The sequence below is a fragment of the Adiantum capillus-veneris genome, chromosome 4 (genome assembly GCF_014529385.1).
Source record: "Adiantum capillus-veneris isolate H3 chromosome 4, ASM1452938v2, whole genome shotgun sequence".
Taxonomy (NCBI): domain Eukaryota; kingdom Viridiplantae; phylum Streptophyta; class Polypodiopsida; order Polypodiales; family Pteridaceae; genus Adiantum; species Adiantum capillus-veneris.
The window spans coordinates 13,294,643-13,438,821 of record NC_140934.1 but is presented as its reverse complement, the minus strand read 5'-3'; the positions used below and the strand labels follow the sequence as shown (position 1 = coordinate 13,438,821).

At 42.4% G+C, this 144,179-nt stretch overlaps 1 protein-coding gene across 4 annotated transcripts; it reads left to right on the top strand.

Moving 5' to 3' along the window:
- Positions 1 to 37,938: 37,938 nt before the first annotated feature.
- On the top strand, positions 37,939 to 106,105 carry LOC147458731 (Transducin/WD40 repeat-like superfamily protein). Of its 4 annotated transcripts, none has more exons than XM_086510171.1 (22): positions 37,939 to 38,143; positions 38,220 to 38,304; positions 38,397 to 38,429; positions 51,895 to 51,934; positions 52,057 to 52,292; positions 52,915 to 52,991; positions 53,070 to 53,144; positions 69,323 to 69,421; positions 69,552 to 69,668; positions 69,748 to 69,863; positions 70,024 to 70,123; positions 96,716 to 97,074; positions 97,164 to 97,485; positions 97,605 to 97,792; positions 97,981 to 98,199; positions 101,340 to 101,526; positions 103,202 to 103,455; positions 103,707 to 103,799; positions 103,887 to 103,988; positions 104,103 to 104,463; positions 104,701 to 104,838; positions 105,046 to 106,105. In XM_086510171.1, the coding sequence occupies exons 1-22, from the start codon at positions 38,012 to 38,014 to the stop codon at positions 105,892 to 105,894; spliced, it is 4,182 nt and encodes a 1,393-aa protein (XP_086366297.1). In that variant the 5' UTR covers positions 37,939 to 38,011; the 3' UTR covers positions 105,895 to 106,105. The 4 variants fall into 4 exon arrangements, with proteins under 4 accessions (XP_086366297.1, XP_086366295.1, XP_086366298.1 ...); XM_086510169.1 differs by having other exon boundaries at positions 37,940 to 38,143; positions 52,047 to 52,292; positions 52,892 to 52,991; XM_086510172.1 differs by lacking the exon at positions 38,397 to 38,429 and having other exon boundaries at positions 37,940 to 38,143.
- Positions 106,106 to 144,179: the final 38,074 nt, after the last annotated feature.

Genomic DNA, 144,179 nt, shown 5'->3' with positions numbered 1-144,179 from the left:
CCAGTAATTTCTGGAAGGGTCTCTTTGAGAATTTAGGAACAAGGCTAAACTTCTCTTCAGCCTATCATCCACAAACTGATGGCCAAAGTGAAATAGCTAACCTAACCATTCTCGATCTACTAAAAGCCTATGTAACGGAAGTAGATCAAAGATCCCAATGGGAGAAGTACTTACCCTTAGTAGAGTATGCTTACAATAACACTGTACATACTTCCACAGGAAAAGCACCTTTCGAGGTAATTGAGGGAAGATCAAAAAGTCCCTTGCTACTTAAAGTACATGGGAAGATCTTCGCTGCAGATGAGTATAGCCGAGACCTACAAGAATCTTTCCAAAAGATTAAGGATGCTATCTCTATCTCACAGCAAAGGCAAAAGGCTGCTGCTGACAAGCACAGAAAAGCCCAAGCCTTTAAAGAAAACGATTGGGTCTTGTTAAAGTTTCCCAAGGCTCGATTAAGGCACACGACGGGCAAGAATCCTACGGGCCACCAAAAGTACTATGCTAAACTATCAAAAAGGTATTATGGTCCCTTCCAGATTCTTAGGCCAATCAATGAGATGGCCTATCAACTTAAGTTGCCCAATCATTGGCTCATACACAATGCTTTTCATGTGAGCCTCTTAAAGCCTTACAAAGGAGAGCCACCTCAAGAACCAACTATTGAAGACCCACCGGAGATCGAGGACCACGAGGAGGTGCTGCAGCCCGAGTCCATTCTCCGACATGAAGACAAGGTATTAAGAGGCGGTAAGACTATCCGACGATATCTTATTAAGTTTAAAAATTATCCTTTTGAAGATGCTAGATGGATGCAAGGCATACAATTAAAGGATAACCTAAACCTTGTCAATGCTTACAATGCTTCCCAAGAGTAAGCAAATGTACAAAATGTTAAAAATGAACAAATTTTTTTGTCTTATAAGACTCTCTTTTTCTTTATTTGTGCACAAAAATGAAGTAGTATGCATGCTTAGATCAAGTTTGCGGAGACGACGTCTCCCGAACACCAAGTAGAGCTTGTCACTCTACTATGGAAGACTGATAGGACTAATGTGCAGACATGCTTGCGGCAGCCTCAGGCTCTCAAGCACCAAATGGACTAGTCATCCATTATGGAATGATGTCGTAGGGTAACATAGGGATCCTCTACCCGCTAAGAAAAGGACTCATGCATATGCTTTATCTTCTCTACACCATAGTCGAGGACGACTATGATTTCAAGAGAGAGGTAATGTCATAATAATCAATATCTAATTCTCCTAAATGATTTTCTCATATTAAACTGATCATTTAATGTGGGGAAGTGCCAAGGGAGAAAAAGCTAGAATATTAGTTAAGCTAGCAAACCGGCCACAGTAGGGATCCAAAGGAGGGAAAATAGGGATCCAAAGGGGGGGCCATCTGCAAAAGAGCCATGTGAAACAATGGGCCAAAAAGACCCTAAGGTTCAGCCCATTAAGACTTCCAAAATGCTAAGGTTCCAAAATTCAAAGGTTGTGTCCAAAGGTCAACCCTAGGGAAAATTGGATGCTTAGTGTGTGCCCAAAAAGTCTTTCTACATCCCTATATGGGAGGGGGCGAGCCCCAAAGCTAGGGGATGAGAGAGAAAGCCACACACACACACACAGGCTCCCTTTACACAAAGGGAATGAGGGACACATGTTAGCTCCCTAGGCCAGATGCCCACAAGGTGTGCCCAATTCCTATTGGAAGACCCTTGAAGTGGACCAATGAGAATTAAGCTAGAGTAAATCTAGTTTAATTAATTTAAAAACATTTAATAAAAGAAACCAATGAGAATTAAGTCTCCTAGAAGACTATTGGGCAGTCTCCCAAGGGGTCCAATGAGCATTCAGGAGCCCCATGGCTTGCCTGATTCCTATTGGCCAGGAGGCAAAGGGGTCCAATGAGAGTTTAATTTAATTATTTAATTACCTAAAGCTCTCACAAAAGGGGAAAGGGGGACACATGTCTAAAGGCTATCACTTATGCTGCTTAATTTCTATTGGCTTGACCTGGGGAGGTCCAATGAGGCAAAGGCCAGACTTATTTAGCAGCTAGGGCTCGCCCAAGAGAGAGGGGGGGCTGATTTTTGCTTGGCATTGACACTCACACTCTCACACTTGACCATGTGTGAAGGGAAAATACTCTATCTCCTCCCAAGCTTTAATGGAGAGCTCATCACCTACTCCAAGCTTGTGAGATAGAAGCCTACATCAACACTCTCTTGGCATGTGGATGCAAATCCAACCAAGAGCCAAGCTTCAATGCATGCTCATCTTCTCTACCAAGCTAATTACTAAGCTAAGCTATGCTAATATGAGTGATTATGTGAGGAGATGTACTTCTTTCTCGTAAGATACTTCTTTTTCCTCTCAATCTACTCTCATACCCTGCTAGCTCTCACCATCTTCGAAGGTGTGTGAGGTCTTGGGTCTGAGAACGGGGATAATTCAAGTTGTGTTTGATTAAGTGTTTTGCTTGGTGTATGAAGCTTCCATCTTCATTGCACTAGCTAGTCTTGAAGGAACACAAAGAATTGTATTGTACAATGTCTCTCTTGATGGGAGAAACCATAATACAAAGCCTTTTGGAGGGGGGACCGGCTCCATGCAAATCCGGTCCTCAACTGTTGTCAATAGCTTAATTGCTCTCTCTTTTGAAAGTATTGTCGATGCTATCTAACTAGGTGTTATGCTTTTTGTTGCTCTCTCCACCCAAGCACTCTTGTAATTCTCATTAGGAATCTATTCTAATGAAATGCCCACTATATTCATGCTAATTTCCGCTACACATAAGATTTTAAGCCATTAAATGTTACAGTAATAGACTACAAAGCTTTTGTAGGACACCTGTTTAGTACATAAGTGGCACACATGATGGCCTCAAGCCAAAAAGAATGCGGCAAAGCCTGACTTTTGACCATACATCATGCCATTTTCGTAAGTGACCTGTTTTTCCTCTCAGCAACACCATTTTGCTGAGGTGTATAAGGCACTGTACATTGGTGTTTTATCCCACGACTAGCCAGAAATGCATTGAATTCATGAGACATATACTCCCCCCCTCGATCGGAATGGAGGGTGCCCATAAGAGCTTATACAGCCCACAGTACAAAAGCCCAGATGCAACAATTTCATCACCAAAACTGAGATCATGAACTGTACATCTGTCATCCACAAATTTGACTACAAGTCCAAGTCTAGCAAGTGCAGATACAGACAAAAGATTCTTCTTGATCCCAGGTACATAAAGTGCATCAATGAGTGTGAAAGAACTGCCATTTTTAGCAGTAAGCACAATCTTTCCAACTCCTTGAATCGGATAAGAGGCATTGTTGGCACAAGTGACTGAATTCCCATGAGGGACAGACTCGAGAGAGGTGAACAATTCACGATGTGAGGTAATGTGATTTGTAGCACCACTGTCGAAATACCACACATGTGAATCTACAGCAACTGACAAGCATGCATCATGGACAGCTGGACTGTAAGTGCACTCTGCGCTAAAAGCCCATTATGCATCAACATTACCATTATAGTCTCCTTTTACAGAAGACTCAACAATGGCTGCATTTCTAGTGGAACTAGCATTTAAGGTTTTGCCACTTGCACCATAACCATAAGAAGTGGTTGCATTGTTGTTACCACCCTTTCTTTGAGTAGCAATAAAAGCCTGTTCAACTACACTCTGCCTAGTTCTGTTTTTTCTGGAAAGTGATTCTTGCAACAACAATGTGCATAATGCATCAAACTTGACAACTTCTGGATTTCCTTGGGTCATAAGTCTCAAAGTACTATCAAAAATCTGGTAAGAATCTGGTAAGGCATCAAGAACAGTCTGCACAAGGGAACTGTCTGAAATGACTTCACCTGCAGAAATAAGTTGCTCATTGATATCGTTGACACTAGCAAGGAAAGTGTCCATATCATCTTCCTCAAGCATAATCTTCGACTCCAGCTCTTTACGCAGCAAAGCAATTTTTGCCTCATTGCGGCTTGCATAAAGACCTGCATAAAGACCAGCCAAAATATCCCAAGCCTGTTTTGCAGATTTTGCTGAACGGATGTGAGGAACAATGGTGCGCTTCACAGACAACACAATCAATCCATGAGCCAGCGCATCCTTTACCTCCCAATAAGCTTGTTCTGTCGTAGGCAAAACAACTCTAATAGCAACAATCCTTGCAGCAAGACCTGCAACACCCTCAACATCGCCTGCATCCTCAGAACCAGGACGTACATCAATGCCTTGCACAATATTCCAGACGCCCTTCGACACAAGAACATGTTGCATCATGTAAGCCCACATAGGGTAATTGTCCCAATCCAACCTGTCCTCAGCAGCAAACATCTTGAACACATCCTTGTTCTTGTCAGCCATGGTAAATGTTGCACCTCATGTGAAAACTACCCAGAAATAAGAGAAAGGGAGCGGGAACGACACGTGCTATATAGCACAAACCGTAGAAGACTGTAAGCCACCTGTTATACAAAAAACGGCACTGACAGAAATTCTGCACAAAATGACAAAATTGCCTATGGAGATCTGCCTGTAGTGGAAACGGAGACCGAAATGAGCCCGAATAAAAAATCTGAGCAGATCGAGCTCTATGAGATTTCTCGAAATATTTGTCGACCTGCGAACGTTTGCCAAACCAAACCTCACTGTAATCGGAGAAAGTGAGCAGGCGTGTGTTGGAGCACAGCTGGCGACTAAACCTGGGAGGATGTAACCTGCTCTGATACCAGTTGTTGGAATTAGGGTTGCAGAGAAACGCACACAGCTTGGAGAAGACAAAGGAAGCTCAAGGCACACAATAGAGAGTATGTTACTTAGTGTGCTATGGAAAGATAGATAGCCCTAGAGTGATGGGCGTATATACAATGCTCATGGGAAAAAACCTCCTAAAGAGGGAAAAAATGCCCGGTGGTCCTAGTGTGTTCACACACATCACTACCACATGTATATGGTAACAACACAAAAAGAAAGCAACATAAAGAAGAATCAAAACACAAGACACCATATTGGGTACCAACTATCCCCATCAAACAATATGATTTGAGTATTTGCCTTCCACCTCTTTATTCAACTCATGGAGCATGAATTACAATAAGATGAATATATAAAAGATAAGAGAGCATGAGATACGCAATCAAGACATGGTATACCATGATTAAGAGAAAAAAATTATATAAAAGAGGGCAAAAGTGTATCTTCTACAGCTTTGCTCTAATGGAGATATTAATGGCTCTGTTGGCTTTGAAAGGGAGGCAAAAGGATTAAGTCACCTAGTCAGGATGCTCTCATGAAGAGTCAAGAAGCCGTTTCCTACTGAAAAAGGACGGTGCATGTTCTCTCTTCATGCATGCACACAAAAATAGAAGTGGTTTCTTTTTACTTAAATATTGAGAGTAGTAGGTAAAGGCGATTTCTATTTACATTGCTTCTTTTGAATGGTTTTTGAGAATGTCCAAAAGTAATAATAGTGATTAACAGTCCTCCCCGATAGGAAAGCAACTACCCTCAGTTGCAAAAAATAGAAGAAAACTAGGAATTTTAAAAATCTTTGTGAAGACGAGGCAAATATCCACACAATATATGTTGGATCAAGTTAATTACCTAGAGGGAACTTTCCACTGCTCATCATAATATTCTAAAAGAGGAAACCAAAAAGGTAAGTGCAATCCACATATCCAAATACCTTTGAAAAATAAAGAGACCTTTGTTAGCGGGTCCTCTAACAAAGACAAGAAGAGCATGAAAATAGTGAAAAGCAATCACTTTTTACACTATTCAAAGGACAGAACCTAAGTCAAGTATTGCTCTAAATGACTCACTAGATAGTTTTCAAAGGGCAAACCTTAGGTATCAAATACCACAGACTAATAGTAAAAGGGCGAACCTCAGGTATGAAATACCACAGTCATCAGTCAAAGGAAAAACTTCAGATAAAGAATAAAAACGTTTAGCTTGTTTAAGTTTGATATGATTTTAGGATACTAGGATGAGAGCGGAAAAACCTCTCTAGCATACGCTTGGCACTTTCAAGGACATGATTCTTATACTTAAGCAAATAATACAATGTAACATATCATTGTGTGTCAAAGTGTTGATGGATTTAGGTACAAGGATTTTAGAATCTTTAAAAAAAAAAGGGTGGATCATAAATGATAGGAATGGTGGTAGTTAGAGAACCTTTGAAACGACGAAGAAGACTTATGTCAAAGGTATTGTGAATTTTCCAAGAGTCAAAAAGAGCTAATCAAAAGGAATTATCATTAATATGATTAGTGATTTTAAAGGAACCATAATATTGTGGTGCTAACTTGACATCAGAACTAGTCTCTACGCTCTTAAGAAGTCTCTTTTCAATGTGAAACATCACAAAATCTCCCTCTTTGAATTCCATGGGTTGTCTCTTTTTATTTTCTTGTTGATGTATGCATGATGTGCTTTGTGAATTTCTTGTTTTGCTTTCTCCAAGATTTGGGTGTGTTGTCGAGTTATTTCATCATCATTTGGTACTTTAGGAGAAATGCAAGACCAAGGAGTAGGCAATGAGTACCCATATACAATTTGAAATGGTAATTTTCCCATGGATGAATGAGGAGTGTTGTTTTATGCAAATTGAAGCAAGTAAATGTATGTGTCCAAGTTCCTGGCCTCTCATGAATGTATGTTTGTAAAAGATCTAGAATGGTGTTATTGGTTGCTTCAGTTTGTCCATTAAATTTCGGATGAATTACATAAGTGAATTCTATTTGAGTGCCTAAATTTGTGAAAGTGTCACCCAAAAGTCATCGGTAAAAATGTCTATCTCAATCAGCATCATAGATTTAGGCATTCTATGCAAAGCTAAAATATGCTTAAGAAACAATTGAGCCGCTTGCTTAGCTAAGAGGGTCTCCTTACAAGGAAGAAAGTAAGCCTGCTTGCTAAATCTATATATGATTGTCCAAATCATATCGTCTTGTGCATGAGTGAGTGACAATTCAATAATAAAATCCATAGAAATGTGTGGCCAAATAGAGTCGGGAAAAGGTAAAGGTGTCAACAAGCCATATTTCTTACCATGATGACGCTTGATACTTTGACAAACAAAACATTGTGCAACATATGAAACATAATCTTTTTGAAGGGAGGACCAATAAAATTGAGATTCTAGTATGTGAATAGTTGTAGAAATCCCATGGTGGCCTATATAAGGTGGTTCATGGTACTCTTTAAAGACAACTTGACAAAATGCAATGATTATAATCAATTTCTTTTCAAAGAACAGATGCCCATCATGAAAAGAGTATTATACATGAACAAAAGATGTATGGTTATAAAAGTAAGCATAAATGTTAGCAAAGTCAAAGTCATAAGCATAAATATTAATCGTTTTTGAGAAAGTTTCAACAGACACAACAAAATGGTTATTAATTGATGGCATGCAACCTAGTGCATCTACATTCTTATTTCATGTTCTGGTTGATACTAAATGAGTGGATGAAATTGTTGAATGAATGATGCCACTTAATGTGACAATCATAGATAGTTGGTTGTGAAAGCAAATTGAAAATTCTTTTAGATCCCATCAAGTAATGTTTCCACAGTTTCAAAGCATGCATAACAACTAGCAATTCTTTGTCATAAGTGCTATTAGGTCTCTGCAATCTCCAAAAATTAAAAATCCTTTCAAAATGTCTCGAGTGCATAAGTGAAGGGTGAGTTTAGGAAATGAAAGACCATGGAGGTGAAAAGCCAAAAGACCTTTTGTGTGCATATAAATAAAGATGCTCAAAATGCACCTTATACATTTGTGTTTGTCTTCTTGATTTTCTATCCTCTAGCCTTTTCAAGCGATTGGAGCTATTACAAAAGCCTTTTATTTCTTTTGAAGCCATTAGATATTTGTGCTATAATTGAGCTCATTAGATTTAAGCTTTCTACTTTCATATGCAATGGGATGATTATTTTGCATTATTACGCCACCAATACCACCCTCGCCAGCATCAGTCGTAACAAAAAAAAGGGTCTTTTGAAATCAAGAATTTGTAAAATAGGGGAATTGCAAGTGCATATTTGAGTGTCTCAAAAGATTTCTGATGTTTATTCTTCCAAGTGAAAGTTGTGTTCTTTTTCAAAAGCCAAGCATGAAATCTTTTGAATGAATTTTCTATAATAACCACACAAAAAAAATTTGAATTTCATGAATAGTATTAGGTCTAAGCCATTCCTTAATAATACATTGATTCTTCTTAAGATCCACAGGATTTCTTCACCAGACTTTAATATTCAATCTAATCTGAGTTTTGAAGAATAAGCTATTCTCAAGATTCAAATAAAGTTGGTTTTTATTTAACAATCTAAAAACCAAATCCAAATGTGTATAATGGTCATTTTCATCCTTAGTAAAAAACAATATGTCATCAAAGAAAAACACAACATAATCTTGGTGCTTCAAAAAGATGCAATTTACTATGTGTGAAAATGTAGCAGGTACATTTGTTAAACCAAAAGGCATTACAAGGATTCATAATGACTAATTTTTCTTTAAAATGCAGTTTTATGAACATCACTTTCCATGATATGCACTTGATGATATCTAGATTTAAGATCTATCTTACTAAAAATGGATACACCACTCAACTTATCAAGTAAGTCATCAACACAATGATTTTATTAAGTGCTCTATAGTCAATGCACAAATGATAAGTACCATTTTTTTAATTAAAATAAGTGGTGCACCAAGAACTACTTGGCTTAATCAAACCACGATTTAATAAATCTTCAATTTGATGCTGGATTTCTCTTTGTTCAATTTGATTTTGATGATATGGTGCTCGATCAGGTAGCACACTCCCTGAAATCAACACTATTGTGTGGTCTTCCACTCTAGAAGGAGGTAATCTTGAAGCTAAATCTTCAATGAAAATTTCATTTTTTATATATATATATATATATATATATATATATATATATATATATATATATATATATATATATATATATATATATATATATATATATATATATATATATATATATATATATACTTTTTATGAGAAGAAGACAATTGGTCTTTGTGTGTTTCAATTTCATTGATTCGAACCAAAAATTGTTTGTTATCTTTTTGAGCTAACCTTTTAGCCTGAGTGTGACTAAGAAGAGGTTTTAGTCCTAGCTATTGGTTAGCTTGTAATGCCAAAGATTTTTCATTATGTATGACAATGAGTTTATGTTTGTCATAGTTAATCTTTGGATTAAAATGATGTCTCCAAGGCATACCCAAAATTAAATATGTGTTTTGCAATGGTGCTACTAAGACATCTTGTGATTCAATGAAGTCTCCTAATTGGTATTTTAAATCTTTTATTATACACACACAATTTATTTTGGTTCCTAGGAAAAGTGCTTTTACTTTATAATTCATGGGAGTCATATGTAATTTTAACTTTTGTGCAACACGTGTAGAAATGAAATCATGTGTGCTCCCATCATCATGTAATAATTTAAAAGCATTATCACCAATCTTAACTTGGATACATAAAAGACTATGTAGCTAAGAAGTAGAAGTACCTGTGTGATCTTGGTAGTCTGAGTTACTTTGAGGTTCTTAATTGCTATTGCAAGAGTGAATCACACCACCTATAAAGTGCATGCAACACTACCTAGATCAATCGAGGACACAGATGACACGATAGGCACACGGAGGCAATCTCTAAAGCTTGTCAGGCTCAGACCATCCCACACAAAGAATACTTTAGAAGGCTAACTAAACCAAAATCAGGAATCTCACTACTCTCAACTACACCACCCAACCCACATACACACAAACGGAAGGAAACTCACCAAACCATACCAGAATTGTACGAAACTTAAGGAACACCATCCCCTCACCATGATACACCTGTCGTAAAGCCTCTACACTGAAAACCCTCACTCTAGACCCATCTGCAGAAAACACGTACGAAGACAGAGCAAAATTTTGGAAGTGCCCAAAATTGAAATCTATGAGTACCTATGCATAGCTTATGTCTCCACGATTCTAATGACTACTTGCACACAAAAAACAGACATCATTTGATATACTTACGATCACAAATAGCTGGTAGATGCGTTAGCACGTGGGCTTCATCTCGCGTGGAATGCTTGGCGTTGATGCGTAGCTCTCTCCAAGCCTATGGCGATGGTGTAGTCAAATATCCAATGTGATGAGCGAGCGGGGAGTAGCGCCAGGATGAAGCTCACACTCTTTCTATTTCTCTTTCACATACAACCAATGGCAGCTCAAAACTTGATTATGATTTAGCGTTTTTCTTACAAAATGACCTAGGTACCTTATATACTAAGGCTACCATAGGTTAAATCTAAAATAAAGTTCAAAGGGTCAAGTGGCTTTGTATTTACAATCTGGAAGTGCCATTGCACCTTGGCTTTTGCAACTAGACTAACTACTTTTTACAAATGATGTTTTTAACCATAATCCATAGCATTTCATAACTCTTAGAAAATAAGGATTTGTTAAGTTATGTCGTAATGTTGACCCACGGGTCAACATTCCCCCCTCCAAATTCATGTCGTCCCTGACATGACCTGGTTGTCAATGTTGGTGCGGTCTATGTTGTTGTTTTTTTCTTTTTTGCTCCACTGTCTATACTTTTGTCAAACCACAACAAGATTATGATCCATGAAAATCATAATTGATGACGAGCTTTATGTCCTTCAGTGCCAAGCCCCGAGCTGCAACATCTGCTGCTATCATTATAGGGCTATTGCCAAATCTAAATTCAGAAAGAACCCAATCTCATTCAGCTTGACTCTTATCATCATGGATAGATAAAGCTCCATCCATCATTCGCTCCAGTAATTCTGTCAACTTTGAGTATTTCTCATTCTCAGAAACGACTTCTACAATGACAACTTTGTATAGAAATTGTCTATCTAGATCTTCAACTTCTTTAGGCCAAGTTGCACTTCAATACAAAGCCTGTCTGCCAGGCTGAATCTGGGGGATAATTTTTTTGATTTGAGGTTCAACACCCATGTCCAGCATTTGACTTGCCTCATCAAGGACAAGATATGTAACCCTGTGAAGGTTGGTTTGTCTACCATTTGTGTCTGCTCTTCTTCATGGGTGACTCCTTTGTTCCTGCATTAAGGTGACCAAAGTTGCATTTTTCACTGTTAGCTTTTGTGTGATGTGTAAATCATTATATTGCTTCTACTTGATACATGAGTTAATTAAATTTTGACAAACCCCAATTAATTTCCCAAGTTAGTGACTTGCTTCAAAAGGACCTTATCGAGAATCATTCGTGACAGATGACCATCTATGAGCTATTATAGATGATCATCTATGAGGTATCATTGTCCATTCGTCCCCAAAGCTCATATACATGATGTACAGGGTATGTAGGTGGCTATCATCGCTTCAACTTTGAAAAAATAGCATCTTTGGCTAGCTAGGTTTCTTTTTTCTTTTTTCTTTTTTAACCCTTAAGGACCTCTATTCGTAGCCTATTGACAAAGTTTAGCTTGATTTGGACTTGCATTTGACTTTACAAGCTAACTTTTTGGATTTCCTTCTCGAGAACAGCTGCACCTTCAGGCTACCAAACACATGTAGAACCAATGATGATGACCAGAATTTGGCTTGATCCTTGGTTGCTCTTGTTGATATCTATCACGAAAGAAGACTGAATTGTCATTTCTACCTCTTTTTTTCTTGTCAATACGGTTAGTCCCTTTTGTTTGTTAAGCTTCATTAAGTCACATACAAGATACAAGATTAACGATATAAAGATCTACTTGTATACGGCCTTGTAGTCGCATGAAGTGTCTGATAGGAAACTTTACACTTGATGGGTGCTTTTGTTTAGTCACATCACCAAATTTCTTTGTCCTTGTAGTCCATCCCAGAGTTTAATGACCATCCTCAATCATTTTTGGCCTCATGTTGGTGTTAAAGACTGATCAACGTCCTTTTCTTACCTCTGACATTATCCATTGTACGTATGGATTTTGAGGCATACCTCGTGGAATTTTGTCATTTTCCAGTACTCACTTCTCTTTGTACTGCACAGGCATCTATTCAGCATTTTCTTCATCTAGATTATGGATTTTTTCCCTTTTTTTCTCAAGAAAATCTCAAAAAAGAATCAAACAAAACCAAAAAATCAACTCAATAAAAAGCAAGTTCGTTTGAATAGAATTCAAAACACTATGTGCAATGCACACATGTCCCTAGGGGCTAATATATGGCTTTTGTCCCCGTACTCCTCCTGTAGCACAATTATGAGGGCATATACTCTGAATTTTGTCAAAAAAATATCATCACAATCAAATGTAAAACTTCAATACAACTCAGAAAACATTGCCCTGTAGTTTCATAATATTAGGTTCGCATTTAGAATGCCTCCCTCCCCCTATTTGGAGTCCTCCTAGATGATAGGGTATCGCCAATGGTATGTGTTGTGCTTAGGAAATCAAAAAGTGTGCCTATGCAAGCCTTATAATGTAGCCCTATTATGCATACACAGTCAATGCATGGAAAAAACTTATGATGCAAGATGTGGGTATAAGCAATTTTCTTATCGACATTTGTTGGCAAGGCTTCCTATTCTGAATCAATGTGATGGTCTTTGAAGCTCCTGTGTCGTTTGTTGGATTGAAGGTTGTAGAGAGTTTTTGAAGGCTTGATTATCTGTTGATACATTTTAGCCTTGTGGTTGGTTGTCGTATTTGGCATTGTTCCATAGTAGTGGGTTTTGGCTTGAAGTGAGCTCTCTTCTAACTATGTTGTAATCATAGGAGGAGTTGAAAGAATTCAAGCGGCGGTGTAGTGACAATAGTTTTATTGGTTTCCTTTGGGATCCACTTCTTCCTGGTTACTGGCTGTTTCATTGATGCTACTCGTTTGGGAACCATACTTGTCCCTGCTTTGTTTGTGTTTGAAGAGACTTCTTTGGCCGAATCCACCTTGTCTTTGTGTGAGTCGTCAACGATCTTTGCTTCAGCCCTTGTACGCTTGGTTGAGGATGAGATTTAGACTTTGGGAGTTGATACTTTAATCATTTCAAAATCCAAATAAACTCCTGATCTATTTATGCTTCGCTCAACTTCTTTGGAACCCAAATTTGAGTTGCAAAAGCTTCTGACTTTGTGATTTTCTTAGCCGTTCTTGCACCCTTTGATTGTTTTCCATTTGGTGTTGGATCTTGTGATTTTTTATAAGAGATCTTCATCTTCTTGATTCATACAGGTTTTTGACCGAGCTGGCTCTTTGGTATCTAGATTTGTCGAACTTTTTGATTCTCACTTGTTGTTCTTTGCTCTTTGCCTTCCTTGGTTGTTACTGACGCTGCTAGTGACCATGATGACCTGAGTTTCTGGTAGGGGATGTCATAAGAATCATCATTGTCGCTGCTATCCTCAGCAAGGTTGCATTCTAGCACTTTCCTTTTATGGTTTTGCTGGTTATGCAAAGTTACTGTTTGTTTGCTCTTCGATTGCTGTTTTTGGGAGGGCTTTTCTATCCCATTGATTAGCACGTTCTTAGCTCATTGACATGGTTGTGTTCTTTTTGGCTAAGTCTTTTCTTCATGAATAGGAGTCACATATGAGGATGCTTGTTGCAATTGCATTTCTACTGAGGATTTTGGAATCCACTTCTGATGGACTTTATTCTTGTAGCATTGACATTGGTCCGTGGGTCTTTGATCTGGACGATCATAAAACCATGCATTAGTTAAAGTGTTGTTTATGTCACCTGTTGTGTTGTCTGGATTTCTGTTGTCAGCATCTTCTTGAAGCTCCAAGTGTTCTACAAATTCATAGAACTTGTCTTCTTCTTCATTTTCTTTTTCTTGGATCAAACTCGCTACAAAGTAAGGTACGACATCAAAGTCATCTTAATCACAAAACTTTGTTGTTGGACCTTCTTGAATAGCGCACACATCTAGAGTAGCCAAGATGTGTTCCCATTCTAGTGGCTCTTATACTTCTTCAAGAAATAGTTCTAGGATATAATCCTTATCTTTGATCACCCTTACTAAGATACACTCCTCTCATTTCAAGCTTCCACATTGCAAAGCTCCATACATCAACAGTTCTTTATGATTACCCAACCATGCTCCTCTAACTTGGATGGATCCATTTGGATTCCATCTTGAGAGATAATGTGACCTAAATATTGAATCTCTTGCAAGAAAAAATTCACTTTTCTTTCGATTAACATAAAGTTTATTCTCTCTTAAAACTTGAAATATTACCTGGAGGTGTTGCTTGTGTTCCTCCAATGAATTAGAGTAGATGATAATATCATCAAAGAACACTCCAGTGAAGGTTCGATGAGGCCTGAACAGCTTCTCCATCAATCGGTTGAATGTGGCTGGTGCATTAGTCAAGCCAAAAGGCATGACAATGTATTCGTAAAGACCAAATGTAGTACGAAATGCGGTCTTTACAATGTCTTGATCAACTATCCTTATTTGATGATAGCCACTTTTTAGGTCAATCCTACTGAAGTAGGTCGATCCTTGTAGCTTATCAAATAGGTCTTCTACCCGTGGAACGGGAAACCTATTCTTGATAGTGATTCTATTTAGTGCTCTATAGTCGACACACATACGATATGTGCCGTCTTTCTTTTGCACTAATAGCACAGGTGAGCAAAATGGAGATGAGCTAGGCCTAACCATGCCCTTCTCAACTAACTCATGCACTTGCCGCATAATCTCCTCTTGTTGAGCTTGAGAAACTCTATAAGGAGGTTTGTTAGGCGGTGAACTTCCTGGAAGAAGTTCAATTGCATGGTCGTCATTACCTCGTTTAGGAGGTAGCTCACAAGGGATGTCGTCAATAAAGACATCTTGAAACCCCTTGAGAAAATTGGATAACTCTAATTCCTTTTGGTTGCTTTTATTTTCTTTTGCTAAAGCATTAGGTTCATTTTGAGAATCTTTAACAAAAATCATGTACACGGAAATAGAGCTCTTTATTGACTTGTTGAAAGCTGGTGTATGTACAATGGGGATGGTGTTACCCATCTCCTTAGCATCTATATACATGTCCTTTTCCCTGAACTTAAAGGAGATTCTCCTTTCAGGAAATTTAACATGGGCAGCCAGGCGGTCAAACCATGGTGCCCCTAGGATTACATCCTCATGCTTGAGAGGAGAGATAAAGAAGTCCTCTTTGTCCACATAGCCTTGGACATGAAGCCTCAATTTCCCGATTAAGGGAGTGACTGAAGCTTCTTGCCCCTTGAAGGCACTGTCTGCGGGTAGGATATCTCCCATCTCGTAGGATTGTATGCCTAGCTTGGTGGCTAACTCCATAGATATGAAATTGTGAGTAGAACCAGGGTCAAAGAGAATAAAAGCATCATGTTCTCTTACCTTTCCCCAAGCATGGCATAGAGGAGATCCTTTGTGGTGAGTTTGGTGAATCTCCTCCTCTTGGATTTCAACCAAAGAAGCTCTAGGAGGATCTTGGCGGTTGTTCTTTTGGGGACAAGCGCGGTACGCATGCCCTTGTTCGCCGCACTTGAAACACCGGTTATCTTTACGATAACGCTCAAGCTCTTCAGGAGAGAGTTTATTCTTTCCTTTGTAAAGTCCCTTCTCTTTAGCTTTGTTGGAATTGCCCTTAGGAGACTTTTGGACATTGTCCTTCCCCTTAGGCTCATTGGAACCCTTGTTTTCCGGGGGCTTATTATTTCTTTTACCCCCCGTTTGGAAATTGATTCGCGAGGCCACCATAGTATGGTGTATTACCGCCGATATGGTACGTGGCCTTTGGGAGTTGACATACTCCGCCATTTCTTCGGTTAAGCCCGCACAAAATTGTTGCTTTTGCTCTCCAAAATCCAACTTTTTGAAGACAGTGGCCTTGAGTTGTAGGTCCCAAAACTTGTCTACATATTTGTGGATGGATTCATTGGGAGAAAGCTTTAAGCTTCGCCATTCGGTGAGTACTTTGTCTTTGGCATCGGTGGCCAAAAACTGCTTCATAATGGAAGCTCTTAAAGCCTTCCATGTTCGTGGAGCTTCACCGTTGGCTCGTAGGCTAGACCACCATTGTCTGGCGGACTTTTGAAAGTGCATAGCTACATGGCGTAGCTTAGAGGACTCCGTGAAGCCCTCATCTCAAAACGCCGCATCGAATTGCTGGATAAAGGCCAAAACTTTGTCTGTAGCACCGAAGGTGCCATCATAGGTAAGGAAAGAGATGCTCTTCCCTCACTCTTTGAATTTCTTCAGCTTGGACGACCTCTTCCATGCGGCATAGGATTTCCTATGGCCTCTTCTTTTTGATGGTTCAAAAGTTGCACCATCACTTTCTTCAGAAGATGAAGAATTTGAAGAAGGTGGAGAAGAGGGTGACCTCTTTCTCGCCTTTTTCTTGTCTTGATCTTTGTCGTCTTCACCATAACTTTCATAAGAGGAAGAGGATGAAGAAGATGGAGAAGAGGGTGTCCTCTTTCTCGCCTTTTTCTTCTCTTGCTTTTTATCATCCCTCTTTGAATTATGGCGTGGAGAAGAGTATGATGGTCTTCTCCGCTTTGGTGGTGATGGAGAGCGTTTAGCCCGCCGTCTTCGTGGAGCCATCTCCGCCGAGGTGGCGGGAGACTCGCTTCTTTCTCGTTCCTTCGGTGGAGGCTCTTGAGTTCTCCTTTGGGAAGGAGATGCATCATCAAGAAGTAAGTTCTTGAGCCCTTCATATGGATTCTCTTCTTCTTCCCGAATCGGAGAGAGACCTCTTTTGGTAGTCTCACAAGGAGGCTTCCTAGGTATTCTCTCGTCATGGTGATGAACTTGGAGAATCCCGTGAGCACGGAGCTGCCGTTGCACTTCACTTTGGAGAGATGGATTGCCCATGGCTTGTTGAAGCCTAGAAACAAGATAGTTAACAAGCATTGAAGCATCATTAGTAGCTTGCTCATGAGCAAAATCAAAGTTATCAACATTAATTTCACTCTCTTTACTATTGTCAGCCATTCTAACAACTTTTAGGTGTAAACTTTTTAGGTGTACTTTGGCACTTCAAGCCCTAGTTGCTACTCCTCTTTACCCCTTTAGAAAAAGCACTCAAGCTACGGTACCCGCGGCTCGAATACCATTAATTGCAAGGAATAGAAGAGAGGGTCTTTCGACACCAAAACAGCACCGGCTCCTGTCAAGCTTCTAATAGCTCAATAGTGGTTAAGCCGTAGGCAAGCCCCGTAGGACTCCACTATTAAGACCATAGCTCTCGACGGTGATGCCCCGTTAACTGCACAAAGGCAGGCGCACTGCAAGGCTGAAAAATCCCTATTCTACTTACTCACAGGCAATTAATAATACCAACCATTTGTAGCTAGCTTGAGGACCTCCCTTCTTGAGCAAGAAAAGAGAAACCTTGAGCTCTGATACCAATGTAACATTTAATGGCCTAAAATCTTATGTGTAGCAGAAATTAGCATGAATATAGTGGGCATTTCATTAGAATAGATTCCTAATGAGAATTACAAGAGTGCTTGGGTGGAGAGAGCAACAAAAAGCATAACACCTAGTTAGATAGCATCGACAATACTTTCAAAAGAGAGAGCAATTAAGCTATTGACAACAGTTGAGGACCGGATTTGCATGGAGCCGGTCCCCCCTCCAAAAGGCTTTGTATTATGGTTTCTCCCATCAAGAGAGACATTGTACAATACAATTCTTTGTGTTCCTTCAAGACTAGCTAGTGCAATGAAGATGGAAGCTTCATACACCAAGCAAAACACTTAATCAAACACAACTTGAATTATCCCCGTTCTCAGACCCAAGACCTCACGCACCTTCGAAGATGGTGAGAGCTAGAAGGATATGAGAGTAGATTGAGAGGAAAAAGAAGTATCTTACGAGAAAGAAGTACATCTCCTCACATAATCACTCATATTAGCATAGCTTAGCTTAGTAATTAGCTTGGTAGAGAAGATGAGCATGCATTGAAGCTTGGCTCTTGGTTGGATTTGCATCCACATGCCAAGAGAGTGTTGATGTAGGCTTCTATCTCACAAGCTTGGAGTAGGTGATGAGCTCTCCATTAAAGCTTGGGAGGAGATAGAGTATTTTCCCTTCACACATGGTCAAGTGTGAGAGTGTGAGTGTCAATGCCAAGCAAAAATCAGCCCCCCCTCTCTCTTGGGCGAGCCCTAGCTGCTAAATAAGTCTGGCCTTTGCCTCATTGGACCTCCCCAGGTCAAGCCAATAGGAATTAAGCAGCATAAGTGATAGCCTTTAGACATGTGTCCCCCTTTCCCCTTTTGTGAGAGCTTTAGGTAATTAAATAATTAAACTAAACTCTCATTGGACCCCTTTGCCTCCTGGCCAATAGGAATCAGGCAAGCCATGGGGCTCCTGAATGCTCATTGGACCCCTTGGGAGACTGCCCAATAGTCTTCTAGGAGACTTAATTCTCATTGGTTTCTTTTATTAAATGTTTTTAAATTAATTAAACTAGATTTACTCTAGCTTAATTCTCATTGGTCCACTTCAAGGGTCTTCCAATAGGAATTGGGCACACCTTGTGGGCATCTGGCCTAGGGAGCTGACATGTGTCCCTCATTCCCTTTGTGTAAAGGGAGCCTGTGTGTGTGTGTGTGGCTTTCTCTCTCATCCCCTAGCTTTGGGGCTCGCCCCCTCCCATATAGGGATGTAGAAAGACTTTTTGGGCACACACTAAGCATCCAATTTTCCCTAGGGTTGACCTTTGGACACAACCTTTGAATTTTGGAACCTTAGCATTTTGGAAGTCTTAATGGGCTGAACCTTAGGGTCTTTTTGGCCCATTGTTTCACATGGCTCTTTTGCAGATGGCCCCCCCTTTGGATCCCTATTTTCCCTCCTTTGGATCCCTACTGTGGCCGGTCTGCTAGCTTAACCAATATTCTAGCTTTTTCTCCCTTGGCACTTCCCCACATTAAATGATCAGTTTAATATGAGAAAATCATTTAGGAGAATTAGATATTGATTATTATGACAATTACTCCATATGAAGCATGGCATGATAGAAAGCCTTCTATTGAGCACATGCGTGTTTTTGGTTGTTTGGCATATGCTTTGGTGCCACAAGTGCAGCGTAGAAAATTGGATGATAAGGCTGTCAAATGTATTTCTGTTGGTTATAGTGCTGAAAGCAAAGGTTACAGGTTGTATCATCCGCAAACAAAACGTATTTTGGTTTCTCGGGATGTAGTGTTTGTGGAAGATTCTGTTCAGTCCTTGCTGTCATGTACCAGAGACAGTAATGTAAGCTCACAGGACATTTATGACACATTGTTGCCTCTTTTCAGTGGTGGAAATACGAATGTAAGTTCTAATGAGGCAAATGTATAGCCTATGGGGGTTTCTGAAAATGTTATAGATCAGCCTATTACTGATGGAGATGTACATTATGTACTTGATGATGAAAGGGCTGAAAATGAGCAGGCTAGAGGTATGCCAAAATGGCTGGTGCACACTTTGCGTGACAGTAAATTAGATGCACCTTTGTCTAGTCGTACTCATTCAGGCTCTCGCCATGCATCTTATGCATTAGATTGGTATGCTTTGGTTGTGTCTAGCTTACATGATGTTGAGGAGCCTTTGTCTTTTGATGAAGCACAGAAGTCAAAAAATTGGATGGCTGCCATGCAATCAGAATAAGATGCACTTATAGAAAATGAAACATGGACTTTATGTGATTTGCCTCTTGGCAAAAAGGCCATTGGTACGAAGTGGGTTTACAAGTTGAAATGCAAGCCGGATGGTGAGATCGATCGCCATAAGGCTGCACTTGTTGGAAAGGGTTATGCACAGCAAAAGGCATAGATTAGGAAGAGACCTTTTCTCCCACTTGTCGTATGACTACTGTGCATTTTCTATGTGCATTGGCAGCTCATTTTGGTTGGGATGTACATCAATCAGACATTGTTATTGCTGTCTTGAATGGTGACATATTTGAAGAAGTTTATGTAACGCAACCTCGCAGTTTTGTCATAAAAGGACAAGAGGACAAAGTGTGCAGATGTAAGAAGGCTTTGTATGGGTTGAAGAAATCTCCTCGTGCTTGGTATGAGAAAGCTGACACTCATTTGGTCAAACGAGGCTTTTGTAACAGTCCAACAGAAAGCACATTGTATGTAAAGTGTGAGGGTGATGTACTTCTCATTGTGGTTTTTTATGTAGATGATGTTACCATATACATGTGGTAGTGATGTGTGTGAACACATTAGGACCGCCGGGGCATTTTTTCCCTCTTTAGGAGGTTTTTTCCCCGTGCATTGTATATACGCCCATCACTCTAGTGCCGTTTTTTGCATAACAGGTGCCTTATAGTCTTCTACGGTTTGTGCTATTTAGCACATGTTGTTCCCGCTCCGTTTCTCCTATTTTTTGGCCGTTTTCACATCAGGTGCAGCATTTACCATGGCTGACAACAACAACATAGATGTGTTCAAGATGTTTGCTGCTGAGGACAGGTTGGATGGGGACAACTACCCATGTGGGCTTATATGATGCAACATGTTCTTGTGTCAAAAGGCGTCTGGAACATTGTCCAGGGCATTGATGTATGTCCTGGTTCTGAGGATGTAGGCGATGTTGAGGATGTTGCAGGTCTTGTTGCAAGGATTGCTGCTGTTAGAGTTGTTTTGCCTACGGTAGAACAAGCTCGTCGGGATGTAAAGGATGCGCAGGCTCATGCATTGATTGTGTTGTCTGTGAAGCGCACCAATGTCCCTCACATTCGTTCAGTAAAATCTGCAAAACAAGCTTGGGATATTTTGGCTGGCCTTTATGGAAGTCGCAATGAGGCTAAAATTGCTTTGCTGCGTAAAGAGCTAGAGTCGAAGATTATGCATGAGGAAAATGATATGGACAATTTCCTTGCTAGTGTTAAGGATATCAATGAGCAGCTTGTTTTTGCAAGTGAAGTTATTTCAAACAGTTCCCTTGTGCAGACAGTTCTTGATGCCTTACCAGACTCCTACCAGATTTTTGCTAGTACTTGGAGACTGATGACCCAAGGAAACCCTGAAGTTGTCAAGTTTGATGCATCATGCACATTGCTGTTGCAAGAGTCACTTTCTAGAAAAAACAGGACTAGGCAGCGTGCAATTGAAGAGGCTTTTATTGCTTCTCAAAGAAAGGGTGGTAACAGTAATGCAGCCACTTCTTATGGTTCTGTTGCAAGTGGAAAAAATTATGTTCCTAATGCTTTTGCTGGCAACAATTCGTCTGGAAATTCTGGTGATAAGGGTAAAAAGAAGATGCATTGCCATTATTGTAAAGCTAATGATCACTTGATCAAGTTGTGTCCTAAGTTGAAGGCCAAAGAGGCTAAGAAGAAAGAGGGGGGTTCCACTAAAAATGCTGGTTCCACTACAAATGCAGCCATTGTTGAGTCTTTTGTGAAAGGAGACAGTGTTGCTGATGTTGGTGGAGAATGGGCTTTTAGCGCAGATGCACTTACAATCATGCTGTCCATGATGCATGCTTGTCAGTTGTTGCTGCAGATTCACATGTGTGGTATTTCGACAGTGGTGCTACAAAGCACATTACCTCACATCGTGAATTGTTCACCTCTCTTGAGTATGTCCCTCATGAGAATTCAGTCACTTGTGCCAACAATGCCTCTTATCCAATTCAGGGAGTTGGAAAGATTGTGCTTACTACTGCTAATGGCAGTTCTTTCACACTTGTTGATGCACTTTATGTACCTGGGATCAAGAAGAATATCTTGTCTGTATCTGCATTTGCTAGACTTGGACATGTAGTCAAATTTCTTGATGACAGATGTACAGTTCATGATCTCAGTTTTGGTGATGAAATTGTTGCATCTGGCCTTTTGTGCCGTGGGCTGTATAAGCTCACTTTGTATGAAATGTGTGGACAAAATTTTGCAAATGCTGTTGCAGATTCAAGGGCTATTTCAGATGCAAAACTTTGGCATGCACGTTTTGGTCATCTGAATTTTGCCAGTTTGCTGCGTTTGTAGAAACCTGATATGGTTGCTTCTTTGCCGCCTCTTGAAGCACCTGTCAAACATGTTTGTGAAGGTTGTATTTTGGGTAAGATGCAGCGTTCTAAGTTTCCAAAGGATGGTTCAGTTCGGGTCACATGTAGGTTGCAGCTTGTGCATAGTGATGTTTGTGGGCCCATGCAAACTCCAAAGGATGGTTCAGTTTGGGTCACATGTAGGTTGCAGCTTGTGCATAGTGATGTTTGTGGGCCCATGCAAACTCCATTCTTGGGCAATTACCTGTACTTCGTGACTTTCATTGATGATTACTCCAGGCATGCATGGGTATTTCTGCTTAAAGCGAAGTTCGAAGTTTTTATGTGCTGCAAACAATTTCTGGCTATGGCTGAAAATGTCTCGAAATGTACTATGGGCACCCTCCGTTCCGATCGAGGGGGGGAGTATATGTCTCATGAATTCAATGCATTTATGGCTAGTCGTGGGATAAAACACCAATGTACAGTGCCTTATACACCTCAGCAAAATGGTGTTGCTGAGAGGAAAAACATGTCACTTACGGAAATGGCACGATGTATGGTCAAAAGTCAAGCTTTACCGCATTCTTTTTGGCTTGAGGCCATCATGTGTGCCACTTATGTACTTAACAGGTGTCCTACGAAATCTTTGTAGTCTATTACTCCATATGAAGCATGGCATGATATAAAGCCTTCTATTGAGCACATGCGTGTTTTTGGCTGTTTGGCATATGCTTTGGTGCCACAAGTGCAGCATAGAAAATTGGATGATAAGGCTGTCAAATGTATTTTTGTTGGTTATAGTGCCGAAAGCAAAGGTTACAGGTTGTATCATCCGCAAACAAAACGTATTTTGGTTTCTCGGGATGTAGTGTTTGTGGAAGATTCTGTTCAGCCCTTGCTGTCATGTACTAGAGACAGTAATGTAAGCTCACAGGACATTTATGACACTTTGTTGCCTCTTTTCAGTGACGGAAATAAGAATGTAAGTTCCAATGAGGCAAATGTACAGCCTATGGGGGTTTCTGAAAATGTTACAGATCAGCCTATTACTGATGCAGATGTACATGATGTACTTGATGAGGAAAGGGCTGAAAATGAGCAAGCTAGAGGTATGCCAAAATGGGTGCTGCACACTTTGCGTGACAGTAAATTGCATGCACCTTTGTCTAGTCGTACTCGTTCAGGCTCTCGCCATGCATCTTATGCATCAGATTGTTATGCTTTGGCTGTGTCTAGCTTACATGATGTTGAGGAGCCTCTATCTTTTGATGAAGCACAGAATTCAAAAAGTTGGATGGCTGCCATGCAATCAGAATATGATGCACTTATAGAAAATGAAACATGGACTTTATGTGATTTGCCTCCTGGCAAAAAGGCCATTGGCACAAAGTGGGTTTACAAGTTGAAACACAAGCCGGATGGTGGGATTGATCGCCATAAGGCTTGACTTGTTGCAAAGGGTTATGCACAGCAAAAAGGCATAGATTATGAAGAGACTTTTGCTCCCACTTGTCGTATGACTACTATGTGTTTTCTATGTGCATTGGCAGCTCATTTTGGTTGTGATGTACATCGATCAGACATCGTTACTACTTTCTTGAATGGTGATATATTTAAGGAAGTTTATGTAACGCAGCCTCACGGTTTTGTCATAAAAGGACAAGAGGACAAAGTGTGCAGATGTAAGAAGGCTTTGTATGGGTTGAAGCAATCTCCTCGTGCTTGGTATGAGAAGGCTGACACTCATTTGGTTAAACGAGGCTTTCGTAACAGTCCAACAGAAAGCACATTGTATGTAAAGTGTGAGGGTGATGAACCTCTCATTGTGGTTCTTTATGTCGATGATTTTCTGATCACTGGACCAAATGAGAGACATATTGTTGAATTTAAGGCTGATTTGAATGCTACTTTCAAGATGAAAGATTTAGGTCTGTTGCATCATTATTTGGGTATACAGTTTAAGCAGTGTGATGGTGGTATTGCCTTGTGTCAGAAAAGTTACGTAGTGACATTGCTATGTAAGTTTGGACTTGAGGATTGCAAACCTATTGCCACTCCCATGGAAACAGGTTTGAAGTTGAGTCTACATGATGCTGGTGATCCTGTTGATGTCACTCTTTACCAAATTGTTGTTGGCTGCCTCATTTATGTATGCAACACGAGGCCATATATTCAGTTTGCAGTCTCACAAGTCAGCAGATTTATGCATAGCTTAGGGTCTAAGCATTGGCAGGCTGTCAAGAGGATTTTCCGCTACCTTAGTGACACTTTACATCTTAGCTTGTTTTATCCCAAGGGGGATCATTGCTGCCAGATTTACATTGTTTTTCAGACTCATATTGGGCTGGTTGTTTTGACATGCGAGTGTCCAACAATGGTTTTTGTTTCATGCTTGGCAGTTCATATATATCATGGTTGAGCAAGAAGTAACCTACTGTGGCCACTTCAAGTTGTGAGGCTGAGTACAGGGCTGTCTTCACATCTGCGGTTGAGTGTGTATGGCTCAGACACCTTATGGCTGATTTGGGTGTTGGACAGGACACTGCCAACACTATCTACACTGACAGTCACAACGCATTGGCAGTTGCGAGGAACCCAGTTTTTCATGCTCGCACAAAGCACATTGAGGTGCATTACCACTATGTCAGGGATAGGCTCTTAGCAGGAGGGACCAACTTGGCTTATGTGCCAACACAGGACAAACTTGCATATCTTTTCACAAAGGCATTGTCTCGCGAGAAGCTTGAAGCTTTCCGAAAAGCTTTGGGCTTACTCCCCTTTGTGGACTGATCATGTCCTCAGGGCATGGCACTTCCCTTTACTCATGTGCCAGCTCTCGTTCACCGCATCACTCCAGGGGGGATTTGTTACCATATACATGTGGTAGTGATGTGTGTGAACACATAGGACCGCCGGGGAAATTTTTCCCGCTTTAGGAGGTTTTTTCCCCTGAGCATTGTATATACACCCATCACTCTAGGGCTATCTATCTTTCCATTGCACACTAAGTAACACAGTCTCTATTGTGTGCCTTGAGCTTCCTTCATCTTCTCCAAGCTGTGTGCGTTTCTCTGCAACCCTAATTCCAACAGTTTGATGGGGATAGTTGGTACCCAATATGGTGTCTTGTGTTTTCATTCTTCTTTATGTTGCTCTCTTTTTGCGTTGTGATCATTCAATTAGTCGTTTTGTTGAATTTTTTTAAATTTAATAAATCAATGTTTTGAAAGTGTTGGGAAGATTTTAGGAAGCCAACATTTGGAGCTCACTCTTTGCGGTCAAAACTCCTCAAGAGTGTCTCGACACTGAATACTTGTAACCTCAAGGCTGAGGGTTTGAGGCTCATGGATTGCTAGACAAACATTTGGCAAGCAAGGCTTCAAGTGAAAGAGTTTTAATCTTGATGGGCAACCCAAAAGAGGGTTAAAATCGGTGGCCAAAAGGATTTAGGAATAGCTGGCCAACGGGTTTTGAAATTGGACAATCGAGGGGTTTTGAGGTTGATATTGGTCGGCGGCCATAAGCTTTAATAACCACCTTTGGTTAAAAGGTGTGAATGCATGGCGAAAATTCTCCTTCCATCATGGAGATGCATGCCAAAAGCCTGCAGAATGACCCCTAATCAGACAAAGGAGGAAAAGTATGATGCAAGGGGCACCTATGCTTTCTTTTTCCCCACCATCAAACCCTATGAGTAATCTCATAACAGATGAACTCGAAGATGACGAGCAAGAAGCAATGAAGGAGGAATTTTCTGTTTTAGGGGCTCCCTTAGATAAAGTCTCTAAACCTATAGAAGCTTACGTTGACCCTTTCATCCCACACCAACGGCTAGAACCTATGATGCAAGACACCAATCAAAATATTTGGGGCTTTGGGAGATATGCTTTACTAGCTCCCATCAATGAGAAGTTTCTTCTCACCATATTAAATGACAAGGATAAAGAAGCGGCAAGAATTGGTCTGCATCACATTATTGTGACCATGGGGGATTCACTAAGGGTTACCGTATGGTATCACGTGAGTGTACAATAGGGGGGTTTTCTAAGACCAAATGAATAGATTTTACATAGGAGGGTCCCGTATGTAGGGGTCAAAAAGGCAATTTTGTTGCACGTAGGGGTGGCGTTCCCCTATTAGTACTAGTGAATCCCCCGTGATTGTGACCAACTCACCCAATATTATTGAGCCCTATCTCATTGGGTGCCCATTTACTATGGAACATTTTGAAACACATAGATGTTCTACAAACTTGGGGTAAAATGTGTCATATCCCTCACTAGTTGAGTTCCTAGCTACACCACACATCTATGGAATATCCACATACCTTTTATCAAATGTGGTTGAGTTTAATGGCGAAGGTGACCAATGTCATGATGGCAATGTACTCTGGTTTGATCATGCTTTATGGTTGACAATTTTTAAAGTCGCTTCCTTTTTTCCAGCTAACTCTTTGAAGAAGAGAACCCTCAGATTTCTGAAGTGGGTTTCAACTGAAGGGCAAGAAGGCATAAAAGTGCTCCTCATTCACTTTATGTACTGGGAGAGGCTAAAGGTATTCATCAAACAATTTGCTCTATTCCAACAATTCCCATTCAATGTTCAAAATAATGAATTGGATTCATTCCTCCAAAAGGTTGTAGAGTCTAGACATGGAAAAAGAGGTCGATTGGACTAGGGTAGAGGAAAGCAAAATAAAAGTAAAAACCCACGGTGTTTGACTCGGCCACCTACTCCACCTGCATGGAACCCTGTATTTTCCCCTTTCAAATCATTTGCTAACCATTCCACTATCAACCAGTCTGTTGCACAGGCTACAAGACAATCAGCCTCCTACCCTTGCTTCAATCAAAATCCTACGTCTGCCTCTAGAACCCGCTCTACAATTACACTTGGTTGTACCCCTAATGCTAAAAAACTGTTGTACTTTTGAATGACTGCATGATGCATGATATTATCACGAATGAGGTTAGCCAAAGATTACTCTCCCAAGCTCAGCCACTTAGGAACCGCATTGTCTTTCATCGAACCTATTGGAATGCTTTCATGGACTTGAGGTCTATTCAAGCCTTTTTTGGGCTATTTTTGTACGGGCTTAGCATCAAAACTAATGATATATGGCCAACCTTTGTTTTGCATGGTCTTTTCTAAACCCCATCAAGCTTATGGTATGGAATGGTAAGGATGTTTTTACTTGCCCTATTGTACTTATTTGTCATTGTACTAAAGTAATGCCTGGTTATCATCCAAACTTTAAACATGTTTTGTTTTTTTTATCTCATGCTTCTTGAGAATAATCTCATAAGATCCACACTTATGAAGGGACTCAATCAGCCATTCAACCCTTATATAGACATATTGCCACCAATGAACTATGGCTTTGTCTTCTCAAAATCACAAGGGAAGGCATTCTGATCCTGCCACCTCATCTGCATGAGGATCAAGTAAAAAGTCTCTTTTGGAAGTATTGTGATGCTTTTCTCCCAACAAAACTCTCCACTAAAATGATAACTCGCATTGACCCTCAAATTGATAGTCTAAAAAGCAAGTATTTTATTACTTTCTTAGACAAAGTAGCTAACAACCTTGTATTCATCTACCCTTCCTTTATGATTCAAGAGGCCTGGAAGAGGTTAGAAGGAAATGATTTCCTCTCTAGTGATAAATGTACCCCCGCCACTCTACAGGAGATTTAATTCTTCTTGATTAGAGTTCAAGCTAAAAACCATCTCCCTCTCCCTTGTCTCATGGCTATTTACAATGCTCACAAAAAATCCTTTAGATGGATCATATGTGGGTCTAATTGTTGTTTTACTGAAGCTTCACTCCTATTAGCATGCATACTAAAAACTTGTATCTCATGTCTAGCTCATCTACAAAATCAAAAAGCTCTCCTATGTTTTGATATAAATCTACAATCATGATGGGTGGTAGATTCCCTATATGAGATTAACCTCAACCTACTTGATCAAGTCACCTCATTCTTCTTATTTGATATAAAGAAATGCTATAAAAATATCCCACATCATGGAGGTATAGGCCTAAGCACGATTATCAACAATTTACTTAGCTATGCCTTTGACTAACAAGGACCTTTCATACATTTTAAAATTTTCCCCAATAGATATATGTGTGGATTGTGGTCGAATCAATCATATAAGAACCACCTCTCTTTTGATAAAGCTCAAGCTATGGAGCTTAGTTGTTGGTTGATAGCTCATATGTACATTCAATGCAATGGAAGATTATGTGGACAAGTCAATGGCATCCCTATGGGACTTGCATGTTCCCCAATTTGGTGTAATCTTTACCTTCATGTATTAGAATAAACCTACATGAACTCTTGCCTAAAACATCCTCAACTCCGACTTCACCTACAACAACTCAGCTTCCCTTTTTAGTACTTTGATGACATCCTTTGGGTCAACAATCAAACCTCTAAGCATTTTATCATCACTCACCCAATTTACATCTCCTACCTTTCCATAGATGACATTGATCCCTTTTTTGTTGGTGTTAGCACATCATTCTTGAGCATGAAGCTAGTAGTTCACAACAACCAGCTACAAAGAACTAGGATAAATAAGTAGTTGATGGTACTAGTAAAGGTGCTCAAATTTACTCATAGAAGCAGCAATAGACCTTCAAGATGGGCTTATAAAGTCATCCTCTCCCAAATCAAACCCATCATTTTGAGCAATCATTTAGCAGAGCAAGCAAGCAAAGATACCTAGGACCTTGTAAAAGCTTTTTGCAACAACAATTTATGAACAAATAAAACTCTGGCAGATCATCTATAAGTACTTAAATTCTTTAGAGGAACTACAATCTTGTAAGGAGTTCAAAAATATCGACTCATGCCTAAAAATGTGGGCACTAGGTCCCTAATGGGAGCCTAGCACCCCAATTAGTGGACTCTCCAAATCAAAATCTTACCTTGACCTAGTGCGAGTCTGAAAGGAGGGTTATACACACCAACTTGTGCTTCATTTGAGAATATTGTAGGAACCTCTCCTTAGGTTTTATATTTACCTATCATAAAGAGTTTTTGGCAAATCTAAAAGGGTACACTATGACATGGGCTACTATCATACAATTATTGAAGGGGGTATAATCAAGGTATCGCCTTACATGAATCCACTACCCCACTATCTGGGTTGAAATCGTGCATGGCGGGAGCTATCAAAAGAAACCCTTGCAGATCCACCACCTTCCCCAGTTCTTCCACCACTCCCACCCGCGTACTGCCTTACTCTGAGAACTAACTACCATAATCTTGCTTATATTCTCTTTCATGAAGCACCTTCAACTCTATATGAAGGTGGTGTTCTTTGATCCTGAGACATTCAACTTACAAGACTTCCTCATTGGGCCATACTACGCTAACCAATTCTACATGGACCTTCCTACTCAAATCATGAACAAAATATGTGTGATTTTTTCTTTTAATTTGTGTATAATATATAGTGGACATCGATGACAAGTGCCCCACTTACAAAGACACCTGCAGTCTTAGACTACAAGTTTAAGTACTAGTTTGTTCTTTTCTCATAATGGAAGCATGTATCATTTGTGGAGCTTTCTATATTCTACACACATGTTCTCCTAAAATGTACTATGTTGTATTTTGCCAATCTTAATGGACGTTCCTATATTTTAAAGAATTCGTCTTACTATACTTGTTATAATTTGATGTCACTTGCTTGCTATATTGCAAGCTACCTACACACACGCACACACACACAAGAATAGCTATGATGGTGATAGCTTGTAAGAGGAAAATATGTTGACACAATTTCTACACAGAGCATAACATAAGAGAAGAGAGAAGGAATATTGCAATAGAATGTCCTAAAGTTGTAGCCCCCAAATGAGAGATACCCTTAGTTCACATCCATTGAAAGTAGCTCAACGTTTGTTGGCAGGCATATCCAGTAATCAGTGCACTCCAAGAGACGACATTCCAGACATGAGAGATGCCGTGAATTCACATCCATTAAAAGTAGCTCAATGTGGCCTACCCATGTTGGGCATATCCCACAAAGAATGTACTCCAAGAGACGATTATTTGAACAAGAATCTTATCAAGGACTCCGACTAATGTGTTGTCTAAGTATGTGTTCTGTTCAAGTATCCCACTATCATGAATATCGGCATATATCCTATTTCTTTCTTCTTCTTCGCTCATCTTGCATAGTGCCACATGCCTTCAAGATGCAAGGGTAGGCGATTGCATCAAGAGAGATGCCATTAGCTCACATCCACTAAAATCCTGCTACCGAATCAAAATCTCTCCCCCTTTACCATGATTGTCTGCTGCTTCGTGATGAGCGCAGGTCCACGCTGCTACTACTCAGCAGAAACTCTTTGTGCTGAGTGCATGCCCACACTCCGCGCGACTGTTCCTCTACAAAAGCACTAAGAGCCAGGCGACGAGATTGGTCTTTTATGGTTCAATACATGCAGAGCGGCTTTTGTGTTGCTTTTCAACAGCTATTAGGAGGGCGCAATGGTACGTCTATTATTTATAAAATTCTTTCTTTGAACTCTCTCGGGTTGACATGGAACGCTTGTATTCCAGGATTCACCCGAATGAGTTTAGAGAATCATGGTAAGATTGGGGATGGGTTTTGTGTGCATAACAAATAAAGCTTGCAGGAAGCGGGGGGAGAGAGAGAGAGAGAGAGAGAGAGAGAGAGAGAGAGAGAGAGAGAGAGAGAGAGAGAGAGAGAGAGAGAGAGAACAAAGACTAATGATGAATTCAACGAACAAAGTGCGCAACATCACACTGATAAGAAGTTTAGGTCTGTCACATTGCTTTTAACTTTCATACCTGTCTAGTAGAGTGGATTAGGCACCTCACGACTTTTGTACTTATGAAATTTGAAAAGACACTACAATCGTCCACCATAATTCTATATGGCACTTGTGTACTTTGGACATTATATTCTCTTTCACTATCTTTCAAATTCGTTGGAGTATGAAAAGTTTAATTGTTGCTTTGATATTTGGGATGTATTTGATTTAGTTTAAACGCTCTAGACCAAGTAACTGCATTTCGACGAAATGGCAATCCCTTTGAGGACTTAAATTACCCTTCTGCCTACTAATCTCTTCTTGGTGGATTGGCTACCACTCTCACCCATTCTAAGGTTTCCTGGGAATTGAACTTAGCACTTTTGGGGTGTGTTTGGTTTAATTCAAATGCTCTAGACCAATAGTGTAAGTGCTTTGATATTATTTGTGGATCCTTTAAGGGAATTTTTTTAGAGTTGAGAATACTTTTGAGAGAGCGTTTTGTTGGCATGTTAGCACTGTGTCTTATAGTTTACAATAAATAAATATTTGTAGTACATTATACAATTAAGAAGTCAACTTTCAACTTCTTTGTCAATTATATGCTGGCCCACATATACATAAGACTATGCTTTAAAAAAAAGAACAAAATAGGTTTGCCATCATTAACTTGCCATGTGGCATTAGTCAACAAGATTTATCCGGTGGCAATTCCTTCCAAAAGTTCCATGCTTTACTAAGAGGCCAACAAACTCTATATAAAAACTAAGGCTGGGTTCAAACGGAACGGTGGAAGAGTGAAGTGTGTGTCCTCGTTGGCATGCAAAGATTGGGCTGAGACTGCCAGCTACTTTTTAGTGCAAAATGTAGGCAGCCCGACTTGAACCCCCTTGCACAGGCTAGCAGCCAATCAGCTTCGTCGCTCAACTACACCCAATTGGTTGTTTGCTCTGCACTCTTTTTAGCAAAGATTCATGCCGCCATTCTGTGTGAACCATGGAGGTGGAGGAAACAAACACATGAGACATTGCCGACGGGCTCCTCTGAACCCGCCCTAAGGAACATGGAAATGGAAAGTATAAATTACCAAGTTGACTACGACTGGGTTCAGACGGAGCGGTGGAAGAGTGAGAGATAGCGGTGTGCATCCTCGTTGGCATGCAAAGATTAGGCTGGAAAAAATAATTCTTTTCCAGACCCACTCAAAGTCGAGCGAGGCCCCCCCCCCCCCCCCCCCCCCCCCCCCCCCCCCCCCCCCCCCCCCCCCCCCCCCTCCCCCCCCCCGGCGCCAGATGAGTGAAGCTGCTGCTACCTTTTCAATGCAAAATGTGGGTAGCCTAACTTGTTCCCCCTCACCCAGAGGCTGGCAACCAATAAGCTTCACCGCTCAACTACACCCAATTGGTTGTTTGCTCTGCATGCTTTTTAGCAAAGATTCATGCCGCTGTTTTGTGTGAACCAGGGAGATGGAGGAAACAAACACACGAGACATCGTCAAACGGGCTCGTCTGAACCCACCCTAAGAAACATGAAAATGGAAAGTATAAATTGCCAAGCTGACTAATACTGGGTTCAGATGGAGCGGCGAAAGAGTGAGAGACAGGCGTGTGCACCCTCGTTGGTATGCATTGATTGGGCTAGTGGTTGTTTGCTCTACACGCTTTTTAGCAAAGATTCATGGCGCCGTTCTGTGTGAACCAGGGAGGCAGAGGAAGCAAACACATGAGACATTGCCGGCGCGCTCGTGTGAACCCGCTCTAATAAGAACAAGGTGAGGTCTTCACATTGGCCTTCCAAAGGCAAAGGTTGAGGATTGAGGGGTCACACAAAAAGAGAGAGAGAGAGAGAGAGAGAGAGAGAGAGAGAGAGAGAGGTGCTAATTAAGCGTGTGAGAGAGAGGGTTAAAAATCTATTTCAAAAAGGTGAGAACTCACTTGACTCTGTGTGTGTGTGCGTGTGTGTGTGTGTGTATGTGTGTGAGAGAGAGAGAGAGAAACGATGCTGCTAAAAAAGAAACCTTTTCCTTAACGCCTTATTGTAAATGGTAGATTTATAAAATTTAAGCTAGTAAGGATTAATTGCTATTTATGGTTAAAAGTGCGAAAATTTGAGCCTTAAGAATTAAGGCACAACAAAATAGCAATGGGTATTTGCTATATTTGATTGAAAAAATTACTTACAAAGCTTGGAAATTTACATGTTTAAAAAATTTAAGCTATTAATTGCTTGCTTATGCATTCTCATAAAACCCTGATAAAAGGGTTCTAAAAGCATGCACTCCTTACAATATATCTTGCTCTATCTCATATGCCATGTAAGGAGCCTTAAAGAATATGGATGTCACTAGATAACTATACTCTTTCAAAAAGTAGGCATCCACACAAATATGTATCCATGACCCATATATTGCATTAAGACCTCAGGAATTGAAAAGATATAAGTATGAAAGACTATGTGAGTGATCTTGGCCATAGCCATATCCCATGACTCATATCATGGTACAGTCACTAGTCTCACTGTATTAAGATTTTGAAAATTTGAGGACGTTTGTCACTTGCGATGTACAATCAGCTCACTATGACACACATATTGGCCATGACCATGTCACTCTATAGTTAATGTATTTTAGAAATGACTTGATTGAGAGAGAGAGAGAGAGAGAGAGAGAGAGAGGTTAATAAAGTGTGAAAGAGATATATGTAAAGATCTATTTTAAAGAGGTACTTGATTTAAACAAAAAATTAACATTTACAACATGAGATGAGAAGTGGACAATACCCAATCGTTTCCACCCACTCTCCTTTCCTTAAATAATATTTTGATGCTTTCATAAGAAAACATAAAAGCATAAGAAATAAGAAAACAATTTCATGAAATGTCTTGTAGTAGGTACTTAAATAAATATATTCTTTCACAAATGAAAATACTATAATATTTCACATCATGGGATCAAACTTCTATGAATGCACTTATTTTTTAAGCAATCCAAAATAAACAAGACCGACATTAACGCGTAGACGGCGGCACTGCCTGTTATTAGAGAGAGAGAGAGAGAGAGGGAGAGAGAGGGAGCTCTTGTCTGCTTTGAGCGGCAACGCAGATGAGAGAGAGAGAGAGAGAGAGAGAGAGAGAGAGAGAGAGATAAGCTATTTTTATTACTAACCAATATAAAACGGCACCGCCTTCGGCGGCGGCATGGCCCCTCTTAACCCCTTGCTTCCACTGCCTATTCGAAGAGGGTTTTGGACCACTCACCAAAGTTATGAGATACCAGGATCAAAGATGCGTTGGACTATTTTCAATGGAGCTGTGGAGACATAGGAAGAGCCTCTCTAGGAGACCACACAATAGGAGACTATCAGAGAGGGAGATCACCGATTTCTTTAGACTACATACGTGGCATTCAAATGAGCAGGCATCACAACAGACTTCAGAGTCCACTTGTACCAAAGGTACACTTATCGACAGGGCCATTGAGCTTGGGAGATCCAGATGCCCACGACTATGAGGGTCATCGAGACATCGGTGGAAGCTGCACCAGAGGGTCCGGACTATTCTGGCACAACATGGGAGATGCCCAGTCGGAGTACTCACTAAGAGGACACTGATGAGCTTCGCCAAAGACCGATGTTGGATATCATAGGATATGATCTTGCTTCCAGCATCTCAGCCTTTCATTTCATCCCATTTCATTTTGTTCCATTTCACTTTAGCTCAGTTTAGTTTCAGTTTTTTAGTTTTCAATTTTTTGTCTTTTACACAGACATTGTATCCGATAGATCATTTGTAAACTCTTTTGTCTCATGGGTAACTTTGGCCTTTTGAAGACGAATCTACTGCAAGCAACCTTGTTTACATAAGCATCGTGCTGATAGCGGTCTCTTCAACCTGGGGACAGGGTACCGTATAAAGAGATGATGAGACATGCATGTTTTTTTTTTGTGTGTGTGTGTGTGTGTGTGTTGGGGGGGGGTGGGTTGTGGCACCAAGCCCTGCACACCACAACCACAAAACGACGTCGAGTAACCGAGCAAAGAAATAGCGATGAGCTTCTCCTCTTCAGTGCCGTTGGTGCTCTTGGGTTGTGGGGCTGCTTTCAAAGCTCGAGGCTCTGTTGTCAATGCACACTCAACTCAAGGCGAATGGGCTTTGCAACCGAGGTCCATGGTGGCAAGCCAGAGGCTTCCCCCCCAAAAAAGAGAAGAATAGTGTAACAACCCGCAAAATAAACCTAATTTTCTAAAATTTCCTTGTTGAAAATTCAAGGTAAGGAATTTTATATGTTTGGAAAAATGATTCTTCCTGAACACTGCCTCTCTCTCTCTCTCTCTCTCTCTCTCTCTCTCTCTCTCTCTCTCTCTCCCCCTTGTACGTCGACAGAGCTGAGAGGATGTCAACTCCCGGTTTGACATGACCGAAAAATGCCCTTAATTTGTATGTTTGGAAAAATGATTTTTCCCAAACACTGCCACTCACCAGTGGTCCAGTACCCCCCCCCCCCCCTTCTCTCTCTCTCTCTCTCTCTCTCTCTCTCTCTCTCTGTGTGTGTGTGTGTGTGTGTGTGTATGTGTGTCTCTCTTCCCCCTGTATGTCGACAGAGCTGAGACGGGTCAGAAATGGCCATTGGCAAAGGAATTTTTTATGTTTGGAAAAATGATTCTTCCTGAACTTAGCATCTCTCTCTCTCTCTCTCTCTCTCTCTCTCTCTCTCTCTCTCACGTCGATAGAGCTGAGACGGGTCTAACATGGCTGTTGACCTTCGGTGGTTAATCAATGGAGCCTGTGGTTATGTAATGGAGCGGTGATCCTTCCTGCACAAAGCACACTGAGCGTACGCGAGCTGCGAGTGAGTGAGGAGCCCGTGTTCGCGCAGAGTCTGCCTTAGGGCCGCCCCTCTCTCTTAAGCAGAGTCTCCACTCTCTCACTCTCTCTCTCTCTATCAACACGAACAGTTGCAGCCTTGCAGGAATCACTGCCAGGGGAGGCCGGATGAAGCTAGGCTCGCCGTGGGGGGGGAGGGGTTCCTCCCGCTTTTATTATAGTATAGAACCCTAGCCCCCTCAAGGCACATGCAATGCTTGAGGATGATTGTATTCTTATCAGGTTAATATAAATTCTCTCAACTCACAATTGTGAGTGGCAAAAGAAAAAAAGTTATTAGAGTTCACTACAAAGTAATATACATAGTATAAAGTGCAAGATGCTTCCTTTTGGAGCTTTGAGGTCTCTCGAGAGCTGTGTTTGGGAAAAATGTGTCTCAACTTAATATCATGTTGTTTACAATTTCAAAAATGTATGCGAAGAGCAAGGAGAAAAGGAGAGAGAGATTACGCCCCAAAATAAAGAAAAATAGTGCAAAACCCCAAAAAAACTAATTTTCTAAAATTTCCTCTTGCAAATTCAAGGAAAGGAATTTTGTATATGATTTTTCTCGAACATTGCTTGGGATTGTTTCAAAAAAAGCTCTCTCTCTCTCTCTCTCTCTCTCTCTCTCTCTCTCTCTTTAAAAGAAAAGCTTTGATTCAAATAACTGATGCAGTAAGGGGTAAAGGTTTGATTCAAATAATTGCCGCAATAAAGGGTAAAGCGACAGACACATTGTGTACATGTTTTCATACATTATCTTTTTAACCAGCATAAGTACTTTAATTCCTCTTTTTGTTGACTTTTTCTTGCCCATCAATGTACCTGGTAGGGTGCAAAAAGAGAGAGATGGGAAAGAAAAACGTTGCGCCTCCATTAGTGTCATTTCGGCTCTGAAGATGGATGGTGCCTTCCTCTGAATATGCAGCCTAGACAGGCTAGCCTGGACGGATGGCTTCATAACATGCAATGAGGCCAATATGAAATTGTATTATTATCAATAGCACAACAATATATTGATTGAAAAAAGTAGTTATACATACCCGCAGGAGCGTTTGTGTGCACTAGGACCATAGCTAGGAGTTGTGGGAGTTGCAGGGGTTGTCACGAGAGAGACCAGCTGCACAGGTATCAGGAGGGGGCTGGAGTCAACTATTGCAAGCGAAGGACCCACATTATCGTTAGGTGTAGCGAGGGAGCTGCCAAAAGTAGCATGAGTGGTAGGGTATGGAGAAGAGCCGTCACCGGATGAGCCAGGTGAGCGCCTACCGAAGGATGACGGATGGCAAGTTAGAGGTGTCGAGGGAGACAACGACTCTCTCTCTCCCTCTCTCTCTCTCTCTCTCTATCTCCGGGCAATACCTCCATCATTCTCTACCTCGGGCTATGGTTTACTGCATCGTGTGCAATTTGATGGATGAGCACCTAATATAGGCAGGCATCGTCTGTTGATTTCTATAGCTTCACACTCAATGCAAGCTAGGCATGGAAGAGCAAGGCCTGACTGAGGACAGAGGAGAAACACTCATTTATGGCGGAGGACTAAGGGGAGGAGGCAAGGCTGGCTGGCGGCAAGAGGCCAATGCGGGAGGGAGGGAGGGAGAGGAGGGTTGGAGGAGATCCTGAACGGAGCAGAGGGAGTTGGAGGAATGTCAAGCATCGAAGCTCTAATTGGGCTACGGGAGTTCACTTCTGACTACTATGCACGCGCCCGCTATTCAAGAAACCTTTCCATTCTTGGAGGCCGATGCCCACGTGGAGCCTCGAGACCGTTGGCCTTTGGTGGCAAATTAATGGAGCCTACGGTTATTGAATGCAACGGCGAACCTTCAAGCAGCACACTGAGCGTGCGCGAGCTGTGAGCGAGTGAGGAGCCCCTTTCGCACAGTGCCCGCTTGACGGCCGCTTGCGCAGTCTCTTCTCTCTCTCTCTCTCGATCACTGCCCAGGAAGGCCGGATGAAGCTAGGCTCGCCACGTGTAGGGGACGGAGGCACCGGATCCCTCCCCCTTTTATTATAGTATAGATATAGATCATAACAAATAGCTTAAAAGAAAGCCTAAAAAATGTGTACAAGATTTGATATGCACCACACCTATATCACTACTTGCAAGCAGACAGTGCCAACAAAGACATGCCAACAAAGACAAAAAGAATAGAAAGAATAAAGAGAGCTTTAAATGAAGGACCAAATTACAATGGTAAAAAGATCCATTTATAATTTTTTTAAAAATATAATCTTTAAAAAAACTTACCTTTTCAAACCAAGAGGACACATGTGCCTTCTTCACAATGGTCGATTGAGCAGAAGTAGCAGGAAAGTAGATCGCACCACTCTACTTCGAAGGCGAGAGGATGTTGCGATCTAAAGCATTTCGACCATCAAGCGCGAAGATTGTACACTTGGAACTACATCCGGCACATCCATGGCTCGCCACTGCTGACGCCTCTGACAATGTAGTAGTATGGGACTGGGAGCATCGCCAGGTACAAGCGGTCGCTTCTGTTTTTTTTTCTATTAGACGCAATCAATGATTTTCACGTTATTCTAATTTTTTAACAGGTCGTCTATGAGCTGAATGCTGGTGGAGTTGATGCTAGGCGCTTGGTTGATGCTAAGTTGCAGAAACTTGCAGAGGGAGAAGCAGGTAAGAAGCTCTGTAAAGTTTGGATGCCAAACACGTTCACAATTGGTATCTGCTTACTTGTCACATGCTCATATTAGCTCCTTCTTGTCCAGATGAAGGTGATAGGTTCACACTGACAATTATTGGTAGGAGTGAGTCCCCAATCATATTTTGTGAGTGTCCGGATTGATGTGTGTCATATGTTTGAGAAGTTTAAGATTCTGCAGATGGATTTAATAGGGACAGAATGGCCTATGTGATCAAGATAGTCGTATTAATCGAGGTACCGTTTGATTGTGGTACTCTTTGAATACAAGTGGTGACAAGGGGAGGAGAGGCTGAACGATCTCAATATCCGAAAGTGGATCAATACCATTATAAGTTGAAGAGGTTCCAGTAGAATCAAAACCAAATCTAATCTAATCTCGTCAAACGGAGCATCACGGGGTGTAACCACAAAATATTACCCCTTTGGATTTAACATCCAAAGTCCTTTTTTTTTTTTACAAGGCACATGAACATAAGCACTATGATAAAAAAAAGAAATATGAGATAGTAGATTCATGATCTGTAAATATGTCCTCTGAAATGATGGTATCTATTGCTTTTGTGAGAGAGTGATTGAAAAGATAAACTGATGTACTTACAACTTCACCCCAAAACGAGGGTGGTAGAGAGACATGATGCAAGTGATTGCGTGCCATTTCCTTCTCTATCTTCTTCTTTCTGACCTCAACACCATTTGCTAAGGAGTGTCAGGGAGAGAGGTTTCCCTAAATACCTCCTTTGGAGTGATACTCTCGACTTGTGAGAGAACTATTGAGAATATCACCCCAAAATGAGGGAGGTAGAGAGGCATGATGCAAGAGAATGCGTGCCATTTCCTTCATTATCTTCTTCCTTCCATTCACAACACCATGTTGCTAAGGATTGTAGGGGAGAGATGTTAGTCCATCTTCCTTATGGGATGGATGAGGAATGAGCTCCCTTGTATGGACAAAATGTTGCATACATCTCAATTTTTAACATATACTCAAACAATACACACATGAAAGAGTACATGTAGACAAGTTCAATCTAGGAAATTAGCAATTCAATGTACATCTTTTCATAAAGTCATTCTGCATAATACTGTCAGCCTCTCAATATCCCTAAAATCTCATGGAGAAATTACCAATTAGTGACTTTCTTCAGGCAATCTGTGACAAAAGGAGTGGAGTGGCTTCCCTTTTATGCAACACGCACCACACCAGATTCAACCCATTGATTTGACGTGCACTTTAGAGATAGACACTTGCTAAAGCCAAAATCCTTAAGGTATAGCTCTAGTCATGAGGAGAATTCGCGAAGTCCTCCTTCTCCATCCACTTTGCATTGAGAGCCGGATAGTTCTTGCCCTTGACCAAATTGTCGATGGACTAGCTTATTCTCCTGTTTCTTTTTCTTGTGCCCTAGGACCTAATGGTTGTTGCTCTGGCTCCGTGTCCACTGGCACATTATTCTGAATTGTTGAAACTTTGTGATTTACCATTAGTGGTTTCCTTTGGTCCTCTATTTGGACACCTCGCGAAGATGTACCCTTGTTCGCCACATCCTTAACACTTGCCCTCTTTGAAGTACTCAACACACTGCTCTTTTGTCAATTTGGGTCCTTTGAATTTCTTTTTCTGCTTCTTGCCCTTCTTCTTCTCCTTGGAAGACTCCTTCCTCGTCGACTTGGACAGTGGCTCGTCCGTTGGGTAAGTCAAGGAGCTTGAAGGCAGAGAGAAACCCTCATGTGCGTGTTCCATGAGCTTCCGAATGCCACATTATCAATTTGTGACAGGATGCTTGCCAATGAAGCTAAGAAGATTGAGAACTTGGTTGGAGAGATCAATGGGAACTGCAATTGCGAGCAATCAACATCAAAGCACTATACTTTTGGAAACACGAACAACACAAACATCTTGTTTTCCTTTATCCATCACAAGAGGTTGGAGAGATCAATGGGAACTGAAGTGCGATTGCGAGCATTCAACATCAAAGCACTAACCACTTTGAAAACACAAACAACTTGTTTTCCGTTATCCATCATGGGAGGTAGATACTGTTCTGTATTTGGACATGACTACATATTGGAACTTTGGTGAGTGTTGGATGGTTAGGATGCTTCGGGCAATCATTCCACCTGTGCGGACCAGAATAGATTGTGTAGTCCTGGACGGCTGGATTGGTAGACGGAGGGGGTCGATGAAGAGGCTTGTTGCCCAGATGCAGCATTGCATTAAAAATCACGACGATCATTTCTTTGGTGATCTCACCAAGACCTTTCTCGATTCCGATTATTGCCTGAGGATTGTCCGACATAAGATCATGTGTGAGAAGCTTTTGCTTGGCAAGAAAAACCAAAGCCAAAAAGAATTTTGTTTAGAAGATTTAGATCCAAAAAAAGGACGCTGATTTTGGCTAAATTGTCCTCTGCGATTGCGTTGAGAAGAGGGGGCACTATTAGAAGATTGGTCACCATATGAAAAGTTCTTGTTAGGGCGCTAATTATTGCCACAACGCTCGACATAGGCGATGGCGCCGATGGCATCATTCAAGGTGGCAGGGTGGAATTTATGAACATCATCCCTTAGGTTTGGTTCAAGCCTATCAACAAAACTATGAAGTTTATCAGAGGGGTTGAAAGTCTCTATCTCCATGTGAGGTCCCCGCTCGATCAAAATGAAGTATGGGGTGCCTTTGATAAGTCTCCAACCCTATTTCCATAGATTGAGAGTCAACTAGTGGACATTGCCCTTGCTATACGTGTAGCTTTAGGCATGAACCACTAAAAGGGTTGGTCTCATCTCGTGAAACTGGCTAGTACACAATATAGGGCGGTACTAATTCAATTACCTGTTAATTTCACAGTGAAGATTGGGAAGAAGAGAACACAGATGCATCCAGCAACTAGATTGTCACTGCGCACACGAAGACCGACACCCTCTAGGCCCTCCCAAAGACTCGCACTCTTTTTGGTATTTCTTTATTCAATTGAAAACAAACGATCCAAACACTTAGATGAAAAGAAATAAGATGGCAAGATTGAACAACAAAAGTAGATTTACTAGAACAAAGACGAGAAAATCTAAATAGTTGAGAGCAAATGACACCGTACTTAGCTAAAAGAGAAATGTTCGAAGAAATGTGAGGCATGCGGATGATTTTTAGATTGGCATATTCTGGTTCAAGGCGCTTATCATAGAAATCTACTTCTAATCCCAAGGGAGTCTGAAAAATTTAAGGTCTAAAAAGGCACAACAATCACTATTTGTGGTACAGTTAAGTTCACAAAACTCCTTGGGATAAATCCCTCCGCCTACAGAACTCGAATTCAAGTACATAAAATCTTGAAAAGAAGGAATGTCAGGAACCTGCACCTACTCTTGGGCACTGACGACGTGAGTAGGGATGTCATAGCTGTTGTCCAAGCTATGCATGATAACGGTGATAATCTTATTCTTACTGTTTGGACAAGGAGTGAAGTTGAGATCACATATTGTCAAGTTTGGTTCTTTGCTCTTCGTAGGTTTGTAGTAGTATTCATTTTTCGATTTCATATTTAGCTTCCCTGAGGACTTAAGAATGTGTTCCGTTATAGGTTGTTGTGTGAAGTTTGATTTCTAGGATTAAGTTTTTAAGATGTCTTTTCCTTTTTTTGCTTAAAGTTGAGTACTTGTTTTAAGCCAAGTAAGTTGCGTCAACTTATTTTACACATACCTTTTTTGAAAACATTTTTAAGTTAATAATGTTTTGTTTTATCTAGTTTTGTTTCGAAGCAATCAAAGTGATTTAGTTAGTTAGTTTGTTTGTTTTTGTTTTTCTTTTCTTTTCGTGTGTCCCTTGCTTTTATAGTTTTATGAGTGCTTTATTCCCTCTTATAATTCGTGAGTTCAGACTATTCTGAACTTATGAAGGTATATAGATCCAAACACTTAGAACAAACTGCCACCAAGATGCTCAAACCTGTCAAGGGCTGAAATTGCAGATTTTCGACCCAATTTCGGTAGTCTAGGACTGGCTCCCTTGCATTGTAGAAGCTTTCTGGTGAGCTGTAAGTAAATTTCAGCGTGCTGTAATTTCTTGTTTTGGTCACTGACAGGTGCCCAAACTCTTGTATAACCACCGCAAGGCTTCCTCGAAGCTTGCCAAATGTTATTTTGTAGTTTAGGTGCAGAACTGCAACAAGCTGAAATTCTCTTTTTTGGATTGTTTTGAGCAGTGCAAATACGTCTATAAGTGTTGCGGGAGCTCTCACTCGCAATGGGACTCGATTTGGACGAATTTCATGTGAGAAAACTCTCCCGTTTTGCAATCTGTCGCGATGGAACTGTGTGTACTTGTGGGGGATTATAACAGACTTGGACACTCCAAGTCAAGAATCAATCGCGACAGCACCAAATAACCACTTCAAACAATTGACAAATCACAATAGATTTGCATTGGCCCGGCGGAGTTCCGTGCCTAGAGATATTGGCCCCAAAGACTGGCGCCCCTTTCGGTATTTCTTTTTGTATTAATCAATTCAAAGTATAAGAGAGTGGCTCAGGGTTCACTCTCAGACTCTGCGTCTAGATGCTCTGAGAAGTGAACGCCCAAAACCACTTATTTAAAGTTAGAAGGGATGCCCAAAAGCAAAGCCCCGGGCTTTAATAAAATAAAGCAGATATTCTCTCTCTCTATCTCTCTCAACTTGCGTCGCCAAAAGCTGAGATTTTCAGCCCGCAAAAACCGCCGCGATTTCCGGAAATCCGTATGCCCTGGCCACGTGGCAGCTCAGCGCTTTAGGGTTTCAGCCAGAAAATTAGGGTTAGGGTTTCCAGAATTTAGGGTTTGCTGAAAATTAAGGTTTTTGGCAGATTTTAGGGTTTGCAGGAATTTTAGGGTTTTTGGCAGAAATTAGGGTTTCTGCTGTCCGTAGCCACGTCATCACTTTGTGACATACCCCCCTCTTGAAAGCATTGTAATCGACCGCGATTACGCTTGCAAAATCAACAAAAGCCATAAACCGTCTTAGCAGACACTGACTCTTAGTACCTACGTACTAGGAACACACATCTAGCACATGTACCAAATTGACAGTCACATCACACGACATCATAGGACATCACCAGACATCACATGACATTCAACATTCATTCGGATCTTAGACCATGATTTATCGGCAATGTAGCTAGCAATCACATCTAGGTCCAATCGGGACCTCATTGATGTCCGATTGACTAACCCTTGTTGCAACCATGTCTATTCGAGATCAATCAGACCAAAATGTTGCAGTCATTTCGTCTATCAGTTCCTACACTTAAAAGAAGTCAAGAACAAATCAGTATCATAATCAGGAATTCCATTTCATAAAGTCATCCAGCAGAATATTGTCAGCTCTCAGTATCCCTGAAGCTCAAAGAGACATCTGTGACTTTAGTATCAAAATCAAGGCATCTGTTGACAAAGGAGTGGAGTGACTCCCCTCTTGTGCATCCCACTGCACTAGATCTCCGGCCAAGCTGAATTCTGGGTTCCATTTGGAGTAGACTATGCTAAACCAAAGGCATTGAGGTAAAGTTTCACAATCTGAGGAGTATCTGCTAGGTCCTCCTCCTCCATCCACTTCGCATCAAATGCAGGATAGTTCTTGAACTTAACCAAGAGCCGCCTTCGGACTTTACCTTTAGTCTTCGTATCCTTATGTGCCATCTGTTTAGGAACATCTCCTCGTTTTCTTCCACTTCGGGTTGCTCATCAGGCTCCCCATCATCAGGCACATCACCCTTAACAGGTTTCAAGAGACTCACATGCAATGCATTGTGAATCCTCTAAGTATCTGGCCGTTTCAATCGGAAGGAGACATCATTTATCTTTTCAGTGATCTGGAAAGGTCCGTAGTATCGCATACTAAGCTTTGGAAAAAGCCTCTCCTTTCCCTTTTTCTTTCGTAGGCGTGCCTTCTCAAAACGTAAGAGCACCCAATCATGATCCTTCAGTTTCAAATCGCGACGATGGCGATCCGCTACCTTTTTCTCTCGTTCTTGAGACTTCTGCAAAGTCTCGCGAACCTTGGCAAAAGCCGTATCCAAATCTCGCGAATATTCATCCGCTTCAAATATCTAATCTTTCGTGCTCAGGAAGGGTGGAACCTTCGCAGCACCTTCAACAATCTCAAATGGCGCCTTCCCCGTCCAAGAGTGTATTGTGTAATATTGTAGGCAAATTCCACCAAAGGTAAGTATCTTTCCCATTGAGTCTTCTGATCTGAGATATAAGACTTCAATAAATCTAGAACCACTGAATTTGCAATGTCAGATTGCCCATCAGTCTGCGGGTGGAACGATGACGAGAACTGCAACCGTGTGCCAATGTTCTCCCAAATTGCCTTCCAAAACAAGCTCGTAAATCTGGGGTCTCTGTCGGAGACAATCGTCTCAGGCATGCCATGTAATCTGAAGATCTGGGCCACAAACAGTCTCGCTAAGTGATCCGGCTTGACTGTTTTCTTCACTGGAATGAAATGAGCTTGTTTGCTAAATCTGTCAATAACAGTCCAGATACCATCGTGACCACTCTGTGTCCTCGGGAGATCAAAAATGAAATCCATCGCAATACTTTCCCAGGGGCAGGTGGGTATGGGTAAAGGCTGTAACAATCCCTGTGCCTTATGCCTGTCAAACTTGACCTTCTGGCATACTAAGCAAGTGCGCACAAACTCTTCCACATCCTTTCGGAGTCTCGGCCAAAAGAAGTATCTCTCTACCCCCTTCATGGTGGTAGCAATGCCGCAATGACCCGTAAAAGGTGGACAGTGGCATTCAGTCATAACCTTTTCCCTCAACGGTTGTGTAACGTTAGCACAACATGGTTTTTCTCATCAAGGGATTATCCGGCTACTGTCTCCCCATCCCGTATCCGTGTGAAAATAAATCTGCAAATTCCGTATTTTTCTCATAAATCTGTGCTGTCATTTCCGGCCTAGAGAACAATCGGCTCTCGTAAGCAATGACATGGCCTTCTTGCATTAAGACCGCACCCAGACTACGACCACAAGCATCACAAAATACTTCAAATGACTTCTGCAAGTCCAGGAAAGTCAAATCTGGTCTTGTAGTCAATTTCTCTTTCAATGTCTAAAAGGCAATCACCTCTGTGGATCCCCACGAGAAAGGGACTCCTTTATGTATCAAGAATATACAAAGGGGAAGCAACCTCTGCAAACTTTCAAATGAGCCATCTGTAGTACGAACACCGTCCCAAGAAGCTTTCAACTTCATGGACATTCTTCAAATCGGGCCAATCACGGATAGTGTCTATCTTGGCCGGATCCATTTGCACTCCTGTTGCTGAGACAGTGTCCCAGAAAAAATGTATCTCTGAAGCATATGATCTCTGTGTTCTGCTTCATTCTTGAAGAAAACAATAATATGATCAAAGAAAGTGCCAACAAATAGCCTGTACTCTTGAAAAATCCTGTCCATCATCCGGTTTAAATGTCGTAGGAGCATTGGTTAAGCCAAAAGGCATCACCAAAAAAACTCAAATAACCCAAAAGTAGTCCGAAAGATTGTCTTGTAGACGTCTCCCGACGCGATTCGGATCTGATGATATCCACTCTTCAAGTCAATCCTGCTAAAGCACGAGGATCCCTGTAACCTGTCGAGTATATCATCGATCCTAGGAATCAGAAATCTGTTCTTGATGGTGATTTTGTTGAGAGCGCTTTAATCGATGCTCATTCTCCAAGATCCGTCTTTCTTCAAATCCAACAGCAGTGGAGAGCAATACGGTGAAGTACTATGCTGGACAAGACCCTTTTCCAAGAGGTCTTTCACTGGGTTCATAATCTTTTCATTCTGTACTCGGCTCACACGGTTCGGTGGCTGGTTCGGTGGCGTGCTTCTAGGTATCAGGTCAATGGTCTGATCTTCAGGCCCTCTGGAAAACAGTCGGCATGAGTGTGGAGAAAAATCTTGGCGTTCTTTTGATCAGGTCAAAACATATTCAACCTTTATCCATCGTTCAGTTCTCTCCCAAAAGAATGAGTAAAGAAACTGAAGTTCATCAAGTACAATCTCTAAGCCCTTCATTTATCAAAGTCGCTTTCTCTGCCCGGTAGTCAACCACGGCATAGTTCTTGTGGTACCAAGGGATCTTGAGTAGAACGTCACTCGTGTGCCTTGAACACCTCTGTCATTACAAACGAAGTTTGCCAATGCTTGGTGTAATGGCAACATCCCATCCGGGTGCCAGTCGAACTGCCTCCACTTGTGGCGTCACTCAGTCGGGCGTAATTCCAAATCGAGCCGCCAATTCCCAGTGAAAAGAAGTTGGCCTTGGCTCCATAAAAAGAGCTTCCTGATCCTTCACTTTGCCCCAAAAGTGACAAAGATTGTACTTTCATTCATTAGATTCGGTGTAGGTCCCACGCCATGTGGTACGAGTTCTGCTTTTCTATCTGCCTTTTCTGCCACGTTCCTCAGCTGCTCTCGAACTCTCAAGCCTGTCGTCGTCTTTATCATTCTGTTCTTTCTGTGCCTTTTTAGGGCACTTCGCGGAGATATGTCCATGTTCCCCGCATCCAAAGCACTTTCCCTCTCTGATGAAGCGAGCTCTCTCCTCAGGAGTAAGCTTGGGTCGTGCATCCTTTTTCTCTGGGTTGCTCTTTTTCTTTCTACTTTCGTTCCCAGAAGTCTGTTCGGCTCGTTGTGTCATGGCCTCATCTATGGGGTAGGTCAGATTGCCAGAGTGAATGGCAAAGCCCCGCTTCTCATGACTCATCAACTCGTGAATAGAAGCTCACTTCTGTTCCAAGTAGTGATCTCGGATCTCTGTAGGTAGACCCAAAAGTCAACCGCTCAATCTGTTCTATGAACGTGATCTTCTTGAATGAAGAGGCGGGTAGAAAAGAGCTCCAGAATCTTTCACAAAAAAGCATTGATTGTATCTTTCTTGGTCATCCGAAGATGGTTCCAGGCAGCTCGTATATCTCGTTCATATTCTTGCGTCAACCAAGAAGAACTAAAAAGCTTTTTAAATTTCATCCATTTAACTTGCGCAGTCTTGTTTAAAAGAAGCATGGACCACCAAGTATGAGCATTCCCCTTAAAGTAAGAGGTAGCTCTCCGAATCTTGGAGTGCTCTGAATAGCGTCCTCCCGCGAAAGCGATGTCAAACTGCTGTATAAAAGACAAAGCCTTCGAAGTATCTGAGTATCTTGAAAAAGTATCAAACTTGATCGAGTGGCCACCTTCCTTAAACTCTCGCACTTTCTTGCTTTTGTCTTCGAGAAAGTCATACTGGTTGGCTTTGTAAAAATTCTTCTTGTTCGCATAGAAGTTTCCATCATCAGAATCTGAGCTGTTTGTAGACGAGTCCTCAGTAAAACTGTTAGGCTCTGGGCGAGATTTAGCCTTCTTTGCCTTTTTCTTGCCCTTTCCGAAGCTTTGCTTCTTGCTTCGCTTTTTACCTTTTCTGTCTTCTTTGCTCGAATCTGAAGAGCTAGAAGAACTGTCAGAAGAAGAAGAAGAAGAAGAACTGGGTACTCCTTCAAATCGAACACGCTTCTTCTATTTCTTTGCCTTGTCAAAAGTCTACTGACGACCCAAATATCCCGGGAAGTCAGTGCCTTTCTTCTGCTTTTTGCCGTGCTTTTTGGCTTTCTTTTGCGCGTCAAAAAGCTGAGCAATCCGTGCATCAACCACCTCTTGTAATTCGTTCTTTGAATATTGTTTGTGATCAGAAGGTTTCTTGAGAGCGGGTTTCAAGGGTAGTGTAGTGGTTTTCTGCCACTGCGTATGCTCTTCCTGAAAAGAAGTCTCGCTCATATATTTTGTCAATTTCGGATCCTTCGCAAAAGTGAGCATCATCTTTGTTGCATCGTCGATCAAATTGACGACGCTTCATCTCTCTTTGCTCCGCCTGAGTAGGCCAATGCGGGCCATACTCTCTGCCGGAATCTTCGTTGTGATCCCTGCCCGCATCTTCATATGCAGAGGGAGTCGACTGATCCTTGCGTGAAGCCATAGGTGCCGCGGAAAAAAATTTGGGGATTGGATTTCCTGTAGAAGAGAAATCGGCCGTGCTCTGATACCACTGTAACAGACTTGGACACTCCAAGTCAAGAATCAATTGCGACAGCACCACATAACCACTTCAAACAATTCACAGATCACAATAGATTTGCACTGGCCCAGCGGAGTTCCGTGCCTAGAGATATTGGCCACAAAGACTGGCGCCCCTTTCGGTATTTCTTTTTGTATTAATCAATTCAAAGTACAAGAGAGTGGCTCGGGGTTCACTCTCAGACTCTGCGTCCAGATGCTCTGAGAAGTGAATGCCCAAAACCACTTATTTAAAGCTACAAGAGATGCCCAAAAGCAGAGCCCCAAAAGCTTTCAAATCAAAAGCAAAATCCCTCTCTCTCTCAAGGTCTCTTGGGCTTTAATAAAATAAAGCAGATATTCTCTCTCTCTATCTCTCTCAACTTGCGTTGCCAAAAGCTGAGATTTTCAGCCTGCAAAACCCGCCGCGATTTCCGGAAATCCGTACTCCCTGGCCACGTGGCAGTTCAGCGCTTTAAGGTTTCAGCCAGAAAATTAGGGTTAGGGTTTCCAGAAAATTAGGGTTTCTGCAGATTTTAGGGTTTGCAGGAATTTTAGGGTTTATGGCAGAAATTAGGGTTTCTGCTGTCCGTAGCCACGTCATCACTTTGTGACAGGGATTACCAATTAGCTAATCCGGTTCTTGTTCAGAAGGCTCTTGCCTTGACAAACGTGCATAAAACCCACAAGAGTGTACATAGTGATCTAAGGAGTCCAACTAGTGGGACATTACCATATGTGTAAGGGGAAGATAGATGCACGAGTGCAGAATTATCACGCTACTTGAGACAAGGGAGAAGACAAGCTTTTCATTAAAGCTGTGAACTTGAAAATCCAGGTTACTCTCCTGCTGACACACATGTGTCAAGTTTTCCCCTTATGGTTTAGTTTCCCAACCTCTATTAACTTATAAAGCTGTCAATGACTTGCCGCATGGCCCAGATTCCATTTAGGCTCACACATGCTCATTAGAATTCAGTGCTAACTGCCTCGACCAGTCATCGACCGACCGACCTAGATTCTCGATGTGAGAAACCCGTTCGGCAAATTGGCTGTAGCTGTTTCGCACTGGCCATGCAATGTCCACTTGCACCTTTTCAAGGATTTTGGGGGAGAACAAGTAAAGTAAAATAAATAAGAATATGTAACACATATTTAACGAAGGCAATAGGAAAAATATACCTCCTGGCCTTGTGGGTGGTATGATTGATATACTTATCCTTCAAGAGTACCATCTTTGTGAGAACCGCATTCGGCAATGTTGTCAGATTCAGCGTGGCCGCTATGAGACCTTCTGGTCAGCTGCTTTTGGGCTTGGAGGCATTGAGGGAGGTGTATGTATGACTATTGCGGACTCATGGCAGCATTCCATTGTGGACAGGGGTATTATTGTGCCAGGTAGTGCCCAATGGGTTACTATGCAGGTTCACGGTAGCCTTATGGGCTTCGTGAACATCAACCATTTGAGTGCACAAGGTGACTTTTGGTCACACATTGTGGAGTCTTTGCCTCATGCAAAGCAGTGGTGTGTTGGGGAGGACTTCAACATGTTGGAGGACCCCTCAAATAGGATTGGAGGCAGCCATGCTACTGTGCATGGGGCTGAGTTGGCATCTTGGGAGCGCTTATATATGATCTTGGGGATTTCAGATGTTTGGTAGCATGCACGCTTTGTGCGACCCCAGATAATCTATCCTTCGCTTGATCTGACCGTAGAGTATGGAGCGTGATCTATCTTGGATAGGTCGCTTCTATGCAAGTGACCGCATCTGTGACATGGAAGGATTTGCATGCATTTTGGCAAGGACTACCTTTTCAGATCACGCGCCATGGAAGGATTTGCATGCATTTTGGCAGGGACTACCTTTTCAGATCACGCGCCGGTGATTCTTACTGTGACAGATAGACAGAGGAGTGGGAGTGCCATGGTGTGCATCCCCGAGAAGATTCTTGTAAGGTGCAGCGGAATGATTGTTTGCGCTTTGCTCAAGATGAGTGCTCCGAACTGTGCTCAAGGTTCCTTTTGTTCTTATGGAAGGTAGAGCCTTCCGTTCTTAATGAGAGAATGCTATGATCACAAAGAAAGTTAATGGACACTGTGCATGTAAGTGTATGAGACTGAGAGATAGAGAGAGAAGAGAGATACGACACCAGGGACGTTGTAAAACCCTCCCTCGAAGGCCCCACTCTCGTCGGCGAGAGTGGTCTATTATTGATTGCACAATCTGGTACAAACTGAATGCATGAGACCAGCATGTCAGTGTGTTTTGCGGGTTGTCCGTACAGCTGCCACGTCATCATGTTGGTCCCACTTTAGTTTTAATGCCTTTAGGTCCCCTGGCCCTATCGGACGGGGTCCCATAAGTTGGTAGGACTTCTTCTTATGCTCCTGCTTCTTCGTAGGGTTTAGTCCCCTTAGCTGGGATTTGCAGGTTGGCTCTGTTCTTCAATGGCTTGACACATCAGAAATACATGACATGGGAAATGCTGCTTTTGATCTCAGTCAAGTTTCAACCCTTTGCTTAATTGACTTTGCGTTCCTGTTCCTCCTGTTTTTGGTTTTTTCCTTGGGTTAAGTGTTTGTCCTCGTTGAGGGTGGGGTTACCTCTCTGCACTGGGTTCTTTGTATTAAATTCTCTTGGTATGGTTCCATGGTTTCCTCTCTTGTCATAATTTGCAGGCAATTTTGATACACCTCTCCTCGGCTGAATTTCTTTCAGAGTGTGCAGATTTTCTGTTTAAGCTACCAAGAATGTATTAAGGCTGTGCTTGATACCCCTGATAAATCATACTAGGACTTTCAGCTATTTGGAAAGGTTCAGCTCAGATTTTTTCTCTTCATGTTTTATATTCAGCCAACAAATGATTATGCTCAGACTCAAGTTTCAGCAACATGAAACTATGTTGCGGTAAGACTTCAGCAGGGTAGCGGCCTTGTGGAACTCAGTTGCTCAATAGAGCCGTGAGCTATGGCATGCATTGACAGACTCTGATAAGAGTGTGACAGCAATGGGAGGGCAAGAGACAAGCTCCTATCCAGCCTCGTACGATTCATTGCGAGCCCCTAAATTCCCCCTTACGTGTCTGTCTTCAGAGATGGATGCCATTCTAATTCTTTAGGGCCACTCTCCTGCACTGCCCCTTATGGCTTCCTTAACTTGATTATAACTTAATGGCCAACTCACAAACCAGTCCGTGCATGCTTTTATCACTGTACCCATTGGTATACCTCAGTGTACCTCCTATACACAGATGGTCTACCTCTAGCTATGTTTCTCACTTTGTTTCCATAATTGATGTAATAACTTTGTCTCCAACGTTACTTTGCTCTCAAAAAAAATGTGATTTGTGTTTTATGTCGATTATTTCAAGTGTTAGCAAGATGCATAGGCTGATGAAGCCCCGACTAAGCTGCAAGTGAATTATTCTACACAACAGTTTTGAAGATGCTGTTAAGTATATTCTTTGCCTGATTTTGTGTTTGTTTCTTTTCTTGAAGAACCTAAGGCGAAGATAGCGGAGGCTATTCGAGGTGGAAGGTCTGTTGTGTCATAGTTGATCTGGAGTACACTCTGGTTTTGATTAGAGTTATTTTTTGATGTATAGCTTATACAATAGAGCACACTCACATGAGTTGTTTTCTTTTTCAAGTGTCAAGCAGATCAAATTTTATGATGAAGATGTCTGCTTTTGGCGAGCGTGGCTCAACCGTAGTGCTGCAGCTGAGGCCCCAGTCGCAGTCAATCAGCATTTTACACCTGCAGGAGGGCTTCAGGCTGTTCGTGGAAGGCATTTTTTGGTTATATGCTGTGAAAATAAGGTTATCTTTTTGGATATGGTTACAATGCGCTCGAAAGATGTACCAAAACAAATTTTTGAGAACAAGTCACCTCTCTGGTAAATTTTCATCTTTGTGGATTATACATTCATGCTCTAGTCTTTTCTGCAACTATTTTTATGGTTCCTATCTTCTTCATATCAACATCTTGGGTTGTTGTGTACATCTATTCGACAAGTTGGAGTTCATGGAGGCAAGGCTTAGTACACCTCAATTAACTGTTACAGAATCTTAACAATGATTTTGTTGAATAGTAATGCATTCCAAGTTTCTCGATCTAGTTCTATGAATCTAATGCCCTTTGAAAATATCTATTTTAAATTGTAAAAAGCCTTTTGCTTTGTGCTGCTGCTTTTCACATAGAATTCAATGTTATCGCATTCTGATTGCCTGATATTCGATACTTATGCATTTAAGATTCTTTACATAGAGTAAATTTGTTTGTTTTTTTGCTGCCTGCAGTCTGAGGCTTATTTTTGACCATCAAGTTTCTGGACAGGGGTGCCACCTATGCTTGCGATGATTTTTTTTTATATAGAATAAATTTGTTTGCTTTTTTGCTGCCTGCAGTCTGAGGCTTATTTTTGACCATCAAGTTTCTGGACAGAGGAGTGCCACCTATGCTTGCGATGATTTGTGTGTTTTTGTTTTCTTATAGTATGGAGTTTATTGCTTGTTCAGCTTTTGGGGATGGCCCATTAGTTGGATTCGGTGGATCAGATGGGGTAATTAGGGTTCTCTCCATGGCATCGTGGCAGGTGCTTGTGTAAGATTATGATCATACTTTTGTTTGATATTATTTATGAAATCAGATGGCTAAGAGGCAAATGTTTCAGGTTGTAAGGAAGTATGTTGGAGGGCACAAAGGAAGCGTATCTTGCTTGATGACGTTCTTGTCTTCTTCTGGTGAAGTAAGTGCACTTGAAGAGCAATGGCTTAGTTAAGATCAATACTTTTATGTGATTTCTGCGTATTGGCTCAAAAGAAAGTTCTATTTTTTAGCATCAACTACTTTTGTTTGGGAGACTCTCTAAGTTCGTCTGTTTCTTCAAAGTTGTAATTTTCTGTGAAGTCTATCACATGCAGCAGCACATGAGATATATTTTGAAGAAACTTGCAAGTGGATGATGTATATCTGCTTGTTACCTAGCTGACATGAAACTTTCTTCAAGCTGGACAGTTTCCTTCCAATTGGAACTCAAAGTAGCCAACTGCTGCAGTGGTGAGGCTAACAAAGGAATCCAAAACGGTTTTTCCGAACATAGGTTTGCAGAAGATGGAGGCAAAACAACTATTTTGAATGCATTTATGTTTGTGGATGATGGGAAATATTTGCCTGAATTCCGCAAATATTTAGATGCTTGGTCGTGAAAGGCTTGATTCCTTAAGACATTTTAGGGGGCCGTCAAGTGGGCCAGACAGTCTGCCCAGCCCATTGCCATTATCCTTCTCGACCTCATAAAGGGATACGATCATGTTGATTGGGTTTTCCTTGAGGGCACTGTGCAGAGGATGGGATTTCAGAGAGATGAATACATCGCTTTACATATTGGATTCCAATGCACTTATTATTGGTGGGTGTTTTGGCAGATGCTTTGAGCTCTAATGATGTGTGTTCAGGGTTGTCCATTGGCTCATTACTTTTCACTCTTTTCTGCTGAGGCTATGTCTCTTATTTACGAGGACAGGCACCACAATTCAATGGTCGTCGTATGCTATTGCGAGAGGATTCGGACTTACTAGCTTAGGCTGTTCTTCCATTTTTCTGTTCCTGTGCTCAACACCTTACGCCTTATCCATTGACCAGTGGTGCCCTTATAAATTGGCACAAGTCCTTCGGGTTATTGGTGGGTGTGGATGACATGTGCCACTGGGAATTGTTTGATGGTTTCACTCGGCTAGCACCAGGTCAGACATGTCATGACTTGAGGTTGTCATTGATGTATTTCCACAACTGCAGTTTGAGCTAGTTTTGCAATCTGTCTGATAGAAGCTCTCTTCCTGGTAGAGCTTGAATTGTGAACCTGGTGCTTCTTGCTACCACGTCTTATACTACATCTTGTTGGATGTGCATTCAAGAGTGTTACTTCAATTGTGGTGCTTGTTTCATATTTTCTTGTGGGGGGCTCGGATGGCACTAGAGACAACCGCCCTCTGGTTGCATGGCGTACTGTGACCTAGGGTTGGGTATCATTGATTAAGAGTTGCAGAGTAGTGCATTCCTTTCCAAGCTCATTGTACCGGGTCTTTTTCTTGGGGATGAGCCACGGAAGCAATTCTTATATCATGCCCCTTATCTAGGGCAGTTCCTAGATTTGGGTGTGGGGACAATGAGGGCCCATGGAGTCTATCCATAGTTGAGAGATACTGTAAGCTTAAACTTTTATGTTTTTCAGCTATTCCCCCTCCCCCTATCTATCGCCGCCCCCCCCCCCCCCCCCCCCCCCCTCCTCAGTCTATCGCCCTTCTTTCCCTCCCATTTGTCTATCGCGGCGCCCCCTCCTCCTCCCTCTTCAGTCTATCGCGCGCCCCCCTTTCCCCCCCATCTGTCTATCGCGGCTCCCCCTCCTCCTCCCTCTTCAGTCTATCGTGCGCCCCCTTTCCCCCGTCCGGCCCCATCTGTCCCCCCCCCCCCCCCCCCCCCCCCCCCCCCCCCCCCCCCCCCCCCCCCCCCCCCCCCCCCCCCCCCCCCCCCCCCCCCCTCCCCCCCCCCCCCCCCCCCCCCCCCCCCCCCCCCCCTCCCCGATTCTTTGGGCCTCACCGTAAGGGATCCACTTGAAGAAGACCCTGCATAGGACACGGAAGCCGCCAATGTCTCACCTGTTTGCAAGCCGCGAGCAAAGGCAACCTTCGTGCTCACAAATAAGCGGATGGCGCAGATGGAGAGGGAAATGAAGGAGTGGAAAACAGAGATGGAAGGATGGTGGAAGGAGATGGCCAATCTACTTCAGATGGTCTTCAATGAGGGCGCACAGTGGAAGAAGGAGAAAGAGAGCCTTAACGCAGAAATACGGACACTCAAAGAAGAAGTCTCAACCCTCAAACAGAAGAACCCAAAAGTACTCAAAAAAGAAGTCTCAGCTCTTAAACAGGAGCTTGCTGATAGAGTAAGCAATGGACTAGAGGAAGGCGAATTTCAACCCTCGGTAATAGATGAAATCAAGGAAATTAAGGAACAGGTAAGGATGATCATAGAGGAAGAGAAACTGAGTGTGGCAAAGACATCTTCATGGGCGGAGATGATAACAAGGACACAGAAAAAGGCGGACAAGGCTGAAAAATGGATTGAGGTCGCCAAGAAAGGGAAAGGTCGAGAAACTCCTTGTACACCGACGCTTATCAACATGACTCTCGAACAGGAACAAAGAAGGCCGATGCGAGCACTGCATGTGAGAGTGACCGGTCTCAAAGAAATAAACAATGTGGAGAAAGAGGTCACAAGCCTTACATCCATGATGGGGATGGAAAAGCCTTTGCACACAAAGGCATGGAGGGTAGGTAAGAAAAGTGATGGCATGGGTGAGTCTTCAAAGGGGAGAGCTCTCATACTACGCTTCCCCTCGTTGGAAGAGAAGAAGGAATTCTTGAGGAAGAGGCCTACTCTCAAAAAGACAGGTATTTTCCTCGGTGATGACCTGACTCTCTCACAGCTCACACATATGAGAGAGGTAATGCCAGAGATTACAGCGGCAAGGGAGAAGGGAAAGATAGCCTTCTACAGAGATGGACGGGTGGTGATTTTAGAGCGGCGTACTGCATGACGGTGCGAGACCTATGGGACCACACTGAAGATGGCTACCTGGAACTGTAATGGGTCTATGAGGTTGGACGTGGGCGCATTTGAGGAGAGTTTCAAAGACAAGGATATTGTGTTCTTCTCAGAGACTCATCAGGCCCTTGGACAGGTAATGCCACACGTGGTGGGATACAGATGGGAAACAGCTCAAAGGACAAATGCGAGATCTGAGCACGAGAGTAGAGGTTTAGGAGGAGTAGCAGTGCTATTCAGAGAGGAACTACAACCACTACTGCATATTTTACGAAGAGATGATCAGGCTAGATATATGTGGGTGAGACTGAGACCTGACACATGTCGATTACTATATATTGCCATATGTTACTTTCCTCCCAGTACATCAATATATACTGCATCCAGAGGGCAGGCGCCTTTCTCTATCCTAGATGATGACATTTGGGAGTTTTCTAGGGCTGGTGATATCATTCTCCTAGGGGACTTCAATGCCCGGACGGGCAACTCGCAGACAGTCTTCTACGACACTTCAGATGAGATGCTTAGAGAGCTGAATGTGGGTGAGTTGGGGCTTGACAGATGCTCAGATGACAGAGAGCAAACGGAGTATGGGAGATACCTCATGGAAATGACGACTACACATGGATTATCCATACTTAATGGCTTACAGCGATTTCCTGGAGCAGCCGGTTTCACATGCTTTCCTCATAGACATGGGGCCAGTACAGTGGATTATGTCATGACACAACCGAGTTTTATCCCCTGCATTCAGGATTTCAGAGTGGGAGCCAGGCCAGTGGGCATAGCAATAGACCATGCTCTCTTGACACTATCCGTTAAATTTCAGTATAGTAGAACCCAAACATCAGGAGGCAGGTCACACCCGCTATACATTTACTCGAGAGACTGATTTCGTTTATTCAGAGGAGATCTGGGTGTAACAAACTTGGACACTCCAAGTCAAGAATCAACCGCGACAGCACCAAATAACCACTTCAAAACAATTCACAGATCACAATAGATTTGCACTGGCCCGGCGGAGTTCCGTGCCTAGAGATATTGGCCCCAAAGACTGGCGCCCCTTTCGGTATTTCTTTTTGTATTAATCAATCATCAAAGTACAAGAGAGCGGTTAGGGTTTCACTCTCAGACTCTGCGTCCAGATGCTCTGAGAAGTGAGGCCCTCACCACTAATTTAAAGGTTACAAGGGATGCCCAAAAGCAGAGCCCCAAAAGCTTTTAAAATCAAAAGCATCAGTTCTCTCTCTCTCTTAGAGAGTCTTTTCTCTTTTTTTTTATAAAAAAAAAAAAGCAAAAGCAAAATTCGCGTCGCTCATCATTTTCTAAATTTTTTTTTTATAAAAAAAATAAAATAATAATCCGCCTCCGCGATTTCCGAAATTTAGGGTTTTTGGCAAAAATTAGGGTTTGCAGGAATTTTAGGGTTTCTGGCAGAAATTAGGGTTTTTGCTGTCCGCCACGTCATCACTTTGTGACATACCCCCCTCTTGAAAGCATTGTAATCGACCGCGATTACGCCTGCAAAACCGACAAAAGCCATAAACCGTCTTAGCAGACATTGACTGTTAGTACCTACGTACTAGGAACACACATCTAGCACATGTACAAAATCGACAGTCACATCACACGACATCACAGGACATCACCAGACATCACAGGTCATCACATGACATTCAACATTCATTCGGATCTTAGACCATGATTTATCGGCAATGTAGCTAGCAATCACATCTAGGTCCAATCGGGACCTCATCGATGTCCGATTGACTAACCCCTATTGCAACCATGTCTATTCGAGATCAATCAGACCAAAATGCTGCAGTCATTTCGGCTATCAGTTCCTGCACTCACAAGAAGTCAAGAACAAATCAGTATCATAATCAGGAATTCCATTTCATAAAGTCATCCAGCAGAATACTGTCAGCTCTCAGTATCCCTGAAGCTCAAAGAGACATCAGTGACTTTAGTATCAAAATCGAGGCATCTGTTGACAAAGGAGTGGAGCGACTCCCCTCTTGTGCATCCCACTGCACCAGATCTTCGGCCAAGCTGAGTTTCTGGGTTCCGTTTGGAGTAGACTATGCTAAACCAAAACATCGAGGTAAAGTTTCACAATCTGAGGAGTATCTGCTAGGTCCTCCTCCTCCATCCACTTCGCATCAAGTGCAGGATAATTCTTGAACTTAACCAAGAACCGCCTTCGGACTTTACCCTTATCTTCGTATCGTTATGTGCCAAAATCTGTTCAGGAACAAGGATCTCCTCGTTTTCTTCCACTTCGGGTTGCTCATCAGGCTCCCCATCATCAGGCACATCACCCTTAACAGGGTTCAAGAGACTCACATGCAATGCATTATGAATCCTCCAAGTATCTGGCAGTTCCAATCGGAAGGAGACATCATTTATCTTGTCAGTAATCTGGAAAGGTCCGTAGTATCACATACTAAGCTTTGGAAAAAGCCTCTCCTTTCCCTTTTTCTTTCTTAGGCGTGCCTTCTCAAAAGTAAGAGCACCCAATCATCCTCCTTCAGTTTCCAGTCGCGACGATGGCGATCCGCTGCCTTTTTCTGTCGTTCTTGAGACTTCTGTAAAGTCTCGCGAACCTTGGCAAAAGCCGTATCCAAATCTCGCGAATATTCATCCGCTTCAAATTTCTAATCTTTCGTGCTCAGGAAGGATGTAACCTTCACAGCAGTTTCAACAATCTCTCATGGCGTCTTCCCCGTCGAAGAGTGTATCGTGTTATTGTAGGCAAATTCCACCAAAGGTAAGTTCCTTTCCCATTGAGTCTTCTGATGCGAGATACAAGACTTCAATAAATCTAAAATCACTGAATTGGCAATCTCAGATTGCCCGTCAGTCTGCAAGTGGAACGATGACGAGAACTGCAACCGCGTCCCAATGTTCTCCCAAATTGCCTTCCAAAACAAACTCATAAATCTGGGGGCTTTGTCGGAGACAATCGTCTCAGGCGTGCCATGTAATCGGAAAATCATCGTGATCATTCTGTATTCTCGGGAGATAAAAAAAAATGAAATCCATTTCAATATTTTCCCAAGGGCGGGTGGGTGGGTATGGGTAAAGGCTGTAACAATCCCTGTGCCTTATGCCTGTCAAACTTGACCTTCTAGCATACCAAGCAACTGCGCACAAACTCTTCCACATCCTTCTTCAGTCTCCGCCAAAAGAAATCTCTCTCTACCCCTTTCATGGTGGTAGCAATGCTGCGGTGACCCGTAAAAGGTGGACAGTGGCAATCAGTCATAACCTTTTCCCTCAACGGCTGTGTAACGCACAACATAGTCTTTTTCATCAAGAGCCTTCCCGAAGGGAGTATCCAGCTACTGTCTCCCCATCCCGTATCCGTGTGAAAATATCTGCAAAATCTGTATCTGTGGCACACTGATCGACCATATCCTCGAAGCTCCTATGATGTATCGCGGAAATAGCCAGAACCAACGGTTTCCGAGACAAAGCATCTGCCACCACATTCTTCTGTCCCTGCACATGGACAATCTGGAAGTGAAACTATGACAAGATGTTCGCCCACCGCATCTGCTTTTCCGAAAGCTGCTTCTGTGACAAGAAGTAGCGCAAACTCTGATGGTCTGTAAAGACAATAAAATCCGCTCCGAGTAGGTAATGCCGCCACTGAGTAAGAGCGTGGATAACCGCCAAAAGCTCTTTCCCATAGATCTGTGCTGTCATCTCCGGCCTAGAGAACAAACGGCTCTCGTAAGCTATGACATGGCCTTCTTGCATCAAGACCGCACCCAGACTACGACCACAAGCATCACAATATACTTCGAATGACTTCTGCAAGTCCGGCAAAGTCAAAATAGGTCCCGTAGTCAATTTCTCTTTCAATGTCTGAAAGGCAGTCACCTCTGTGGGTCCCCACGAAAAAGGTACTCCTTTCTGTGTCAAGATATGCAAAGGGGAAGCAACCTCTGCAAACTTTCGTATGAACCGCCTGTAGTATGAACATAGTCCCAAGAAGCTTCTAGCTTCATGGACATTCCTCAAATCGGGCCAATCACGGATAGTCTCTATCTTGGCCGGGTTCATTTGCACTCCTGCTGTTGACACAATGTGTCCTAAAAAATGTATCTCCGGTAGGAAAAATTCACTTTTCTTAGCATTAATCACTAATGTGTGATCTCGTAATGCCTGAAAGACTTGAAGCAGATGATCTCTGTGTTCTGCCTCATTCTTGGAGAAAACAATGATGTCGTCAAAGAAAGTGCCAACAAATAGCCTGTACTCTCGAAAAATCCTGTCCATCATCCGGTTAAATGTCGCAGGAGCATTGGTTAAGCCAAAAGGCATCATCAAAAACTCAAATAACCCAAAAGTCGTCCGAAAAGCTGTCTTGTAGACATCTCCTGGTGCTATCCTGATCTGATGATATCCACTCTTCAAGTCAATCCTGCTAAAGCACGAGGATCCTTGTAACCTGTCGAGTATATCATCGATCCTAGGAATCGGAAATCTGTTCTTGATGGTGATTTCGTTGAGAGTGCTATAATCGATGCACATTCTCCAAGATCCGTCTTTCTTCAAAACCAACAACACTGGAGAGCAATACGGTGAAGTACTAAGCTGGACAAGACCCTTTTCCAAGAGGTCTTTCACTGAGTTCATAATCTTTTCATTCTGTACTCGGCTCACACGATAAGGTGGCCGATTCGGTTGCGTGCTTCCAGATATCAGATCAATGGTATGATCTTCAGGCCCTCTCAAAAGCAATCGGCATGAGCGTGGAGAAAAAAAAATCTTGGCGTTCTTTTCTTCAGGTCAAAACATATTCAACTTTTATCCATGGTTCAGTTCTCCCAAAAGAATGAGTAAGAAAACTGAAGTTCATCAAGTACAATCTCTAAGCCCTTCATTTATCAAAGTCACTTTCTCGGCCCGGTAGTCAACCACGGCGTAGTTCTTGTGGTACCAAGGGATCCCGAGTAGAACGTCACTCACGTGCCCTGAACACCCCTGTCATTGCAAACGAAGTTTGCCAATGCTCGGTGTAATGGCAACATCCCATCCGGGTGCCAGTCGAACTACCTCTGCCAGTGGCGTCAGTCTGTCGGGCGCAGTTCCAAATCGAGCCGCCAATTCCAAGTGAAAAGAAGTTGGCCTTGGCTCCTTCAAAGAGCTTCTACATCCTTCACTTTGCCCAAAAAAAAAAAAACGGCAAAGTTTGTACTTTCATTCATTTGATTCGGTGCAAGTCCCACGCCATGTGGTACCAGTTCTGCTTTTCTATCTGCCTTTTCTGCCACATTCCTCAGCTGCTCTCGAACTCTCAGACCTGTCGTCGTCTTTATCATTCTGTTCTTTCTGTGCCTTATCAGGGCACTTTGCGGAAATATGTCCATGTTTCCCGCATCCAAAGCACTTCCCCTCTCTGATGAAGCGAGCTCTCTCCTCAGGAGTAAGCTTGGGTCGTGCATCCTTTTTTTTTTCTCTGGGTTGCTCTTTTTCATTCTACTTTCATTCCCAGAAGTCTGTTTGGCTCGTTGTGTCATGGCCTCATCTGTGGGGTAAGTCAGACTGCCAGAGTGAATGGCAAAGCCCCGCTTCGCATGACTCATCAACTCCTGAATAGAAGCTGACTTCTGTTCCAAGCAGTGATCTCGGATCTCTGTAGGTAGACCCAAGGTAAACCGCTCAATTTGTTCTCTGAACGAGATCTTCTTGAATGAAGAGGAGGGTAGAAAAGAGCTCCAGAATCTTTCACAATAAGAATTCACTGTATCGCTCTTGGTCATCCGGAGATGGTTCCAAGCAGCTCGTATATCTCGCTCAAACTCTTGAGTCAACCAAGAAGAAATAAAAAGCCTCTTGAATTTCAGCCATGTAACTGGCACAGTCTTGCTTAATAGAAGCGTGGACCACCAAGTAGGAGCATTCCCCTCAGAGTAAGAGGCAGCTCTCCGAATCTTGGAGTGCTCTGAATAGCGTCCTCCCGCGAAAGCGATGTCAAACTGCTGTATAAGAGACAAAGCCTTCGAAGCATCTGAGTATCCTGAAAAGTATCAAACTTGATCGAGTGGCCACCTTCCTTAAACTCTCGGACTTTCTTGCTGTTATCTTCGAGAAAGTCATACTGGTTGGCTTTGTAAAAATTCTTCTTGTTCGCATAAAACTTTCCGTCATCGGAATCTGAGCTGTCTGTAGACGAGTCCTCAGTAGAACTGTCAGTCTCTGGGCGAGATGTAGCCTTCTTTGCCTTTTTCTTGCCCGTTCCGAAGCTTTGTGTCTTGCTTCGCTTTTTGCTTTTTTTCTGTCTTCTTCGCTCTAATCCGAGGAGCTAGAAGAACTGTCAGAAGAAGAAGAAGAAGAACTGGGTACTCCTTCAAATCGAACACGCTTCCTCCGTTTCTTTGCTTTGTCGAATGTCGACTGACGACCCAAATATCCCGGGAAGTCAGTACCTTTGTTCTGCTTTTTGCCGTGCTTTTTGCCTTTCTTTTGCACGTCGAAAAGCTGAGCAATCCGTGCATCAACCACGTTCTCCAGTTCCTTCTCCGTATATTTCTTGGAGGTAGAAGGTTTCTTGAGAGCGGGTTTCGGGAGTGGTTCTCTGCCACTCCATCTGTACCTCTTTCCAAGAGGTCTGGTTCATATATTTTACCATCTTCGGGTCCTTGGCAAAATTGAGCATCATCTTTGTTGCATCGCCAATCAATTGACGACGCTCCATCTCTGTTTGCTCCGCCTGAGTAGGCTGAGGCGGGCCATACTCTCTGTCTGAATCTTCGTTGTGATCCCAGCCCGCATCTCCAGATGCAGAGGGAGTCGACTGATCATTGCCTGAAGCCATAGGTGCCGCGGAAAAAAAAAAATTCGGGGATCGTATTTCCCGTAGAAGAGAAATCGGCCGTGCTCTGATACCACTGTAACAAACTTGGACACTCCAAGTCAAGAATCAACCGCGACAGCACCAAATAACCACTTCAAAACAATTCACAGATCACAATAGATTTGCACTGGCCCGGCGGAGTTCCGTGCCTAGAGATATTGGCCCCAAAGACTGGCGCCCCTTTCGGTATTTCTTTTTGTATTAATCAATCATCAAAGTACAAGAGAGCGGTTAGGGTTTCACTCTCAGACTCTGCGTCCAGATGCTCTGAGAAGTGAGGCCCTCACCACTAATTTAAAGGTTACAAGGTATGCCCAAAAGCAGAGCCCCAAAAGCTTTTAAAATCAAAAGCATCAGTTCTCTCTCTCTCTTAGAGAGTCTTTTCTCTTTTTTTTTATAAAAAAAAAAAAGCAAAAGCAAAATTCGCGTCGCTCATCATTTTCTAATTTTTTTTTTTTTTTTTATAAAATAATAATCCGCCTCCGCGATTTCCGGAATTTAGGGTTTTGGCAAAAATTAGGGTTTGCAGGAATTTTAGGGTTTCTGGCAGAAATTAGGGTTTTTGCTGTCCGCCACGTCATCACTTTGTGACACTGGGACTGTCTATTGGAAGGCACAGCTGGCACAAATGGTACAGGTCTCTCAGTGGAGGAGTGCACCACGCTACTGACTGAGACATTGCACGGGGTTGCATCAGTGGCATACCCACACACTCAGCCGGGCAAGAGACGACATTCTGGGAGCATGCCCCAGAATAGTTGGTATGATGAAGAGTGCAGAGAGATGAGAGACCAGCTTCAGAGGGATCTTCTTTTAGGAGTCATCACTTACAGACAGTCTCGGATTGCTTTCCGACGCCTTGTGCGACGGAAGAAGCGAGCTTACCTAGCCCAAATGGAGCGAGACTTGTATCAGATGTTCTTGAGTAGGGACTCAGGAGAGGCATGGCGTCTCTTCCATGAGCACTCCCCTCCCCCAGTGATTACTTCACCTGAGGTGTGGAGCCAAGATGCGACATCATTATATACGGTTCCTGGACAGGAACCCCTTCCAGACCCTACCAAGCCTTGCCCAGCTACGAGCACTTTCTTCACACCTGAGATGGTACAAAGGGCCATCGACAGAATGAAGACCGGGAAGGCATATGATCATGACGGTCTAGTATCGGAACACTTTATACATGCCAGGGATATGCTGATGGAGGTTCTCGCAGTTTTGTTCAATCGTGCCATGTGTGAGGGATTACCCGAGACTTGGAGATTGTCTAATATTGTGCCCATCTTCAAGGCTGGTGACCCTACAGAGCCTGGGAGCTACCGCACTATCATGGTTGGACACACATTGGCACGGTTGTATGCATCCATCCCGGAGCAACACTTGAGTAATTGGGCAGAGGGCGAGGGGGTACGAGCAAAGGGTCAAGCCGGCTTGAGGAGGGGTTTCTCCACTCTTGATCATATTCTGACACTCAGGGCCATTATTGAGGAGGGCAGAGCACATGGGAGACGAATATATTGTAGCTTTGTGGACTTTCGTAAAGCATTTGACATGGTACCAAGAGCTCGATTGATGTGCAGACTGCAGGAGATGGGGGTGCCCATAGAGGTGATTTGGGGGATTATGGCCTTGTACAGATCAGTGATGGGACGGGTACGCACTCCAGAAGGGGTATCTGATTTAGTTCACTCTACCATTGGAGTGAAACAGGGCTGCCCATTGTCTCCTACTCTATTTGGTATGTATGTTGATGAGGTGTCTGATTACATCGATAGAGAGGGTGACAGAGGTGCACAGCTGGCAGGGACGTGGATCCCATTGTTGCTATATGCTGATGATATTGTGCTGATATCTGACTCACCAGAAGGTATGCAACGACAGTTGGATGCACTACGCAATTTTGCAGAGGATAGTGGATTGTGTGTAAACCTAGGTAAAACCAAGGTTATGGTGTTTAACACCACACCGCAATGGGTCAGGAGATCAGTACCCACTTTCAAATATGGTCAGGAGATTGTGGAGTATACTGATGCATACACTTACCTGGGGGTAGTCTTTACTGGGCCGAGATTTTCCTTGAGAAGAGCAGCAGAGACTAGACTAACTAGAGCTGGTGCGGCTCTGGGAGGAATGGAGAGGATGTGTTCACAGGTTCAGTTCTAGGAACCTAGGACAAAGTTATGGCTCTTTGATACTTTGGTTGCCTCTACTATGTTATATGGGGTGCAGGTTTGGGGACCTTCTATAGGCCAGGATGGGTGGAGGCGTATGGAGAAGCCCCAGGTATCTATGATCTCTCTGCTTATTAGAGCCAAGGTTTCTGTACCGCATGATATCATTCGAGCGGAATTAGCTGCCCCCCCTATGGAGATTGAGGCGCTCACAAGATCAGTCTCCTTTGTACACAGTCTGTGGGATACTACCAGAGACAGATATGCCAGGGTGGCTCTAGAGTCCTCCAGACAATTAGCTCTTAACGGGGATACATCATGCTGGTATGCTCAGATGACATCATGGTTTCAGACACATGGTTCCACCATGGACAGGTTGCCTCCTTTTCAATACTCTCTTCAGGCACCCTGAAGTCTCTGACACGGGTAGAGATTAATAGACTCATCCGTCAGGATTTGATCCAGTTGGACACGAGGAGGACATGGATAGAGCCATTACAAGAGTTGGGCACAAAGATGGCTCTCTATAGAGAGCATCTTCTCCACCTGACGGGGGATGGGTTTGTAATTCGACCTAGCTATATGGACACGCATCTTTCGCATGGTTTGCGTTATGCCATTGGCCAGATACGCACGTCCTCACATCAGCTCGAGATTGAGACTGGCCTATTCAGAGGGACACCAGCAAATAACAGAATATGCCGCTTATGCCATCTAGAGCCAGAGCCAGAAGTACATTACATATGTCATTGCATAGTGTACTATGAGATACGAGGTCGTTTTCACTGTCTATTCAGAGAAGGTTTTGGGCCTCTATCTAGGGTCATGAGTTATGAGGATCAAAGATGTCTTGGGCTTTATCTACTTGAGTTACACAAGCATAGAGAAACTTTACTGAGGAGAGGTGAAGAGAGACATCCCCAGAGACAGATCACAAATTTCTTTACACTAGATACTATACACCCAGAAGAACGGACAGAGGAGCAACCAACGACGGTGGAGAGGTCTACCCGCACTACTGGCATGCTCATAGACCGAGCTTTGGAGCTAGGGAGATCTAGACGACCCCGAGGGAGGAGAGGAGCTACACAATTTCGAAGGAGGCTATGGAAAAAGATTCAAGCCATACTCTTTCGTCGTCCAGAGTGCAGATGAAGATGGATCTCTACTCCCCTCCCATATTGTCTTCACTGTGTAGCTTAGTTTAGGATCCCGCAGTATTTATATTTATATTTTGTTATCCTTGTTTAATTTATTTTGTTAATCTGACCTTGTATCAGATACACCGCATTGTAACTTTCTGGTCTCATAGGTCATTTTGGCCTTTTGAAGACGTTAATATAACATTTAATTTCTCTCTCTCTCTCTCTCTCTCTCTCTCTCTATATATATATATATATATATATATATATATATGTGCTATGTAAATTGGGCACTTTCTCTCTCTCGCTCTGTGCTCCGTAAATTGGGCACTTACACTTCGTGCTCATTGCTCGCCTTTCTGTTGACCTGCACAACAAAAGCATGCAAACAAGTACATTTATGCCTCAAACCTTACGAGATGCCACAAAAGGGATGCCCAAGCCCAAAGCGACCAAAAACTAAATGCCCAACATTTTTCAAAGGTGGAGTAAGGTATCTGATACCGTACTCCAGTTTTCTAGACATTTGCAAATGTTTGGTTCATGAATTGTACTTTTATGGAAAAAACTGTGCTACACATTGACTCTCTCTCTCTCTCTCTCTCTCTTTGCCCCCACTACTTGCTTGCCACCCTCTCTCTCTCTCTCTCTCTCTCTCTCTCTCTCTCTCTTTGCCCCCACTACTTGCTCGCCACCCGCTGCCCCATCGCTCTCGTGCTGCTCTTGCCCCCCCCCCCCCCCCCCCCCCTTCCTTCCCTTCTACCTGCTCGTTGCCCTTCATGCTTGCGCTCCATACTTGGTGCCCACTGCTCACGCTCCCTACCTGCCGCCCACTGCGCTAGCTACCTGCTTGTCCACAACCTGCCCCGTGCTCAATCCGCCACACTCCCTAACACAGCAGGAATCCGATAAAACTGAGAATAAAACAAACAGATTTTTGCAAAATCAATAGAGGTGCAAAATCAGAAATTAGATAGATTTTTGCAAAGTGTATATGTATGCAAAAATGGGGGAGAGCTTATTTTGATGTTGACACCATTTTGGAATGTATGCATCATGTGGGAACATATGTATACGTAGTGCGGTTTCTTCTTCAAAATCTCTAAAAATCAGCCGTCAATGGCATTGCTAGCACTTCTTAAGCTGATCTTTGTGCGTAATGTTTACTCCTTCTGACCTGCTTAAAGCTCTTGACGCTTATCCTCCTGGCCTCCCTTAAACCCTCCTGATCCTCCCTGCTCCCTTTTCATGCTTTGTAAACTTGAGAAAAGCGTGAGCGGAAATCCTTGCAAGGATGAGAAGAGGTATGGCTTGAGGCTACGGGGGAGAGAGCAAAACCTGATAGTATCCGAGGGAAAAAGAAAAGCTTAGAGTTATTTTAGATTAAGTATAAGAGATAAACGGTTTGAAACTATATCTAGAGACTATGATATGGCTGCGAGATTAAGTTATCACAAAGGTTAAGAGAGTTACCACCATTGATTATCACAACAATGGGGAAAAGAAAGGGATTGCGGCTTAATTCTGGCAGCGTGAGCAAGAATCCTCCTCTTGATAACCACAACTATGGTGCCTTGAATCCTCCCTTCCTTCTCTGTAGCGGTCCACATGTCTCTGCTAATCCATTGTATCTTTGAAAGCTCTTACAAGCTATGAATAAATGACACCGTGCTAGTGACTTGTGAGTGCCTCAATAGTGATCATAGTCACCACACGAAATGGAAACGACAGAAACGAAAACGGAAAAACCAGTTTTTCGGAGTTTCATCCTAGGCGGAAACGGCCAAGAAACGGCTTGTTTTCAAAAAAAAAAAAAAACAATGTATTTTATAAAACAAGTAGCCTAGGAGGGGCTATAGGTGTATTCTAACCGAAACACAACAAAACATGATTGAGAAGTTTCAAAAAACTCAAGGCTTCAAAAAAAGAAACGGTAAACCATAAACCTATGTTCTACTACCCTACAAGTTACAACTTAATAGACTATTTTTAATACCAGAGTGTTAAACCAAGGTACAACTTACAAAGTATGTCACAAGTCTAAACTGTCCATACGCTACAAGAGCCTATCTTTTCGTGTGTGCAGACAATTGTTGTTCGCTCCTAAAGCTTTGTCCACGAATCTGCTCACAAAAATAGCAATTTCGGAAAAATAACATTTTCCCCCCAAAATTTAGCCTTAAAAAAAAAGGGTCCGAAATGGAGTTTCGTCCGGTCCAAAACGGCGTTTACATTTCGGGCTCCCGAAATGCCGTTTCTTGTTACTATGATAGTGATAGGTGTTGCACCATCTTTGCTCTAAGAATCTCATGTTGTACAAAGAAGTTTTTGCTCCGAATCATCCTAGATGACATAGTGACCCGTGGTCTCTCAATCGATCTCCATTTATCAAAACTCCAACCGTCTGGTGCGATGATCCATGCTAGGGCCTCATATCTGGATGTCATAAAGCATAGCTTATGTAATTAATGTGTCTGATGAAATGGCACTTCAGTCTGCTGCAGTTATCAGTGTGAGACCTCAAGCATATTGCTCAGAAGGTGGGCTGACTGTGCTTTGTGGATATAGAGAACTTGAAGGGCTGAAAGGGGAAAGGCAAGGCATATGCCATGTGCAAGCCCTCTCAAGAGAGGAAAGCAAAAATCAAGAAATGGGTGATCAGAAATACCTGGGAAGTCAGTTTAAACACTGCCTTTATGTAAAATGCATGTGATGGGAGCAAATCCTCACGGCAAATATTTTGACCTTGATTAGCAGAGGTTCATATTTTAATGAGGCAAGTTGAGAGGAGGCCAAGAACAGCGTGTGAAGTGAGAGCAGCTGCTCCTTCTAAAATGGAATATTGGAAAATACAGGGAGACAGGTGCTTAGGGTTATCAATTTTGAAGTTAGTCTCGAAGCCACCTAGGATATTTACTTAACATAAGTCTTCTCTTAATCTCCATCACAATAAGCATTTTCAGTTTTCGTTCGTAATCTTTTTCGTATACAACATTGCGTAACTTTTGACAAACCATACCTGCAATTTGGTGACAACAGCTTCATATTCTTTGAGCGAATTTATAAATTGCACAACTGTCAGAGTGTTAACTTATTTTTTCATCTGAGTTGTTTTTTGGTTGCTGCATATTGGTGACAACAGACCCTTCTCGTATCTGGTGGCAGTGATGGCTTAATGGTCATTTGGACAGCAGAGAATATACATGAATCGCGAGAGGTTTCTCCGAAACAAAGTGTCAAGGTAAAACTTATATTCTTTTCATTCTAAGTTAACTTGGGACAACTTCAGCAAGCAGTGTTTGCTGTCAGCAAACTGTATGTTATGGTTCTTTTTTCCTCCTGATGAAGATTTTTTGTTTTTCATGTGCAAGGCCCATGATGGTGGAGTCTATGGCATTGAGCTAACCAGAGTTTTGGGGGGTGCGCCACAACTCATAACAATAGGAGCTGACAAGACGTTAGCAGTGTGGGATACTGTTTCCTTCAAGGTGCATTGACGGTTATTTTCTAAAGAGAAGATTCTGAATGATAAGAGAGCCTGTGCTCAAGTTTGTAAACTAACTCCAGGATCTGAAGCGCATCAAACCTGTCGCTAAGGTGGCATGCTGTAGTATTGCATCATGGTGCCACCCAAGAGTTCCAGGTCACGATGTTCTCACCTGTGTAAAAGATTCCCATATTTGGTGAGAAATCGTTGCACATTGTTGATGGCTACATTTGTTCATGTTCTCTTACATGCTAAAAAGTAATGGGTTGTGTTGTGATCCTGTTTATAGCTTTATTGCCTGATCAGCATCTTCAGACTTATAAGCTGAGTTTTCCTTATTTCTTTGTGAATTATAGGGCTGTTCAGCATTCAACTTATGCTGCTATTAGCAGACCATTGTGTGACCTGACCTCGCACATTCCCCCTAGTCTGCTTGCAGTCTGCAAAAAACTCAAGGTACATTTTTGTTGGATGTTGTGAACTTGCAGAATTCATTCCAATATTCAAGGTGCCCAATGTTTCCTAGTCTTCACTCCGTTTTTTGTAAATGCACTCTTTTTCTTGTTGTTTAGAGTGTCCATTGCGCTCAAGTTACCCTGACCACCAACGAAGCACTTTACTTTGAAAGAGAAATCTGAAATGCCAATTATGGAAGAGAAGTTTTTTTGGCCACCAGGATGTCATTTTCCTCACCTATCAAACATTATTTTGGCTAGGCAGCTGTTTGTTGCGTGAAAGTACAATTACTTTTTTGGCCAGGCTTGCTAACTTACTCATCTTGTTTATTCCTCAGCCATCCAAATAAGTTTTTGTCACCTCCAATCTGATGGCTCACTCCCCTCTTTCTGTACAAGAGAAACTGATATTCTTTGTCCCGTGGTATGACGATTTCGATATTGATATCATCTATCTTTGGCACTCCTTTTGTGTGTTTGGTACAGTTGCAGACATTGGTCCCATCTATAAAGGTGGGGTAAGCCTCTTGAATCTTCCATGGATTTTCCTTAGTCTATTGAGTATGAGTGGAAGGGGGTGGCTCGTTCTCGGAGGATTATTTGAAAGAGTAAACATCATTAGTTGCAACCATGCATATTAGTTCCTAAGCAGAATACTGTCAGCCAGAATGCCCATGATTATACTGAAAAGGTATAAACATAAGACTTCTCTTCTCAATTCCCATCAATCTGTTGTGGAGAGTGGGGAGACTTCCTTGTATGCAGCAGAGACTGCACCAGACTCAATGGCTAATTACCTGACAACTTCTTCACAGAGAAGCTCCTCACATCTGTAGATTCCAAGGCAAGATCTTTCCCCCTGAGGATGAAACGAAGCAGATCTCTCGTGGTGAGCTCTCTACCGAGGAGCTCTTTCCATAGGAGCACTACCGAGGAGCACTCTTTCCGCAGTCATTTTTTTGGAGGAACGGGATTCTGTGCGGCGGCGCGTGCTTTGCCCCGCATGCACGCACACGCACACACACATACACACATTCACTCACTCACTCATTCACTCACTCTTAGGCTTTTGATTCTAGTTGAGGGGTGAGGTTGGGTTGGGGTGAGATTAGACAAAGCTTTTGGAATCTTCTTCTCTCGAAGTGATATGGCACCATCCTTGATTTTATTCGACGATCTACAAGAGAAGATTGGTGACCATATCATTATTCTCTCTCTGAATTGTCATTAATCGAATAGTAGGATGTTTCTACACCTAGACTAATATCCGAGAGTGGCTAATGGGATCATTAGCCATTGTAGAAGAAGGCAGAGTGGAGGACATCATTTTGTTGGGCAGAGTTACTTTCATTACTATTTTCTTATCATAGGAGCTTGCCTCTAAAACACTCGCTCGCTCTCATCTCACCTTAGGGAACATGTTTTTTTTTCTACTTCTATGGTATGAAGATTTTACATTGCTGCATTTGAGGACAGATGTTAGGTCCCAGGTATCTTGAAAAGATGCTTTTCCAAAGCTATGTGCACAATTTTGGTTGTTTGATATGTTGAGGCAAATGGGGTCTATCTTTGGCATACCTTTCATGTGGTTAGTACGGACTGAGACATTTGTGCCATCTGTTAAGGTGGCTACCACTGTTTCCAAATACCATCACTTTTGACAAGTTTTGAGTGGAAAGGGGTGTTGCGCTCGCAAAGGATTGTGGTTATAAGTAGACCAAATGAGTGTCTCAGGTGTCATGTGACGGGTCATCTAGTGAGGGACTGCCCTAGAGGGCGACAATAGAGATAGACTAGTTGCTAGAGAGGAAGTGGCCCTCAGCCACAATAGACCAAGTAGAGTTCTGCCCTGTAGCAGAATCTTGAGCGACAACATGGTAGAGATTAGAGGGGTCAGAGTTAGTAGCAACATTGATCAACGACAACATAGTCATGAGGAGACACAAACACAAGCAAGCAGATAGGGTGAGAGGTACAATATGTCTTTGTTTATAGATGGGTATTGAGACAAAGGATTGATGAGGCAACATAGCCCCCAGATAGACTTCTTGAGGAGAGGTTACAGGACAAGGATCATGGGGATGATTTAGAGCAATTGGACCGACAGACAGAGCATGAGGATCAATAGTTGGAGGCAGCTCAGGATCAGCGTGAGGTGTCTCAAGATAGGCCAATTGAGTAGCCTATTGATTCTTTGGAGCTCTTTGCACATTTCAGGGAGTGTCACACACTCGGGCACCCCAAGTCTAGAACCTGTCTCGCGACACGAGAGAGAATCACTTAAAACACTTCACAACCTTAATATCACAGTTCTCTTTGGTCAAAACGGCTCGGTGTAGTTTCGTGCCAAGAGAGATTGGTCCCGTATCTCTTTTATATTAACCTTTGAGCAGAATACAATTCCCAAAGGGTTCTCTGCTCTCAGACTCTGTGCCCAGATGCTCTGAGGAGTGAGACCCTTAGGGCTCTTTTATTCTTACAAGAGATGCCAAGAGTAGAGCCCCAAGAGCAGTAAACTCAAAAATAGAGAATTTCAAAAGCAATAATCCCCAAAAAGTGGCTCAAAAGCATCAACGCTTTTTGCGGAATTCCGTACAGTTCTGCCATGTCAGCAACGCATTTTGTGGGAGGTGAGAGTGATATTCTTATGCTACAGGAGCATCATCTGTGTGAGAGCCGCATTAGACGATGTGGTCAGATTTTGCGTGGTCGCTATGAGATGTTTTGGTCAGCTGCATTTGAACCTGGAGGTATTTAGGGATGGGTATGTATGACTATTGTGGATTCTTGGCAGCAGGCCATTGTGGGCAGAGGTATTATTGTGCCAGGCAGAGCTCAATGGATTACTATGCAGGTTCAGGGGTGCCTCATGGGTTTCCTGAACATATATACGCAGCAGAGTTTTGGTCTCATGTTGTTGAGTCTTTACCACATGCAGAGCAGTGGTGTGTTGAGGGGGACTTCAACATGTTGGGGACCCCTCTGACAAGATTGGAGGTGGTCATACTACAGTGCACGGGGCCTATCAACTCAATTTTTGGATGTCCGTATTGTTTGCCACGTCAGTTGCCGTACTGTCTATCCACGTCAGCAGCTATTCACGGGTGGTCATGCCACATCATCAATTTGTGACATACCCCCTATTGAAAGAATTATAATCGCCATCGATTACACGCGCACAATCAGACATAATCCATAAACTAGTTCAGTAGACATTGACTCTTAAGTATCGACGCACTAGACGACACGAATCCAACTCTTGTAGAAAGACGATAGTCACATCACATGACATCACATTCAAATCACATCACATAGAAATTCATTCCAAATGTCAGATCATGATTGCCAGCAATGTATTTAGTAATGGCATCTAGATCTATCCCGAACCTCATTGATGTCGGATCAATTGATCCCATATTGCGATCATGTCTATAAAGATTTTCGACTCAAGCAATGTCATGCGCGAATAATCATTTCGGGGGATTCCCATTTCGAAGTACTTCTCTCATAAAGTCATCCAGCAGAATACTGTCACTACATCAATATCCCTGAAGTCCAAAAGGAAATCAGTGACTTTATTCCATCCAGGTAATCTGTGACAAAGGAGCGGAGTAACTCCCCTCTTGTGCAGTCCCGCTTGCACCAGATTCAACCCGCTAATTTGTGGGAACTCTTGGAATAGGCACAGCTAGACCGAAAGCGTCGAGGTAAAGTTCCAAATCTGAGGAGTATCTACTAGGTCCTTTTCCTCTATCCATTTTGCATTCAATGCCGGATGGTTCTTAACGAAGAACCACCGTTCACTATACCTTTCTCTTTCTTGTCTTGGAAAGTCAATATCTGTTCTGGAACGAGTATCTTCTCCCTCTCTTTCATTTCAGGTTCATCAGGAGCTATTACTGCTCCAAAGCCATCATCATCTTATTCATAATTGTGTTATATGCTTACAAATAACAGGTTCTTCCATACAAAAATCTTCTTCCAAAAAGTCTTATTTCATAAATTCATACAACAAAATAATGCTAATTCATCCATAATGTTCTATCTAAAGTCTAGTTTGGAACGAGTATCTCCTCGCCCCGCTGTATGTCATCCTCATTCTTATGCCTTGTTGAGGCACCGTGCAATGATACATCCTTGTTCTCCACATTCAAAACACTTTCCTGCTTTGAAATATTCATCTCTCTAGTCTTCTGTTAGACGAGATCGTGTATCTGTTCGTAGTTTGTTTTTGTTCTAACTTGCGAAGGTTCATCTAGTGGGTAAGTCAAGTTACCCGAATGCATCGCGAATCTCCGCTTAGCATGTCACATCAATTGTTGAATGGACTAACTTCTTCTCAAGGCAGTAGTCTCGAATTTCTTTGGGGAGTCCACAACAAACCTCTCAATTAAAACTAATCTTCTTGAAAGAAGATGTCGGAAGGAAAGTATCCCAAAGTCTTTCACAATAATCATCCAGAAGTGTCACCTTTGATCATCCAAAGATGGTTGCAATGGGTTCTCACATCTCGTTTGTACTCTTGAGTGAGCCATGAAGAAATAAAAAGTTTCTTGAATTTTAGCCACTTTGTCGGTGCTTCTTTCCTTATAAAAGAGTGGACCACCCTGTCCGAGCATTGCCTTTCAAAAAGGATGCTTCCCGTCTAATCTTTAAGTGCTCTGTATAGCCGCTAGCGGCCTCCAAAAAATGCTATATCAAACTGTTGAATAAAGGCTAAAGCCTTAGGAGCATCTCGAAACCCTGAAAAGGTTTCAAACTTTACTACTTGTCCACCCTCTTTGAATTCCTTGACCTTCTTGCCCTTGTCGTCAAGAAAATCATATGGATTAGCTCTGTAAAAGTGCTTCCTTTATGAATAAAACATATAGTCCGCTCGTCGTTTCTTGCCCTTTTTGTCCTCATCACTGGAGTCAGAGTAGGATGAGTTGTCCGAGCGAAGATGAGGACGAACTGGACAATGCTTCGAAGCGCACATGCTTCTTTTGTTTTCTTGCTTTGTCAAAAGAGGATGTTCGGCCCAAGTAACTAGGGAAGTTAATTCCCTTGTAATGTTTCTTGAGTTGCTTTTTTTAAACCCAAAAGTTGGTTGACTCGTTTTTTGACAATGTCCTCGACTTCATCTTCAATAAACATCCGTGGGACAAGAGGTTTCTTGATTGCCGATTCTATTGGTGACTCAATGGCTTTCTGCCAATGAGTATGCACTTCATCCATTGGTGCCAGGTCAAAAATTTGGCATACTGTGGATCTTTGGCAAACTGAAGCATCTGCTTTGCGCACTCGTCAACCTGCTGTTGACGTTGCATCTCCATGAGTTGATACTGGGAAGGCTGGGGTGGCCCGTACTCGTTCTTTGCTAATCTGCTTGAATTTTCCGTACTGCTTCTCGCTTCAGAGGTAGCAGATGGAGTCGTCCTATTCTTTTCAAAATCCATATGTGCCGCAAGAAGAAAAATCGATTTTCCTCGTAGAAGACAAATCGGCTGTGCTCTGATACCACTGTCACAGACTTGAGCACCCCAAGTCTAGAACCTCGCGACATGAGAGAGAATCACTTAAAACACTTCACAACTTTAATATCATAGTTCACTTTGGTCGACACGGCCCGGAGTAGTTCCGTGCCAAGAGAGATTGGCCCCAAAGACTGGTGCCCCTTTCGATATTTCTTTTATATTAACCTTTAAGTAAAGTACAATTCCCGAAGGGTTCTTTGCTCTCAAACTCTGCGTCCAAATGCTCTAAGGAGTGAGACCCTTTGGGCTCTTTTATTCTTACAAGGGCTGCCAAAAGCGGAGCCCCAAAAGCAATAAACTCCAAAGCAAAAGATTCCAAAAGCAATAATCCCAAAAAACTAGCTCAAAAGCATCAATGCTTTTTGCAAAATTCTATACAGTTCTGCCACGTCAGCAACGTGTTTTACGGGGGTCTATATTGCCATGTCAGTAGCCTGTCAGCGCAATTTTTGGACGTCCATACTGTCTGCCACGTCAGCATATGTCGACGGGTGGTCATGCCACGCCATCAATTTGTGACAGGGAGCGTCCCATGGAGGTGTGCAATCAAGCCTCGCATGACTGTCACAAGACGGCACCACTTGCCAACTAAAAAGAATAGACATGAACGGACCTTTAACACTTCAAAACAATTGAACTGAAAGAGAGAGAGAATCCACACGAGACACGGATTGGCGGAGTTCCACTCCAAGACTGCAATGCCCCCAAAATGTGGCACCCCTTTTGGTATTTTGTTATATTGTTTCAACTAGGTATAGCTCTGTGGCTTTGCTGTGCTTCTCCACGCAATAGAATGCTAGAGAGAGAGCCAACGGCCCTTGGCCTCACCCAAAAGTAGTTACATGAAAAGAAGCACTTCTAAAACTTTAGGGCCAAAATCTGGCTCCCAAAATACCTCAACATAAATCACGGAAATCCGTACATGGTGTCAACGAAAATCGCGGACATAGCCGTACAGGCTGCCACATCATCATCTTCTATGCAAACTGTCTTCAAGGAGTGTTTGTAAGGTTTCAGGCCTCTCGGCAAGAATCTGCAAGTTGGGCAGGGTTTGGATTTGAAAGTCGTAACCCTGTTTAACCTTTAGGCTCCTCGGCCGGGCTCTACAAGTTGGCTAAGTCTACTTATCCTTCTTGTGTTAGGGTTCAAGCCCCTTAGCTGGGATCGGGAGGTTGGCTGGATCTTCAGTGGTCGAGGCGTCAACAGTTTGTGCAAAACACAATCAAGTTAGCGCAAAATTATCCAAGGGACAATTCCGAGGGTCATTCAGTTTTTCGCATTCCATATTGGAGCTCTTGATATTTTGGCATAGCAAAATTAGCCATCACATGTGGACTGCGCTGATCTTTAAAGGTGTGTCTTGATGTACTAAAGTCACATATTCATGCAATCTCACTAAATATAAAATTAGTTAGTGGTTGACACATCACAATGCAACACAGATGACTACAAATGCATGTTACAAGACATAAAAACATACAGTTGCCGATGACATTCCCACGTAACTAACCAATAGGGTTTGTGCCATGAGATACTCAATGACTCCCTCATCACTCCCGCTGTAAATAACCTAAAAAGGTCCAGGCCATAAGATATAGAGGCCTGCTACAATTGAATGCTCCCCAGATCGCAGCCTGCGTCACTTGGAGGTAGGTTCCAAGAGTACAACTAATTCGCAGCCTGCAATGTTTAGAGGTCTACAACTAACATGAATACACCTCCTAGGGAAGCCCGAGCACACACTATCGAGCACAATGTTTCTCTTCAATACTCCTCTCGGGAAAGCGGGAGCCATGAGGAAATTAGAAATTTTCAATCACTGAAGACAAGCTCAAAACCAATAAAATCCATTTCTAAAAAATTTCAAATTAGTTAGTGGTTGATACATCACAATGCAACAGACATGACTACAAATGCATGTTACAAGACATAAAAACATACAATTGCCGATGACACTCCCCATGTAAATAACCAACAAGGTTTGTGCCATGAGATATTCAATGACTCCCTCATCACTCCCACCTCAAATAACCTAAAAAGGTCCGGGCCATAAGATATAGAGGCCTGCTACAATTGAATGCTCCCCAAACCGCGACGTGCGTCACTTGGAGGTTCCAAGAGTACAACTAAACCGCAGCCTGCAATGTTCAAAGGGTCTACAACTAACATGAATACTCCTCCTAGGGAAGCCAGAGCAGACATTATCGAGCACAATTTTTCTCTTCAATACTCCTCTCGGGAAAGCGGGAGCCATGAGTAAATTAGAAATTTTCAATCACTGAAGACAAGCCCAAACCCAATAAAATCCATTTCAAAAAAATTTCAAATGGAAACTCGAAACTGGCTTTGATAGACAGTATTCCCGTAGCGGTGATGACAGTCCAATGATATAGCGGTCACATTGGGCCTCCAAGGTTATTAGCTTGAAGAGAGATGTCTAGGAATTTTGGTTGTTATCCGTCAAGATTTCTGTGGCAAGCATTTATAGGATGCTCCACTCTGTCACAAGTTGCACTTCAAGAAGGATGTCATGTAACTCGAGGCAATTTTTTTTTTGGAAAGCTTGCAAAGTCCTTGGAGTGTGCGGCTTGGTAGCTATAGGCATAAACCATTGCATGGAACTCTCTTTGAGAAAAACGGTGGCTGGAAAGATCTTTGATTCTTCTGTGTAGTTTCCCATGGCATAGATGTTGTCAAACTGTAGTAGGAACCTTAAACCTTTTCCTGTATCTCTCTCTCTCAAAAAGAGGCAAAAAACTTCTATGAAATTAAAAACACCACCTTGCTCTGTCTGCTCTTGGAAGGACCGGTATGCTTTCAGAAAAGCACACGAGTGGAGCTCTGATACCATTGTAATGAGACGGCACCACGTGCCAACTGAAAAGAACAGACTCGAACAGACGTTTAGCACTTCAAAACAACTGAATTGAAAGAGAGAGAATCCACACGGGTGGAGTTCCATTCCAAGATTGCAATGGCCCCAAATTGTGGTGCCCCTTTCGATATTTCTTTATATTGCTTCAACTAGGTACAACTCTGTGGCTCAACTCTGCTTCTCCACGCGGTAGACTGCCAGAGAGAGAGAGCCATCACACTTATTTGAAGGCCCTTGCTCTCACCCAAGAAGTTACACGAAAAGCAACACTTCTTAAATCTTCAGGTCCACTATGGCTTTGGGACTTATTTCTCTTATACCGAAAGGCGGAGATGCATTGTCTCTCTGACAGTGGAGACCGGTCACTCTCATGTCTTCCATGCATAAGACATTAGCCTACATGCCTTCCACTATGGCTTCGGGACTCATTTCTCTTATACTGAAAGGCCCTTGGGCTTATTTATTCTCACAAGGGATTCCCCAAAAGCAGAGCCGCAAAAGCTCCTAACTCAAAAGCAAGTAATCCCAAAAGCAACCTGTCCAAAATTTGCCAGCAAAAGCATCCATCGCAATATGCAGAAACTCCGTACAGCTGTCTGCATGAACTGCGAAAGGCCGTACAGGCTGCCACGTTGTCAGTTGTCAGCGTAATTTTCGGGCTGCTGTACCTTTCTGCCACGTCAGCATCCGCGGATGCATCCTCTGTCCGCAAGTGGTCATGCCACGTCATCATTTTGTGACAATTGATACAATGGGTGCCCAATACAAAAGGGTGATATAATAGCTCCTTAGTTGTGGGCGTCTCGATCTCCCTAGCTCCAATGCTCGGCCAATGAGAGTACCGCAGGTGTGAGTATGAGCTGAGCTTTGCAGTGTTGGCTGCTCCTCTATCTGTCCAGTGTCTGGTGTGAAGAAATCGGTAATCTGTCTCTGGGATTATTTCTCTTCGGATCTCCTCAATAAACTGTCTTTGTGTTTGTGTAACTCAAGTAGATACTGTCATAAAATCTAATATCTAAACAACCCAAATGATTTTCTCATATCAAATTGATCACTTAATGTGGGAGAATAAACGGGAACAAGTGTTAAGATATAGACATGTGCTTATAGATCTATCTCAACACGGGGCCAATGGTAAAGGGGCCCAAATGAGAGATGGTCTATCAAAGAGCAAGGCTAACAAATGGAGCATAAGACCTTAGGGTTAGCTTCATTGAAGACCTCCAATAATGTGTGTAAAAGGCCTTTGACCTTAGGTATACTAGGGCTGAGCTTGAGGCGCGGGAACCCGACCCAACTCGAGGTGCTTGTCCTGCTTGATGACTAAGGTGCTTGAGGTGCTTAAGTATTGAGATGCTTGAGGTGCTTGACATGCTTGAAATGCTAGGGTTGCACTTGAGGTGAGACCCAGTCCAAGCTTAAAGTGCTTATGAGCCAAGCTTGTGGTGGGAACTGGGCCTATGCATGAGGGGCTTGAGGTGTCAAAAAGTCAAAGATTCAATCCCTACAAGGAGGGGGCGAGCCCTACATGAGGGGGGATGAGAGAGAACATCCACACACTCACACAAGGCATGCATGGTACAAAGAAAGCAAAAGGGACACTTGTCAAGTTCCTCCTCATGTTGCCCTCATGGTGTGCCTAAAGCCTATTGGTTGGCCATCCATGGGGTCCAATAATAATTTAGGAGATTCAATTAATTGATTTAGCATTTATCTAGCCCTCTCTCTCAAAGGGGAAAGGGGGACACTTGTCTCAAGGCTACCCTTGCTGCTTGTAATGCCTCCTGCTTGTGATTGGCTAGGCCTGGAGGGGTCCAATGAGCTTCAAGCATGAGCTACAAGGGGGGGTCGACCCAAGCAAGCTAGGGGGTTGCTTAGGGGGTATACTCACCCACTCACACTCACAAACACTCTCATTGTGTGCTATGCAAAGTGCAAGAGCTCCCTCTCCTTCTCCAAGCAAGTAGAGGTTGAGAGCATATACCAACACTCTTGGATATGGAGTGCAAATCCAACCAAGAGCAATGCTTCAATGCTTAAGCTTGCCATCTCCTTCTTCTTCATTACTATGCTATTATGTATGCTAGCAACAAGAGTTATGATAAGTGAGGAATTAATTCTTTCTCCTACGAAATGTTTCTTCTTCCTCTTCCCTACTCTAATTCCCTGCTAGCTCTCTCCACCTTCGAAGGTGTTTGAGGTCTTGGGACTGAGGCTTGGGATAGTTAAAGCTTTCTTCAAGTTTATGTTATGTTTGTGATGCATGAAGCTTTCCATCTTCATTGTATCACCTAGGTCACAAGGAACACAAAGATTGTATTGTAACAAGTCTCTCCTAATGGGAGAAATCATAATACAAATGCCTATTGGAGGGGGGACCGGCTCCACATAAATCTGGTCCTCAACTGTTGTCATGTTCTCTGAATTCTCTCTCTTGCAAAAGTATTGTTCATGCCAAGTTAACTAATTGCTATGATTATGTTGCTATCTTCAATTATGTTCACCCGCTATGCTCACAAAGTCATTTCTCAAAAGTACTCTCATTAATTTCCACTACTCTCAAATTAAATAGGCCAATTTCATTACATTGGTATCAGAGCATTTGGTTTCTCTTTTCTTGCTTAAGAAGAGAGGTCCTTAAGTAGCCTATAAATGGTTGATGTTGTTAATTATATTAGGGTAAGTGGAACTCGGATCTATTATCGGTTTTGTTGAATCCACTATGTGGGGGATGGTGCGCACCTCGGGAGCTTTGGACTTAATAATGTAGTCTTTTTAGACTTGCCTACGGCTTTACCATTATTGAGCCATAAGAAGTCCGAAAGGAGCTAGCCCTTGGCAACTCTGCTATGTTAGACCTACTCCTCTACTCTCTATAATTAACCACTTGGAGCCGTGGGTGTAGATACTTAAGAGCCGATTTTTAAAGACTAAGAGGAGTGGCAACTAAGGTTTTGAATTGCAAAAGCATACACTAAGTACATACATAAATTTTGTTAACATGGTTGACAATAATCAAGAGAGTAGAATAAACATTGATAGCTTTGATTTTGCACATGAAGGTGCTAATGATGATGCTCCCATGTTTGTGAATTATCTCGTCACTAGTTTGCAGCAAGCTATGGGTAACCCTGCTTTGCAAGCCGAAGTTACTCAACAACTTCGTGCTTATGGAATTTCCCTTCCTCTCCAAGAGGAGAGAGAGCTTAGGAGGCCTCTTGAAGAGACCCCCAAAAGAAGACTCCGTCCCATTCGAGAGGAGGAATCCAAAGAGCAAGAAAGCAATGAAAGTTTAAGCTCCTCTGAAGATGTGGCTCCACGAAGACGGCGGTCTAGACGATCGCCCACTCCTCCCAAGAGGAAAAGATCAACACATAGTCCTTCTCCTCATCATTTTGCAAGGCAAGAGGAAACAAAGAAAGAAAAGGGCTAGGAAGAGGTCACCCTCTTCTCCTTCTTCTTCACCTTCCGACGAAAGTTATGGCTATTCTCCTAGAGAATACAAGATGGGAGGACATCGCAAATCATTTCCTGCATGGCGAAGGTAACAAAAGCTAAAGAAGTTCAAGAAGGGAGGAAAGAGTATCTCTTTTCTCACCTATGATGGCACCTTCGGTGCTACCGACAAAGTGTTGGCCTTCATCGAGCAATTTGATGCGGCCTTTGGAGATGAGGGCTTCACAGAGTCCTCTAAGCTACGCCATGTAGCTATGCACTTCCAAAAATTAGCTCGTCAATGATGGGCTAGCCTTCGTCACCCCAAAGACATGGAAAACTCTACGAGTTTCCATCATGAAGCGATTCCTTGCAAGCGATGCAAAGGACAAAGTGCTTACCGAATGGCGCAGCTTGAAGCTCCTCTCCCATGAGTCTATCCACAAATATGTAGACAAGTTTTGGGATTTACATCTCAAGGCTACTATCTTTCAAAAGATAGACTTTGCCGAGCAAAGGCAGCAATTTTGTGCGGGATTCCTGAAGAGATGGCCGAATACATCAACTCTCAACGGCCTGGTACTATTAGCGAAGTAATCCATCACACCATGGTTGCTTCACGCATCAATTTTCATCAAGGGGCTAGACGTATTGTCAAGCCCATGGAAAACAAAGACAAAAATGATGCAAAGGGGAAAACCAATGTTCAAAATACTTCGCAAGTCGATTCCAACAACAAAAACAATCGGTCCAAGGAGAAGGGAATTTACAAAGGTAAAAACAAACTCTCTCCTGAAGAGCTTGAAGCTTTTCGAAGGACCATAAGTGTTTCAAGTGTGGTGAGCACCATCGAAGCTCCAAAAGAGGATGCTCATTGCAAAGGATCATCACTTTCCTATGCTTGGGGAAAGGTAAGAGAGCATGATGCCTTTATCTTGTTTGACCCTCGCTCTACTCTTAACTTCATATCAATGGAGTTGGCCACCAAGTTGGGCATTCAAGCTTTTGAGATGGGAGATATAGTAGTGGCTGATGTAGCTTTCAAGGGATAACAAGCCTCCGTTACTCCCTTGATTGGGAAGTTGAGGCTGCATGTCCAAAGCTATGTCGAGAAAGAAGACTTCTTCATCTCTCCTCTCCAACATGAGGATGTTATCCTAGGGGCACCATGGTTTGATCGCATGGCTGCCAACATGAAGTTCCCTGAAAGGAGAATCTACTTCACCTACAGGGGAAAGAACATGTATATAGATGCTAGTGAGCGTGGTCGCACTATTCCACTTGTAAATCCTCTTGCTTTTGATAAGTCAATGAAGAGCTCAGTTTTTGCGTACATGATTTTTGTCAAAGAGTCTCTAAAAGATACTAATGTTTCATCAAATGGAAATGGTAGGAATCTAGAAGAGTTAGACTCGTCTAATTTTCTAAAAGGATTCCAAGATGTGTTCATCGATGATATCCCTATGGACTTACCTTCAAAACGAGGGGATGATGACCATCGCATTGAGCTCCTTCCTGGAAGTTCACCACCTAACAAGCCTCCTTATCGAGTCTCACAAGCTCAACAAGAGGAGATGATGAGGCAAGTACAAGAGCTGGTAGACAAAGGGATAGTGAGGCCTAGTTTCTCTCCCTTTTGTTCTCCAGTCCTTTTAGTGCAAAAGAAAGATGGTACATACCGTATGTGTGTGGACTATCGAGCACTAAACCATATCACTATCAAAAACAGATTTCCCGTACCTCGGGTAGAAGATCTGTTTGATAAGCTACAAGGCTCTACCTACTTCAGTAGGATTGACCTTAAGAGTGGCTATCATCAAATAAGGATAGTGGATGAAGATATCTTAAAGACCGCGTTTCACACAACGTTTAGTCTTTATGAATATCTAGTCATGCCTTTTGGCTTGACTAATGCACCATCTACGTTCAATCGTTTGTGGAGAAAATTTTTAGACCATACCGCAAATTCACTGGAGTGTTCTTTGATGATATCATCATCTACTCCAAGTTTTTGCAGGAACATAAGCAACATCTCCAAGTGATTTTTCAAGCATTGAGGGAGAACAAGCTTTTTCTCAACCAAAAGAAAAGCGAATTCTTCCTACAAGAGATTCAATACCTAGGTCATATTATCTCTAAAGATTGTATCCAAATGGATCCATCAAAGTTAGAGGTAATAAAAGCTTGGCCTAACCCAAGAAATCTACATGAGCTAAGAAGCTTTGTTGGTATGTGCGCATACTATAGACGCTTCATAGCAAAATTCTCTCAAGTAGCAGGACCACTACACGACTTAACTAAGAAGAACGTTAAGTTTGTGTGGACTGCTAAGGAGCAAAATGCTTTTGAAAAGCTCAAAGAGAAGCTTACTTCCCAACCAGTCCTCATGCTTCCGGATCTCTCAAAGCCATTTGAGGTCCAATGTGATGCTTGTGGTGATTGCCTTGGAGCAGTTTTGCTTCAAGAAGGGCATGCCATAGCATATGAGAGCCGAAGGCTCAATATTGATGAACGAGTCTTGGGCATTTATGAGAAAGAGCTTTTAGCTGTTCTACATGCCCTAGACACATGGAAACACTACCTATTGGGGACTCCATTTATCCTACGAACCGACCACCAAAGTCTCAAGTATTTCATGACGCAAACCAAGCTTCCCGACAAACAAATGAGGTGGGCAAATTTTCTTTCGCAATTTAATTTCAATATTGCTCACATAGCTGGTAAGCACAATCAAGTGGCCGATGCACTTTCACGACGACCCAAAGTTAATGCGGTGTCTATAGCTACTCACAATGATCTATCCTCTATGATAGATGAGTATGCTACTGACCCTGACTTTAGAGGCATAATGTCAGCCCTTGCTTTGGGTAAGAACGAGAAACCATTCCATAGTAACAGGGAATGGCCGTTTTCAGGTCTCCGTTCCCCGTTCCCATTCCAAGTTCCCGTTCCAAATCCTTGTTCCGTGTTTCAAACGTGAGTACCCGTAACAGGAAATGGCATTTTGTTCTGCGTTCCCGTTCCCCGTTCCCGTTCCTGGTAACTATGAACCATTTACCTTGCAGGATGGTTATCTTCTCCACGGCAATAGGCTATGTGTTACCCATTCCCTTCGTGAGAAAGTTATGTATGAATCCCATGCTCCTCCATATGCGGGGCATAGAGGCATTCAACCTACTCTCCAAGGAGTAGAGACGTACTTTTATTGGCCTACCATGAAAGTGGACATACAAGAGTATGTTTCAAAATGTGTAGTATGCCAAAGACCAAGTATGATAGAGGGAAGCAACCTGGATTACTCTAGCCATTGCCTATCCCAAATTCACCATGGGAGAGTATATCCATGGATTTCATCTTTGGATTACCCAAGTCTATCCATGGGAATACAGGAATATGGACAATAGTTGACAGGTTTAGCAAGCAAGCACATTTTATTCCTGTCAAAAAGACTATTAAGGCCCATCAAATGGCAACTCTCTTCATATCTCAGATTTTCAAGCACCATGGATTACCCACATCCATCGTGTCAGATAGAGATCTTAGAATGACCAGTAATTTCTGGAAAGGTCTCTTTGAAAATCTAGGAACAAGATTGAATTTCTCTTCGGCCTATCACCCACAAACAGATGGCCAAAGTGAGATAGCCAATCTTACGATACTCGATCTACCAAGACTTATGTTACCGAAGTAGATAAAGGCTCACAATGGGAAAAGTACTTACCTCTTGTAGAGTATGCCTACAATAATACTGTACATATTTCTACGGGAAAGCACCTTTTGAGATCATGGAGGGAAGACCTAAAATACCCTTGCTACTCAAAGTACATGGGAAGATCTTCGCCGCCGATGAGTATAGCCGTGACCTACAAGAATCTTTTCAAAAGATTAAGGAGGCTATATCCAACTCTCAACAAAGGCAAAAAGTTGCTGCTGATAAGCACAGAAGAGCCTTAATGTTCAAAGAAAATGATTGGGTCTTACTCAAGTTTCCTAAGGCTCGATTAAGGCAAACGACGGGCAAAAATCCTACGGGTCATCAAAAGTATTATGCTAAACTAGTAAAAAGATACTATGGTCCTTTCCAAATCTTGAAGCCCATCAATGAGACGGCTTATCAACTCAAGTTGCCCAACCATTGGCTCATACACAATGCCTTTTATGTAAGCCTACTTAAGCCCTACAAAGGAGAGCCACCAACTGAACCAATTATTGAAGACCCTCCCGAAGTTGAAGACCAAGAAGAGGTGCTATAACCCGAAGCTGTTCTTCGGCATGAAGACAAGGTACTACGACATGGTAAGATTATCTGACTGTATCTTATTAAGTTCAAAAATTATACTTTTGAAGATGCTAGATGGATGCAAGGAATACAGCTTAAGGATAGTATGAACCTTGTCAATGCTTACAATGCTACATTAGAGTAAGCAAATGTACAAATTTCTTATAAATGACTCATGTTTTTGTCTTATAAGACTAGTCCTCTTTTTAATTGTGCACAAATTTAACTAGTATGCATGCTTAGAATCATGTTTGTGATGAAGACGTCTCTCAAACACCAAGTAGAATTTGTCACTCTGCTTTGGGAGAATGAAATGGACTAAAGAGCAGACATGCTTGCGGCAGCTATGTCTCCCAAGCACCAAATGGATTAGTCATCCATCTTGAAAAGATGTCGTAGGGTAAAAAGGGATCCTCTACCTGCTAAGTAAAATTGACTAATGACTAAGGCCTCTTGAAGAGACCCCCAAAAGAAGACTCTGTCCCATTCGAGAGGAGGAATCCAAAGAGCAAGAAAGCAATGAAAGTTTAAGCTCCTCTGAAGATGTGGCTCCACGAAGACGGCGGTCTAGACGATCGCCCACTCCTCCCAAGAGGAAAAGATCAACACATAGTCCTTCTCCTCATCATTTTGCAAGGCAAGAGAGGAAACAAAGAAAGAAAAGGGCTAGGAAGAGGTCACCCTCTTCTCCTTCTTCTTCACCTTCCTCCTCTTCCGACGAAAGTTATGGCTATTCTCCTAGAGAATACAAGAGGGGAGGACATCGCAAATCATTTCCTGCATGGCGAAGGCCACAAAAGCTAAAGAAGTTAAAGGAGGGAGGAAAGAGTATCTCTTTTCTCACCTCAGTCCTCTAAGCTACGCCATGTAGCTATGCACTTCCAAAAATTAGCTCGTCAATGATGGGCTAGCCTTCGTGGAAATGGTGAAGCCCCAAAGACATGGAAAACTCTACGAGTTTCCATCATGAAGCGATTCCTTGCAAGCGATGCAAAGGACAAAGTGCTTACCGAATGGCGCAGCTTGAAGCTCCTCTCCCATGAGTCTATCCACAAATATGTAGACAAGTTTTGGGATTTACATCTCAAGGCTGCTATCTTTCAAAAGATAGACTTTGCCGAGCAAAGGCAGCAATTCTGTGCGGGATTCTTGAAGAGATGGCCGAATACATCTCTGTTTTCAGCCCCAAACAGTCCCCTTACTGTCCTCAGCCAGTGGGGCACTATTCCCAATGGTTTTGGCATCCGTAGTATGGCTGAAAAACAGTCAATTTACAACGCATACACAACGCTGAAATCGCACTTGTACGGTGAGGTTATGACCCTCACCAGTTCTTTCTTTGGAGTAGCAATTAGCTACCCCTATTCCTGCTCAAGGAGGCTCTGGCCTCAGCACAAAAGCATGAAACCACACAGCTGTACATCATTCAAATGAAGAGCCCTCTTGTGGGGCATCACATAACTGCACGTAGGGGAGAGAGAGAGCAGTGTGTAGTGTGCATGTCATCACTCCTAGCACCACACTGTACATAGAGAGGAAAGCAAGCACTCCATAGCTCTTAACTTGTGAAGACAGGTTCTCATTGAAGCACCCTCCTAGCATAAATCGAGTGCCCCCTCTTCTGCCCTTGACCTGTAATGCATCTGTGAACAAATAGGGGAAGATTTCCATGGCTGCCAAAACCTGCGTATTGCTGAAAATGCAGCAAAACAGCCGTGTATACACGCATCTGATGCCTTTTAATGCTGAAAATGAGCTCCTTGGTCAAGGTAAAGTCATGGGAAGCTCAAAAATGGAGAGAAATGGCTGAAAATCATAGTTAATATCCTCCAAAACTGCTCCAAAAAGTCAGTTACGAGTTTTGTTCTCCAAACTTGGTAAATTGACCAAAAAGTGCCACTTGACACTCATGCATGCAATTTCCCTGCATTGGGCTTCTTGCTTAAAAATCTCTCAATTGGTGCATCAATTGACTTTGTAGCAGAGTAATAAAATGTTCCCCTTGTCATACCGAAGGTAATGATGCGAACACATTTCGGCCCAAAATAGAAATTCCTTAAATTTTAGGAGATGCTTCCGTTGGGCTGCCCTGGTCATCTGACCATCTATCATCATTGGGACCGCATCCAAAAGTGCAATGTGGCCCAACTGTCTCATACTTCTGTTGGTGATCCCACCTTAACTTTATGCGTTTATTGAGTTCACTTCCTAGTATCCACCAACTTGCTAAGTGCGATGTGGGGACCTATATGATCTTGCTCTGAGCCTAGACATCCTCTTACTATATAAATTCCTGTGCCGACCACTTCCCATCTGCGGGTGAAACTACCGTTCACATTGGCCATACAATGTCCGACCGTTTGCAACTTCAAAAAGAGGGTCTCGAACATTATACAAAAATCATTGGAAAGAAACCGACAACTAAGGTTAGCAGTTGCCACGTCCTCGTGACATTGTCACCCTCTCTATCAATGTAATCGGACACCTCATCTATATACATACCAAATAGAGTAGGCGACAATGGAAAACCTTGTTTCACTCCAATAGTGGAGTGCGTACATGTCCCCCACTGATTTATAAAGAGTCATGATCCCCCAAATCAACTCATTGGGCACTCCTATCTCCTTTAGTCTGCGCACCAATTTGGCTCTGGCCACCGTGTCAAATGCTTTTCGGAAATCCACAAAGCTACAATAGCTCTGTCTCCCATGTGCCCTACCTTCCTCGATGATGGCTCTGAGTGGCAGCATGTGGTCAAGAGTGGAGAAGCCTCTCCAAAACCGGCTTGTCCCGTTGCCCGTACGCCCTCATTCTATGCCCATCTGCTCAATTGCTGCTCAAGGATAGATGCATACAACCGTAGCAATGTGTGCCCAATCATAATATAGTACGGTAATTTCTAGGCTTCTATGGATCACCTTCCTTGAAGAAAGGCACAATTGTAGATAGTCTCCAAGTCTCAGGTAGACCCTCTCACATGACACGATTGAACAGGATTGCAAGAACCTTTGCCAACATATCTAAAGCATGTATAATGTGCTCTGCTACTAGACTATCATGGTCATACGCCCTCCTAGTCCTCATCCCGTCAATGGTCGTCTTTAGCATCTTAGTGGTAAAGAAGGTACTTGTAGATAAGGGTGTTGCATACTGACCCCATACATCGGGAGAAGTAATGAGTGGGGGAGGGGAGTGCTCATGAAAGAGACGCTATGCCTCTCCTGAGTCTCTGCTCAAGAACAACTGGTATAAGTTTTGCTCCATTTGAGCTAGGGACGCTCGCTTCCTCCATTGCACAAGGCACCGGAAGGCTATGCTAGACTGTCTGTAATCGATGACTCCTAGGAAACGATCCCTCTGAATTGTGCTCTCGTCTCTCTACATTTCTCGTCAGCCCAAGTTTATTAGAACATCTTGCGCATATATGCGCTGTTCTGGAAGTACTGAGAACTAAGAAGCTTTATGCCAAAGCCTCTAAATACAAATTCTTCAAGAAAGAGCTTCTTTATTGGTCATATTATTACTCGCGATGGAATCCGTGTTGACCTTGATAAGCTAGATAAAGTGTGAAATTGGCCCATTTTGAAGAATGTACGCCAAGTAAAGTCCTTTTTAGGCTTTGTTGGATTTTTCCACAAATAACTCAATTTATCAAGGATTACTCTAAAGTTGCTACTCCCCTTATGCAACGTCTGAAAGGAGGGGTGAAAGAACCGAAGACTTCGGCACCATACTGTAAAGGAAAGCCTCCTGTTGTATGGAATGTGCGCCTCGATGAGACTTTAAGACACTAAAGTACTTGGTGAGGACTACACCAATATTGCATATTGTGGATCCTAGCAAGCCATTTGTAGTTGAAACAGATGCTAGTGATTATGAGCTTGGTGCACATTGTATCAGGATGGATGTCCTGTTGCGTTTGAAAGTAAGAAACTTTTTGACACTGAAATGCGTTATCCAACATATGAAAAAGAGCTTTACACCGTGGTCCACGCTTTGAGAAAATGGCATCATTATTTGTATGGCTCTACCTTTGTTGCATGGACGGATCATCACTCTTTGCGCTACGTCTATGATCATGGTAATCTTAGAGGCCGGAAGGCCAAATGGGTCGAACTTATGCAAGAATTTGACTTTTGAGATTTTCTACAGAAAAGGATCAAGCAATTGAGTTGTTGACGCATTTAGCCCGATTCGTGAGGTTAATGCTTTATCTATGGCTGAATCTCGACGGATCTCTCTCTCTCTCTCTCTCTCTCTCTCTCTCTCTCTCTCTCTCTCTCTCTCTCTCTCTCTCTCTCTCTCAGGTGGAGATTACTAGACTCATTCGTCAGGACCCTGATCCACCTGGATACCAGGAGGACATGGATAGAGCCGCCACAGGAGTTGGGCACGAGAGATGGCTTTCTATAGAGAGCATCTTCTCTACCTCACTGGAGATGGGTTTGTGATTCGATCGAGCTACATGGACACACATGTCTCATGGTTTGCAGTGTGCCATTGGTCAGATACGCACATCCTCACATCAGCTGGAGTTTGAGACTGCTAGATTCAGAGGGATACCAGCAGATAGGAGGATATGCCGCTTATGCTAACTAGAGCCAGAGACAGAGCTACATTACATATGTCATTGCACAGTGTACTATGAGATACGGGGCCGTTTCCACTGCTTATTCAGAGAGGGTTTCGGTCCTTTCTTAAGGGTCATGAGTTATGGGGATCAGAGATGTCTTGGGCTATATCCACTTAAGTTACATAGATATAGAGACACTTGACTGGGGAGAGATAGAGAGAGAGAGTCCCAGAAACAAATTACAGATTTCTTTTCACTAGATATGGGACAACCAAAGGAGCAGCCATCACTGCAAAGCTTGGCCCACACTCATTCGACCACTGTTGGCACTCTCATCGACCGAGCACTGGAGCTACGGAGACCCACACGCCCACGATTGAGGACAGGGGGCTACACAGCACGGACAGAGACTACAACAGAGGATTCGAGCCATACTCTCGACATCGAGAGTGCAGATAAGGATGGATTCTAATAGTAGTATTTTTTGTTCTAGTTCTTTTGTACCCAGACATGGTATTAGATTCACTATTTTGTAAGAGATTGGTCTCATAGGTCATTTTGGCCTTTTGAAGACTTTAACATAACATTTCATTTCATTTCTCTCTCTCCGAGTGCTGTGTCATTCTGATAGACATTTTGGCAAGATGTGGAACGAGGTCGAACTAGGGTGTGACTCGTGTATAGGCTTGGGTGATCCGGAGACCCAAGTGAGTCGTGCTGGAGAGACGAGACAGAGACAATATTCCATCAAAGGTGGACTATTTTTTGGAAATGGAAAGTCTGCGTGCCGGAAATCGATGAGGTTCGATAAAGGATTTTGTTCAAATGCCATGATGTTCCTAGCGCTTGGCACTTAGGAATTCAAAGAACTCTAGCATTGGCCATTTCTATCGGCCAAGGATGTGCTCTTACATTGGAGAGCTATGTAAAGAGATGCACTCAATGCCAGGCCAACAAGGCAGAGTGCCTTAGGAAAGCTGGCCTACTAGATCCATTGGAAATCCCTAATGCCAAGTGGCAGAGTAGTTCTGTGGATTTTATTGTTGGTTTGCCAAGTTGGCAGTTTTATTTGTCGATCAGCTTCATAAGCTCTATGGTTTGCCAAAGGATATTGCTAGTGATTGGAATACCAAGTTCACTGGGCGATTTGACGAGATATGTTTGCGCACCTTTGGACAAAGGTGAGTAAGTCGTCCTTTGATCATCTTGAGTCCGACGGACAAATTGAAAGGATGAGTCAAACGTTGGAATACATGTTGAGAGCTTATGTCTCTCATAGGCAATCTGATTGGGAAACAATTAGAGTTTGCCTATAATAGTAGCAAGCATTTTGTTAGTGGATTTAGTTCATTTATGCTGATGTATGGGTTTGAGCCTAAATACCCTATTGCTGTTGGCTTGAACAAAGTCAAAGATCGCCAAGCTCATGATTTCTTGGATGATATGCAAGGAATGATCGAATTGGCTAAGGGTAGTATAAGGGCATCTTGTTATCGAGTTACTACTTATGCTAATCAAAGGATCTCTCCAAGGACACTAGATGTGGGACAAAGGGTTTATATGAAGATACCCAAATATTCTAAAACTATGCGAACTGGAAATCATTATAAGCTTTTAGCTAGATTTTGTGGCCCATTCTTGATCTCAAGAAAATTGGCCAAGTTGCCTATAAATTGGCTCTTCCTTCGGATGTTTGTATGCATCCAATGTTTCATGTCAGTCACCTTAAAGAAAAATTAGGGGAAGCTAACACTGTTATGCCTATCAAGGAAAATGTATGGGAAGTCTAAATTGAGTATATTCCATTAGTATCAGAGGCCGTTTTAGATCACTGTACCTATCATTCGCACCCAAGTGCTTATGATGAGTATTTAATTAAATGGAAGGGTCAGTCTTGCTACTTGGGAATGAGTTAGAGCTTTGAAAGCTCAGTATCCCCACTTCATTGATGAGGACATCACTGGTTCTGAAGTGGGGAAGTATGCTATGTCCCGCTTAGTTACAGGAGAGGGAATCGAGTCTATGACAACGTCGGGATGGGTGCCTAGTGTTCGAGCGGACATAGTGTGAACCGGGCCAACGTGGCTTGTCACTTTTATAAAAGGAGGCCAAGGCCTCATTTGTAGTTGTCGACCCGCACTGTTAGAGTGCCAGTGGCTAGCCCGTGAGGCTAGGAGTGCGCGAGATCACCTTGAGGAGGTGAGACCGGGCGGTATGGGACGCTCGGTCTTACAGGTGCATGCCTACGTTCTCGGACGTTGGCCCCATCATTGGGGAGCTGGCGGATGGTGGCTATGGTCGGGTGGTTCGTCTGATGCGTGTTTATAGGCGGTGCGTGTAGCTCGGAGATCCTCCCGTGTTGTTTGTTTCACATACAATGCCATGATACCCCATACAACCTCCTGTGAGATTCCCAAGTCATGTAGTCGCTGTATCAACCTGGCTCTCGGGACTGTGTCAAAGGCTTTGTGGAAATCCACAAAGCTACAATAAATCCTTCTTCCATGTGCTCTGCCCTCCTCAATGATTGCTCTAAGCGTGAAGATCTAATCAAGTGTAGAGAATCCCTTTCTAAATCCAGCTTGCCTTGAAGCTCGTACACCCTCTCTCTGCCCATGTGCTCAAAGTATAGATGCATATAGCTTGGCCAACGAGTGGTCACAATCATGATAGTGGGATAGTTAGTTGGCAGGGTTGGATGTCTAAACTTGAGTAGTGGTAGAATGAATCTCATAGTTACCAAGAACGGGAAACCGGAACGGGAACGCGGAACGGCAACTGCCACAAAATGCCATTCCTTGTTACGGGTACTCACGTTTGAAACACGGAACGGGGATTCGGAACGGGAACTTGGAATGGGAACGGGGAACGGAGACCTGAAAATGGCCATTCCCTGTTACTATGAGAATGATCAATCGTAGATGTACTCCAAGATTCATGAAACCCATCACACATAACCTTGTTGAACATGAAGGCCATCAAATCATCAATATGATCTCTGGCATGTATGAAATGCTCTGCCTCTATACCATCATGATCCTGTGCCCTCCTTGTGTGCAATTTGTCAATGGCTTCCCTTGCCATCTTTGCCGTGAAGAAAGTAGAAGTGGGAGGACACGGCTTTGTGGGGGGGGGGGGGGTAAGGTTCATCCGTTTGGCAGGTCATAATAACCCCACAATGAGGGCAATCTATATCTTTGCTCCATAGGAGTAGGAAGTCCCTCGTTTCAAGGCTCATTTTTCTTAACGAGTTTGTACCTTGTTTTTTGACCCTTCTTTCTTCTTGACATGCACTAAGAACAGGATTCATACATCGCACCTGACTCGGGCACTCCAAGCTGATAGCCAAACCTATTCTTTTGAAAAACATCGACAGCGAGTAACGTTAGTACTCATGGTGGCTTTTCAATACCTCGCAAAGCTGCTGAGAAAGTCTTTCCACCTCTTGTAAGAGACCTCATTTTTTTTGGAAAGTGGAAAACACCAAGTGCTGTATGCAAAGCTTATCTTTACAGCAAAGCTTATCTTTTTCTTTTGGTGGGGCCTCGCCCGAGTGGGCGAGTAGTTTTGTGTGTGTGGGTGTGTCTGGTAGTGGTGTTTTGTGCCGTCACTTCTATTTCTTTGCCCATTAGACTAGGTGAGTGTGTCTAGGAGTCTTTGCCTAAGGCCTTTGGGTTAGACTTTTTCCCTTGGTGTGATACCCCATTTGGCACCACCGCTCTAGAGCTCAGCCAACCCTTTGACTGAGGGGCATTGCGCTCTTGTTACTTCTCTGAAGTCTGCTAGGTGGGCTATTCTTTGGTTTTGGCCTGTTATTTCTTCTGCATGTGTTTGTTCTTCCATCTGCCTATTAGACTGGGTGAGGGTGTCCAGGAGTCTTTTGTGGGCGGCCTTTTGTAGGCTTTGCTCCCTTGATGTGCTGGCCCATTGGGCAGTGCGGCTCCGAAGACCAAGGAAGGCTACATTGCTGTTAGAATTTGCGGTGCAAGAGCAGCTTTGGACTACAGGTTCACTTTTACGTGCTGGGATGTGGTGCCACTAAGCATATTTCTGAGTGGCACATAAGTGACCAAACATGTATCTTGGCATCATAGAATTGTGTCTGCTGGTAACTCTCTATGTCTCGAGAGTTTGCATGCGAATGCCGCTTTTCATGTTGCTTTCTTGGAAGTTGAACTTGAAAGGCATATTTCATGGTACAGAAGTGTGTCAACTTCGTTTGTGGATTGTGCTATTGTTGTGGTGGTGGCAATTGTTTGTCTTTCCCTGTTGCTAAATCTCGTTTTGGCTTGGGTAATCATTATTGATCAGCGTGGCATAAAATTTAAATTTGCTTCAGCTGTACGTGCGATTTCCTTCTCTTGACGACAGATTGGCTCATTGATTTGTGCGCAGCATTCCTATGGCTCAAACCACTGCTCAAATGCTATATGCCAAGCTTCAACCTCCTCCTCCTGTATCAGAAGTATGTAATGCACTTTGTCATCTGCAAATATCCTCTCTTTGGTGGCCTTTCTAGATTTTGAAAAACGCCCCCTTCCTCGAACAGAAAGGCTACTTGTCTGGAGGGGTCTTTGGTTGGGGTTTTCCTGTTGGAAGTTTGCATGCTAAACAAAAAAAATCTGATGGGCAATGTGGACGTTGTAGGCAGTCAGAAGAGACTCATGGGGATGTCGTGGTCTTTAGTCAATACTATGCATGATGGAGCTGATGGTTATATTGTCTTGTGGGTGACTACCATGGGTCTATATCTTGCACTTTCCTTCAAGGGTGAGTCTGGGCTTATCCTGGATTCATCTAAGTATATTTTTTAGTTGTATAGCGGACATGCAGACTTCACATTGTGAAGTTTTCGTCCGAGTTATGACCAGTTGATATTGTGCTAATTCTTTCTCTCTTTTGTGGTGTGTATGCCCTATTAACTACCTCATTTTTGTGCTAATTTTTTCCATTTAATGCTTCTTTTAGTGCTAGGCTTCATTATGGCTGAGTCTGCCCTTGATCTCCGGAGTCATGACAGAAACTCAGTACGCTGAACTTTGTGTTGATGTATGCTCGTGTGTGTGTGTGTGTGTGTGTGTGTGTTGTGTTTGGGAGCATATGTTAGTACCTAGTTCTACACCCACTATTGGGCACTGACGACGTTAGTGGGGATGTCGTGGTATTTAGTCAATACTATGCATGATGGAGCTGATGGTTATATTGTCTTGTGGGTGACTACCATGGGTCTATACCTTGCACTTTCCTTCAAGGGTGAGTCTGGGCTTATCCTGGACTCATCTAGGTATATCATTTTATTTGCCTTGGTCTTCCCAACATACTCAGGAATTTTTGCGTCTTACTCAATGTCTGCATGTGAGATTCCCTCCCTTTTCTCAGATTTTCTTGATGTTTGGTGTTCTAGGGCACGCGCCAGCAGATGCCTTCATTTTCTTTACATGGGTTCCATACTGGGCCCTAGGTCCCTCTGGAGTTTTAGGAATGTTCTCTTGTTCCATCAACTCAGGGGATCGTTTTTGCTTTTTCGTGGCTTCTGCTTTAGCAGCGACTAGATATATACAGATGAGGTGTTCTTTGACTGTTTCTAGATGCACAGCTCTCTAGGTATTCAGTCGTGGCCTACTCATTCTACATCATCTTCATTGTGGGTTTCAAGTTTTCCCTCACCTTGAGGTATCCCATGACTAATAAACCAAAAAAAAGCGTGTGCGTGCTTGTGTGTGTGGGGGTGTGGGTGGGCACTGGGTGCGCATGGATGCGTGCAGTCGGTATTGGTTCTAGTTGTATGAGCTTGTGGTATGCAGTGTCTAGGTGAACCAATTTTACTCTAAATTTTAACTGGCGTTATTATGATGAACAAACTTTATCGTTGAACCGCATTTAACTTGTATTTGGTTTCCTTACCTGGTTCACAGTGCTATTGCATGGCAGTACATCCTCTGCAGCCTCATCTTGTTGCCACTGGTACAAACGTAGGTGTCATTCTTAGTGAATTTGACCCAAAAGCAGTCCCAGCCGCAGTTGCACTTCCCACTCCATCCGGAAGCAAGGAGCATACAGCAGCTTTTGTCATAGAGAAGGAGATACGTCTTCTTTCTTTCCAACTCTCAACTCCTGTCAGCATCAACGTGGGAAGTGCAGGTGCAATTTCGGACACAACGCGTCCCCGGCAAGAATCACTCGAGGCATCCCTTCAAGTAAAACAGACGAAAAAGCATGTGGGCACTGTTCCGCACGATGTTTATTCTTCACTGTCTGTTAGCAAATCTGGAAAGTAAGTTCCCTTCCTTTGCTGGGATAATTTCTGTATCTTTACCAGGTTATGTTTACCAATACCAGTTTCATTGCAATCTTACTTTGCAGATATGTAGCTGTTGTGTGCCCTGAGGTACCTTATTTTGCTGTTTATCGAGTATCTGATTGGTCAATGATAGACTCTGGATCTGCAAAGTATTTTGCTTGGGATGCATGTAAGGAGCGCTATGCGTTGTTGGAATCAACTACGGTTCCCAGATTGCCTCAGCTAACAAAAGGTAGAAAAGCCAAAGAAGCTGCAGCTGCAGCTGCCGCTGCTGCAGCAGCTGCTGCAAGTGCTGCTGCATCGGCTACGGTGCAAGTCCGAATCATTCTTGATGATGGGAGTGCAAATCAACTAACACAAGCGATTGAAGGGCGAACTGAGCCTGTAAATTGCACCTTAAATTATTTGTCAATTGTGGAATTTTATATTTCATCAACCATGCAATGTATACTGATTATGATCACAAAGAAAGTGTTAACTAAGTGAGCGTTTGTTCGCTTCAGGTGATCAGCCTTCAAGGAGGTGCCCTTCTAGGAGTAGCTTACAAGTTTCCACGACGTATGAGTTTCTCAAATGCGGCAGCAGCTTCAGCTGTTCAATCGGCAACATTGTCAGGAATAGCCCCTGCTTTCTCCAGTATTGATGATGGAAGTGGAAAGGGTGAAAGTCCATCAAACTTTCAACTATACAGGTTTGTGATTATCTTTTCAAGCAAGAAATGCCTGGACTGGTATCACTGTATTAGTCAATAACTATTGCATTTCAATGTCTGCTTCCTTATAAGAAGCGTGGAAATAAGTTTTGGAGAGCTAATCTATTCTGTATTTCTTTTAATTTCCCTTTTTTTTTTGGGGGTGGGGGGGGTGGGTGGGTGTACAGCTGGGAGACATTTAAGCCTGTGGGTGGATTGCTACCTCAACCAGAGTGGACTTCTTGGGACCAGACTGTGGAATACTGTGCTTTTGGATATGCAAACTATGTTGTCATCTCTTCCCTTCGACCACAATATCGATACCTGGGGAATGTTGCAATTGTAGGATCCACTGGTGGCGTGTGGCATCGGCGTCAACTTTTTCTAGCAACATCAACTACAATAGAGTAATAGCTACACACCTATTTTTTATTGCTGCAAATAGTCACTATAGCTACATTATAACAGCAGGGTGTGGCAGTGGGAGTAGACGCTTGTCATGTTTATCTGTTTGCAAAGTTTGTAAGAAAAGGCAGGGGTATTGTGGTTTTGTTTGGGGGGACCTTGCGTGTGTCTTCCATCTATGTAAAGAGTGTTTGGTGTTTAATTTCATTTTTTTTCTTGCAAAAGAAAAAATTTCAAGCAAAGTAACACCCCCAGCACTTACCTCAAAGCAAAATACAAACGTGTTTTAACAAAAGCAGGTAATCGAGACGTATCATCAAGTAAAATAGGAATGGCAAACTCGGATGTATCCCTTGCAGAATCATGCCACTGTGATGGAAATTGATATGATCCGTCTCAAATGGTAGAAGGGGGGAAAGGATATGCCCTTTCCTCACAGTCGACAGCTTTGCACCTTAGCAGGCAGCTATTGCTGCCATGTGGGCACTTGCACAAGGGGAGCTGGGCTGCTATGGTGACTTCATCATGCCTAACATCTTCATGTGCTTGATTTTGGATGCTCATAACCTGAGTGGGTGGGTACCCGCTCCCAACCCACCACCACAGGAGTATTCATGCAGTCTCCTTGTGTTGGGAAGTTCTGCTATTACTTCTGAAAGGTTTTTTGCAATCTTTAGAGGGAATTCTTGAAGCAACCCACTGATGGGCCGGTTCTCTTACCTTTCCTCTGAAACCACAAGTGCATTGTGCCCTCTCATGCCCGGCCCTGTTGGGAAGCTCACAAGTGACCATCCCTCGGGCATGGAAAAGATCATCATCAGGATACATGATGGACATGAGACCAAAGAATTTGTGATAGGTGATGATGGTCTCATAAAAAATGTCGGCAGGGGGATTATGTATGACATCTTTCAAGAGTTCCTTCTTTTATGGAGATGTTTGCCAAATCCATGGATGTAACAGTGAGACTATGGGGCTTTTGGGACCCCCATTTTAGGATTTACGAGAGGCATGCAAGGCATAGAAGGTATGATGCTTGGAATGCAGGGTTATCCTTTTGTGCCACAGTTTGGATGTATCTATAATAGCAGGATGGTACCACCTTTTGGAACCCACTTTGGTGGAATTGGAAATACTTTTCTTTGAGCCACACCTTGTCATGATTAGTTGACTCCTTTTGAGGGTCAAATGGATGAAAAGAAAGTGGGAGAGAGTGAAGTTCGACACTTTCCATGGGCGGCTGTCACAAATGGGAGCGCACAATAATATCAATACGTTCAGATAATTAAACCAGATTGAGAGAACAGGGAGAAGAGAGAGAATAAGATGGGAGGCCATAGTGGTGACCAGCAGATGGGCTTGTCTTGTCCCCCTCCTTAAATAGACTCTTTAACTGATGGGGAAAGGTTTACATGCACATGAACTGGAGGCCGGGCACTGTTTCCACTCTCTGTTCCGAATCTCAAACTTATGGAACTCGGAAGATCTCTGCCCTATTCAAAATCTAGAGGGTTGGAGCTCTCAGATCAAAAGTTTCTGGATTTGATCTCAGAGCATGCCCTCTCTTCAAGCCGTCTCAGATTCCAATCCTGCTACCTCGAGCAGAGGCCGTAGTCCTTTCCTCTCTTCCTCTTTGGGGGAGAGAAATCATCTGCAAAGACACAATTAACTATTGCTGTGAATCTCACAAGAGAACATCACCTAAAGAATGAATTTTTCTCGTGCTCCAGAAGTGTGGGCAAGTTGCAAACGAAATTTTCTAGCCGTCTTTGCCAAACACCTGTAGTTTTTTTGGGTACTCTACTATACGTGATACTTACAGTTGCGACCTCATATCGTAATATGTTTATTTTCAATGAATTTTCCTTTGGAATGTTCAAGATAATCAATATTAAATTCAGTAAAAGTGGGGAGCTTTAAAGTCCACTTATTGTTTGACTTAGTAACAATATATTTTGTTGTTTAGGTCTTTAGTGCTTTTAGTATTTTTGCTCTTATTTGTCAAATGTTGGCCTTTATCATGGCTGAGTATGCCCATCACCTTCAGAGGGTGATAGAAACTCATTTCGATGGTTTTATAGAGTACGTTCAAAGCATGAATGACCTCTATACATACCTACACCTACACTCGGGCATTGACAACACGAGTAGGGATGTCAAAGCTGTTGTCCAAGCGCATATTGTCAAGTTTTGAACTTTGTACTACTTTGGTTATATTTAGCCTCCTCTAGGTAGGTTCATATAAGTATTCATTTCTAGTATTTAGCTTACATTAGGATTTAAGAATTTGTTCCTTTAGAAGTTGTTGTGGGGAGTCTGATTTCTAGGATTAAGTCTTTGAGATGTCTTATCCTTGTTAATTTAAAGTTGAGTACTAATTTCAAGTTGTAGTTAAGTAAGCTGCTTTAACTTATTTTGCTTATGCCTTTTCTAAAAGGATTTTCAAGTGAATAATGGTTTGTTTTATCCAGTTTTGTCTAGTAGCAAATAAAGTGAGATAGTTTTTTCTTTTTTATCTTGTTCTCGTGCGTCCCTTGCTTTTGTATTTTTGTGAGTGTTTTATCCCCTTTTTTAATTTGTAAGTTCAGACTATTCTAACCTTACGAAGGTATATTACAATTGCGACATGGTGCTTAACTTCCTGCACTCAAGCTCTAGTTATGTAAAGCTGCTAGAGCAGCCACAATGAATATGCACTTTCATTTGTTATGATGGAAAGAATTGTTCTTCTTTGCTCGTGTACATGTTCTGAACAGTGCCATATGTTTTTTTCTAGAAGAAAAAATAATGCCAAGACTCGTGCATTCAGTTTAAAGGTAATTTACTTGAAGAAATATGGACATTTATCTGTCAAATTGAAAAATTTGTTACTTCTTTGCTCCAGAAAATGTTGAAGTAAAAATAGATCTTGTTTTTGTTTACATTTTTACGAACACGCAAAGAAACTGGTAAATCTAGTTTAAGTCATTGCACCTGAATTTTGCATCAAGTTTTTTTTATTATCTACAAATACTTTTCTACGAGAAGAGCTTAGGTTGTAATTTTCAAAGAACATTTCCTTTTCTCATGCAATTCTGATAAGACTTTGACATGAAACATTTTACATCCTAAGTGAGACTAGTTTTTATTTCATATTTTGTAGATGTGTTTTTGTTGATGCTGGAGTAAATGCTGTGGACTTAGAATGGAAGCGGAGAAAGGAGGAAATGAAAGTTAAAGATTCGCAAGCAAATGCTGTGGCAGAACATGGTGAATTGGCATTGATTACTGTAGAGACTTCAAAGCCTGTGGTGCAAGAGAAGGTTCCATTAAGACCACCCATGTTGCAGGTGAATTTTTCATTTTGAATTTTTCTGAAGTGTGCTGTTATATTGATTCATTAGAAAATGAATCCAAATGTTTGTTTAACATGATTACAGTGTAGGAATAATTGAACCTAGGGTTGCTGGTCCCACTACCTTCTGACCACGTCAAGCACATACACACACTTTGTCTAATAAGTGAGTGAAGGTTTTCCCCAATTGGTTTTACTTCACCATATTTAGATTCCCTATGCATGCCACCTAGGACTTCTAGAAGAATTCTCTCTAGCCTTCTTGCATTTGTCCTCTTGCACTATATTCCCTGAATTGGCCTAGATAATTAGGCCTTCTCTTGTACCTTCACTTATGCCAGTTATGTCTTTATTTTACCTCTACGTTTTGTCCTTGTCTCTCATTTGTGAGATTCATGTGTCATTTGTGTGTGGTTTAGTAAGTTTGATGAGTCAGAGCCATGGGCTATTGATCAACACCAATTGGTCATTATTACTACATTCTACAGTGCCATCTATTTCTTAATGGGCTTTTCTCTTTCTTTAAGCTCTAATCGTGGGTGGGTAAGGATTGGAATTAGCAAGCAAGCAACCTCTACTTGGTGGAGATGGAGTGCTCAGGCACATCATTGAAGTGAAGGTCTCCGGAGCTAGCGTTGTAAATCACTCATCAAGCTTTGGAGCTTTGGCAAAGTGCTTGGAGAAGTTTCAGAAATCAAGTGAATGTTTTGACAAAGTACCTGCTTCGAATCTTGGCCTAATTGAATGCTCACTTGGGAGAGTTTTTGCAGAATTTACGAAGTTGTCAGAGTGTCCTTGAAGTTCCAAAGTAACTACTTTGAAAGGCTGGACAAGGGCTTCAGAAATCTTTGAATTATTCATTACACATTGTGGAAGTTGTTCACACGCTCTATTCGCTGTGTGATGAAGAGGAAGACCGGCAAAGACTTTGGAGGCATGAAGTGCAAGGCGATTGACATGGCCATCTAAAACTTGGAGATTAGCATGAATAAGAAGGCCCCAACAAATTTTTGTGATGCATGCCTCAGCTAGTGTTGGATCATCCCAACCACCTTAAATTGCCTTGGAAATCGTATAAGCCAATAGCTACATTAGTCAAACAAGATCCTTAGTTTGACATTGGTTGTGAGTTGATTCAGGGGGGTTGAATAGGACAACTAACATGGGACATTTTAAGGCCATGATCTAGAAAGACCCACTGGGCAGGATCTGAACCCACTAGCTAATCCCTAACTAGTAACCTTGCTCCAAGTCGCGGCGTGAAGGGGGGTTTGTAGGATCAAGTAAGCCTAGGGTTAGTTCACCACCCTACCTCTCAACCACCTCCCAAGTGGTTTTCCATGTGTAAATATTTTATGCAAGCCACCTTAGACTTCAAGAAGGATTCTCTCCATCTTAGCATTTGTCATCTTGTCATTTAATACACCTCATGCACATAGGCCTAGCTAAATTCTTTGGCGATGCCTCCTATCTCTAGGGCCGTTTGCATTGTGCCTTTGTGTCTCATTTTTAAGATTAATGTATCATTTAGTGTGTGGTTTGATAAACGTGATTAGATAGCTACACACTCATACACACTCTTTCAAGCATGTAGCATAGCTCATTCTATTTCTCACTAGTTGGTGATTATTTGCTAATAATGTGGATCTACCCCTAATTTCAAAATACAGGTCGTTCGACTTGCTTCCTTTCAACATTCACCAACAGTACCCCCCATAATGGCATTGTCCAAGCAAACGAAAGGTGAAATTGAAGAGCCAGGAGTTTCCAAAAAGGTTGAAGAGAGACGATCTGCTGCCGAAGTGGCTGTTGCAGGAGGCGGCGTAGCTGTGGCGATTTCGCGTTTGCCACCAGAGCAGAAGCGTCCTGTAGGACCACTAATTGTGGTTGGTGTAAGAGATGGAGTTCTTTGGCTCATTGATAGGTAGTTACCTTTATGTCTATGTGGTGTTGTTTTGTGATGCTGGTAATTGCTGAATAAAGAATGAGCATAACCATTTAGAAAGTTGTATCAGTTTAGCTTTAAAAATAGCTAGATGGTACCTTTAATGTCTGGAAGAGCAGAAAAAATCTTGGTACTTGTAGGTCCTTACAACTGTTGCGTCTTTTTGAAGCTCTCTCATCTTTAACCGCTTTGTTCAGTTTGATTAGTTCAGCTCTTGTTGTCCATGCCAGATATATGACTGCTCATGCAATTGGTCTAACACATCCTGGGATTCGCTGTAGATGTCTGGCTGCTCATGGAGATGCCATTAGTGCAGTCAAATGGTAGGAAAACAGAGCTTGATTAGCAGTTTCTTTTGGTTTGAGTTTTTTTATTGAGTAAAATTCATCCGACATCGACTGATTTTGTAGGGCTGCACGTCTAGGAAGGGAACACCATGACGATTTAGCGCAGTTTATGCTTGGAATGGGTTATGCCACAGAAGCATTGCATTTACCTGGAATCTCAAAAATGTAAATTTTGTTTTCTTACAATTTCCATGGCCGCTTTTGACTCAAGTTCTTTTAACAATTATACTGGTATGCAGCCCTCACTTGTTTCACTTATTGGCCAAATTACTTCTGCAGGCTTGAATTTGAACTGTCACTTCAAAGTAATGATCTGAAAAGAGGCCTTCAATGTTTGTTGACTCTTAGCAACAGCAAGAAAATTGGACAAGATCTGGATGCTTCCAGTGAGGCAACTGGTTTAATAAGTTTACCGTCAGCTGATATAGCCAGGGGAGACTCAGTGCAGGGCATCATCAAGTATGCAAAAGAATTTCTAAAATTAATCGATGCTGCTGATGCTACAGGTCAGACACAAATTGCTAGCCATGTTCTTAGAAGGCTTGCTGCAGCTGGGGCAGTGAAAGGTGCATTACAACCTTCTGAGATCAGGAGCTTGGCATTAAGACTTGCCTCTCATGGAGAGCTTACTCGCTTGGGGGTACATGATCTAAACATTTAAACATGGCAAAGCAGTATAGGATGGAAAATGTGTGTATATGCATGCAAGTAAACTAAATTTTAATCCATGTTGATGCTAAGACTCATTACTTTCAAGTCTTTCTTCACTGTTCTTTTTTATTGAGTTGCTTTGAGAAAGGGGGCATGTTGAACAACACCTGTTTAAGCTGATTGATCTCTGGGCCTGGTGGTGAAGGAAAGTTTATCGTGGTTGTAGGTCCTTGTGAATACATTGATTGCAGCTGGTCAGGGCCGTGAGGCAGCACTAGCGGCGGCTTTACTTGGAGACTCGGCACTTCTAGAGAAGTCTTGGGAAGAAACTGGAATGCATGCAGAGGCTGCCTTACATGCTCAAGTAAGCAACATATACAAATTAAAGTTGGTATCATCAGCTTATGTTGCTATGTTTGCATTCAGATGGTTCACTTGTAAAGGTATCATTAACTTCTAAATTGTTATTGTAAGCTTCTTGTAAAGTGTCTCATAAGCTGATGATGCACAGAGATTTTATATTAGCATTTAGATAATTCAGTTGTAACATGCCTTTCCCTTTATGGTTCAGGCACATGGGAGACCAGCTCTTAAGAAAATCCTTCAGTCTTGGAATCAGGGACTGGAAAAAGAACTTAAAATGTCAACGACAAAGCCGGCATTGGAGTTTTCTCAGGTTTCTTCTCAAGCATCTACTGATGATATTGTGCTTAAGGAACTTACCGAGACAAAGAGAAAACCTCTGGTTGAGATTGTTCCTCCGGGGAATGTCATTCTGGGTAACACTATTTTGACCCCCAGCAAGCCACCTGCCATAAAGCCAGCTCAGCCTCAAACAAGTCAGCCGCTTCTGCTGGAAGGGCCACCAGGAGTTGCAGTAACTCAGCTGGATAGCTTACATGCTCAAACATCAGTTAGTGGAGTTCCAAATACATCTTCAGTGAGCACAGCCTCTACTGCTCTTGTGTCTCATCAGGACCCTGCATTGACAGTACTAACTCAGCCAGTCACCAACACAAACAGTCAGGCCAGTTCTACTGATTTGTTGCCATCAGTGGTGATTTCAGGTAGTGATGCTACTTCTATGATAAGCTTGCAATTGGCCCCTTCAGCAACAGTCCCCTTAAGCGATTTGCAAAGTCCTGCCTCCATGATCTTTCCTGCAGTTATTTCCACGCCCCCTTCCAACTTACAACAGCTGCCTATGGGCACGTCTCAACCTTCCATCGATGTGCAACATTTTGAGAGTATCTTCCCAACAGCTACAGCCCCTGCTGGAGTGCCAATGATCGTCTCTCAAACATCTGGACAACAGAATTCTGCAATGGCAGGCAGTATTGACAGCAAAGCTCCTGAATCTGCTGTTCCATCGAGACCCCCCGGTCCCTCAGTTGCTGCGTTGGTTGATTTCTTTTCCTAGTAGTTTTGACCCTTAGAAAAAGTGTCAAAATAAGACTCACAGACGATTTTCCACCTTGGGCCTCAATTCTTCAGATGTAATTTATTCCTGATATATGCATCACACCTCAGTGTGTCTGTGTAGAATCTCAAAGCTTTCACATTGTAGCTAGTACAGATATCTAATGTATTTTTGGTTCAGATATTGCTAAATTACTATCCAGACTCTACTAGTTTGTCTATGTCATACAAAGAATCCTTTAACAATAAAAAATGGTAGATGGTAGAAATTTCTCATTATGAAATAGAAAATTCAACTAACAAAGAGTTGCTCGAGTTGGATGCATTGGCTAAACCTAAAATTATTATTTATTATGTAGGATCAATGAACGCTGCTGTCATCAATGAGAAGTCTCACAAGTCACTTTGAAAAATGCTATGCAACACTTACGAGAAAGCTTCTAACAAGGTTTACCTCATGAAATAGCTCTTCAATTTGGGGGTAGCATCAAAGCCTCACCATTGGTTGAGATTTTGGAAGCTTAATATGTTTTTTATGCTCTCTAGTATCTACTTGCAACATGGTCCATGTTTGTTACTTCGATTAACAATTTTGCACCTCTTGGCGAAACCATAGTATTTGATGATGTAGCCGCTTTCTTCTTTCATAGAAGATTGCAAAAAAAGGCAAGAAAATTGGAGAACTCTTTGTTGATGGAGGAAGAAAGTAGTCCCTTGAAAATTACAGTAAATCTAATGATGAGAGAGATCTTGAGCGCTAATTGCAAGAAGAAGGAACAGATAATCTCCTGCAAGAGGAAAGGGGGCAGGGATTCTTTTTGAAAAAGTGAGCTACCCTTCCAAAAATACACCAAAATAATTTTTGAGGGGCAAGGGTGTTCGATCATGAAAAGAAGGTTGACAAGCATGAGAATGAAGTGAAATAGAACAAGGGCAAAGCTAAAAGTAAAGAGGTTCATGCAATCAATAGTGATGATGAGGCTATCTTGTTTGCCCCTTCGTTACTTGCATGTTTCTCGACGAGATTACTCATTTGCCCAAGTTTTGATTTTGGATTTTGATGCATGTTCATGTTACTCCTCATAGAGAGTGGTTCTCTACTTATGGGTATTAGGCGTGGATGTAGGCACTTGGGAAATAACTTTGCTTGTGACAAAGTTGGTGCAATAGAGTTACATTTTAGGCTTGCCAATGGTTCATTATGTGTTCTCAGCAATGGGTGTTTGGTCAAATCTTACCGAGAGTAATATTTTTGCTCAGGGCAACTTGATAGTTGGGGTGATCATATATGCTTTGGTAATGATGAAGGGATGTTTGGTCTTGGCTAGAGGAGATAAGTGCGGTACACTTTGTCCGTTCCAAGTTTATAACATTAATGGTTATGTTGTAATCATAATTAAACAATCAAATAGCTCTTTGTTGCATAACCAATTAGGTCATTTGAGCCAAATTAAAATGAACTATCTATCTCGTTTGGGTTATGTGCTTGTTTTCAAATTTTTAGAGCTTAATATGTGTGATTACTGTGTGTACGAGAAGGTACATCATATCATGGTAGTTTATTAGGCAAGAAGAAGCTTGTGTTTGACCTAGTGCATTTGGATGTGTACTATGTAACTCGATGGCGCTTTCTACTTTGTTGCATAGATAATGCAGCTTGTGAGTTTTAGGCATACCATGCAAGCATAAAGATCATGGAATATATGATTAAATCATCTAGAAAGGAAGCTTAAGTGCTTAGGACTCAAAATACCAGAGAATATGATGCTAGTTAAGTTTATCAATGTTATGACACAAATGGAATCAAGAGAGTTCTTATTGCTTTTCATACCTCCACCCATTATGGAATTGCTAAGAGAGAAAAATACACGATTCAAAAAAAACCTCATAGCATGTTACTAATGTGAAGTTCTCATACGGGTTTTGGGTTGAAGTATGAAATTCACAACTGAAGCGATTCATAGATTACCAATGAATGCACTAGATGGCGGTGTTCCAAAATAATCTTAGGGGGGACATAGTTTCTTGCACTTGTGTTACTTATGAAGTGGTAGAAGACTCAGAACTAGTAGACAACCTAGAACAAGTTGTATCCGAAAAAAGGAGAGATGTACGGCCTAAGTCATGGACATTGTAATCTTCAAAACATCTCATGCAAGTCCATTCCTTGAAAACAAAACATGCCTTGACAGATGATATCTTTATAGCTTTTTATTGGGCATCCATAGAAAAAGATATCAACTTGTACAAAGGGAAGTCCATTGGATACAAGACGATCACGATAGAGAAGATCCTATATGTTTTTGCTTCAATAGATACAGAGACTGTGATCTTAAACAAGTTTGGATACATTTGAAGCAATATCAAGAAAGGATTTTTGAAAGATCAATTTTTGTGGGATTCCGTTGATTGACCAATTAACCATACCCAATGCTCCTAGTGTAAGCTTAGAGCCAAGAACTTAAAAAGCCAAAATTGGAGTTGTTGAAAGACTGACAAGGCTAAGAGAAGAACCAAAATTTAGAAGAACACAACAACAATCAGAGTGGAGAATACTCATCCACAGAGAACTACAGATAGATATGGGCTTTATTGCCATTACAATGTCATCTATGCCACACCATATTGAGCGAGTCGTGCCAAATATGATTGTGAGAGTTGTACCTAGAGCACGAGCACCTACATTGTGTGAGGATACCTTTTTTGGACCTCTGTAGGTAATGAAATATGTTGCTAAGTTGAGGCCCATGCATTCATCTCAAGTCATAAAATGCCTGGCATTAAAGTATAATGGATTAGGGGGTCCCCATGACATTTTGCATCATTTAAACAAGTGTTGAGAGCTATAGACGTCATGAATTTCCACATTCAGTTTGAAGGTTTTGGGTTAACTTTGGAGGGTAGCGCCCTTGCATGGTTCCAGCCTTTAAAAAAGGAAGACTATGGAAACATAGAAGCGCTATTGTAAGACTTCATGGAGGAGTTTTCCATGTGAGGAATTAAACAAAATGTAGTGTCTCAGATTCATTCGTTCAAGCAAAAGGATAAAGAGAGAGTACGGGAGGTTGCCTTGCAATTTAAGCAGTATATTGAGAGATGTCACCACGAGAGAAACCCCAAGAGGACAGGCAGGTAGTGTTGTTCATTGAGGGGATTAAGAACGAGCACCTCAAGAAGGATTTTCACTTGAAAAAGTTTGACATTAGATGAGGCCACAAGAGAAGCTATATATATTTAGTAGACAATTACATGATCTATGAAGAAGTATAACAGGATATGTATATAACTTCAAACGACTCATAAGATATAGTTAATGATACAAATATAGTGAGGACAACTCGAATACAAGAAGTGAATATGGATCATCTTGCAGATGAACTTATGAAGAGAATGAATCAGCCTTGGGAGTCCAGAACCAGAGAATACCACCATTGAGACATTGCTTGACATGTGGGGGAGATCATCTGATGACGCATCAATGTCCCATGTTTCCACAACAAAATACTAGACAAAAGTGGTGTGCCATTGAGAATAAGTGGACAAATCATACCATTGAGGAATGTTACTACAATAGGGGTCAAGTTAGGGAAAGACCTTATTAGCATAACCTACAGTACCAACCTAGCCCACTAGTGAATCCTCAGTATCAACAAAATATCCCAGCACCATCACCACCAGGATATGCTTTTGGACCAATGATTCTTTAGCTAAGATTTGAAAGACCGAGACCAATGTTGGGGCACCAACCACCACTACTAAGTGGAGACAAGGCAATTGCGAGGTATGTGTATCCAGACCAGTATCCAAAAAAGAACACCTTAGTGCCGGTACAATCGTATCACAAAGAGGAAAACTATGGATACCACCATGCATACAACCCTAGCCTACTTATGGATTCATATGGCCATGAGAATCTTGTTGCATTCTCTTGTATTTCTCAAGCGAGAATAAGTAGTGTATCTCCGAGTGAAGGGTTTACATTGAGCTAAGGAACACTAATGTTCATAGCCAATCAAGGAGAGGTTAAACAAAATGCATATCCTCACATATTATATGTCCAACAACTAAGACAACAAAGAACCCTCACACATTGTTTCAAGTGTCAAGGAGACCATTTGGCTAGGAAGTGCCCAACCGACCAAGGTAATGATGCAAACAATGGTCCAAATATGGATGATAGTGATTGTGGACGAAAACACTTGTTCCAAGATTGTCCTCGGAATCCAAATAAGGAAGAAAAAGGGATGGTGGATATTGTAGAGGTCATGCCCTCTTCAAGTGGTTCTGACTTTTTTTATGCGAAAATGCCATTGAAGGTACTAGCGAGAGTGCAAGTGAAGCAGAAAGCGACAAGTGAGAAAAGTAGTGATAACTCTAACAAGTCCTGAGTGTGAAATCAACAAAGAAAGCTATGAGAGAGAGTTAGAGCTCAGTACCATAGGAAGCTAAAGGCTGTTACAGTTGAGTTGTCACAAGCTCAAGAGAAATTACAATAACTGACAAGATCTTCATCTCGTGTGAGAAGAAACACCCAAAACTGAACAAAATTCAAGTGGATTGGAACAAAAAGATGGTAGTTCAGGAGGTTCGATCTTAGTTGATAAAAACTTTGAGCCATTGGAAGCAATTCTAAAAGCGTATGAAGAGAGATTGGACAATTGCCAGACTATGGAACATCAGTGGATGACTTATCCTAATGCAGAGTTGGAAAAGATGATGTTGGAGATGACAAACAAGTAGATTAAGACTGCTAGAGTGCTTATGGAACCTCCACCAGCTATGCCAACCCAAGCTAAGATAATATCTCAACCACCTGTTGATTCTAAATAAACGAACAAGAGAATGGAAGAGAGCTTAAATGACGTGGATGAACAAAAACCGGTGAAAGAAGCTAAGATTTCAATTGACGACGAGGTTCACAAAAAGAGCTCAAACGAGAGAGATGATAAAGAGGATAAAACAAGTGTCCAACATCCTCAAGGGATTGGGAATGCGATTAGTTATGGAGAAGGAGAAGTCGGACATGTGGTAGAGAACACAACATATGAATTCGTTTACCATATAACTCCTACTGTGCCAAAAGTTAAAGGTGATTCATGTAGAACTTTGGGACATAGTTAGGAAGGCTAGAGATGGGTGTCATCAGAGTGGGAATCGGAACCTATTGCAAAATTCGATCTTGACAAGGGTACGATGGACTTTGAGATGTAATCCATGTATAGTGACCAAAGAACAAAAAGATCAGAAGATAGTAGAGAGGAAACCCTTAGGGAGTTGCCTTCCTACCTAGGACCATATGAGGGAAGATCTGATGTTATGATCTTGCCATCTCAAAGAAAAACTCATAAACTAGTCATAGATTGTTAAGGATTGTAAGAATTTGTGTCAACATGTGAGATGTATACTAATGGTAGCTGAGCTGCTAAAAGTCAGAACTCATATGTGAAGGGAGGGAATGGGAATGGAGGGAGCTTTTAAGGGGGATTTTTCCAAATTTTTGCTCAACCTGAGCAAAAATAAAAAGAAAGCTCACTTTGCTCCAAAACCAATTTTAAGAGTGAGCTTTTTTTCTTCTCTCTTTGTCTCCCTTTCTCTCTTTCTCTTTGTCCCTCCCCCCCATCTCTCTATCTATCTCCCACCTACACTAGAGGTATATTAATTGAGAGAGCCGCTGAGCTTGGGAGAGCTAGGCGCCCACGTCTGCGAGGGCGACCACAAAATTGACATATGCTCCATGAGAGGATCACGACTATTCTAGCATGACATGAACTACTTATAGAGGTGTACATTGATGATTATCTTCAGAGATCAAGGCAATACATTCTTGGATAGCACTCGATACCAAGAATCCTCGGACATTGATGATGATGATGATCATCATCATCATTTTAGATTTTACTTTACTTTATTTTATTTTATACCCAAATATTGTATTAGATTCACCAAGATTGTATCACTTTGGTCTCATAGGTCATTTTGGCCTTTTGAAGACATTTAATATAACATTTCATTTTCTCAGATATGACAAAGCTATCATGTTGATTTGATGTACTTTTGATTATTCAAGCATGTGTGATTACGCAATGCTCAGTGAGTGATAAGGGTGGCCAAGGTTAGGTAAGGCGGATGGAATCAAGGGACACGAAGACAAAGAAAATCGATTGCAGTGTGATAGAATAGAGTCGTAGTCGGGTTGGCAATGGATTCAGAAGAGGTCACTAACATGGTGGAGAAGAGACAAGGTGATAGCAAGCGAGGAGAAGCTTCAGCAGGGCAATTGGAATGAGTTCTTTGCTCTTTATATATTAGTTCTCTCTGTAGTATTACCATCCCCCCCCTCTCTCTCTCTCTCTCTCTCTCTCTCTCTCTCTCCCCTCATGTTCAAGATGGGTTTGTGATAATTAGGATGTTAGGATCCCAACCAAAAGTTCATGTAGTGCTAGGAGGTTGTTTTTGGTTTTCCTTTGCACTAATTGGGATTGGGATATGTTCCAAAGGGTAAGGAGGCATGATGGTCTCATTTTGTGAAGGCGGGAGGGCAAGATGAAATAGTGTTGTAAGGGAATTTTGTAGGTTTGAAAGTGCAACAAAGTGCTGCTAGCCTCGTTGAAGTAGCTACTCGATGTTGAGAGTGGAGGATGGACTGGCACATGCAGTGATAATGATAAGGCCGATGCTCCCACTAGACCTTCCGGCAAAGAGTACCGCTTGTCACCACCACTATAAGCTTCTGCTGTCACTCCATGTCACCTCCTCTTCCACCACCCTCAACTTCCTAATCTGCAATGCTGGACTCATTGAGTCTTATGTCTATTGCTATCGAGAGCTAATTTTGCATGCAATCCTGCCCCTTGCACGCTCTGTCGCAGTACTGTATCCTCGCTTGCCTGGAGGAGAATGAAGACGTGGCCCTAGGGCCTGCAAGGCATGACGTGCAAAAGCAAGCTAGCTCTCTCTCTCTCTCTCTCTCTCTCTCTCTCTCTCTGTCTCTCTGTGAGTGTGTGTGTGTGTGTGTAGCGCGCGCACACACACACACTGAGAGAGAGAGAGAGAGAGAGAGAGAGAGAGAGAGGACTGGTTACTCAAGCTGCTGGCGTAACTAGCGGCATAGCAAACATTGATGAAGCAAGGCAAGAGGGCAAACTCGTCACCCTATAATTCCGCCGTACTTGCAGAGAAAGACCATATTCATTTGCTTCCAATGCTAGGTTTGAAACATGTTATGAAGATGCGTGCACAGACGACAATGAGCCGATATAGCCTGACTAGGGGCACTAACTCCGCAGAAGGACGCATGGCAAGATGAGTCTCTCCTCAAAGATGCGAAGGAGTTTCTATAAATACGGAACTTGGAAGGCTATACTTTGGAAAGTATGACTAAATTAGGATTTCAAGGGGATACTACCAAACTTCCCATCCTGTTTCCAACTTTTAAAAGTCATAAAAGATAATATTGATGGATCGCAGATGCTTCCAATTGCTTGTTTATCGATATTACGAAACATGTCACTGAAGGACTCAATTTGATATGTGATGAGCTAAAAAAAAATATGTGCTATTAAAAGGAAAGATGTAAGGCGCTTCTCAAAAGTGGACATCCAACCTTTTTGGGTAATTAGTAACGTGTCTGATGTCATCTTAAACCTCCCATATGCCATTTATTCAGTATATACAACTAATATTACCCAATGTTACAAAAATATCCCTCTAGTAGGTAAATTTGGTCTCATAAATGTACTGAATTTTCTCATAGACTTGACCTTCACCAATAAAGCCAAAGAAGAGTTTTTTGGCCTGTCCTTTGTTAAGACAACTAGATGGGTAAAAAAAGTAAGCAAGGCCTCCCCTCTTCACATGAATAGTATGTAGTTTCAAATAATCATTCAATGGGTTCTGAACCATTGCTATGTTGTACTTGGTAAGTGATGCTTTTTCTCAAACGTGTGGCATTGCTATGGGATTCTCTTGTTCTCTGCTATGTGTAACCTTTATTTGCTATATTATGAATATAAATGGATTATTAGGCATACTTTCCATGTAGATGGCAACCTTTGCTTGTAAAGTGTAATCACACTTTTAGATTTATCGATGACATATTAAGTATCAGTAATCCCAACTTTGCCCTGCAAGTGTTGGATATCTATCCTCGTTGTCTAGCGATTGAACCCACCTTTCTAGAACAAGAAATTTTCAATGGTATTTCTTTCACTAAATGCACTAACTATCTGTCCATTGAATTGAATATTGACACTTACTCTATTGGTGACTTTTCCACTAGACTTTTTTGGAAACAGGATCACCTTAAGCTTACTGCTGCTTAGTTTTTAATGAAAAAAAGCAATAGGCCATTCAAAATTGCTCTACATACCTGTTTAAGTATTCTTCATTTAATTATTTACTCATCCTCTAATGTATTTTCAGCCCTAGAAGAAACGAGGGTCTTATTTACTCATCCTCTAATGTATTTTCAGCCCTAGAAGAAACGAGGGTCCTTATTAAGAAGTTTCAAGCTGATGGCTTCCATAAAAGAGTTTTGATTTCTACCATAACGGCGGCTCTAAGTAAAAAAGAATGGCATGGAGTCAAGTATGATGTTGCATTACTTAGTCTTTTACTGAGGAAGTAGGCCCATATCTAACGAGCCTACTAGACTCATTAGTTATGGTTCCTGGGTAAGGGCGGGTGCACCCACCCACACACACACACACACACACACACACATGGCTAGTTCTGGCATGTTGCTATTTCCTTGGTATCTTTTGATGGGACTGTTGGCCGAGGGTGCCCTTGGTGTATAGCTGGCTTGATTTAACTAAATTTTTTTAGTAAGTGGTACCTAATGGTATCTAAGCCTTGGTGTTAATTGGGGTGGATGTATTGCCTTGCTATATTCTTGGTATGGTTGGCTAGGTTTGGAAACCACGGTGAATAATGGCTTGAATTCACTAGAGGGTGGTACCTTAATGGTTCCTAACTCATGTAGTTAATAAGGGTAATGAGCATTTGGCAAGTTTCATGGCTCTTCATAACCTGTCATGTTCCGCTTAACTTCATCGTGGCTCCCTCTTGACGGGTTTGTGCTACTGTGCCACTTAGTGCTATCTCATTCTCTCTTTGTCTCTCTCTCTCTCTCTCCCCCCCCCCCTCATTGTACAAAGCGGCATTGCAATTCACCTCTACCTCTTGATGATGGGCCTTCCTTATTGTGCTAGTGGAATGTGGCCACTTGCTCCAAACGCTCTCTCTCTCTCTCTCTCTCTCTCTCTCTCTCTCTCTCTCTCTCTCTCTCTACCTGGCGGCGCTCCTGTACCATTCACATCTTGAAGTCGAGCTCGCCTTACTGCTTTGAAGGAAGGTGCTACCTGCTTGAAACCCTATACAAAGGTGAGCTTTACATGATCACTTAGCATAATTGGTGGGGTGTGTGTGTACTTGGGTGTAGTAGTTTGTACATTAGGATTGTGTACGTCTTTACTTACAAAAGGTAGTGTTAAGTATTGGATCTATGGCAAAGGGCAAGGATAAGCAGGCATTGTGGAGTTGGCCGCTCCGACTCAATTCCAAGTGATTTTTGGCATTAAAATGGACTATTGTCCAAATTGTTTGATGGGTTGTAATTCACTAGTTGGTATTCCTCATGCATATGTTAGTAGAGGTATTTGAATGGAAACTTATGTTGAACCATTTTGTATTTACAGCACTGGTTTTTAACTCAGCTTATGAGTTAGGAATGGCTTATCATTTGCATGTGTATGGGCACCCTTTCGGTGTTTGTAGCTTTGGGTTATAACTTCCTCTTGAGGTTAGGGATGTCTGACAATACATTTCTACGGTTTGTTATAAGCATGTAAAGTAACATTGTTAGGTTGTATCCTCTTTCAAACATTGGATAATTGTGACCTTGGAAATTGTTTTTTTTTTTAAAAACCGGGGGGGGGGGGGGGGGGGGGGGGGGTGTAAGGGTTGAAATTTTTCTCAAATTTCTGATGTATAGTGGGATTAACCCACTTATGGGGTGTAAGACAACGGCTTGTATATTCTGGTAAGGATGTCGTGGCGGTTATACTATGGTGCATGTACCTCTGGGTTGGTTACTGAGCTGACTATTATGGTGCAGATACGGTCCATGCTGTTATATTCAGTGATCTTGGGCAAAATGTCTTAAATGGGCCAAATGAATTTTTGGTAACGATGGCTGGTGGCCGAATATGGTTATGGTTATGATGGGTTGTGGAATATGGTAAATATGGCTGCTCATGGGGCCATATGTGGTTTGTCATAGGCATGTAGATAAAGCATTGGAAGGTGGTATTCTCTTTCATTTACTGGATAATTGATGCAGTGATTGTGGGGTTTTTTTCAAAAAAATGGGGGGCAATGATTGGTGTTCTTCTTAAAATACCTGTTGAATGACCCTATATGATGGGGGGGATATACTTAGGGGTGTAAAGACAGTGGCCTGTAACTTTTGTAAGGCTGTCATGGCGGTGTACTTCTGTTATTGAGCCTATGGGTTGGTTATTAAGATTACGTCTCTTGCCATTTTAGTGCTATGTATTTAAAATTTTGGCAGGATTGCTCATATTGGCCGAGTATGGTTAGTTGGAAACTCGGTTATGATTGAAGGTGGCACTTTATGTCTCTGAATATGGGTATGTTGGGTTAGGGTATATGGTTGATACGGTCGTATATGGGCTGATTCCTGTGGCTGAAAGTGGCTGCTTATTGCATCTTTATTATGGACCTTGACAGCACACGCTCTTGGCTTTTGGAACATATGAGGAAATATGGAATAACACAGCTATATGGACTATGAATTAGGGCATTAGTACTCATACTTATTACCTTACATTTGGTTTTAACTCCAACTAAGGGGGTGTAGGACTTACTTACTTAATGATGTCTTTTTATGTTAAGGCGACTCCAAAGTATAAATTGATTGCACGTATGAGCACTATCATTGACCCAGACAAAAATGCATCATAAAGTCTAGAAACAGGCATATATGGCCCACTTTGAGGCTAAAAAGCCTCATAAAACTCGTCTCCGGCCTTATCTCATGAGAGCTTGTAAAGCACAAGGGCCTTCATATGTTTTTCCCCTTGTAAATGATTTTCTCTGAATATATGATTAACTTGACGTTTCTTATTATTTATCTTTGAAAGCAATCTAGTTGGGTGACATCTATAACATGTGGGATACCCATGCATCACTTGCATATGGTGCCAATGCTAGCTAAATGTTGTGTTGTTTCCATGGGTGTAGGTGAGGGTTATCTCTCAACTATGGTTTTCAAAGTTCCCTGGCTTGAAGATGGCGGACTTATATGTCTTCAGGCTCTTGATTCTCTTGTACTTGTGTATAAAGTTTGTTCTGTCTACTATGAATGGGAATTATATCACCTTTCATTGACATAGTTTCTAGTGTCTTTTGTACGCACACACACACACACACACACACACACAGATATATATATATATATATATATATATATATATATATATATATATATATATATATATATATATATATATATATATATATATATATATAGAGAGAGAGAGAGAGAGAGAGAGATAAAAATGAAATGAATTTGAAAGGCACTTACACATACACAAACACATAGTACACAATCATAGAGACACACATACACACACTTAGAGAGAGAGATAGAGAGAGAGAGAGAGGCATAGAAGATTTGGTTTTTAATGTCATACATATAGTTTCAAAAGACCCCAAGGGTGTAAGTGCCATGATGCCAAGACTGATTCCATTTGTCATGAAGCACTAGGATGAGTCTTGAAATGAAGGCATGATACTCAAGAGGGCATTGCAATATTAATCAACCTCCTATTATTCACAATAACCTACCACACCTTGGTGCTCCATACATCATGCTACTTGGGATTGAACGTAAAAGCCTACCACACCTGGGTGTTTTATACATCATGCCAGTTGGGATTGAACTTAAAATCCTAAAACAATCCAACAAAACTAAAAGCCATATCGGGTTTGATAATTTTACCTCATGAAGAGAGTTTCAAGCTCACGAGGAGATGATGTTAGCATCATAGAAACAGTCCCAAGAGACCTTGCACATGAGTCCTGAACTCAACATGTTATTTGAGAGGGAATTCAGATATCCAAACTCATAGTCAAAACCAAGGCATGCTACTCAAAAGTCAATTGAGATATTCCACACTTAGTGCCTAGAAGGAAGTTAGGGGTCATGCTTATCTTGAGAAATCTCATACTCTAACCGGAGAATTTTAATTTCAAGAAAGATCTCACATTCAAGGGCTATTGGAAGAAAATTCCGTGCTTGGCAATGCCTTGGTTGACATGTATGCCAAATGTGGTATCCTTTAGAAAGCACAAAAGTGTTTAAGGAGCTACCTATCCCAAATCATGTCTCTTGGAATTCATTAGTTGTAGGATATGCTGAATGGAGGCAAGGCCAAGAAGTGTTGGTCTCTTTAGCGGATGCAAAGCGAGGGCATCACTCTGGATGCAATCACTTACATTTGCATCTTGAAGGCGTGTGCCACCACTCAAGATGTTGATACGAGCAAATAATTAACGATGAAAGAGTAAGAGAAACATCAAGCAAGAGAGACAAAGAGGGAATGCAAGAGCTTGGGTTGATTCATCATTACAAGATTTATTTGATTTGGGTTCAAAAAATAGATTTAAAAGAAGTGTGTAGAGCTCTAGCTCAATATCTTGATCGTTGAAATAGCACAACTAAGAGTTCTAAGTAGATATATTCCAAAGCTTTTTTGGCAATAATGTAAACAAAATCTTTTTTTGTTTGAAATATGTCTCTTTAGTGATATGCTTTTGTATAATCTCTCTCTCTCTCTCTCTCTCTCTCTCTCTCTCTCTCCCTCCCTCCCCCCCAAAGACAAAGTGGGACAAATTGACATTTGAATATGGGTAAATAAGTATCCGTAGGTTATTGGTGGTAGTGTCGATTGTGTGTGTGTGTCACAGAGAAATGTATAAAGATACACGTACACACACACACACACACATACATACAACGGTAGTAAGAGCGAGCGAGACCCATCGGTAGGAGGGTCGCATGAGCTAGTAAAAAAAATATGTTCATCAATCAAGACTCGAGAGAGAGTGGAGGAAGGGAAGTGAATGCATCGAAAAGGCCTATCACATCCATCTGTCGTTTGTCACCACCTCAAGAGTATCAACCTTCTGTGCTCATCCCAAGGCTTCTGACAATTACCCCCCCCCCCCCCCCCCCCCCCCCCCCCCACTTCCCCCACTGCCTGTTGGGGATAGAGAAAGATGGAGCTCCAAGATGCCGTCAGAAATGGCATCATCCCTGCAAATTTGAGCGGAAGAACTGCTAACTCAGCCATCTCTAGGCAACCCAATGTCTTTTCCTCCAATCCCTTGTTCCAGCCAGGGTGCATGCTCTTGAGCCTACATGTGCATAACATGAACCCTAGAAGTGCTTCAAATTTCTCAATGCCACAACAATCTTCTTATGATGTGGTAGTTGTGATGGAACCCTTGAGACCAATGGTGAAAGTTGTGCATGCCCAAATTCATTCACACCCTCCTTCCAAGACATTACTCAACATTGGGTGAACGGGTAATCCTTGTATCCCACAACATCAATCTTTGCATAACTTTGAATTTATTGTTAGGTTTCATGCCAACTAGCCGACTGCCCATCACTAACGATTAACGTATTCTTTGGACATAACAAAAGAATAAGGAATGGTGAGTAAATCTCATTGAGAGCTCTACCACACTTGGTCTCCTGTTGCAGTGCACTGCACACTCACATGCACAAGCTCTTGCAGCGCCTCACAAGTGGTATTAGAGTGAGGTGGTTCTCGATCCACTCTTGACGCATGTGCACAAGCTCTGAGGCCTTGGTGTGCTGAACTCTAGTGGGAAAAATCATTCGATGGTTTGTTGCACAATGAGCTTATGGGCTTGGAAGCCTTGAGGTGCCTAGGAGCATTAAACAAATTGCAACGCTGGAGTTAATATACAGTAGTGCTATGTTACTGTAGCTTATAGAGCTTACAATAGCTTTGAAAACTGCAACAATCAAGTAGCACTAAGGTGCAATATAGGTAGCATTGGAAAAACAATGCAAAGCCTTGAAATTTGCTCAACACTAGTACCGTTAAAATTTTCTCAGAGATAGCATTTGTTGGAATTTGGGTTGCAGAGAAACACACAAAGCTTGAAGAAGATGAAGGAAGCTCAAGGCACACAACTGAGAGTGTATTACTTAGTGCGCAATGGAAAGATAGATAGCCCTAGAGTGATGGACGTATATACAATGCACACGGGAAAAACTTCCTAAAGTGGGAAAAAATACCCCGGCAGTCCTAGTGTGTTCACACACATCACTACCACATGTATATGGTAACAAATCCCCCCTGGAGTGATGCGGTGAACGAGATCTGGCACATGAGTGAAAGGAAGTTCCATGCTCTGAGGACATGATCGTCCACAAAGGGGAGCAAGCCCAAAGCTTTGCGGAAAGCTTCAAGCTTCTCACAAGAAAATGCCTTTGTGAAAAGATCTACAAGGTTGTCCTGTGGTGTTAAAGAAGGAGCCATCATCCCTGTCCAAGAACTTGAACAGTGGCATGTGCAACTACATGATAGAGTTGTCATAGATCTTTGCCATGGGGTGAGGCCCTCTTTGGAAACCCTCAAAAATTGGTTGTCTCAATAATGGGAAAATAAGTTTGTTAAAGTGTTGCAAGTGCAATACTTGCCCAATAATTATTATACAGTTTTTTGTCAGGATGCCAATGATGCCCTTCAAATGGTGAGTCAAGGATGGTGGTTGATCAGAAACACCCCCTTATCAATCTTCAATTAATATAAAGGTTTCAGCCCTAGAGGCCCAAAGCCCACCGAAGCCCCAATCTAGGTGGATTTTCAAGACCTCCCAATAGACTTTTATCTGTGGTTAAAACAGATTAGGGCTTCCATAGGTAGAGTTCTAGGACACATGGCTAGGAGGGGAATCAATCCCAAATAATACCCTCAATTGCGTATTGAAATTGAATTGAATGAGGATCTGAAGATAGAGGTGCCTATTAGAGACTCAACTAGAAGACTCATGCACTTACAAGGAGCAGTATAGGAATTTTCTTAATGCCTATTTTCATTGCATGAAACAAGGACACTATATAAAAGACTGTTCTGAACTCAAGCCCTATGAGAATAGTGAAGAACCTCCTCAGCAAAAAACTAAGAGCTTTCAGCCAGCAGTCTAAAAAAGAAACATAGTCAAAAACAATAAGGGATCTAAGAACTCCTCTAATAGGAATAAAAATAGCTATAACCCACTGTTAGTTGATGTCTATGACCCTTTCTATTATGCATTCCCTCATATCATGAGGGAGAGAGGGAGAGAAGGATGAAGCAGGACCAAGTGGTGCCAACAGGAAGAAAGCTCCAATACCTAAAGAACCTATCTTTAGTGGAAATAGGGACATATAGGATCGCCTTTGTAGTCCCAAAAACATCAAAGATGAGACGATAAATTCCCCTTCTTATGAAAGTGAAGGTGAATCCATTCCCAACTCTCAACCTCCCAACCTTCACGCCTCAGGTGGAGCCACCTTTTCTAAGCAATTGATAGCTCAAGATGAAGAAGCTAAAGCCCAAATGCTTCAGGATCCTACTCAGTCCTTGGACATCCTTGTGACTCAAGTAGAAGAGGGAAGACTCCCTACCCCACTTACAATGAAATCTAAGAGGAAGAAGGACACTTCAAAGGACCCCACAAGAGTTACAGTTGTGGCTAAACCTTCAAAGAACAATAAAAAATGAAGTTCCCTCCCTTCAAAGATGTCAGCCTTAAGTGTAAAGGCCTTTCAAATGTGACAAGGGAATATGTCATAAAGAATTGGCTCATTGATACTAGCCTTACACTTGATGTTATTTGCTTGAAAGAGGTTAAAGTCTCAGGTCCTAACCTGATAATTAATCTTAAAAGATTAGGAAGTGTTTATAAATGGTTTTGTATATATCATCCTCAAGGAAGATGAGGCACTACTATTGGGATTGACGTAAAATATGTCAACCTTGTGACCAAGGTATTCAAACATGCTGATGGGAGCTGGGTAGGTGTTACACTTTGTCACCCCTTTACCTTTACTGTTGTTTCAATTTATTCTTCAAATTCCATTACTAACAGGACCAAGACCTGGCAAGAAATTAAAACCTTCCTAACCCTTGCCTCCTTGTAGAAATTTTAACATGGTTGAAGATATTTTAGACAGATCAATTGTTTGGGTCAGGTTATAAGTGGTAGTGAGAAACAGTATTGGGAGGAGTTGCTTGATCATCACAAATTGCTAGACATGTATCAGGTTACTGGCTTCACATGGGACAACAAGCAGTTAAGGTCCTGCTAGAGGGCAGCCAGGTTGGACAGTTTGTATATGAATAGTGAACTTATGCAGGAATATTGGCAGATATCTTGTGTTAAAGATTGCTCTTTGTTACTGTCTGATCATTTCCCACTTGTTTTTTAAATGTATAAAGAGGAGATTATGTCTAAAGCATGATGGATTCATCTTGATTAGTCATTGTTCATTGTTAAAGTAGTCAAAAAGAAGTGGAAGAATAATTTTAGCTTGCGTTCTTTTGCATTTAAGGCTTGAGACCATGCAATTAGGACAACTCAGACTCTGATGATTGCCTTCAAGAATCCAGCTAGGGAGATTAGACTTGGCAAAAGAACGATGATAAAAAAAGGAGTTAGTGACCTAGAAAATTCAGTTTCCCCTAATAGCCCTCCTCCTTCCCCCCTTTTGGATCTTAAAGACCAATAGTTAAGAAGACATGAGCTCCTAGATGCTCAGGATGTTATGCTTTGGACTAGAGATCATTGGATTGGAAAATTGGATAGAGTCGATAAAAATATGTTCAACTTGCTTTTAAAAACAGGTCAAAGATTTTATACTTTTTTTGAAAGGTACAGATGGCCAAGTGGTCAACACTCATGAAGATAACATGACAGTGGTGAAGGCTTATTACTATAGCATGACAGTGGTGAAGGCTTATTACTATAGCATCTTGTCAACTCCTCAATGATCGAGGAGCTAACAAAATTAAGGCCAGGGCTACCACTGCAAGACTGAGGAAAACAATAATCCCAACCTCATTGGCTAAACAGTTAGATCAACCCCTCACTAGGGAGGAGTTGACAGATATTATAAAAGCCTTGAAAGATGAAAATCTCTAGGGTTAGATGGACTTCCAAATGAATTCTTCAAGAAATACCATGAATTTTTGGTCCCTTATTTTTTGAGATTTTGGAAGGAAGCACTTAGGGTAAGAGCTCTTCCTACTTCTATGGATAGTGTATTAATAAATCTCATCCATAAAAAGGGGGGAAAGGAAGACCTAGGGAGTTGGAGACCAGTAACTTGCCTGATTTTTGCCTATAAAGTTTTTGTTCTATCCTTGGCTAGATGAATTAGCCCTTTTATGCACTTGATCCTCTTGCCAGAGCAACTTGGATATATCGAAGGAAGATTCATTCTAGATGCAATCATTACATTATGGGAAACAGTCAATATGCTTTGTACAGTGCACATGAATTCATGTTTTCAAGATTGATTTTGAGACAAGACATACGATAGTATTGAGTGGGATTTTATCTTCCAATCTCTTTTTGACATTGGTTTTGGTAGGAAATTCATTAAATTTGTCCAAATATTGTTTGACAATGCCTTTGCAAAAATTTCCCTTAATGGGGATTTGATTGAAGCTTTTCCTCTCATGAAATCAATAAGGCAAGGCTGCCCAATTCCCCCTCTCCTTTATGTTGTATGCTCAGATGCCTTTGGATGGCTCACCAAGAAGCAATGGAGAAAAGGTATACAAATTCTAGGAGCTGCCAAAAGGTATACAAATTCTAGGAGCTGCCAAGGATCTATGTCTGCAACAATTTGCAAATGACACCAATGCAATTATGAGTAATGATGGATAGTCCATAAGAGATTTCTGGGAATGTCTTGATACATTTTGTAATTCTCAATCTTTAAAGAACAACTACCAAAATGGCTACTAACGGGGTGCTTAGATCCATGGACTCTAAAGATTATGGGACTTTACTGCTGAGAAGTTTCAACAAGTTTAGGTTATGTAATTACAAGGCTTGGACTAAACTCTCCTTAAGGGAAGTCCTCTCCTCTAATATTTCTATTCAGCCAATTGGCACTAAGCTTGAGTATAGGTTCTAGCAAGCATGGCAGAGGTGCTAGGGTGCATGACATATTCTGCAACGCTTATGGAGACTCTCCCTTAGCTTCTTTTGCATAATGATCAAATTCAAACTATGAATTTGTTTGCTAATAGCCCTTTGGTTTAGCTTCTAGATGAGCCCATTATCACCAAAAACCAAGACAATTAGAGTCCTTAACCACTTTCTAAAATTAGGTGTGTGTGTGTGTGTGTGTGTGTGTGTGTGTGTGTGTGTGTGTGTGTGTGTGTGTGTGTAGCCTCCTAGAACCTACAAGGTTGATTTTTTATATCCTAATTTTGGGAGGTTACACATAGGAAGTTGCGTGCTCTATTGGCTAGCATTCTATTGTTACAGTGCTTGATCTGAAAGGCCTTGAGCTCGAAGGTGGCTACGTTATTTTTGGTAGTATTCACGGCATGAATATTTGACATTGCCATGATTTAACATCGCCTATCAAAAGAAGACATTGCATAATCAAAGCATATTCAAACCCACCCCAACGATAACAAAGGTCAAGTAGCAACTACCACACCAATCTTTTTCACTACCTTAGGAGTGTCGGAAAACAATCATAAGCATTAATCTGATGCACATCGTCCTCCTGCTACACATTGTCGCATGCTAGAGTGTGTTGCAAGCTTGTCATCCTCATCACCATGCGAAAAATCTAATGCTTGAAGGCACGCGTCATCTATTTGGGTCAGCTACCCTCTTCATGTGTCACTATATGGCATGCATCACTATATGGCACAGCTCTGGCTCAGAGGGGATCTAGGGCCCAAATTTGGGGGGGCGAAGCGGCAATCTCATGCAGTGACTAGGGGTGGGTGAACCATATGGCACGGCTCTAGCTCAGAGGAGATCTAGGGTCCAATTTTTGGGGGGCGAGGCGGCTTTAATATCAGCCGTCCTCATGTGTCACTAAAGGGCATGGCTCTAGCTCAGAGGGCATCTACGGCCCAAATTTGGGGGGGCGAGGCGGTGTTAATCTCAACCGTCGGATCATGCAGTGAACTAGGGGTGGGTGAAATGGGGGTGAATTGGGGATGAACTAAGGGTGAACAAGGGGCGGGTAAACTAGATTGTGATCATGTGCCATGCTAACATGGGCAACGACGCGCGCTAGCGTGGTGGTAGGGCATTCGTGTGGCAACCGAGACGTCCCAGGTTTGACCCACACCTCGCGAGGTGGGTGAACTAGGGGGGTAAACTAGGACTGAACTCGGGGCACCATTTCTGCCCCGAGTTCACCCTTAGTTAACCCCCTAGTTCATCGAGTCGACGGACGACTGAGATTGCATTGTGATTTCTTTCCCACCATAGATTCCCCCTAGCTAGAGCCGTGCCATATATTGATGAGCGTCAGCTACCCTTGACGCATGCCCGTGCACACCTTCAATTTCTTGCTCGACCTTGGTGCCTGCAGCTTGCTTTTTGCCTATAAGAGGACTTTCCCACGTCTACCAAGAGCACCAAAGCTCCCCATTGCTTGGAAGGGTTTCACATGGCTATAGCACAAAATGAATGTCATCATGCGCTCTTATAGAAATGATCTTATACTTTTGACATATCAAAGGGATAGACACTGTTGAGGAGTACTTGGTAAGACCCCCTTGCATGCAACCATCTTGAGCAAAATCATTAAAACCCCATGTAATATCTCTCAAAGCTTTTGCACCAAGCTACACACAAAAAAACACTCCAAGCTCCTTCACACTTCAAGCAAGGAAAGGTATTATCAAGAAGCATCAACCAACATCAACAACAAAGGAATTTTTAGAAGAAGATGACACAAACAATGAGGCCCAACACAAAAGGATTTTGTACGAAACAAAGATGGAGCAAAATTTGATGACGCATTGACAAACAACTTTGTAGATTTGAAGATGGCATCAACAACACATATGGCCTTCTGACATCGGGGCCAAATACACAGAATATTTTGAAAGCATCACATTTGTAATTTGACCTACCCTCCACACTATCTCGTACGGGCATGCTCAAATGGGATCGACGGCTAAGGTGATCTGGGCCATCGGATGCGCATTTGGTAAATTCGGGGTGTTTGGTAAATGCCGGAAGAAAAGTAAATTCAGGCAAGCTTGTAAATTCGGGTCGATCCGCACCCCATGTCTCGAACCCCCGACCTCCCCACCACAAGCCATGTGCACTAACCACTACGCCCTCATGCGTACGATGAAAGGTGATTCGAGTATGTCATATTGTAAATATGGGCCGATTAGTAAATTTGGGACAAATTTGTAAATTCGGGCAAATTGGTAAATTTGGGGCAACCTCATATTTGATGGTTCATAATTGACGCGCTTCACCTTTTTCTCCTCCACCATTGATCCCATTTGACCATGCCCGTGTGATATAGTGATGAGGTTGACCTACCACCTAGTTGCCTACCATTCTCTAGGGGAGGTGCACATTTTGATGGTTCAAAATTCTCTGGAGACGATGATTTGATCTGATCCTACACCCAGTTGGCAATTCTCTAGAGAGGACACCTTTGTACTTTTGGGTGCTACATATGCCACTCACGGGGAGGCATGTTAGGGCACATGACATATTCTGCATTGCTTATGGAGACTCTCCCTAAGGCCGCATACATGACTACATATCCCAAATAATGCCCATATATGTAGACATGACCCATGGACCTTTGTAGACATAGTACACTTGCATATGATGCCAATAGATAGGTCAAAATCAGTTCAAAATAGGTGTACACGAGATTTCCCACTTGATACTCTCCTCTTGGGATGATTTGAATGATCTCTCACACCTCATTAATGATGCAAGCAAGATACCTCTTCCTTCTCCTATATAAGGAGCTCATTTGTACTCATTTGTTAATGAATTAAGAAGCTACACTATGCACTCTCCAATCATGAATGGCTCACTTATGTTTCCACCATAACCTTTCAAGATGATTAAAGCCTTTCAAGATGATTAAAGAGTCTTGGAAGCCCTCCTTACATTTTAAGAATAAATGTATGTGCTTTTTACAGGATTCAACTTGGTTGGTACTTTTGTGGTTACCAAGAATTTGTATCCTAGCAGAAGAGGACGACATAAAATATTGCAAGGCTAGTATTAGAGAGTGGCATCAACTATTTGTCCAAAATCAACTAAAATCCACAATTCAACTTCAAAATAAGTATAGTCTCACCCTTAGGGAAGAAAACTAGTGTTTGGACAGGACTAAGAAAATTCTCTATGTCTCATTCCTTTCCCCTAGAATCACGCCAGACCAATGTTTCTCAACAAAGATTGCCAAGCATATTTTCAAACAATTCAAGTAGAAATTAGGAGTGGATGAAGCATTTAAGCTCAAGTTGAACAAGAAATGGCATATGTAGTGGAGCATTAAGCAATGGACATATAGAGTGAAATGTTTATGGGCCTACCCAGTTGCCAAGAAGCACAATACTTTACTATGATTAATTCTACATCAAGGATTGTGGGTTGGTGAAAGATTTTTGAAGACTAGAGTGAGTGATGGGCTCTGTATGATTAGGCAAAATGAAAGAGAGAGTACTCATTAGGCTTTCAGGCCTTATTTAGATTTTACATCTCATTCACATAAATTTGGCTGCCCAAGCTGGGCTGACCCTAACAAGTTCAACATTATTTAAGCATGTTGCAGCTAAAAAGTTGAATGTAGATGTGGAACTCAAGGCTATATGATTTTTAGGCTCTCTAGCTACACCATAGAACACATTTAACAATGTCTACGTACATTATTTCTAACAATGTCTTTTCCCTAAAAAATTACTAACATTGTTATAAGTTCTAACAATGTCTTTTCCCTAAAAAATTACTAGTTCATGGAAAATTCTTTCTTTGGTTCATGAAGTTATTTACATCCAATCACCTAAAACCCAAATAGTCTACCACTTTATAGCCCAGGATAATCACTGCACACCAATCCACTAGAGTTCACCTTTGAAACTCACACAATCGATGGCAAACGACACCGATCTTGCCCGTTTACGATGGTGCCGCAACACAAACCGCTCTATCTTTCTCTCTCACACACATAGAGGCCCAGGGAGGCACACACATCTCAAACACTGGCACCACCCAATTGGAACAAAGCAAAGAGAAGAAGGGGGGAAAGGGGAAGAAATGGCACAAGAATCTGACATGGTTTGCATCAATCATTGCTAAAAAAATTCTCTACAACCACCTTGAAACCTTGACTACAACCAACTCGGAATGGTGATATCGAGCACAAAAATATGGGCAACTTCAGCTGCATCGCGATATGGCTCCCTTCCTAGAGAGCGGCAAGAAGAAGGCATCCATTATTGAGGCCCTCGCTGGCTACAATCTTCTCCTCTAAAGCTCATCCGAGCTCATGCCAAAAACCCTCCTCCGCCTCCGTAGAAGGCCTCCAAAAAACCACCTTGAGAGCTCGCTTCCCCCTCTCAAAGAAGCTCTCGGAAAGATCCCCCTTGGCAAAAAAAAAATTGGCCCCTTATTAGGCATGGGAGAGCCTCCCTCTCTATTCTCGTCGAATCCTTCCTTTTCTTGAACCCCTATCTGCATGTGAGGACCCGCTATTTTTGGACCCGGCCTTGAGCTTTAAGGCATGCATGCATCATCCCTTAACAGTGCCATCGGTGCTCCCCCACTTTTCCTTCAAAAAAGGATGTCCCCCTGCGGGCGCGTGAACACACCCCCATGCAGGTGCCACGTCATCTACTACTTATGGCCCCACCGCCGCTGTCAATGGCTGCCTCCACCCGAAAATGCCACCAAAACCGCCTGCCAGAGAGACCACTGCCGCCTGCGTGCGCTTCCTTTGTCGCGTTAGTAGAGCTTGCCAGACAACGCTGTAGCCACACGAGCTCATGGGAGCTCTTTCCCCTTTTGATACACCTAATGCTTGGCTTGCTCCATTACAAATACCCCTGGTTTTTGGCCTTTGTTCTTGCATATGTGATTACCTACAAGCCACGTGGCAGTGCTCCATGATTTGGCCTCCCAAATTCTCCCACTTGCTCTTCACAAAACAATCAAAAAAATCTTTTATCCCATTGACTTCAATTGCTTGCCAGTTGTGGCATGGCCCCCCCAATCACCGGTCCGCAAACTCCCATGAAAAGTTCATGACCCCAATTTTGAGCTTCTCTGTCCCGGCCTCTTTTTTATTTCACCATGTACTTCAACTAGTGCGACAAAAACTAAAAAACCTCCTGGCACCACACAGCCCTCAACTGGCATCCAACTTCAATCCCCACAATATCTCCACGATCCACACTCCATTTGCCGTGCTGTAACTTCTTGTTAGTTCCACATAGCGTCCACTACCTCCATGAACCTCATTGAGCTTCAAAGAACATCAGATGGCACATTGACCGAGGTGACCCAACTGGCTCGAAACTGGCCCTCGCTAAAACTTCAAATGCTAACAACTTGACATCGAGGAGTCCAAATGACGATATGAGAAGATCGACATGCTCCATAATTTGAGCTCTACACATCCATATGTTGAAACCCACTTTGACCACTTGTCATCACCTGGCCTGTCCGTCTCAGATCTGCAATGCATTCCAACTTCAAAGCCCCATATTTTAGGCTTTGTGGCTCTGTTTGATGAGCGGTCTGGACCTATTTGTAGACCACTTCAATCTCTTCATATCCACGCAAAAATATTGCACCTTAAACCTCTTTCATTTGCCACCCAAGTTGGCCCTTTCTGGAGCGCTTTTGGCCTATAAAGCCACATAATGCATACATCTCTGCTGCCACTTGCCTGCCCAGGCTCTTCCCATCCACTCTAGCACTCTGCCTTGCACCTATTAGCATACATATCACTACCCGTTCCCTTTGCTAGGGTCAACACACTTTGGTTGCACAATCATTGCCCAACCCCCTTGTTGAACATTCATGTCCAACCAAAAAATAGCTTTATTCTTCTATCACAACAGCAAAAGCTAGCAAACACTATCCAAAACTATGAGCAAACCACAAAAAAGATATAATATGTACACTACTTGCCAAACCTCAAGTGGGTTCCCCCACCCCCTGCATCATATAGGCTCCACCTGGATCATAAACCTGGCACTGACTCCTTCCATCCATCTGTAACTGCATGCCATGGTGCTGCTCTCCAACACATAGCCCCTTATGCTTGTAGATCACCCATGGCCTACCTTCAACACTCCATGCACCCATTTGCAAACAAACATCCACTCCATACCAAGTAGCAACAAGCTCACCATCGCAAAAAAATGTTTATGGTATATCATACCCTCCCTCCCGACCAAAAACAATGGAGGCCTCCATGCAAAAAACCTCGTGCAAAAAGCAATGCACTTGACACAAGCACTCCTCCACATTGGCTTCTACCGGCATAATCATAGCACACTACTCATCCAAAGCAATCTCCACCCGTTGAGGGGTGCACCCTCGCATCTTCTGTATCCTAGTGAAATCTTTGTTCATAATCACTTGCATACCTTCATCCATAGAATCCTTGTCCTCATCAAACCTCAATCAAAATCATTTTGTATGCATACCTGGCCCAAAAACCCTATATCCATAGCATCATTGTTACAATCCATAGGCATCTCCAGTTACTCCTCCCTTTGGTCAGCACCCAATAGATCATGAGCATCAGAAATATGCCCAACCCCCTCAATTTCCGCTTCATCATCATCCTCCTATTGACTTGGTAGGCCAGCTTGGCTATCCTTAAGTGCAACCTTACCATTTCTTGCATAGCTTCAAACCATGTGCACTGTAACAACACTTGCCATCGCAATTCCCATTTGCATGGTTACCAGCATAGCATTGCATGCCCTCTTTGACAGCATACCTCTTTCATTTGCTTTGGCACTTCAACCTGTTCTTCTTTCACATTGACATTCACCATATTCTTTGACACACTATCAGACAGCTTTACCTTTATTAGCACCAGCTCATTAGACTCGATCTCCTTGCCATAGGATGTGGACTCATCCGCTCTACCTTCCTTGCTTGTCTCCCAAAAACTTGAGCTTGTACCTTCATCTTCATTAGCACCATACACTAGCTCAATATCAGCAGCCTCATCCTCTTGTTGCTCCACAAATGCTTGACCATCATCTAGGCTTTGCTCACTTTCTTCATCAACTTTCAAGCTCTTGGCATATGCAAAATTGAGTTGCACTCTATAACCTTATCATGCAAAATTTCTACGAGAACAAGCTCTACCTCTTCAATCTGCTCTAGAAACCCAACATTTGCTACCTCTTTGGCACATTGGCTCACTCAACAAGGGGTTTATCCTCTTTGACAAACTCATCCATCACTGGAACATGCACATCATAAACTGGAACCTCCAAGGAACATAATCAATTGTTGGCCTTACCTCAACACGCTTTGCATTTCGCACAACCGGCACTACCTTTGGTTGAACCATAGAATACTTTGCTAGCTTTGCAACAGGTACATAATCTGCAAGCTTCAACAAGCCTAGCTGCAGCTTTTGCTTCACTTTTTGGCTCTTCCTCTTGGCCAGATACACCATGTCTTCATAGGTAGCATCACCGTCTTCCACCTTACCTCTGATCCTTGGATGCAAGCACTCAAGAAACTTTGACAGGTTCAAAAACTGATTGCATCTCACCCCAGATGCAACCTCCAACTGCCTCCAATAGGCTTCAAACTGCTGGAAAAATCCCTGCTTACATCATGGTGCACTAACTTCAATCTTGCACCAGCCTTTGCCGAGGTGATCACTTCTCAAAACAGCTCCAGAAACTACCTTTGCAATTCCTTCCATGACCTCCAATCATCACACTTCAGATTTTCAAACCAAATCTTTGCCTATACGCGCATCAGTAGCGACACCGTCTGCAAATTCTCTGCATATGTCAACATATGCATCGACATCATCCATAATTCTATATCTTCTAACCAATCTTCAGGGTCTTCAACACCTATAAATATGGAGTCAAAGCTTGGCTCCATCATCTCTACTAGCTTCAAATCCGACCACCAAATACTTCGACCATTTGCCAAATGCCTGTCAGCTTTCAAACACCACTTTAAACTTCAAATTGGAGCATTAATGCTCCTCACTGGGGACACCAAAAGATGGATAAGGGGAAAGGGGAACACACCTGGAACCAAAACAGTCTACCTCTCTATAGATTAGGATAATCACTGCACCCCAATCCACTAGAGTTCACCTTTGAAACTCACACAATCGATAGTAGACCACACCGATCTTGCCCATTTACGACTGTGCCGCAGCACAGACCACTCTCTCTTTCTCTCTCACACACACAAAGGCCAGGGGAGGCACACACATCTCAAACACCGGCACCACCTAGTTGGAACAGAGCAAAGAGAAGAAGGGGGGGAAGCGGAAGAAACGCACAATAATCTGACACGGTTTGCATCAATTATTGCTAAAAAACTTCTCTACAACCACCATGAAACCTTGACTACAATTGGCTCAGCATGGCATCATCGAGGACAAAATATGGGAAACTTTGGTTGCACCGTAGAGCCCTTCCTAGAAAGCGGCAAGAAGAAGAGCATCCATTATCGAGGCCCTCGCTTGCTACAATCTTCTCCTCCAAAACTCATTCAAGATCATGCCAAAAACACTCCTCGACCTCCGTCCTCTCCCCAAGAGAAGCCCTCCAAAAAACCGCATTGAGAGCTCGCTTATCTCTCTCAAAGAAGCTCTCGGAAAGACCCCCCTTGGAAAAAAACATTTTGGCCCCTTATTGGGTGTGTTAAAGCCTCCCTCTCTATTCTCATTAAATCCTTCCTATTCTCAAACCCCCGTCTGCATGTGAGGACCTGCTATTTTTGGACCCGACCTTGAGCTGTAAGGCATGCATGCATCATCCCTTAACTAAGGCACCGATGGTGCCGTCGGTGCTCCCCAGTTAACCTTCAAAAAAGGATGGCCCCTGTGGGTGCGTGAACACACTCCACATGAGCACCACATCATCTACTGCTCAAGGCCCCACCAATGGTGTCAACGGCCACCTCGGCCTGGAAATGCCGCCGAAACCGCCTGCCAGAGCCCACATCCACCTGCGTGCGCCAAGAGCGCCTCCTTCCTCGCGCGAGCAGAGCTTGCTAGACAGCACGATAGCCGCACGAGCTCATGGGAGCTCTTTCCCCTTTTGATGCACCCAATGCTTGGCTTGATCCATTATAAATACCCCTAGTTTTCAACCTCTATTCTTGCATATGGGATTACCTACAGGCCATGTGGCGGCTCCACGATTTGGCCTCCCAAATTCTCCCAAGCTCTCCACAAAACCATCAACAAAATCTTTTTTCCCATTGACCTTAACTGCTTGCCAACTGCGGCATGACCCCCCCAATCATCAGTCCACAAATTCCCATGGAAAATCCACAACCGCAGCTTCGAGCTTCTCCAATCCTGGCCTCTTTTTTATTTCACTAGTCACTTCAACTAGTGGACCAAAACTGGAAAAACCTCCTGGCACCACACAGCCCTCAGCTAGCGTCCAACTTCAATCCGCAATATTTCCACGGTCCGGACTTCGTTTGACATGCGTCACTTCCTATTAGCTTCACATAGTGTTTAGTACCTCTGTGAACCTCATCGGGCTTCAAAGAACATCAGATGGCACATTGACCAAGGTGACTAGACTGGCTCAAAATTGACCCCTAGTGAAACTTCAAATGCTAACATTTTGACATCCAAGAGTCCAAATGACGATTTGAGAAGATTGGCATGCTCCATAATTGGAGCTCTACTCATCCATATGCTGAAACCCACTTTGACCACTTGGCATCACATGGCATGTCCGTCTCAGTGCAATGCACTCCAACTTCAAAGCTTCATATGTTGGGCTTTGTGGCTCTGTTTGACGAGCAGTCTGGGCCTGTTTGTAGACAACTTCAAGCTCTTCATGTCCAGGCAAAAAGATTGCACCTTGAACCTATTTCATCTGCCACCCAAATTGGCCCTTTCTAGAACCCTTTTGGCCTATAAAACCACATAATGCATACATCTTCGTTGCCACTTGCCTGTCCAGGCTCTTCCCATCCGCTCTAGCACTCTGCCTTGCACCTATTAGCATATAGATCATTGTCTGTGCCCTCTTCTAGGGTGGACACACTTTGACTGCACCAACATGGAGAAGTTAGTATGTAAGCTTAAGAGAAGCCCACATGGCGTAAGCTTAAGACAAGCCCACATGGGTTGAAGACGGCACCAAGAGAATGGTATTATAGTTATGCTCTTATGAAGTCTCGAGGTTACAAACAAAGAAAATTTGATAATTTTCTCTATGCAAGGAAGCTACAATTGGTAGCTTGTTCAGTTTGATTCCATATGTGGATGACAATCTCATAGCTAAGAATAAGTTTCTTGAGATCAATGTGTTGAAGGCAAAGCCACTTGAGAACTTTGACATGAAAGCTTTGAGAAAAGCAATCTATATCCTTGGCATGAGAATTATGCAAGGAAACGCAAAAAAGATTCTTTCCCTACCATAAAATGAGTATATCTACAATGTATTAAAGAATTTCTACATAGGACTAGCCAAAATCTACTTCATTGACTCCATATGTGAAACATAGCTAGGATGATTGTCTAAAATCTAACGAGGAAAACAATGATGGTTAAGATTACTTACGCAATTGTTAGTTCTTTGATGTATGCCATGATTGGGACTCATGGAAACATTGGTTTTCTAGTGGGAGTCCCTTAGTACATTTATGGTGATTCTTGGCAAGAAGCATTGGGAAATATTGAAAGGTGCACATAAATATTTGAATTCCATGAAAGAGTTATGCATTTACATTGGAGACAAAAATGCAAGTGTAGTTGGCCATGGATGCAAAGCATGCAAGGGGGTGGATGGGTAGCCCAATTTCTATCAGTTTAGGGGTCCACTTCAAGGCCTCAAATTACCACAAAAAAAAAGTGTTAAGGCTGGGAATCTCAACAAAATAAATAGCCATCGTTTTAGAATTCCAACTTTGGATGCCAAGGTGGATGGGTTTATGCACTGTGTGGATATACGACTACAAGAGAGTTTAGCTAGGTTTATGCCTTGTGAGCTAGCAAGGAGGCCACACATGCAGAGAAGAGTGTTGATGTGCATAGAAAATTATAATCCACCCCTCATCCTACATGATTGTTCATGATACTCGAGTCTCACTAATTGTCCCTCTCAAATTCTCTATTGAAATGCAATATAACGCAATCTACACTTGTTTTGCTACTCTATTCCTATCTCACTTTGAATCCACAAAAACTAATGGCCCTATTCTTTTGAGAAAATTTGTGATTATTCAAACTTTTTGCAATCATACATTGAATGGAGCCCATTATATTACTACCACAAGACAAACGGGGATGGATATGTAGCGAGCTTGGTGGATAATATTTTTTTTTCCACCTCCAATTGCCACCCATTGTTGCCTCCCCCATGAATGGTAGGTGGAATTTTTTTGTGAGCTATCACAACTATTCTTGCTCCCCCATGTTGCACCAACAATGCCATCCTCTCTCAATGTGCAATTGCCCTCTCTATCTCTCTCACTATCTCTCTTTCATCCCTTCTCCCCCTCTTTGTGATTGCCCCCCCCCCCCCCCCCCTTTTCACCCCTCCATCTCACACTCCTATCCATTGCCATATGGACAGACGTAAAGGCATAGCCTCAAGCACAACCTAGCCCTAGCTTCAAGCTCAAGCACCCCAGCATCTCTAAGTCTTGTACAAACCCTATGTGAGTTGCTCCAACAACAACAATGTGGAATTTGTGGGTTGTTTCTCTTTGTGGAAATAATTTTGAGCTTTGGGTGGAGAGTTCATGCTTTGTGGACATAGATTTTTTATTTTTCACTTTGGGAAGAAATCTTGTGTTTTGTGGATAGATCATATTTCAAGTCAAAACTTAGCAGGTTTAGTCTCAAGCTTCATGAGAGTGACTTGTGTGCTCGCTGATTAGCAAGTTTAGTCTCAGGCTTCATCAAGAAGGTTTAGTGTTAGGCTTCATAAGTGGCATGTGCATAGTATATTTTCTCATTGATTAGTAGCTCATGCTCTTCATCTAATATATGAGTATGCCAAGTGCGGTGCTATTTCAAAAGCATGACAAGTGCTTGATGGATATGAAGACCAAAGGCTTCACTTGCTCGCTTTTGTCTGTGGCTAGCTCCATTGAAGCTTCAATGTCCTCCTTGGGTACTCGAGTGGAAGTTTCACTAAGGAAGGAACCCATTTCCCGCAAAGAAGCATTAATGATTTCCCTAAAGGCTCAAATCCAAGAACTCCTCCCTCCCCTGACCCCCCGTAGGTTTTGTTGCCCTCCCACTGGAATCTCAATCCTTAATTGATATGTTTTTAATGCCTTCATTTAGAGGAGCTATTGTAATGTTTTGTTATTAGTCCCATGGGTCATATCTAACCTCCGTGGATGATAATTCAATCTCTCTCTCTCTCTCTCTCTCTCTCTCTCTCTCTCTCTCTCTCTCTCTCTCTCAAATGCAAAAATCTTCAAAAAAATAACCACAAGCCTTGAAAAACCTAAAATTTTTGTAGATCTATACAAGTAGAGACTCACATAAGCTGGAGAAAGTTTTGCAGCAACCTCTTGGATTGCACGATCATCTAAACTAGATTGGTTGATGAACTTGTGATTTATGTCCATTCCAAATATAGTGATGTTGCCCTATCTCTCATCTTGGTTATTCTTGGACCATTTCCAATATACTTACCCTTTATGTATCCCATGCATTTCATATTGGAGCAGCGTGTTCCCAATGTCAGATAAAGCCACATTGGAGCAGCGTGTTCCCAATGTCAAATAAAGCCACATTGTACAAGGAGATCTTTTGTTTGTAACCTTCACTAGCAAGCCACGATATGATTCCTTATGTGACTCCAAAAAGTTTGTTGGGGGACTCGTTTCTCACAGTGGTCATCCAATATTTACAATATAATCAGATATTTTTGAGCCACATTCAAATTTTCAGCACCTAAGAAAGAAAATTGTTAGATAGGACTAGCCCACACAATGTCTTTCTTCCAATGCGGGTACCTAAGATACCACCATCTTAACCAACAATAATTTGATCTCTCTCTCTCTCTCTCTCTCTCTCTCTCTCTCTCTCTCTCTCCTCCTCCTCCTTCTTCTCTCTACATATTTATTTGCTCTCTAGCTACCAAACTCCTTCCCTCTCTTCTCTTCTCTCTCTCTCTCTCTCTCTCTCTCTCTCTCTCTCTCTCTCTCTCTCTCTCTCTCTCTCTCTCTCTCTCTCTCTCTCTCTCTCTCTCTCTCTCTCTAATTAAAATTTGAACAAAACCTTTCATCACCTTCATCCCCCCCCAATTGAAAAATATGCATACTACATTCTAGTTTGCTTGGGCTTTGTCATCTAGCCGTAACTCCAACAAAGTCGAGTGTCAGACCCTTGTTGAGGCTCACCGCTTGAATGAGTTATCATCAGAATAGGATTTATGATGTTGTGCCTTCTTCTTTCATTTCCCATATTGTGATAGCTCCATGTTTCGAGTTCATAGAACTTGAATGTTGCATCCAAGATTTTCCACACATTTGCCTTGCGATTCCTTGTTGCACCGTTGTCTGCATAATCAGCCACATTGCATTGTGCAGATTTTTCCACCTATTGTATCTGAATGCTTGTCTTTCTCGTGCACTTTGGCTTTTATGTTGTCTACCACTTGCCAACATTGACAGGAAGAGCCGAGCTTTCACACCACCAATAGAGAGATTCTTTGAAACATCCCGACCATTCCTAGAACTCTTCTCATCCTTCTCTATCTTTACATGTCCTCCATGCAGGCCCATATTTGAGAAAACTATCTCTAGAGCCAAGATAACCCTCTACTTTGCAAGTGCATGCCAAATGGTCCAAGCAAAACAAATGTAGAGAAACATGAGTTTCTCAATGATCCTGCAAAGTGCATGCATCGTGTAAATGCGAACCCTAGCTAGTGGGATGTCCAACAGTGGCCCGAAGTTAGGGTCTTGGAGGTGCCCGTTTGATGCTCTCCTCCAATACTATTTGTCAAGGGTATGGACTCCTCCTATGCAGTACAGGCAAGGGCTTTTGCTTGTTGCTCCTTTGGAGACTTTGTACATACACTTCAAGGTCTTTAGATCTCCAACCATATGCCACTCCACTGTGTAGGATTCCATGTCGTAAACATCAAGTGTCTTTCCATTTCTCTGATCACTTATTACTTCATGGATTTTTTTAATTAAAAAAACACCACAATCACTGCATCAATTATCCAGTGAATGAAAGAGAATACCACCTTCCAATGTTTTATTTACATGCCTATGACAAACCACATACGGCCCCATGAGCAGCCATATTTACCATATTCTATAACTCATCATAAACATAACCATATTCGGTCGCCAGCCATCGTTACCAACAATTCATTTGGCAGAGCCTGGAGGTACATGCACCATAGTATAACCGCCACGGCAGCCTTACCAAAACATACAAGCCGTTGTCTTACACCCCAGAAGTGGGTTAACCCCACTATACATCAAAAATTTAAGCAGAATTTCAATCCTTACACCCCCCCCCCCCCCCCCCCCCCCCCCCCGGCCCTTTTTTATTAAAAAAACGACTTCCAAGGTCACAATTATCCTGTGTTTGAAAGAGGATACAACCTAACAATGTTACTTTACATGCTTATGACAAACAGTAGAAATGTATTGTCAAACATCCATAACCTCAAAAGGAAGTTATAACCCAAAGCTGGAGACACCGAAAGGGTGCTCGTACACATGCAAATGATAAGCCATTCAATAGCCATTCCTAACTCATAAGGTGAGTAAAAAAACCAGTGCAGTAAATACAAAACGGCTCAACATAAGTTGCCACTCAAGTACCTCTATCGGCATATGCATGAGGAATACCAACTAGTGAATTACAACCCATCAAATGGTTCGGACAACAGTCCATTTTAATGCCAAAAATCACATGGGATTGAGTCGGAGTGGCCATTTCCACAATGGCCTGCTTATCCTTGCCCTTTGCCATAGATCCAATACTTAACACTACCTTTTGCAGGTAAAGACGTACACAGTCCTAATGTACAAACTACTACACCCAAATAAACACACACACACGCCAACAATGCTAAGTAATCATGTAAAGCTCACATTTTTATAGGGTTTTGAGCAGGTAGCACCTTCCTTCACGGCCGTAAGAGGCGGGCCCGACTTCAAGAGGTGAATGGTGCAGCAACACCACCAGGTAGAGAGAGAGAGAGAGAGAGAGAGAGAGAGAGAGAGAGAGAGAGAGAGAGAGAGAGAGAGAGAGAGAGTTTGGAGCAAGTGGCCACATTCCACTAGCACAAAAAGGCGGGCACATCATCAAGATGTAGAGGTAAACAGCAGCGCCGCTTCGTACAGTTGGGGGGGGGGGGAGAGAGAGAGAGAGAGAGAGAGAGAGAGAGAGAGAGAGAGAGAGAGAGAGAGAGAGAGAGAGAGAGAGAGAGAGAGAGAGAGAGAGAGAGAGAGAGAGAGAGAGAGAGAGAGAGAGAGAGAGAGAGAGGGCACTAAGTGGTGCAGTAGCGTAGACCCGTCAGGAGGGAGCCACCATGAAGTTAAGCGGAACATGATAGGTTATGCAGAGCATGGAAACCCGCCAAATGCTCATAACCCCTATTAACTACACAGATTAGGAACCATTAAGGTACCACCCTCTAGTGAATAAGCCATTATTAACCCAAGTTTCCAAACCTAGCCAATCATACCAAGAATATAGCAAGGCAATACATCCACCCCAATTAACACCAAGGTTTAGATACCATTAGGTACCACTTACTAAAAAAGAATTAGTTAATTCAAGTCGGTTGTACACCAAGGGCACCCCCGGCCAACAGTCCCAGCAAAAGATACCAAGGAAATAGCAACATGCTAGAACTAGCCTTATGTGTGTGTGTGCGTGTGCACTTTATTTTCTATATATACACAAATGTGTGTAGCCTTATGGTCAATTTTTTGTTCTTTTTTCGAAAGGAATTCTCTCTCTCTTTCTCTCTCTCTCTTTCTCTCTCTCTCTCTCTCTCTCTCTCTCTCTCTCTCTCTCTCCTCTCTCTCTCTCTCTCTCTCTCTCTCTCTCTCTCTCTCCGAATCTATTTGAATTAAGTTAGAAGATTGAAAAAAAAGGTTGAATACATAAATTAAATAATTGAAATGAATAAGATACATAACCTAGCATTTAAAAAAATTACCTGGTCGAGCCGCTTCATGCATAGCTCGACTATTGCCGCTGCACTCACCTTGGCTTGCGCACTTATTGCCTACAATAAGAAAGAATGTTAACTGGAAGCTGTTAATATAACATTTCATTTTATTGAATACATTACATGAAGTACACGAATTAAAGATATAACCGATTTTTAAAAAAAGTTACCTTGCTCCATGCACACCTCGATCACTGTCGGAAGCACTCGCCTCGACTTGTGTGCGGTTGCACCCACTAAAAGATGTCAATATAACATTTCATTTCATTCTCTCTCTCTCTCTCTCTCTCTCTCTCTCTCTCTCTCTCTCTCTCTCTCTCTCTCTCTCCCCCCCCCCCCCCTCGCCCCCCCCATAACACGTCTTGAGTTCAACTCTCCTCATTGGATAGATCTTTAAGGTCCCTTGGGATAGTTTCCTACGACGTTAAAATATTGTTCTTCTTCTTCTTCTCTCTCAAGCAACTGGAAGTCCATTTCATCTCTCTCTCTCTCTCTCTCTCTCTCTCTCTCTCTCTCTCAAGCGCGTGCATGCACACACACACACACACACACACACACAAAGAGAGAGAGAGAGGAAGAGTTGTGCTGCTCTGATGTAGATGGGGAATGAGAGAGAGAGAGCCACCATGAAGTTAAGTGGAACATGACAGGTTATGCAAAGCCAGGAAACCCGCCAAATGCTCATAACCCCTATTAACTACCCGGGTTAGGAGCCATTAAGGTACCACCCTCTAGTAAATTCAAGCCATTATTCACCCAAGGTTTCCAAACCTAGCCAATCATACCACGAATATAGCAAGGCAATACATCCACCCCAATTAACACCAAGGTTTAGATACCATTAGGTACCACTTACTAAAAAAACATTAGTTAATTCAAGCCGGTTGTACACCAAGGGCACCCCCGGCCAACAATCCCTGCAAAAGATACCAAGGAAGTAGTAACATGCTAGAACTAGCCTTATGTGTGTGTGTGTGTGCAGGCGCGCTTTATTTTCTATATATACACAAATGTGTGTAGCCTTATGGTCAATTTTTTGGTTCTTTTTTCAAAAAGAATTCTCTCTCTCTCTCTCTCTCTCTCTCTCTCTCTCTCTCTCTCTCTCTCTCTCTCTCTCTCTCTCTCTCTCTTTCCTTAGGCCGTTTGGACCTTTTCAAGAAGTGAACATACCATTTCAATATACCCCCCCCCCCCCCCCCCCCCCCCCCTCTCTCTCTCTCTCTCTCTCTCTCTCTCTCTCTCTCTCTCTCTCTCTCTCTCTCTCTCTCTCTCTCTCTCTCTCTCTCTCTCTACGAATCTATTTGAATTAAGTTAAATGATTGAAAAAAAAGGTAAATACATAAATTAAATAATTGAAATGAATAAAATACATAACCAAGCATTTAAAAAAGTTACATGGTCGAGCCGCTTCATGCATAGCTCGACTATTGCCGCTGCACTCACCTTGGCTTGCACACTCATTGCCTACAATAAGAAAGAATGTTAACTGGAAGCTGTTAATATAATAGTTTAGTGAATTGAATACATTACATAAAGTACACAAATTAAAGATATAACTGATTTTTTTAAAAAGCTACCTTGCTTCACGCACACCTAGATCACTATCGGAAGCACTCGCCTCGACCTGTGTGTGGCTGCACCCACTAAAAGATGTCAATATTACATTTCATTTCATTCTCTCTCTCTCTCTCTATCTCTCTCTCTCTCTCTCTCTTCCTCTCATAACAGGTCTTGAGTTCAACTCTCCTCGTTGGATAGATCTTTAAGGTCTCTTGGGATAGTTTCCTACGACGTTAAAATACTATTCTTCTTCTTCTCTCTCAAGCAGCTGGAAGTCCATTTCAGTTGTCTCTCCCTCCCTCTCTCTCTCTCATAGAGAGAGAGAGAGAGGAAGAGTTGTGCTCCTCTGATGGAGATGGGGAATGAGAGAGAGAGAGAGAGAGAGAGAGAGAGAGAGAGAGAGAGAGAGAGAGAGAGAGAGGAAAATTTATGTTGCTCTAGTGCAAGAAAACGGGCTCACCCCACATCACCCTCTCATGGACCCTTTGTCCTTGCTTGATCTTACAGCAACAAGCTGTCTCAGCTTGCGGCAGCTGCTGCTACATTCTCCTCCTCAAAGCCGTGCAAGTCACTGGCAAAGCAATTGGAGTAGCTATGCAGAAGTAATAAACTTGGAATTAGATGGACTTCAGCATATAACCCAGATAAATGGAGAGAGAGAGAGAGAGAGAGAGAGAGAGAGAGAGAGAGAGAGAGAGAGAGAGAGAGAGAGAGAGAGAGAGAGAGAGAGAGAGAGAGAGAGAAAACACGTTTTGTTGCTCCCCTTATCGAGGTGCTCATGTGGCCCTACACACTCTGGCCACCCCATCAAGCTTACGTACTTAGGCCACTGGATGTGATACTCGTGGTGTTGTCATGTACCTGCGCTCACTCCTTTGTGCACCTTATCGGCTTGCTCTCAATCATATTATGTGTTGCAGGTGCAGTAGGTCATGTAGTAGCTACAGTTTCATTGATGCATTTTAAGGGAGCAACCATGTTGCAGCCATACAGTAGCTTGAGGGAAATTAGGGTGCCGCCTGGGTCGACCAAGATACAACTGCATTTGCCATAGGTTGGAGAGAGAAGGTCGGTTCAGAGACAAAGAGATAGAAAGAGCTTGCTAAATAGCATTTACAGACAACACTCCTTACATAGATCTTTGAGGTCCCTTAGGACTACTCCTGCTACATTAAACCTTTTTTGCTCCTATCTCTTCTCCTTCCCCCTTTTGCAGAGAGAGAGAGAGAGAGAGAGAGAGAGAGAGAGAGAGAGAGAGAGAGAGAGAGAGAGAGAGAGAGAGAGAGAGAGTTTACACAAAAACAGATCACTAAAGAGACATATTTCAAAAAAAATAAAATTTGTTTACATTATTGTCAAAAAAGCTGTGGAACTCTTAGTCGTGCTATTTCAACGATAAAGATATTGAGCTAGAGCTCTACATACTTCTCTTAAATCTATTTTTTGAGGCCAACTCAAATAAATCTTGTAATTATGAATCAACCCAAGCTTTTGCATTCCCTCTTTGTCTCTCTTGATCTTTCATCGTTAATTATTTGCTCGTATCAACATCTTGAGTGGTGGCACATGCCTTCATGATGCAAATATAAGTGATTGCATATAGAGTGATGCCCTTGCTTTGCGTCTGCTGAAGATCCTAGAGATTCCTAGCCTTGCCTCCATTCAACATATCCTGCAATCAATGAATTTCAAGAGACATGATTTGGGATAGGTGGCTCCTTAAACACGTGCCTGCTAAAGGATACCAGATTTGGCATACATATTGACCAAGGCATTGCCAAGCACGACATTTTCTTCCAATAGCCCCTGAATGTGAGGTCTTTCTTGAAATTAAAATCCTCCGGATAGAGTATGGGATTTCTCAAGATAAGCATGACCCCTAACTTCCTTCCAGATCCTAAGTGTGGAATATATCAATTGATTCTTGAGTAGCATGCCTTGGGTTTGACTATGAGTTTGGATATCTAAGTTCCCTCTCGAATAACATGTTGAGTTCAAGACTCAAAAGATAGATGTGCAAGGTCTCTTGGGACTGTTCCTATGATGCTAACATCATCCCCTTGTGAGCTTGAAACTCTCTTCGTGAGGTAAAAATTATCAAATCCAATACGACTTTTAGTTTTGTTGGACTGTTTTTTTCAAGGCTTTTAAGTTCAATCCCAAGTGGCATGATGTATAGAACATCTAGATGTGTTAGGTTATTGTGAAGAATAGGAGGTTGATTAATATTGCA

Excerpts from the sequence above, each read along its gene's own strand:
- LOC147458731 (XM_086510169.1), top strand. The coding sequence starts at position 38,012 with ATGTTGCGATCTAAAGCATTTCGACCATCAAGCGCGAAGATTGTACAC. Across the intron at positions 69,864-70,023 it reads GTAAAAGATTCCCATATTTG|GGCTGTTCAGCATTCAACTT; the intron begins GTGAGAAATCGT and ends TGTGAATTATAG. Across the intron at positions 103,456-103,706 it reads GTTCTTTGGCTCATTGATAG|ATATATGACTGCTCATGCAA; the intron begins GTAGTTACCTTT and ends TGTCCATGCCAG.